General features: G+C 46.0%; 2 protein-coding genes and 1 long non-coding RNA gene across 5 annotated transcripts; 1 reads left to right on the top strand and 2 right to left on the bottom strand.

The window, feature by feature from the left end:
• Window positions 1–34,689: 34,689 nt before the first annotated feature.
• On the top strand, window positions 34,690–83,245 carry DDX42 (DEAD-box helicase 42). 3 transcript variants are annotated; one of them, XM_073582392.1, is made up of 18 exons: window positions 34,690–34,832; window positions 49,405–49,626; window positions 50,126–50,276; window positions 51,208–51,269; window positions 52,212–52,248; window positions 61,657–61,809; window positions 61,887–61,991; window positions 62,078–62,197; window positions 62,279–62,455; window positions 62,602–62,730; window positions 62,876–62,975; window positions 63,269–63,316; window positions 66,443–66,540; window positions 66,662–66,938; window positions 67,701–67,927; window positions 68,021–68,131; window positions 81,875–81,976; window positions 82,057–83,245. In XM_073582392.1, exons 2-18 carry the CDS (start codon window positions 49,412–49,414, stop codon window positions 82,795–82,797), a joined length of 2,853 nt encoding a protein of 950 aa, XP_073438493.1. In that variant the 5' UTR covers window positions 34,690–34,832; window positions 49,405–49,411; the 3' UTR covers window positions 82,798–83,245. The 3 variants fall into 3 exon arrangements, with proteins under 3 accessions (XP_073438493.1, XP_073438494.1, XP_073438492.1); XM_073582393.1 differs by lacking the exon at window positions 34,690–34,832 and adding an exon at window positions 34,895–34,914; XM_073582391.1 differs by lacking the exon at window positions 34,690–34,832 and adding an exon at window positions 35,005–35,127.
• Window positions 83,246–83,400: 155 nt separating this feature from the next.
• On the bottom strand, window positions 83,401–104,547 carry LOC141096032 (parathyroid hormone/parathyroid hormone-related peptide receptor-like). Its single transcript, XM_073582394.1, has 13 exons — window positions 104,430–104,547; window positions 95,958–96,078; window positions 94,961–95,071; window positions 94,514–94,638; window positions 94,260–94,354; window positions 94,008–94,179; window positions 93,652–93,805; window positions 93,477–93,537; window positions 92,084–92,150; window positions 91,801–91,895; window positions 91,321–91,462; window positions 91,046–91,087; window positions 83,401–84,879 (listed from the first exon to the last, which is right to left on the bottom strand). Exons 1-13 carry the CDS (start codon window positions 104,502–104,504, stop codon window positions 84,604–84,606), a joined length of 1,536 nt encoding a protein of 511 aa, XP_073438495.1. The 5' UTR covers window positions 104,505–104,547; the 3' UTR covers window positions 83,401–84,603.
• A 7,374-nt stretch (window positions 104,548–111,921) lies between these two features.
• Window positions 111,922–114,208, bottom strand: LOC141096118 (uncharacterized). The gene is made up of 3 exons (XR_012233589.1): window positions 114,138–114,208; window positions 113,043–113,282; window positions 111,922–112,533 (listed from the first exon to the last, which is right to left on the bottom strand). It is a non-coding gene; the product is annotated as an uncharacterized lncRNA (long non-coding RNA).
• Window positions 114,209–144,179: the final 29,971 nt, after the last annotated feature.

The raw sequence follows: 144,179 nt of genomic DNA, 5'->3' as shown, positions 1-144,179 counted from the left end.
GTGGACAAGTGCTTGTGGACAGGGACACTACGTTTCTTTTATGACTACATCCTTCTATACACACAAGGATGGACAAAGCAGGGGAGATACTCGTATAACCATAGAACCCTAAATAGGCTGAGTAGAATAAACCTGACCTGGTTTGAACTCTGCCTGACCGCAGAAGTTGGCACACTAAAATTAAGTAATGGTGCCGACACTGGCAGTTAGCTGCACTGTAAATTTGGGAGGGCCCTCAAGTGGCCCTCTACCATTAATTTGGGATGGCCCTCACTCTATTTTAGGAGGGCCTTTTTTAAATACATTTTTATATAGTTTGCAATGACAGTAGGAATCATTTTCTGGCAGGCCAGCAGTTCACAATGTTGCATTTATAATCTGCTCCACAGGTTTTTTGAAACATTTTTAAAAAGTTTGGGCCACCAATAATACTGAAATGTAAGGAGAGATGGAGAATCCTTCTCCTACTTGTGGGGACACAGAAGTCTTTACTATTGGAACTCTGACAGACATGACTAACTTTATGTAATGCTGGTTTTCATGTGAACAAACATGCAGTTTGTCCAACGCTAATTCCTGCTTTTTCACCCGTCTAGACCCAAGCTCTGAAGATAAGTCATAAATATACCCCTAAATTTTGGTTGGCCATCATCCGTCCCTCATATATAAATTTTGAAGGGCTAGCAACCGTCCCTCATTCACAAATAAATATTTTTGGAGCACAACATACTGTATATGCCCATCCACAAGACCTAGTATACTGTCCCACTTAGCAGGGTGGAGAGTAGCAACAGTCTTTATGGCAGAACTGTGCGAACAAGTGTTTGTTTGTATGGCAAATAATGCTTCAAGTCTGTTTCCCAGCACCACCCTGTCTTATACATGGTCCAGTCTCACTAGCGAAGAGTCAGAACCACCTAATCATCAACCCGATCCTCCTTCCTCCCATCATTGCAAGTCCCAGGAGACAAGTTATGCTATATTCGGACACTCCGAGTAGCGACTGTTGATATTTGCATTTATTGATTCTGGCCTATCGCCCTGGACATTTCAAGAGGGACATGAGGAGATTATTGTAAGGTACACCTGGGGTGGACCCGCTAGACCGTGGCAATGAACCTCCCGGGGGCGAGCTGACCAGGTGGACCACCCCCTATACAGGGAGCGTTTGGGGCAAGCCCGCGGGTAACTATTACCACGGCAGCTGGTACCCTGGAGAGTAACGACAGACAGACAACTAGAGCCGGGTTGGGGGTACAGGACTGATGGTACCGGCTTGGAGACACAGGACAGGCGGGCACAGCTGGGAGACACAGGACAGGCGGGCACGGCTGGGAGACACAGGACAGGCGGGCACGGCTGGGAGACACAGGACAGGTGGGCACGGCTGGGAGACACAGGACAGGCGGGCACGGCTGGGAGACACAGGACAGGCGGGCACGGCTTGGAGACACAGGACCTAGGAAAGAGGAAAAAGGAGAGGTGAACGAGCCACGGATGGACAGGACGCGATAGCGAGCATAGAGGGCGGCCAGAATCACTAGGGAAAAGCAGTGATACTCAGGCACCGCTGGCAGGAAGAGGCGGCCAGATATAGGGGCTAGTAGGAGGACTTCCGGGTAGTGACCTAAGGTGGAGGAGGAGCAGGCGCGCGTCCTCAGGAGGAGGAGGAGGAGCGCGCGTGCCCAGGCACAGTATGTGCGCGCGCCCGCCGAGCAGGAGGGGCGGGAGCTTGCACCCGGCGCGGTCCGGAAGACCGGACAAAGGGGACCGCCGGACAGAGAAGAGGAGCCGGGGAGGACCGAGGACGGCAGCGCAGAGGGAAGCAGGATGCCGGAGGAAGGGTAAGCTGCGGCCGGGAGGAGGCAGAGAGAGGAGCGCGCGGCAGCCGCCGCGTGACAGTACCCCCCTCCTTACGCGCCCCCCTCCGCAGTCCGGAAAAGAATTTGGCCAAGATTCGAGGGGCCTGGATGTTCTCTTGGGGCTCCCAGGACCTCTCCTCGGGACCAAAGCCCTTCCAATCAACCAAGAAAAAGGTTCTCCCCTTTTGCTTCCTCATGGCCAAAATATCTTTAACCTCAAATACATCGTCTGCGGAGACAGGCGGAGGTGAGTGAGGGGCTTTAGAAAGGAAACGATTGAAGACGACTGGTTTTAGCAAGGACACATGAAAGGCATTAGGGATACGGAGAGAGGCAGGAAGCCGTAGTTTATAGGAGACATCGTTAATACGGGACAAGATCTCAAAAGGTCCAATATAACGGGGACCCAGTTTATGGGAAGGGACCTTGAGGCGAATAAACTTGGAGGCCAGCCAAACTTTATCACCAGGGTGATATGGCGGAGCATCCAGGCGTCTTTTGTCGGCGTGTCTCTTAACTCTGTTACGTACCAACTCGAGAGCGGCCTTGGTCTCCTGCCAGATCCTGGAGAATTCCCCGGTCAGAAGGTCAGCCGCCGGTACACCCGAGGCAGGAGGAACCGGTAGAGGTACACCAGGATGTTGCCCATAGACGATAAAGAAAGGGGACTTGCCTGAAGACTCGCTGGCGTGGTTATTATAGGCGAACTCAGCCCACGGGAGAAGTTCAGCCCAGTCGTTCTGGTGGACATTGGAAAAATGCCGGAGGTAGTTCACCAAGCACTGATTTGTCCGTTCAGCCTGACCGTTGGACTGGGGGTGGTAAGATGAGGAGAAGTCGAGAGTGACATCCATTGATCTGCATAGGGCTCTCCAGAAGCGAGAGGTAAATTGGACTCCTCTGTCAGAAACAATATGTTGGGGCAGTCCATGAAGACGGAAGATGTGCTGAACAAAGATCTTCGCCAAGGCTGGAGCTGATGGTAAGCCGGAAAGGGGAACGAAGTGTGCCATCTTAGAAAACCTATCAACCACCACTAGGACGACTGTACAGTTGGCAGAGTGGGGTAGGTCCGTAATAAAGTCCATGGCAATGTGTTGCCAGGGGGACGAGGGTATAGGAAGCGGGTGTAGAAGCCCAGAAGGTAACTGCCTAGGCACCTTGATCTTGGCACAGGAGAGACAGGAGGCGACGAAATCCCGGATATCCTGGGGAAGAGTCGGCCACCAGTAGTAGCGGGATACCAGGTGAAGTGTCTTCTTAATCCCGAGATGGCCAGCCAGCTTGGAAGCATGTCCCCAGTGAAGGATTCGTCCTCGGTCCTTCTCCGGCACAAAAGTCTTGCCAGGTGGAGGTGAGAGAAGAGAAAGTGGTGCCACCGTGATGAGCCGGGATGGATCCAAGATATGCGTGGGTTCTTCTTCGACATCTGAGGGAAGGAAGGATCTGGACAAGGCGTCAGCTTTGAGGTTCTTGTTGCCTGGGTGAAAATGTAGATCAAAATCGAATCGAGCGAAGAGCAGAGACCACCTGGCCTGGCGTGGGTTGAGTCTCTGCGCAGACCGAAGATAAGCTAGATTCTTATGATCTGTGAAGATTGTGAAGGGATGTGCGGCGCCCTCCAATAAGTATCTCCACTCTTCTAGAGCTAACTTGATGGCCAGCAGTTCTCGGTCCCCTATGGAATAATTCCGCTCTGGGGTGGAAAAGGACTTGGAAAAGAAGCCGCACGTGACGAGTTTACCGGAAGAAGATTTTTGAGACAAAACCGCTCCGGCTCCAGTTGCTGATGCATCCACTTCGAGGACGAACGGTTTGTTGGCCTCAGGACGATGGAGTACGGAAGCCGTGGTAAAAGCTCGTTTTAGAGATAGGAAGGCCTCCTCTGCTTCAGGGGTCCAGACGTGCGGGTTGGCTCCTTTACGAATCAAAGATGAGATAGAGCCGGCCAATGAGGAAAAATGAGGGATGAACTGCCGATAATAATTTGCGAAGCCGAGAAATCGCTGAACGGCTTTCACCCCTTGGGGACGTGGCCAGTTGAGCACGGCAGACACCTTCGCCGGATCCATACGCAGGCCGAAGTCGGAGATGATATATCCCAAAAATGGAAGGGAGGACTGTTCAAAGACGCACTTCTCCAATTTGGCGTACAGGCGATTCTCCCTCAATCGGAACAACACTCGGCGGACATCTCTTCTGTGGGTGGACAGATCGGGAGAGAAGATCAGGATATCGTCAAGGTATACAACCACACTGGAGTACAGAAGGTCTCGGAAGATGTCGTTCACGAATTCTTGAAAAACTGCGGGAGCGTTGCACAACCCGAAGGGCATGACGAGGTACTCGTAGTGTCCATCCCTGGTGTTGAAGGCGGTCTTCCATTCATCTCCGGAGCGAATACGGACGAGATTATAGGCTCCACGGAGATCCAATTTAGAGAAGATTCGCGCACCTCGCAGCCGGTCGAACAGCTCGGGGATGAGAGGCAGAGGATATCTGTTCTTGATGGTAATCTGGTTAAGACCTCGATAGTCAATACAGGGGCGGAGAGACCCGTCCTTTTTCTTAACAAAAAAGAAGCCAGCCCCAGCGGGAGAAGAAGACTTTCGGATGAAGCCTTTGGCCAAATTCTCTTGTACATATTCAGACATGGCCTGGGACTCGAGTGGACTCAAGGGATAGATTCGCCCCCGGGGCGGAGTCGAGCCGGGAACAAGCTCGATGGGGCAATCATATTGCCGATGCGGTGGAAGAGCCTCTGCCTCTTTCTTATCAAAGACATCTGAAAAAGCCCAATAGACCGAGGGCAAATCCGCAGGACCCGAGACAGGAGACGAGCATTTGAGGGGTTGTACTGGACGAAGACATCTAGTCTGGCAAACGCAGCCCCAGCGAAGGATGTCTCCGGTCCGCCAATCTAGGACAGGTTCATGCATCCTCAACCACGGAAGGCCCAGGAGCAAGGTGTGGGATAGAGATGGCAGCACGAAGAAGGTTATTCTCTCACGGTGCAGGACCCCGATCTGTAATTCCAGCTCTTCAGTGACCAACGTTACGGTCTCGCGCAAGGGAATCCCGTCGACTGAGGCTAACTGCCGGGGAACCTCCAAGGACCTAACAGGTATCCCCAATCTCTTCACCGCCTCGAGTTGGATGAAATTACCAGCAGCCCCTGAGTCAATATAGGCTAGCTCCGAGAAACGTTTGGATCCCTGGATAAACAAAACAGGAAGGGTCAAAGGTAGAGAGGTGTCGAAGGCACCTAGGGAGGCCTCTCTTACCTGTCCTAGGCGGAGGAGTTTCCCGGCCTCACAGGGCAGGAACGTAGAAGGTGGGAGGCACTGCCACAATAGAGACAGAGACCATGAGTGAGTCTCTCCTGGCGGCGTAGCTCTGCGGGCCTGAGTCGGTCAACCTGCATGGGTTCAGGGGTTGACGCCGAGGTGGAAGGCCGGGCGCGGGGAGGACTGCGCATCGGAGGAGAGAACCGAGTGGGTCTTCTCTCCCTGACGGCCTCGCGGGAACGCTCGCGGAAACGCAGGTCAATTCGCGTTGCCAGCGAGATGAGATCTTCCAAAGAAGTAGGTGTATCCCTGCCTGCCAACTCATCCTTGATTCGGGGCGACAAGCCACGCCAAAAAGCCCCTACTAAAGCCTCATTGTTCCATCCTAGTTCAGAAGACAACGTACGGAACTGGATGGCGTACTGTCCCACAGAGAGAGCACCCTGGCGAAGGCAGAATAAGGACTCGGTAGCGGAGACCAGACGCCCGGGCTCATCAAAGACCTTGCGGAATGTCTCCAAGAAGGTTGCGAGCTGGGAGACTATCGGGTCATCTCGCTCCCACAAAGGATTCACCCAAGCCAATGCCTCACCCTCTAAGTGGGAAATCATAAAGGCCACCTTGGCCCGGTCGGAGGGATACTGCAGGGGTGCCAGCTCGAAGTGCAACTGACACTGGTTAATGAACCCCCGACAGAGCTTGGGATCCCCACTATAGCGTGGGGGTTTAGCCAAGCGGGGCGAGGACTGGGAAGCTGCCGCAGGCACAGGGACAGCGGCCGCCGTCTGTAGAGCTAGAAGGCGGTTATCTACAGAAGCTATGTAGTTTAAAATATGGGCCTGGGTGTCGCGCTGCTGAGCAAGCTCCTGCTGTAAGCCGGAGATTTGGGAGGCAATCCCCGGATCGGAGGTTTGCAGAGATGAAAGTCTGGACTCCATAGACTTGAGGAACGACATGATCCTCGCCTGATTCTCACGAAGGAACAAAAGTTCCTTTTGGGTCGGGGTCGGGGTACCAGCGGAATCCATGGCCTGAGTATTCTGTAAGGTACACCTGGGGTGGACCCGCTAGACCGTGGCAACGAACCTCCCGGGGGCGAGCTGACCAGGTGGACCACCCCCTATACAGGGAGCGTTTGGGGCAAGCCCGCGGGTAACTATTACCACGGCAGCTGGTACCCTGGAGAGTAACGACAGACAGACAACTAGAGCCGGGTTGGGGGTACAGGACTGACGGTACCGGCTTGGAGACACAGGACAGGCGGGCACGGCTGGGAGACACAGGACAGGCGGGCACGGCTGGGAGACACAGGACAGGCGGGCACGGCTGGGAGACACAGGACAGGTGGGCACGGCTGGGAGACACAGGACAGGCGGGCACGGCTGGGAGACACAGGACAGGCGGGCACGGCTTGGAGACACAGGACCTAGGAAAGAGGAAAAAGGAGAGGTGAACGAGCCACGGATGGACAGGACGCGATAGCGAGCATAGAGGGCGGCCAGAATCACTAGGGAAAAGCAGTGATACTCAGGCACCGCTGGCAGGAAGAGGCGGCCAGATATAGGGGCTAGTAGGAGGACTTCCGGGTCGTGACCTAAGGTGGAGGAGGAGCAGGCGCGCGTCCTCAGGAGGAGGAGGAGGAGCGCGCGTGCCCAGGCACAGTATGTGCGCGCGCCCGCCGAGCAGGAGGGGCGGGAGCGTGCACCCGGCGCGGTCCGGAAGACCGGACGAAGGGGACCGCCGGACAGAGAAGAGGAGCCGGGGAGGACCGAGGACGGCGGCGCAGAGGGAAGCAGGATGCCGGAGGAAGGGTAAGCTGCGGCCGGGAGGAGGCAGAGAGAGGAGCGCGCGGCAGCCGCCGCGTGACAATTATGTGTATTGATAGCCAAATATTTGTGCAGCCACGTTCAGAAGAAGATGATGGTGTGCTACATCAATTAGAGTGAAGGGGTTGATGATGATGAGACACAGTTGACAAGTGATATTGTTAAGTAATGATGATTAAGCACAAAAAATACACAGGCGAACTTCTCTGCCCTGAATAGAGCAGAGTAAAGTACTGCAGTGCGCATGCGTAGGGGTTCTACGACCATTGCCGGCTCCTGCACACTGCAGTACTTTGCTCTACCTTTGTAAGGGCAGGGAAGCACGCCTGCTCAGGAGCGCTATCTCGGGGAGTCTGTGTGAATGACAAAGGGACACATTATCCACACGTCATCCACCTTGCATATTAACCTGTCTGGTGATTTGTTGCTCAAAAAAAGTGGGTCACAGTCTTAAAATCTGTTTATCCGTATGAAGTAAGTCGTGTGAGTAAGCAAGTAACTGTGCTTAAGACGCTATTAGTGCCAAAAGCTCAAGAAGATCTTGAAATATTTACAGGTTCATAAACACAGAAGAAAGGGTCGTATTTTGCTTTTCTTTCAGGAAATTGATTTACTAAACCCTGATAATTTATAGTGTGATGGAGCATGTTCCAATTTTCATTTATACTCAGTGTTTCAATTCACCCCAACTTTTATAGTTTTTTGAAGAAATTTTATTTCATGCAGTATTTTTCAGCCGTTTGACTTGGCAGTGTCATCTATGTAGGGAAGGTGACCTGACGGACGGACAGACGTGTCAGGACAGAGAAAGGAAGGTCTGCACAGTTTAGACAGGTGTCAGTTACTGCAGTGGGGAAACAGCTGAGAAAGTGTAGTGGACGTGCAGTACCTTGGGTTGACCAGTAGAGGGCAGGGAGGAGTGTGAGCAAAGGACTTGACATCAGTTTAGGGCTTAGGAAACCGTTGGTCATGGGGGGCGGAGTTACAGGGAAGCGGGAAAGGTATAAATTTGAAGGAGGGTTCCAGAAAGTTCCAGTCCCCAGGGGGAGCTCCAGTCACAGGAGGACTACGACAGTTTGTGCACTGTGAGGAGAACCAAACTAGGGGGACTGAGGAGAGAGAACGTCAAGGGGGTGGTCCTGACAGGAAGAACCGCAGTATAGACGAGGCACGGGGTGAAGGACACCGTATTTGGAAACGACGAAGCTGATCAGTAAAGTGCTGTTGGTGTACGGGCCTAAGGTGGCCACAGTGACTGAGCTGACAGGATCGTCACAGAGTGAAGGGGCGGTACGTAAAGAAACGTTCCTGGTGTAAAGTACGGTGTGTGAAGCGGCCCTGGACACGAAGGGCCGTGGGAAAGATATTGTGGTGTGCTGCGAGGGCCGTCAGTCGGACGGTGGAAAATAAACTTGGACCTGTTGCACCCGAAACTTGCCTCATCATGTGTCTGTACGTCACTGCGCGGTATATCGAGGGACCACCCCCAGCTCGGCCCACGAACACTACACTTGGCGTAGTCGGCAGGATCGCCGCCGCTAATACGTCATCTTCTGCGGCAGACCTGCCCTAAAGAATGGAGAAAGACTTAGACTATACTGCTTGGATTACAAATACCTGTGGAATACAAATTACCCACCTGTGGATTACAATTTAGGAGCGCTGTGGCGTATCTGCGTCGCCAGCAGGGGATCTGGGGAGGTACCAGGACTGGTGCAAGATGGCGGTGATGCTTCAGTGCGGAGAAGAGATCCAGGTGTTTGCTGTGGTTCTCAATGGACTGGGGCCCCCTCCTATGTGCCCCGGGGGACAGCGCTATGTACCGGGAGGCCGATGCTCCCCCATACTGGACCCTGACAAGTGGGTGGAAAGGCCTGCCAATGCCCCACCCAGCAGAGGGAGTGGCACAGGGAAAAAGTTTGGCTGTGGCTGTCTGGTGCCATTCGAATGCTGCCCATCGGACTATATGAGACGCTGTGGATGTCGGGGCATCGGGCGCCTGGAGTGGCGGTGGCGCCGGGAGGTCGAGACACGCCAGGAAACGTTCCTTCCAGAGTCACGAGCAGGCAGCAGGACGGTGAGCGGGAAAGCAGAGGGAGCGGCTACAGAAGTTGCCAGCGGAGAGCCTCCCTGTGGAACCCATGAGCCCGGAGGTTAGCCCGCCGGACGGTGGGGTGAAGAGAGGAAACTGTGGAAGGAGCCACGTGATGACGTAACGGAGGCCGCGGCGCCGGGGAAGGTGAGAGATTCTCTGGCCCCGACAGTGGTTCCGCAAGCGGCCCCCACCATTCGGCTGCAGCACGCGGCAGCCTGTGTACCCGAGAGACCGGTCACAAGAGGCCCGCCCCTCTATGCTGAATTGAGCGGGACCCCCCACTCCGAGTCCTGCACCACCCCGCCCGAAGACACCACGCACGGTGCCGCCAGGGCGGAGCCTGATCCTAGAGGGCGCTGTTGCTCTTCCCCTGCCGCTGGTGACCCCAGCTCTAAAATCGGTCACTACCCCGGCCCCGGCTGTAACGTCAAGTGTGGCCTACCCGGCGGCCACAGTTATGCCGGTACTGGAAACGGCTGCGTCCTATTTGGCCGACCCTGTGACCCAGCATACCGAGAACACGGCTGTTCCCATCCGCCATTCGGATCCAGCAGCTGCTGGGCCGCAGAAACCAGCGGCTGCCTCTGTCCTGCGCTCTTCTTCGGTGGAGCCCCGCCCATCGGACTCTAGAGCCTGCACTGTACCCTCCGTTTGGGTTGCGGAGGTTATTAAGGGGAAGAAGGCACGGGAGCAAGAGGTATGGAAACTGCTTCATGAAAAGGGAGAGGCAGGTATGGCGGCTAAAAGATCGAGGGGACGGCTGGTGTACACCAACGTTGCGAAAGGTTACGGCTTCTTCCGGGATGAGACTGGTCAAAAAGTCTATATAAATGTGACCTCCGTATGTCACGGCCGGGCTCTGCAAGAAGGAGACGTAGTATCTTATTACAAAGAATACTGCCCCCGCAGTTATTAGGCGGTGGCTGTAATTGCAGAGCCCGAAGCATGCGAACCCCCGTAGGAGAGGACATATATGGACACCTCGGTATTCCAGGAGCTCCACGGCTGTGGAGCCCCTCACTTCTGACCACCAAAAAGTGGATTAGACTGTCGGGAGTTTAAAGCACCGTTGTGCAGTTCACAGGACAGTTCCACGTCCATGTTAATAAAAAATGTGTTTTTGAAAATGTTATATCCTGACAGAGCGGGGATACGAAGAGCAGAGGGAGTGTCCATGTCCAAGGAAGGGGGGAAGAGAACATGTGATGTTTTATTGTTGTAGGTTGATTTTTGAAAGCAAAGGAAAATGAAAACAATATGTAAAAAAAGGGGTACTTGTGCTATTATAAAGTTGTTTGATGTATAAAGTCATGGCCAAAAGTTTAGAGAATGACACAAATATTAATTTTTGACTTGACGGTGTAAATTTTGGAGAAGATTATATGAAGAATGTGTCTCAAAGAAGTGACATGTCGCTTCATTTTTTTGTAGAACATTTTTAAGGGTGGGAGAGGTATGTGGCGCCCCTGAGGGTCCAGTCGCCACAGAGGTACTGCACCTCACCCAGAGGTGTGGTGCCCCACAACCAGGTAAGGTGGGTGCACCCAACCAGATTCCAACACCTACATCCCACACACACACACACAGTAGTGTAGCAGAGCACCCTTCATGGCTCCCTGCTTGGAACACGAAGTGTGCTGGGAGGTGGGCGGAGCGTAGCAAGGCAGGAGAGTCCACACTGAGGTTGGATAGTTGGATTCCCCTGAGAGGGAGGAAAGGAGAAGGACGTGTCTGGAGCAGCTCCTGCCTTGAGCTGCCAGACGTTTGGAGAAAACAGTAGACTCTTCACAGGGAAGATCGGCTCTTCAAGGAACACGGTTGGAAAGTTATCCCGTGGGTCCCGTTCCACGCTGACCGCCATCAGGTGGAGGAAGGAACCGGACTGGTCGCAAAAGGGAACGGACCCTAGCCTAGATCGCATTCCTCTGGGTGCCACTAGCAAGCCGACAGCTTTAGTTTCTTTATGGACCATCGCCCTTACCACAGTAGTCCGACCGGAAAGACAGCTATATAGAGTCACGGGAGCGGTGGGTCGTTGCCCGAACAGGATTCGCAGCTGCTGGCCCGGAACGCTAGCTGTGAAGCGCTGGAGTTTAAGAAGGAGTTTAAGCAGCGTATAGTTTGGAGACGGCCAGGAAAGGAACACACTGACAAGGAAAGCTGGGAAGGTGCATTCCATCTTATCAGGGAGTTATCTGGACCTCTCTCCTGGAGGACTCAGCACCAAAGCGGGCACCTGTACTGCAGACAGACTGTGAGTAAAGCCTTTGGAACTACAAGCCCTTGTGTCCTCCATCTTCTTTCTGCGCCCCGCACCTGGCTCTGCTACATCCTCCACTCCACACCATCTCACCACCTACCACTCATCTCTACTGCCCTGGAACTACAGCCCTACCTGTGGAGGGCTTCAACACCTCAGCTGCAACTAACATCTGTCCCAGTGTCCCAGAGAAGCAACACCGCAGCGCTGGTCAATCTGACCAGACACTACAGGGGGCGTCACGAATCACCATATAAACTTTATCCCCATCCACTCAACCCCCCCTTTACATTGACTGCCTGAGGCCACGGACCGGGTCACTGCCGCTGTGACATCTCCCATTGAAGTTAACGGGCCCGGCACAGAGTACCCCACGGCCTCTGGGGAGCGTCAGGTACTTTTCTGCAAAGGGGACAGATCAACTGCACCGTATTGCAAGATTTTGGACAACCTCCTTCCCCCAGTAAGAGCACTGAAGATGGGTCATGGCTGGGTCCATCATGACAATTTCTCAAAACACAAAGCCAGGGCAACTAAGGAGTGGCTCCGTAAGAAGCATTTCAAGGTTCTGGAGTGGCCTAGACAGTCTCCAGACATGAACCCAATAGAAAATCTTTGGAGGGAGATCAAACTCAATGTTGCCAGCAACAGCCCTGAAACCTGAAAACTCTGGGGAAGATCTGTATGGAGTAGTGGGCCAAAATCCTTACTGCAGTGTGTGCAAACTTGGTCAAGATCTACAGGAAACGTCTGACCTCTGTTATGGCAAACCAATGTTTCTGTACCAAATATTAAGTTCTGTTTTTCTATTGTATCAAATACTTAGTTCATGCAATAAAATGAAAATGAATTATGTAATAGTCATACAATGTGATTTACTGGATTTTTTTTTTAGGATTCTGTCTGTCACAGTTGAAGTGTACCTAAGATAAAAATTACAGATGTCTCCATTCTTTGTAGGTGGGAAAACTTGCAAAATCAGCAGTGCATCAAATCCCGTACTTATTTTTCTCACTGTATAGGCCACGGACTGTCACACACAGATATAAGTGTGCTGCTGAATGGTTTCTTAGCTTATCTTCAAAGGCCGCATACTATTGAGAAGAAAAAACAAAAACGAAAGAGCACTTTATATATAACATGAGCTTTATGACTGGCAGAGTTTGTCATCTGGGACCCCACCGATTCTGAGTATACCGTAAGTTTGTTTTTTTTTCCTGGACTGTTGTGCCTGCAGCCAACTGGATGTACAGGGAACTGCAGCCGGTCCTATTCACTTTTTTTTCAGCGGTCAAGTAGATTGAAAATATATATTTTTTCCTATTAAATCATTTAGCTTACTATAATGGATTCATTTATGCCGCCCACTTACTAGCATTTTAATTTTATTTTTTTTAACAATAAGTGGCTAGCAGAGCCACAGTCCAGGAGAAAAACACCAATGGGGATACAACATTACACCAGCTAAATTTTCAGGATCCGTTTCAGAAGTAAGACTCCTACTGATCTAAACTGATGGCATATTCTAGGGTTATGCCATTACGTTATAAGTTGGCAAACCCCCTATAGGCTGGTGAAACACAGTGACGTGTACAGCTCTATGTTTTTGATTGTATGACTTGTCTAAAGCCGGTCATACATATCAGATGGCTGTCGGTCGACACCAAATACACATGAGTGCTCTTGTGTTCTTCAGGGAGAATAATGCCATCAGCAGTTTGAAATCGGACATGTCTAATTGACATCATTTGGCTGGGGTCCCCATACACATTACACCGTCGCCCGAACTCATCGATATTGGTGGGTTCGGCTGACATAAATGTAAAGTGTATGGCCATCTTAAGAATTGCTGTTGTGTGAATAAAAATATAGTTACACAACTATCTTAGAACTGCAATTTGGCAGCAAAAAACAAAACAAGGTGGTACAACACATGGCGCCTGGTTGCCTTAGCACTAAAGTGAATGGCTACTTTTCAACACTTTTTCATAAATTTAACCCCTTTACTCCCAAGGGTGGTTTGCACGTTCATGACCAGGCCAATTTTTACAATTCTGACCACTGTCCCTTTATGAGGTCATAACTCTGGAATGCTTCAATGGATCCTGGTGATTCTGAGATTGTTTTTCTCGTGACATATTGTACTTCACGTTAGTGGTAAAATTTAATTCATATAACTTGCATTTATTTGTGAAAAAAATGGAAATTTGGTGTAAATTTTGAAAACGTCGCAATTTTTCAACTTTGATTTTTTTATGCCCTTAAATCACAGAGATATGTGTGGCGCCCCTGAGGCTTCAGTCGCCACAGAGGTACTGCACCTTCTCCTAAGGTGTAGTGCCCCACCATCCAGGTAAGGTGGGAACTCCTGACCACGCTCCAACACCTGCATTCCACACACGGGATAGTTCAGTGGGGCCACCTAACAGCTTCTGGCTGGGGGTTAGCAGAGCACCCCTCGTGGAACCCTGCTTCGTAACACGAGATGTGCTGGGAGGCGGGTGGAGTTAGTATAAAAGAGAGGGAAAGTGTAGGATTTCAGGTCAGTCAGTAGGTCAGTCTGTCAGAAGGCCAGAGGAGGTTAGAGGAGAGAGAAGAGAGAAGATGGGTGTCTGAGGGACGTGCTGCAGCAGGTCCCAGTGATCTGGGCTGCTGGCACGAGAAAGACCAGAGAAGGAGACCGATAAGACTGATAACCTAAACTTCCATAAGAAAGAGATAGAACAGATCGAAACGAAGGAAAATAGAAGGACGGTGGGAAGCTGGTTGAGAAAGAGAGAGAACTCTTCCAGTCCAGGGCGCACAGAGGCCGGGGCCCGGTCCCCAAGGTTGATTGGAATCTTTATGTCCGGCAACAGACACCGGAGGAGTAGTGAGCCGCTAACGCCTTACTCCCACCATAGACTTGGGACACAACAGCGAAACGGATAGAGAGCCGGGACTCAGGAGAGGAGTCCCCGAAGCAGGCTACAGCTGTCTGTCATACAAGTGGAGACTAGGAACACCTAGAGAGAGACATTCCAGGGTAACTAAGTACTGGAGTGCTTCGCACCTTAAGGCGCGTTGGAGGAGTCGTTCAGTAAGGAACATATTGGCGGAGTGTGGAAGGGAGAATCCTATCCTGCCTGGAGGTTGGCTGGAGCCCTGACCCGGAAAACACAGTGCGGAGGCAGGCAGTTGTGTGAACTGCAAACAGTGAGTAAAGCTTTGGAACAGCATACACTGGTGTCTTCCCGTTATTCTGCACCGTTACACCTGGGTACCAGCAGCCATCCCATACTGCGCCTCTCCTCATCCATTGCACCTACACTGCCCTGGGACTACAGCTCCGCCTGTGGGGAGCTACACCATCTCTGCTGCACCACACCATCAGTCCCAGTGGACCTGTACGCAGCGTTGGCCCAACACCATATTTGCCAAACACCACGGGTGGCGTCACAAACTTTCCTTATAAACTATTCTACCATTAACTACATCACCGCCACTGATATTGGGCGCCCAGGGCCACGGACCGGGTCGCAGCTGCTGTGACACATCATCCCCCTGACACCGGCCCGGTACCGAGTACCCCACGGCCCTGGGTGAAGCGCTGGGGGCAACCCATATGGCACACAAAAAAACTTAATAAGTAACATGTCCCACATGTTTACTTTACATCAGCACAATTTTGGAACCCAATTTTTTTTTCTTAGAAAGTTATAAGGGTTAAAAGTTAAACAGCGATTTCTCATTTTTACAACACCATTTTCTTTTAGGTATCACATCACATTTGAAGTCACTTTGAGGGGTCTATATGATAGAAAATACCCAAAAGTGACACCATTCTAAAAACTGCACCCCTCAAGGTGCTCAAAACCACATTCAAGAAGTTTATTAACCCTTCAGGTGCTTCACAGGAATTTTTTGAATGTTTTAAAAAAATGAACATTTAACTTTTTTTCACAAAAAAATTACTTCAGGTCCAATTTTTTTATTTTACCAAGAGAAACAGGAGAAATTGGACTGCAAAAGTTATTGTGCAATTTGTCCTGAGTACGCTGATACCTGATATTTGGGGGGGAACCACTGTTTCGGCGCATGGCAGAGCTCAGAAGGGAAGAAGCGCGGTTTGACTTTTTCAATGCAAAAGTGGCTTAAATTCAGATTGGACGCCATGTCACATTTGGAGAGCCCCTGATGTGCCTAAACAGTGGAAACCCCACAAGTGACCCCATTTTGGAAACTAGACCCCCCAAGGAACTTATCTAGATATGTGGTGAGAACTTTGAACCCCCAAGGGCTTCACAAAAGTTTATAACGTACAGCCGTAAAGAATCATATTTTTTCCACAAAAATGATCTTTTCACCCCAATTTTTATTTTCCCAAGGGTAACAGGACCCCAAAAGTTATTGTGCAATTTGTCCTGAGTATGCTGATACCCCATATGTGGGAGAAAACTACTGTATGGGCATACGTCGGGGCTCGGAAGGGAAGTAGTGACGTTTTGGAATGCAGACATTGATGGAATGGTCTGCGGGTGTCGTGTTGCCTTTGGAGACCCCCTGATGTGCCTAAACTGTGGAAACCCCCCCAAGTGACCCCAGTTTGGAAACTAGACCCCCCCCCCAAGTAACTTATCTAGATGTGTGGTGAGCACTTTGAACCCCCAAGTGCTTCACAGAAGTTTATAATGTAGAGCCATAAATATAAAAAAATCATATTTTTTTCCACAAAAATGATATTTTTGACCCCAGTTTTTTATTTTCCCAAGGGTAACAGGAGAAATTGGACCCCAAAAGTTGATGTCCAGTTTGCCCTGAGTATGCTGATACCCCATATGTGGGGAGGGACCATTGTTTGGGCACACGTCGGGGCTCGGAAGGGAAGTAGTGACGTTTTGAAATGCTGACTTTGATGGAATGGTCTGCGGGCGTCATGTTACATTTGCAGTTGTTGTGCAATTTGTTCTGAGTACGCAGATACCCCATATGTGGGGTGGATCCACTGTTTGGGCGCATGGCAGAGCTCGGAAGAGAAGGGGCCCCGTTTTGGAATGCAGACTTTGATGGAATGGTCTGCGGGCGTCATGTTGTGTTTTCAGAGCCCCTGATGTGCCTAAACAGTAGAAACACCCAACACATGACCCCCAAAGGAGCTTATATAGATGTGTGGTGAGCACTTTGAACCCTCAAGTGCTTCACAGAAGTTTATAAGGTAGCGCTGTGAAAATTAAAAAATCATATTTTTTCCACAAAAATTATCTTTAATAAGCAATAATTTTTCCATATTTCGGCCGACAGAGTAATGTGTGAGCTTGATTTTTGCGGGACGAGCTGACGTTTTTATTGGTACCATTTTCGGGCACATAACTTTTTAGATCGCTTTCTATCCCAATTTTTGTGGAGGCAGAATGAACAAAAACCAGCAATTCAGGAATTGTTTTTTTTTTTTTTCTCCGTTCCGCGTGTGGTAAAATTGGTAGGGCAGCTTTATTATTCGGGTCACTACGATTACATCGATACCTCATTTATATCTTTTTTTATGTATTGGCATTTTTTACACAATAAAAACTTTTATAGAAAAAAAAAATTATTTTTGCATCACTTTACAACTTTTAATTTTATTATATTTTATTATAACTCTATAACTTTTTTTATTTATCCGCTGATGGAGCTGTATGGCGGCTTGTTTTTTTGCGGGACAACATGACGTTTTCAGAGCTACCATGTTTATATCCGTCTTTTTGATCGCGTGTTATTGCATTTTTATACTTGGAAAAAGTATAATTTGCTACTTTTTGTCGGGGTTTTTACAGCGTTCACTGAAGGGGTTAACTAGGGTAACACTTTTATAGATGGGATTTTTATGGACGCGGCGATACCAAACATGTATATTTCTTTGTTTATTTTATTTTTTTACATAAACGTGTATTTATTAGGGGATTTTTTTAGGGTAATTTTTTTATTTTTTATTATTTGTAATATTTTTTTTTACTTTTTTTTTTTAAATGTTGTTTTTCTTTTACCTTGTCCCTTTATAGGACTTTCACTTTTACTTTTGTTGCATGTATAATACATTGCAATGCTCCAGCATTGCAATGTATTATACCCTATGGAGAAAGCTGCAGAAACCATGCTGTGAGCATGGTCTCTGCAGCTTTCCGTAGCTGGATGACTCGTAGGTTGTCATGACAACCCCCGGGTCATCATGGCACAGATCGGGCCCCCGATTATATTGACTGATCGATCGCAGCATTCTGGGTGCAGGGACCGACTGCAAGGGTCCCTGCACCCCTTGCCGTGCATCTCAGTTGTCGGCACTGAACTACTACTGAACTAGTTCAAAGACATGACGGGGATAACCCATCTTCGGTGGGAAGTTACATCCTGCCATGACAGGCTATCCCCAACAATGGACATTAAGGGGTTAAGTGAAGAAGCACTGGTACAGTCAGGCGGGTGCTGGCTAAGACCGGAGCACCTGGGGAAGTTACAGTTCACGTCAGCAGCAGGAACGGAGACAGAAACGTGGGTCCAAAAGTCATGCAGGGTGCAGAAAGTTCATGATATGGCAAATCCAAAATAGGGCTGAAGCTGGCAAGTCCGGGGCAAAACGGATGAGCGGGATCCCCTATGTACTGAGGTCCCACAGTAGTGAAGCAATGGTACCGCCAAGGGCGCTACTACCCCATAATGTATGTGAGGAAGAAGAAAGTAAGAAAGGGAAAGAGCAGGAGGAATGCTGTCTGGACTGTGATGTAGCGGATGTGTCCAGGACCGTTGAAGAAGAAAGTAAAAGGGTTGATTTTGCATCAGAACCGGTATCTGTGTCCGTTATTTCATCTTCATGCACTGGAATCAAGTATGCAGGAGCTGGGTCGCACCACAGTGGAATCCCTGAACGTGGACCAGCAACCAGAACATGTACACAGGTAGATGCTGAAGGAATTTCTGTAGGAGGTCAGGACACCAGAGCCCCGGTGTCCACGGCTGCGACTACCGTCCTGCCCTCCTCTTACTTACGTTTGGCGTAGTCGGCAGGATGCGACTACCTTGCTGAGCTGAGAAACCGCGAAGAGAAAGACGAAAAGTGATGTGGGGATGGAAGTTGTGCCCCTGAAGTCTAATAAGGAAGAAAGCATGCAGAGTTGTGCCTCATTGGATGTGATTGACCGTAGTTGGCGGGAAATGGTGCCGCAAGTGAAGAAGATGACATCGCCCTCAACCTTCGTGGGTGTTTCCGTGCTCCCTTGGTGCCAAAAGTCACCTGTCATTACACCCTGGCCTTCCCTTGGTGGGAGTGGTTGGAAAAAGGAGAGCCTCGCCCCTGCTACTGATCGACCACAGGGAGGAGGGACCGCTGGAGGCAGTCTCCCCTGGGAATGGGAGGAGACAGAAGAAACCAGTTACGTTTGTTTGTGTCTATCAGGATTGGCTGCAGGGGTTTGACAAGATGGCGATGCGGGAACCAGCCTACCAGTGGGGAGCGGCGCCTCAGTTGTTTTCACCCCCGGAGTCACTGTGGAGGGACCAGGACTCTTTCCCTACGCCACCAAAATCAAGATGCTAGAGGCTGAGGAGCAGCAAACCGGAGGAACGGGGCGGTACCGTGCTACACCTCTGGGAGTCGGGTAGTTCGGCCACCGATGCGGAGGGAGACGACAGCCGCAGGACCGGGGTGTGCAAAATGTTCTACAGAGAGATGGTGAATGCACCCTGGCCCTGAATTCATCGGGCTTGGCCCGCCCTTCTCCTTCCTACTGCTGAAAGCAGTCCCCGGGATGTGTTCCCTGACCAACGGGCGCAGGGAGCCGCAACTGAGGCTAAAACTAGCAGACCCGCTGGCATCTCCCGTGTCGCCCGGGTGGGGGAACGTTTGTTCCCTTCCACGTCCTCGTTTTGCGGTGCTACCACTGCCCTGCCCAGACGGATCCCGAAGTCCACGGTAGTGGAATCGTCTTCGGCCCGCACCAGGGTATGGGAATCAGAGAAACCCAAATTTAATTTCGACCTTCCTGTGGAGTCAGCGCAGACCCGACTATCAGCCGGCTCCCGGAAATTTGATGGCGCTGCAGTGGCACCATCTACGTCTTCTGTGGCTGCAGAGATGACATTTGAAAAAGCAACATGCGGCGCATGTCATTAAAGCTTGTAAAATATCATAAGTTCTGCCTGTTGCATCCCTATTGAAGTTGCAGGGACTGTTCCGCATCCCCATAGTACCAGTACCCCACTGTATGGGAAGGACACGGCCGGACGGCCAATGTGAATGTTGTTTAATTTTTGTTGTTTCTGGATAAGACCGGAGCACCCGGGGAAGGTACAGTTCACATCAGCAGGAATGGAGACGGAAACGTGGTCCAAAAGTCATGCAGGGAGCAGAACGTTCATGATGTGGCAGATCCTCAATAGGGCTGAAGCTGGCAAGTCCGGGACGAAACAGATAAGCGGGATCCCCTATGTACTGAGGTCCTACAGTAGTGAAGCTGCGGTACCACCGAAGGCGCTACTACCCCGTAATGTACGTGAGGGCGAAGAAAGTAAGAAAGGGAAAGAGCAAGAGGAATGCCCTGTGGACTGTGATGTAACTGATGTGTCCGGGACCGTTGAAGAAGTAAAAGCATTGATTTTGCATCAGAACCGGTATCTGTGTCTGTGTGTTCCTTATTTCATCTTCATGCACTGGAATCAAGTGTTGCACGGCAGTGGAATCCCTGACCGTGGACCAGCAACCAGAACAGGCATACTGGTAGATGCTGAAGGTATTTCTGTGGGAGGAGGTCAGGACTAGGGATGAGTAGTGAAGTATTCGGACTCGCTGTACTCACTACGAGTACCTCCTAATACTCGGGTACTCGTAACAAGTAGCGAGTCCAATGTAAGTCTATAGGAAATGCGATTAATGGGCTGTGTGTGTGTGCTGGGCTGGAACTGTGCCGGGCTGTGCTGGACTGTGCTGGCCTGTGTGGGACTGTGCTGGCCTGTGCGAAGACTTGCTGGGCTGTGCGGGACTGTGCTGGCCTGTGCGAAGACTGTGCCGGGCTGTGTGGGACTGTGCTGGGCTTTGCAGGTACTGTGCGGGGACTATGCTGAGCTGTGTGGTGACTGTGCTGGCCTGTGCGGGACTGTGCTGGGCTATGCAGGTACTGTGCGGGGACTGTGCCGGGCTGTGCGGGAACTGTGCTGGGCTGTGCAGGTACTGTGCTGGCCTGTGCGAGACTGTGCTGGGCTGTGCAGGGACTGTGCCGGGCTGTGCGGGGACTGTGCCGGGCTGTGCTGGGCTGTGCGGGAACTGTGCTGGGCTGTGCAGGTACTGTGCTGGCCTGTGCGAGACTGTGCTGGGCTGTGCAGGGACTGTGCCGGGCTGTGCGGGAACTGTGCTGGGCTGTGCAGGTACTGTGCGGGGACTGTGCTTTGCTGTGCGGGGACTGTGCAGGGCTGTGCGGGACTGTGCGGGGACCGAGCTGGGCTATGCGGGACCGAGCTGGGCTGTGCGGGGACTGTGCCGGGCTGTGCGGGGACTGTGCCGGGCTGTGCCAGGCTGTGCGGGGACTGTGCGGGGACTGTGCCGGGCTGTGCGAGACTGTGCTGGGCTGTGCGGGGATTGTGCTGGGCTGTGCGGGACTGTGCTGGGCTGTGCGGGACTGTGCCAGTCTGTGCGGGACTGTGCTGGGCTGTGCGGGGACTGTGCCGGGCTGTGCGGGGACTGTGCTGGGCTGTGTGGGGACTGTGCCAGTCTGTGCGAGCGAGTAGTGAAATGCTCGCCAGGATTCGAGTACCGCGAGTACCGCATTACTCGCCGAGTACCGAATCCTAACGAGTATACTCGCTCATCCCTAGTCAGGATGCCAGAGCCCCGGTGTCCTCGGCTGCGACTACTGTTCTGCCCTCCTCTTACAGAAGGACGGGACACTGAGGTTCTGTGTGGATTACCGCAAACTCAACGCTTGCACTGTGAGGGACTCATACCCTCTACCCCGGATTGAGGTATCTCTGTCTGCAATGGGGAAAGCCAAATTCTTTTCGACGCTGGATCTCACCAGTGGCTACTGGCAAGTGCCCATGTCAGAAAAGGATCGGGCGAAAATAGGTATTAGACCTACCGGTAATGATGTCTCCAGGAGTCCATCCTGACAGCACCATGGAGGACGTCCTCCTCCTCCTTACAGGGACAGGAAAAGCACACGAGAGGTTAAAAGGTCATGTCCCACCCCCTTTCCCTCAGTGATTTAACAAGTACCACAAGGTGGATGATGCTAGTAACAGTTTAATGAAACAATCATATTTACAGCATATGACATATCGTAATATAACATAGTATAACATAACAGGGAGGGAACTACCCGTGCTGTCAGGATGGACTCCTGGAAACATCATTACCGGTAGGTCTAATACCTATTTTCCAGGACGTCCACCTGACAGCACCATGGAGAGTACCAAAGCACCTCCTCAGGGTGGGATTACCGCCTGGAGAACTTTCCTCCCAAATGCGGTCTGTTGACCAGATAACACATCAAGCTTGTAGTGCTTGCAGAATGTATTAAGGTTGGCCCAGGTTGCTGCTCTACAGATTTGATCAACCGAGGCCCCCGCCCGTTCTGCCCATGAGGCCGATACCGCCCTCGTAGAGTGGGCCTTTATGGAATCTGGCGGGCTGGCGCCTTCGGCTTGGTAGGCGTCAGAGATTACTGAGGTAATCCAGCGCGCGATGGACGCCTTAGAGGCCTTTTTCCCTTTATTTTTACCCCCAAAAAGGATGAACAGGTTTGGGTCGATGCGCCAGCTATTGGTGGCCTCTAGATAGTCTAGAACTGCACGCCTCACGTCCAGCGAGTGAAGACGCTGTTCCTTTTTATTACGGGGATTGTCACAGAACGATGGTAACACTACTTCTTGGTTTAAATTCTTTGCGGAGGCTACCTTTGGGGTAAATGCCGGATCTAACCTTAGGATTATACGGTCATCTCTTATCTGAAGATATGAGTCCTTAGTGGACAGGGCCTGGATCTCCCCTATTCTTTTGGCCGTGGTAATGGCTACTAGGAAGGCCGTTTTACGAGTGAGAGCAGGGATGGTTATTTTCTCGCTGAGGGCGTAGGGTTCTGTACAGAGGAACCTGAGTACCAGGCCCAGGTCCCAAGGCGGGGTGAGCTGCCTAATCGTGGGGCGCAGGCGCTGCGTGGCTCTTATAAATCTGATTACCCAGGGATGTGAAGCTAGCTGGTAGTCGAAGAAGGCGCTCAAGGCTGAAATCTGGACTTTCAGAGTGCTGGGCTTAAGGTCTTTATTAAAACCTGCCTGCAGGAAATTTAGTATACTAGGGAGGTCGGGGGTGCCCGCCCCGAGATCGGACCTGCCACCTTCCAGACAGAATCTTTTCCATATCTTTTGGTAGATTGCGGATGTCACCGGCTTTCTACTGGCCTGTAGGATGGATATGACCTGATCCGACAATCCCTTTGCCTTTAGGATGTCCCTCTCAGGATCCAGGCCGATAGGTGGAGTCTTGCTGGGTTTGGGTGGTAGATCGGGCCCTGGTGGATGATGTCCTTCCGCAGGGGTAGCTCGACTGGGTTTCCTACTGCTATGGCTCCTAGAAGGGGAAACCAGCTTCTCTTTGGCCAGTATGGAACGATCAGCATCACTCTTGCGTGGTCTTCGCGTATCTTCCTGAGCACTGCCGGTATGAGAGCTAGTGGTGGGAATGCATAAGCGAGGGATTTTCCCCAAGTCTGGCTCAGAGCATCTACGCCTTCCGGGTGGTCCGTCGGATTCAGGGAATAGAATCAGGGGACCTTCGAGTTTTTTCGGCTTGTGAAAAGATCTATACTGGGGGTCCCCCAACGCTGACAGAGATGGTCGAAGATCTCTTTGTTCAGTTCCCACTCTGTCGGGTGGATCCGTTGTCTGCTCAAGTAGTCTGCAACTTCGTTCTGAGAGCCTTCTAGGTGTACTGCGGTCACAGATCGGACTGATTGCTCCGCCCACGTGAATATCCTTCTCGCTAGGGCCTGTAGTGGTTGATGTCTGGGTCCTCCCTGGTGCTTCAGGAATGCCACTGTCGTCATATTGTCGGATAGTATGCGGACGTGACGATTCTTTAGTACCGACTGGTTTCTCCGCAACGCTTCCAAGACCGCGAAGAGCTCTCTGAAGTTGGAGGATCTGGACCTGATGTCTACTGGCCATCTCCCCTGGAAGATCTTCCCTTCTATGTGGGCTCCCCAGCCCCACGCGCTGGCGTCTGTGGTGACTACCACATATGGAGAGGTTGTCCAAAGTACGCCCATCTGAAGGTTTCTGGACTGTGTCCACCACCGAACGGACTCCCTTACACGTTCTGGCAGCCTTAGGGGTCTGTCTAGCGATGCCTGACTTCTGTCCCACCTTGCGAGGATCTCCTTCTGTAATGCTCTCGAGTGGAATTGGGCCCATCGGACACACTGAATGCAGGCCGTCATGAGGCCCAAGACCTCCATTGCCTCTCTTATGGAGCATTGACGTCTCAACAGGTCTCTGGTTCTGGCTTGAATGGTCCTCTGCTTCTGCTCGGGTAGCCAGGATATTCTGTCGGCTGAGTCTAGAAGGACTCCAAGAAATACTTTTCTGGTCTCTGGTCTGAGGTCCGACTTCTCCCAATTGATCACCCAGCCAAGGAACTCCATTGCAGTAATTGCTCGGTTTGTGTCGCGAATGAGCTTTTCTTTGGATCTTGCCACCAGTAGGAAGTCGTCCAGATATGGGATGATCACGAAACCCTGATCTCTCAGGTAGGCCACCACTTCTATCACCAGCTTTGTAAAGATTCTGGGAGCTGAGGCCAACCCAAATGGAAGACACTGGAACTGGAAGGTCCGGGCCGGTAAACTGACCGCGAACCTTAGTAACCTCTGGGATGAGGGATGGATAGGGACCTGGTAGTAAGCCTTTTTTAGGTCTAGGGTACACATGACGGCATCCCTGTCTATTAGGGGGATTGCGGATCGGATCGATTCCATCCGGAATCTTTTGTACCTGACCCAAGCATTTAGCGGTTTCAGGTTTATGATGGTACGAGCCTCGCCCGATGGCTTTGTGATTGAAAACAGGGAAGAGTAGTGCCCTCTTCCTTTTCTGTGGGGGGAATTGGTACTATGACCTTTGAGTCTACCATGTCCTGTAGATCCGTCCACATTGCGGAGTCCTCCAGGACAACGGTGGGGGTAATATATCTCTCTGGGGGAGGAGAATAAAGTTCTATGCTGTAGCCTTCCGCGATGGTTCTGAGGACCCATTGATTGTGGGTGACTCGGGACCAGTTTGTTGCGAAGTGGCGAAGTCTTCCCCCAATACCTATGGCGTCATTGCCTTCTCGATCTTGATGTTGACGTGAATGGGTGACTCTTGTTCCTCCCACCTTGGCTGAAGGAGCTCCTATAGGAGCTTCTATTGGACCTTGCCCGACCCCTGAATTCGGTCTGTCTCCTAGAAAAGGAGCCTCTCCGAAAGGGCTGGGGCCGCCTGGGTTTTTCCTCTGGGAAACCTTTATATTTATCGGACACCAGCTCTAGAATGTTATCTAAGGCTGGCCCGAATACTCTCAGGCCCGAGAAAGGGATGGAGCATAGCTTAGTTTTAGAAGCATTGTCCCCCGACCAGGATTTTAGCCAGACTGCTCTTCGGGCCACATTAGAGAGGGAGCTGTTTCTGGCTGCAAACCTTACTGATTCGGCCGACGTATCCGATAGGAACGCAGTGGCCGATTTCATGAGAGGAAGAGAAGCTAGGATCTCTGATCTAGGGGTCCTGTTGGTTAGGCCTTCCTCCAACTGCCCCATCCACAAAAACATAGACCTGGCCACCGAGGTGGCTGCTATGTTGGCTCTAATAAGAGCCGCTGACGTCTCCCATGCTCTCTTTAACAAGACGTCCGCTTTCCTATCCATCGGGTCTCGGAGACCTGATGAGTCTTCAAATGGGATGGCCGTTTTTTTGGTAACCTTAGCGACCGGGAAATCTATTTTAGGGACTTCTTCCCATGCCCGGGTTTCCTCGGGATCAAAAGGCAGTCTATTTTTAAAGTCTCGGGAGAGTATCAACCGACGCTCTGCCTCCTTCCACTCCTCCTGGACCATCGCTTTGATGTGTTCACTTACGGGGAACACTACCTGTTTCCTGGCCACTAGTCCTCCAAACATTAAGTCCTGTCTGGACTGCGGTTTAGGGACTTCTTGTATTTGCATAGTGTTCCTGACTGCCTGGACCAACTCGTCCGTGTCCTCCAGTCTGAACAGGTACTTTCTGCTCTGATCCTGTCTATCCCCCAGGATCTCGCCTTCTTCCTCCTGATCTGAGTCCCGGAAGTCAGACTCCTCACTAGGGCTTGCTTCCGACTCTTGGTCTGCCTCCCACCTTGGACGTTTGCGACTCGGCCCTGGGCTGGGGGACTGACAACGAGCGCAGCTGGCTGTAGAGGCCCGGACTTCCTCCCTTATCAGCGATCTCATTTCGGCAAGGAGGGATGGCTGTTCCTCGCCTATGACCCTTGAGGTACAGGGTCCGCACAGGGTCTTGTTATCGGTGTCTGGCAGCTTTACCCTGCATACGGGGCATCGGACTGATTTGGAGGTGGCTTTGGCCGGTTCCTTCACCCCCGAGGGGGATTCTGCCGGGGTTCCCTTCTCCTAATAATACAGAAGGGGCTCTACTTAGATTTGGGTTGTGGGGATGGATGGGGGAGGGTGGTCTGCGCTATGCGCACTTACCCCTCCACCTGCTGGAGCATTTCCTTCCATCCTGGCGCGGTTCTATAGAGCGCTGTGGGCCTGCGAAGCGTGCGCTGTGGGCCTCTGAAGCGCGCGCTGTGCTGTAGCATGCTCTGTGGACCTCTGTAGCACGCTCTGTGGACTTCGGCGGCTGAGATTCAAGGCCGGCGTGTGACGTCACCGGATGTGACGCACGACCTCTCGCGATAGGCCGCCTTCCCACTTTCTGCCGGGCCCTGCGCGCGATCCCCGCCTTGTTGGAGCCGTCGCTCTTCTCCCGGCGCCGACCGCGCTGATCTCCTGTCGGTGCCCCCCCGGCCTGTCGCTGCGGGGAGCCGACCTCCGCCTGCTGCGGCGGTCTGCTGCTCCTGCCACGGGGCCCCGCCGTCGCTCGATATGGCGGCCTGCTGGAGACCTCTCTCCTGCCTCCCGGCCTCCATTCTTTCGTCGGTGCCCGTTCGGCCAGCCGCCTACGGGGAACCGACCATCACCTGTATGACAGTCCGTGCTGGAGCCGAGAGCCTCCCCTAGGGAGGAACGGCTCACTCCAGGAGCGTCGTCCTGCTCCTGGCCTTTGGGGCAGAGGGACTCCCCCTCGGAGAGTTTCGGCCCCGGGACCTCTTGACAGGGGAAGGCTTGGACTGGCCGCACGATCCCCTGAGCCCCCCCGGTAAGTCTCTCGTGTGTCCCTCCATGCAGGGACAGGAAAAACACTGAGGGAAAGGGGGTGGGACATGACCTTTTAACCTCTCGTGTGCTTTTCCTGTCCCTGTAAGGAGGAGGAGGACTTCCTCCATGGTGCTGTCAGGTGGACGTCCTGGAAAACGGCCTTCATACTTCCCATGGGCCTTTTTGAATTCAACAGGATGCCATTTGGCCTGGCTGAGGGCGTGAAGCTGTCACAGGAGAAAATTGCGGTGATTCGAGATTGTCCGACCTCGGAGACAGTAAAAGATGTCCGAGCATTCCTGGGACTGACGGGGTACTATCGTCGCTTCGTGAAGAACTGTGCTGGGCTGTGCGGGGACTGTGCCAGTCTGTGCGGGACTGTGCCAGTTTGTGCAGGACTGTGCGGGGACTGCGCCAGTCTGTGCGGGACTGTGCTGGGCTGTGCCGAATATTGCGAAGCGAGTAGTGAAATACTCGCCAGGATTCGAGTACCGCATTACTCGCCGAGTGCCGAATTCTAACGAGTATACTTGCTCTTCCCTAGTCCGGACACCAGAGCCCCGGTGTCCTTGGCTGCGACTACTGTCCTGCCCTCCTCTTACAAAAGGACGGGACACTGAGGTTCTGTGTGGATTACCGCAAACTCAACACTTGCACTGTGAGAGACTCATACCCTCTACCCCGGATTGAGGTATCTCTGTCTGCATTGGGGAAAGTCAAATTCTTTTCGACGCTGGATCTCACCAGTGGCTACTGGCAAGTGCCCATGTCAGAAAAGGATCGGGCAAAGACGGCCTTCATACTTCCCATGGGGCTCTTTGAATTCAACAGGATGTCATTTGGCCTGGCTGAGGGGGTGAAGCTGTCACAGGAGAAAATTGCGGTGATTCGAGATTGTCCGACCTCAGAGACCGTAAAAGATGTCCGAGCATTCCTGGGACTGACGGGGTACTATCGTCGCTTCGTGAAGAACTTTGCTCGGGTGGTGCAACCTTTACTCCTGAAGGGAGTACCCCCAAATGCCAAGGGTCGATCCATCCATTGGGAGGAAAGGCAGGAGGTGTTTTCTGACTTAAAGAAGGCACTGACCGAAGATCTGATACTGGCTTATGCGAACTTCTCTATACCATTCATTGTCCACACTGACGGAAGCTTGCACGAACTTGGGGCTGTGTTGTCGCAGATGCAGGATGGGAAAGAGAGGCTGATTGCCTATGCTAGTTGATCCCTTCATGATTCCAAGCGCAACCCGGACAACTACAGTTCCTTCAAGCTGGAGTTGCTGGCGTTGGTGAGGGCCATGATGGAGATATTCGCAGAATACCTGTTCGGCTCAGAGGTGCTGATGCGCACTGATAACAACCCTGGAACAACGCTGGGTGGCCCAGATGGTGAAGTTTTGATACAGGATCGCTTACAAAAGGAGGGAGGAGAACACCCACGCCGATGACCTATCCAGAGCAAGACATGAGCCACCTGGGAAGAGTAAAGATGAGATGCTGGAGGGAAAGGAGGTTCTCCATTTCCGAAAGACCGCTGGGACGGTGGCGGCCACGCAGGACCAAATACGGACCCCCATTATGAGTGTTGGTTGTGTTGAGGAGTGTTTGGAAGATCCCGGGACGAGTGGGTCCGGTTGCAGAAGGAAGATCGTGAACTTTAGACAATGGATGACAATGAAGAAGCTGCCTAGTCAGGAACAGCGGAGTACTCTGACTCCAGAAGCATTGAAGATACTCCGGAAGTGGGAGCACCTCCAGATGAGAACCGGGCTGTTATATCGGAAGGTTCAACTATAGAAGGAGTTGGGAAGGAGTTGGGAGCCTCCTGGCAGGTGGTGATTCCAGAGACGGTGCTGTCTACCGTGACCACTGAAGCTCACGAAATCGGACTCACTTCGGTCTTGAAAAAACTTTCCAGTGGTGTCACGAATTACCAGGGAGGATATATTTGTATATACCATCGCTGCCGCCAATTTGTCACGTACCCCGCTTCTCAGCATGTGACTTGGGGTGGCGCCTGCAAGGGTTAATCTGTCTCTTTTCACTCAGTCCAGCATTCAACCTCTGTCTTATGCTGCAGTGGGAGCATAAATCACACCCCGACACAGACCACACACCCCGCTCATACACGCTGCCATCGCTCACTGAACACACGGACGATGAGTCCCGGAAGTACTACTACTATGTGCCAATCACCAGGAGCACACACCCTAAAGCGATAGAAGGAATCAGAGACATAGAAGGAAACAGATAGATAAAAGGAATGAGACAGAATGGGATTGATAGATAGATATAAGGAATGAGATAGATAGATAGAAATATAGATAGAAGGAACAAGATAGATAAAAAGATAGAAGGAATCAGAGAGATAGAAGGTAACAGATAGAATAACATAGATAGATAGAAGGAATGAGATAGACATAACAAATCAGATAGATAGATATGTGATTGATAGATAGATAGATAGATAGATAGAAGGAATCAGATAGATATAAAGAATGAGATGGATGGACAGAAGAATCAGATAGATTGAGATAGATACATAGATAGATAGAAAGATAGTGTCACGGTCACGTGTGTCTGGACGCAGCGAGTACCGCAAGGCGAACCCATATGAAACACGTGACCCTGGATACACCGCCTCCAGTAGGGCGAATTTAAATAATAAAACATGCAGCTGGATACACCGCCTCCAACTGGCGAATTTAGGTAATACACATTATATATACAGTAGTCTGGAAACCTCGCCTCCAGTAAAGGCGAATTTAAATAATAAAGGGGAAACCTGGGTAACAATAACAATGGTGGGCCCTGCGATAGAGAATAGGGACGTGGAGACCTCCTGTACTCCCCTGAGCCAGTGTCCCTGCACTCCTAACGTTCCCTACGCCGGTTCCGCACTGGGCGACGCACAGGAACCTTAAAACCCTGACTCGCCCTGCACCTAAACCCTCACAAGGGAATTGGTCGGTGCGGAAACTAATCCCACCACTGCACTAAACACACATGAGGAAAGATGACAAAACAGGGGAAACACCATTTAGCTTTGCTCTGTTGCGTACACTCCTAGCAACAGAGCCCACCACCTGCGTGCATCTTCTCCTCCACCCGGATCCATCACCATAGTGCAGCCTTGGAACAGAGTCCACCACCAGTTGCAGCTGCCAAGTAAACAGAGTCCCGAAGATGAGTCCAGCTTCTGCCAAAAAGTCCAGCATGCTCGAGTCCAACTTCTCTGCCAAGAAGTCAAGCATGCTTGAGTCCAGCTTTCAGCAACCAAGTCCAGCATGCTGAGTGCAACTCTCACCATAGTCGCCACTCCACCAAGCCATGCAAGCACTTCCAGCCAACACCATAAACTGCGACTCCACCACGCCATGCCAGCCCTTCTTGCAGACTCCAACGATGAACTCCACAGCTGACTCAACCCCTCTGACTGGGCTGCCCAGGACACACATTCAGCTCCTTCATCACCCAGGCTCGCTTCCCAAATGACGAACTCACAATATCACCAACAATGATTGCACACACCTGACACTCTTTTATAGAGCCTCACACCTGACTTATAATTACCGTACACTTATAACTAAAGTGTAATACCACTCACCACCACCGGGGCAACTTAGAATGAACGACACCACGTATAATAATTCTAATGGCCACCGGTGGCAATCAACCCACTTTGGCACCAAGCCAAAGGAAAAAAAGTTCACTTTGAGCATTTAGGCTGAGTGCAGACGTACTTTTTGGCCCTGCGGATTTTTCCGCGCAGAATGGAAGAAATCCGCAGGTCAAATGACCTGCATTTTTCCTGCGGATTTCTTCCATTTTTCATGCGGTTTTTGTGCGATTTTCCATCGCGGTTTTCCCCCTGCGGATTTGGTGACAGGGGAGATGGAAAACCGCACAAAAGAAGTAACATGCTGCGGATTTTGTACCGCGGGAAAACCGCGTGGAAAAATCCACAGCGTCTGCACAGCGGTTTTTTTTTACATTGATTTTAAGGCTACTGTACATCACAATGCAGAAATGCAGCGTTTCTGCGCGGTAAAATCCGCTGCGGAACCGCTGCAAATCTGCATCGTGTGCACACAGCCTCAAACTGTCAGATCCACTTCGGATCATGACAGATAGCAGGAAACAGAATGAAATAGATAGTTAGATAGATAGAAGAAAGCAGATAGATAGAAGGAATAAGATAGATAGAAGGAATCAGATAGATAGCTAGAAAGACAGAAGGAATTAGATAGATAGATAGATAGATAGAAAGCTAGAATGAATCAGATAGATAGACAGAAAGAGAGATAGAAGGAATCAGATAGATAGAAAGCTAGAATGAATCAGATAGATAGACAGAAAGATAGATAGAAGGAATCCGAGACATAGAAGGAAACAGATATAAGGAATCAGATAGAATTAGAATGATAGAAGAAAGCAGATAGATAGAATGAATGAGAGATAGAAGGAATGAGAGATAGATGGAGAGAAAGATAGAAGGAAGCAGATAGATAGATATAAGGAATCAGATAGATAGGAAGAACAAACCAGATAGAATGAAATAGATATATAGAAAAATAGAAGGAATCAGATAGATAGTTAGAAAGGTAGACAGAAGGAATCAGATAGATAGAAAGATAGATAGACGGATTCAGAGAGATAGAAGGAAACAGATAGAAGGAATGACATAGATCAAATGAGATAGATAGATAGATAGATAGATAGATAGATAGATAGATAGATACAAGGAATCAGATAGAAAGAATGAGATGGATAGAAGGAATCAGACAGAATGAGATCGATAGATAGATAGATAGATAGCAAGGTAGAAGGTATCAGATAGATAGATAGAAAGATAGAAGGAATCAGATAGATAGCTAGAAAGATAGATAAAAGGAATCAGATAGATAGATTGATACAAAGATAGAAGGAAGCAGATAGAAGGAATGATAGATAGATAGATAGATAGATAGATAGATAGATAGATAGATAGATAGAATGAATGCGATAGATAGAACAAGATAGATAGAAAGATTGAAGGAAGCATATAGATAGAAGGAAACAGATATAAGGAATCAGATAGAAGGAATCAGATAGAATTAGATAGATAGAAAGATAGAAAGAGGTAGATAGAAGGAATGAGATAGATAGAATGAGATAGAAGAAAGCAGATAGAAGGAATGAGAGATAGATGGAGAGAAAGATAGAAAGCAGATAGATAGCAAGGTAGAAGGAATCAGATAGATAGAAAGATAGATAGAAGGAATCATATAGATAGCTAGAAAGATAGATAGAAGGAATCAGATAGATAGATAGATAGAAAGCTAGAATGAATCAGATAGAAGGAATCAGAGACATAGAAGGAAACAGATATAAGGAATTAGATAGATAGATAGATAGATAGATAGATAGATAGATAGATAAATCAAGAAAAAGGGCAGCACTACCAAAATAATACAGCAGGTGCAAAACCTATTCAGCAGTGTCCAAACAGCCAAAATGACAAAAGGAAAAAAAAATAGGCAGCACGCAAATTAAATGTGAAAAAAGTGGATACTTTACTGATCCGATAGATAGAAGGAATCAGAGACATAGAAGGAAATAGATATAAGGAATCAGATAGAATTAGATAGATAGAAAGCAGATAGATAGAAGGATTGAGAGATAGATGGAGAGAAAGATAGAAGGAAGCAGATAGATAGATATAAGGAATCAGATAGATAGAAAGAACAAACCAGATAGAATGAAATAGATATATAGAAAAATAGAAGGAATCAGATAGATAGGTAGAAAGGTAGATAGAAGGAATCAGATAGATAGATAAGACAGACAGATATAAGGAATCAGATAGATAGAAAGATAGATAGAAGGATTCAGAGAGATAGAAGGAAACAGATAGAAGGAATGACATAGATAAAATGAGATAGATAGATAGATAGATAGATAGATAGAATCAGATAGATAGAAAACTAGAATGAATCAGATAGACAGAAAGATAGAAGGAATCAGAGACATAGAAGGAAACAGATATAAGGAATCAGATAGAATTAGATAGATAGATTGATAGAAAGATGGATAGATGCAAAGAATCTGATAGATAGAATGAGATATATAGATAGATAGAGAGAAAGAACGATAGAAAGATCAGAAAGATAGAAATAATCAGATAGATAGAAGGAATTAAATAGATATAATGAGATAGATACATAAAATATGATAGAAAAAATGAAGTGGATAGATAGATAGAAGAAATAAGATAGATTGAGATAGACAGATACATAGAAAGATAGACGGAATCAGATAGATAGAATGAATTAGACAGAATGAGATAGATAGATAGATAGAAAGGTAAAAGGATCAGATAAATAGATAGAAGAAATCATAGAAATACAAGAAATCAGATAGATAGGAGATAGATAAATAGAAAGATAGATAGAAGGAATCAGATAGATATATAGATAGATAGAAGGAATTAGATAGATAGATACATAGAAAGATAGAAGGAATCAGATAGAATGAATTAGACAGAATAAGATAGATAGATAAATAGATAGATAGATAGAAAGAAAGGTAAAAGGATCAGATAGATAGATAGATAGAAGAAATCATAGAAATACAAGAAATCAGATAGATAGGAGATAGATAAATAGAAAGATAGATAGAAGGAATCAGATAGATAGACAGAAGTAATCAGAGAAATAGAAGGACTCAGATAGATAGATAGAATCAGAGAGCGACATAGATAGATAGAAGGCATGACAGAAGGAAAGTGACAGCCATAGGAAGAAAGAGAAAAGGACATATTTACCCGTTTGCTCTTTTTCAGGCAGTATTCGTTCCAGAGATGATTTTCTTCGGGTCCGGTGATTGCGCTCTGCTCGGGGCTGCTGCTGCTCTGCGGTATCCAGGAAGTGCGTCTCTCAGGCCGATGAAGACTTCCGGGTCATAGACGCCGGGAAAAATCCCCGCGCATGCGCAGTAGCGATAACATGCTTTGCCCACAGTTGGGCAAAGCATACTGTGCAAGTGCGAACAGTGTTTCCAATGCGCAGACGCGAATAAAACGGCATCTTAGATATTCACAGAAGAATTTACGTCAAGCAAGCCGAGGGGGGGGGGATAATAAGCCACGCCCATCGGACCGGACCGCAGCGTTTTCCATAAATAAGAAGCGTGATAACAAAGGTATTTATGCATCAAAGGTGCGGGGACGGGGAGGAAAAAATACGACTCCAATACTTAGGTAACACAGAATTGAATATCATTATATGATACCTCTAAGACGGGGTGACAGATTCCCTTTAAGTTTTTTGTGTGCCGTATCTCTGTGATTTAAGAGTATAAAAATTCAAAGTTGGAAAATTGCGAAATTTTCAAAATTTTCGCCAAATTTCCTTTTTTCACAAATAAATTCGAGTTATATGAATGAAATTTTACCACTAACATGAAGTACAATATGTCACGAGAAAACAATGTCAGAATCACCGGGATCCATGGAAGCGTTTCAGAGTTATTACCTCATAAAGGGACAGTGGTCAGAATTGTAAAAATTGGCCTGGTCATTAACGTGCAAACCACCCTTGGGGGTAAAGGGGTTAACAGAATAAAAATTCAAAATTTGAAAATTGCGAAATTTTCAAAACTTTCGCATAATTTCCGATTTTTTCACAAATAAACGCAAAAATTATCGACCTAAATTTACCACTAACGTGAAGCCCAATATGTCACGAAAAAACATTGTCAGAATCACCGGGATCCATGGAAGCGTTCCAGAGTTATTACCTCATAAAGGGACAGTGGTCAGAATTGCAAAAAATGGCCAGGTCATTAGGCTGGGTCATGAAAGGGTTAATGGGGGAACCTGTCTAAAATCACAAACACACGTTTCACTGAAACCTTCCTCCCCCACCCCTGACGCTGCAGAGGCCGCCACTCAGGATGTCACTCGCCGCTGGTGACTGCACAACAACCGGAGGGGGCGGGGCGCTGTGCATGGTGTGTGGGGTAGTGCTGGCGTGGTGACGTCATTACCAGGCGCCGGCCGCTGCTCTGTGACGTGGGCAGGCGGCGCTGAGCTGTGATCTGCAGCGCGGAGAACGGAGCAGGAACAGGTGATGGCGGGTATTATGGGATGTGAGCACGGAGGGAGGAAGGGAGACGTCACCTAGTGTCAGGCTCCGGCGCCTGATAGAAGTGAGGAGCGTAATGGGGGTGGCTACCCGGGCCCTGTTGTGAGGATGGGGGAGGGGGTGCTACATAAAGGAGGAATCCACCCTGATATATGAGAGAATTGCTAACATAGCAACTACCTAATGTCAGTGCATTTATAGGAGAGCAAATAACAGTTTACATAGCGTCAAATAGAAGCTCAGTGAGCATGGCCTGTGCTTCTATCGCAGAACGCAGGTGAGCTGTGGCCAAACCGCTGCTATTCCAGATCGTGGGCACTTAACCCAACTGGTAGAACTTTTACTTTTATTTCGGTATTTTTCTTTATTTTAATTTTTTTTCTTTACTTTGAGCAAAGGAGCCCGCTGATGACTACGCCCATCAGTCGCACCTGCTCTCTGTTATCAGTGACACAGGCGTAGGCTGATGGTGGTAGTAGTCTCCCATCAACTGACACCTGTGACGAACAGTAAGCTTTTTTTTATTGTGGGTCACAGCTGTGGGCTCACGTTGACATCTGATATCGTGACCTCGCATGGCTCTGACCGGCGGTAACGATCTTACTTCCGATCAAAGCCACTGGTGTTTCTCAAGCTGTCACACAGATGATAGCGCAGGAAACACCAAATATAGGAAATTCGTCAAAACCCAGCAAATGCACAAACCTTTTTATACCTACGTTTTTCCTGCATATTTGACTGACTCAGTTGAATTAATTGGGTGAATAACACAGCAAAAACGCACAAAGAATTGACGTGCTGTGGATTTAAAAGTATCAAAAATACTGATCATGTACACAGCACTTCAGGATTCTAATTGACTTTGGCATAAGGATTCCCTAGCGGTTTTGTGCCAATTCCGTACCGGAAGAACACCGTATAAACGCACCGTGTGCACACTGCCTACCATTACTGCCACCTGATCTGTATGGAGTGGGCTGAGCCGCTCCATACAGCTGCACCCTCCGTATGATGTACTATTCCGTGATCATGGGAAGGAAAGGTGTTAATGAATAAAATTCCTTTACTGTGAGACATGATGCATTGATTGATAGAGGCCCTGATGATGGAGCACATATACAGTGGGTATGGAAAGTTTTCAGACCCATTTAAATTTTTTGCTTCATTGCAGCCATTTGTTAAATTCAAAAAAGTTCATTTTTTTTCTCATTAATATACACTCTGCACCCCATCTTGACTGAAAAAAACCCAGAAATGTAATAAAAATGTTGGCATATTAAAGTAAAACTGAAATATCACATGGTCATAAGTATTCAGACCCTTTGCTCAGTATTGAGTAGAAGCACTCTTGTGATCTAGTACAGCCTTGAGTCTTCTTGAGAATGATGCAACAAGTTTTTCACACCTGCAGTTGGGGATCCTCTGCCATTCTTCCTTGCAGATCCTCTCTAGTTCCGTCAGATTGGATGGTGAATATTGGTGGACAGCCATTTTCAGGTCTCTCCAGAGATGCTCAATTGGGTTTAGGTCAGGGCTCTGGCTGGGCCTGTCAACAATAGTCAGAGTTATTCTGAAGTCACTCCTTTGTTATTTTAGCTGTGTGCTTAGGGTCATTGTCTTGTTGGAAGGTGAACCTTCTGCCAAGTCTGAGGTCCAGAGCACTCTGGAAGAGGTTTTCATCCAGGATAGCTCTGTACTTGGCCGCATTTATGTTTCCTTCAATTGCAACCAGTCTTCCTGTCCCTGCATCTGAAAAACACCCCCATAGCATGATACTGTCACCACCATGTTTCACTGTTGGGATTGTATTGGGCAGGTGATGAGTAGTGCCTGGTTTTCTCCACACATACCGCTTAGAATTATCACCAGAAAGTTCTATCTTCATCTCATCAGACCAGAGAATCTTATTTCTCATAGTCTGGGAGTCCTTCATGTGTTTTTTTAGCAAACTCTATGGGGGCTTTCCTATGAACAAAAAGGAGAAAAAAAAGGAGTAATGGATTCAATAATAATTAGAAAAGTACAAAATTTATTAGTTTTCACATGCAAAGTAGAGTAATGAGTAAAAACTCAAAAAATACTCAGTTACATAAAATCAGACACAAACAGGGCAGACCTGAACAGGGACTACAACATGACAACCCGTGCTTCACAATATATCAGCACAATAGATTTAAATAATACATACAGGGTTAACCATGACCATATACAAATTTTCAAGTAGTCAGACATGACATGATGACCTGCATAGATGAACTAAGGTGCTACATGATAATAGAGATAAGCAAGAAAAACTACCAAGATGACCAAAGTGGCCCCAAATTTAAAGTGTGTAGTTATAGAGTAGGGGTAGGTTGCTTACCAAAAGGCACGGGAGACCAAGTCCAGGGTGGCAACCCCCGACGTGCGTTTCGCACTTACTGCCGGCGCTTTCTCAAGGGAGTGTAGGCTATGTGTGGACCGGACCCTTTTACACTGTGTTCCAAATTGTTATGCAAAAAATATTTCCTCATATTTTCTCTAAATTACCTATATGAATTGCAGTCATTGTTATTTTCCAGTCATCTATATTCTAGTATAATTGCAATGTTTTTGAACAAACTGCCTATGAAAACAGTATATTTTTAAAAATAACACTCAAAATGCATGTTCCAAATTATTATGCACAGCAGAGTTTTCAACCTTTTTATTTTTATTTTGAACAAAAAAATGGTCAATTGTGAAATGATAAGCATTATCAGCTTATTACAAAATGAAATCAAACAGTTTTCAAGTCAAAACTTTATTCTAGGTGATGTTACATTTGCACATAGGACCCCTTGTTGGAAAGAAGCTTCTGAACTCTCTCGTCCATTGAATTTGTCAGTTTTTGGATGGTTTGTGTTTCAATTGTTTTGCATGTGGACAGAATACCCTCCCAGAGCTGTTGCTTAGATGTGAACTGCCTCCCGCCATCATAGACATTCCTTTTGATGATGCTCCAGAGGTTCTCAATGGGGTTGAGGTCAGGGGAAGATGGTGGCCACACCATAAGTTTGTCCTCTTTTATGCCCATAGCAGCCAGAGATGCAGATGTGTTATTTGCAGCATGAGACGGTGCGTTATCATGCATGAAAATGATCTTGCTGCGGAAAGCACGGTTCTTCCTCTTGAACCATGGCAGGAAGTGCTGTTTTAGAAACTCCATATAGATTATGGAGTTCATCTTTACCCCTTCAGGGATCCTAAAGGGGCCGACAATCTCTCTCCCCATGATTCCAGCCCAAAACATTACTCCACCTCCTCCTTGTTGGCGCCTTAGCCGTGTTTTCATGGGGTGTCCATCAACCAACCATCCTCCACTCCATCCATCTGGACCATCAAGCGTTGCACGGCACTCATCGGTGAGCCGTCTCTGCTTGTGTGCAGTGGATAGAGGTAGTCGACAGGATGGCTTACGCACAGCTGCAAACCTCTGAAGGACCCTGCATCTTGTTGTTCGGGGGACGTTGGAGGCACCAGCAGCTTCAAAAACTTGTCTGCTGCTATGACAAGGCATTTTTGCAGCTGCTCTTTTAACCTGACGCAATTGCCTGTTGGAAAGAGTCCTCAATTTTTCCTTTATCAGCACGCACACGTGTGTGTGCTGGGAATCAGCTACATACTTCTTGATTGTGCGATGATCACGATGAAGTGTCTTGGCAATGTTGATTGTAGTCATGCCTTGACCTAAATACTCCTCATTTTGTTGCTTCTCAGCAGCCGACACATCCTTTTTCTTTCCCATTTTGGCAAAAAATGTAGGCTGCTTAATGTGGAACAGCCTTCTTAAGTAGTCTTGCCTTAATTTGGACACACCTGCCAAACTAATTTGCACAGGCATCTGCAATTGCTTTCAGTGATATAAAGAGCCCTGACACACATCACCATCAATGAGTTTAAATGACAAACAAAATTATAACCTTATCACTCCTAAACTCTTTTTGCATAATAATTTGGAACACAGTTTATATCATACTACCGCACTCATACATGCGGTCACATGGTGTGGGTGGGCGTATCAAACAGGGCTGTGGAGTCGGTAAGCCACAGTTGCGACTCCGACTCCTGGATTTTATCAGACTCCGACTCCGGCTCCTTCATAAATGGCCAATTCATAACAACAAATTTACTGTTGTAAAATATTAAACATCGTGCTTATTCAGTTTCTCACCATCATATAAGTAATCAGACCACTTAGAGCAAAAACTACATTTATTAGAATACAATTAGAATATAGCAAATAACTTTTATAAACTTTTCTAAACTGTAAGTAAATATGCAATAAACACTTTTATGCAGTTAATAAGAAGAAATCTATAAATTTGTCCTCAGAAAAAGTATTGCCTCTGTCAGATCCTCCTTCATGGATGCCCTCAAATCTGATCTAATTATTTTGAGAGCAGAGAACAACCTCTCTACACTAACTTATGTTGGTGGCAAAGCAGTAACCACTCGGGCTACATCTCTGACAATGTCAGGATACAGAGGAATCGCTTGTTGCACTGTTATTTTTGATGAACAGTCAAATTTCTCAATTTCTTTTAGTGCACATGAAAAATTCTGCTGAAATGTACTGGCTGTGTTCCTTGATGGGGATGACTCTTCTTCTATGTGGGAACGCTTTGCACGGTCCTTGTGATCCAAATATTTTTCGAAATTAAATTCTTCATCAGTTGATGATGAGGGTGAAGATGTGGCAGGACGACCAAATTCTTCTTGTTCCTCCTGACTGTTCTGCAACCCGTTCATCCTTACTGCTATTTCAAACAGAGCTTCTTTTCCTTAGCTGTTGATCATCTAGAAGAATCCGATGCATTGGGTCTACATAAACAGCTGCCAAAAGAATGTTATTTTGTAATAGTAGCTCCTCTCTCCGTTTCATTGATGTAGCAATGCCACTTGCAATTAACCCTCCTCTTTGGGACAGGCGAAACATCAGGTTCTTCCACTCCTTTAAGAAAATACCTGGAGTTAAGTCCTCTGCTTGTAATTTTTTAGTCACTGTAAATGGGTGCTCTAGCAATTTTTCCAGCTCAGTCACCTGATTCCACTGACTTTCATTTAGCGTCAGTTGAGGGTTAGCCATGTCTACAAGAAAGGTTTTCAGTTCAACCAAGCGCTGAATCATTAAGTACTGCCCCATCGTGTGGCTTGATCAATAATTGCCCCTTTTCCAGCACGTCTCTTCAAAATTGAGTCAACTTTAGGGGTTCTGGCAACAGTAGCCAATTTTCTCACCTTGCCAATCAGTGCAGCAGCATGTCCTTCTTGCAGACTATCTCTTATAGCCAGCTGTAGCGTATGCACAACACAGCGCATGTGATGAATGAAAGAACATATTGACACAGTTTCAACAATATCATCTAAACTATCATGTTGCTGTTCATCTGAAGCAACTTCAGTTTGCTCCTCAGTTACAATACTGTGTTCCTCTATTTCAAACATTTCTGTGTCTGTGGACCCAGAATGTTCTTCTAGCTGCTGGTCACCATCATTACTCTCATTCATTAGCTTAATAGTACTTATCATATTTGAAGCACTGTCAGTTACGACAGAAAGAACTTGCTCTTTTTTAAGTTCATAGTCTTGCAGAACCTTTTCCACCAAGACCTGGAGAAACTCACTGGTGTGATGAGCTTTGGTGTCTTTTACTGCCAATGTCTTGGTAACTATTTCATTTTTGTCACAAACAAATCGGACATTGATGGCAAAATAGTTCACTCTATGACGTGTGCAGGCATCCATTTTAAGAAACAGAAAGCGTCCCTTGAGAGTTTTTTTAAGTTCTTCCTTTTGTTTAAAAGCTTCTTCGATTACTAATTTTCTAATACTCTCTCTCTCCAGAGAAACGCCAAGCTTGCGGGCCATTTCCCCATTCAGACACATAAAAGCTGGTCGTGAAAATAATGAAATAGGCACACTATCCTTTACAACAAGCTCTATGATCTGTTTTTTAAATGTATCTACTGTCATTGTCACAGTAACTTTGTCACTGACAAAATATCTTGCAACTGATGGCTGCAAAGTTCTCTGCTCCTTTGTTTGGCTGGAAGAGCTGGGCACTGGTTCATTGGTTTGGATGCAGTCTTTCTCATCCACTGCTTTCAGTACTTCCGGATGAAAGCGCTGTAAATGTCTCTTTAGATTAGAAGCTCTGGTAGGAGCATTTTTATCTTTGCCTGAATATGCACTCATCTTGGCTTCACAGCATTTGTTTTCGTCTGGATCATTTGTCATACACTGACAGACATAATGTTTTCTATCTTGAGTGATGGTGAAATGTTCAAATACAGCTGATTTAATGTGATGCTTCTTTGACATTCTCAGGTTTTTAATTCTGCATTCACAATCCAAATGACAATTGTTTTTCCTAAAAACAATTGTACAAAATTATTGCCAGGTCGTACAACTGATATAGTGGTCAGTAATACTGTTATTATTCCTCATGTACTCACAGTTAACTGATGCAAAGTTTGTTGAAAGGATAATACATCTTACAGTCTTCCTCTTCTGAGTAGCAGGCAGCTGTGAGATGCTTGGAAGACGCACACCTAGTATGATCTAGTCTAGAGGAGGAGCTTTACTACTAAGAATTTGCAACACATTTTCACTTTCAGTTTCATACATTGTAAGTAGGGGGGTTGGGGCAGCATGAGGTTAACCAAGTATAAGATTAGATAAGGGCAGTGGAGAACAGTGACACACAAGAAGTAAGAAATGTCTCTATCTCCAGCAGAACTGCTTATCACTGTTGTTCATAGTTTGATAGAACATATATATTTGAGTAACATTTATAAAATTCATATGAAAGTTCAATTATGAAATATTAATACATTTTTTTACTCTTCGCCACGACAGCACCCACTGGAGGTATCGGATCCGCCCATTTGGAACAGGAAACCCTACAGGAAAGATAAAAGGGGCGGTCCGCCTTTCCTCCTCAGTTTTGGTTTCCTGTTCCAAATGGAGCAGGATCCTGCAGGATCTTACCTGGGCCATGCATCCGCCTGTGCGGTCTCCTCGGGAACGGCAGGGGCTGCGGTCCGGAAGCAGCGTCGGGGGAGACTCCGTTTGACGGTTCCCCCCTCGTCTGACGGCATAATGGTGATGACCGGGTCCGGGTATGGCCGCCCGGTCTTACCAGGGAGCGGACCGGTCTGGCATCCGAAGGCACAGCCCTCCCCCCCCTTTTTTTCGGTGGTGACACAGCGTGGGAGGTGAGGCCATGAGTGCGCGAACCGCGCGTGTGAGTAGCGGTGGCGCAGGAGCCGGCCGGCGCCCGACGCTCCTATACCCCGGAAGTAATGGTTGAACTTCCGGGGTAGGATGGCGACGACGCGGCGCATGCGCCCTGACACAGGGCGACTTCCGGGGGCACGACAGGAGAAGATAAAACAGCGCTGCAGCGCTGCAACGAGGGAACCATGTCGTCCCCCACGGAGTCGCAGGCCCCAGCAGGGGACTCAGCTGGGGGCAATTCCTCCAGGGACTGCAGCGCCAGGACAGAGACTGCCCGCAGGAGCGAGGCAGCAGAAGCCCGATCCAGACCGTCTCAGCCATCCGACCCGGTATTAAGCTTCACTGGGTGAGTGTGCAAAGTATAAACTCTACCTATTAAGCTAAAACCTCTTCCCCCCCCCCCCCTCCCCCCTCTGTCCTTTCCTTTGACCTTCCACTTCAGTCAAAGAAAAAAGTAAAAACTAAACATAAAGAATGCGCATTATATTCAGAGCCTCTCCCTGACTCCTACCCCAAAAAACTCTGCAAACAATGCATGAAAGAGACCAGGCAGGGGTCGACGATATCTTCTAAAGATATCCGAGCCATAATTAGGGAGGAGATACAAGCCATCAACCGCGCCAGCACTCCCTCAGAGTCCAGTCATAAGAGACAGGCCGTTGTTAGTTCAGAGTCAGAGGAGGAACAGGAGTTAAACTCAGGCTCTGCATCCACATCCTCATCGTCATCCTCGGAGATGGAAGGGACGCGCATGTTTTCCACTGGACAGCGTGGATAATCTAGTAAAAGCGGTTAGAAATACCATGGGGTGTGAAGAGGAAAGGGGCGCCCAAACCGCGCAGGACATTGTTTGCGGGATTGGCAGAAAAAAAAGAGATCATTTCCGGTGATACCGGCAATTAAGGACCTCATCAAAAGAGAGTGGGAAAAGCACGACCAGAGAGGTTTTCTCCCATCAGCCTCAAAACGGAAGTATCCGTTCACTGATGAGGACCTATTGAAATGGACTAAAATACCAAAGGTGGATGCCGTCATAGCCTCCACTTCCAAACAGACCTCGATTCCGGTCGAGGACGCAGGATTGTTAACAGACCCATTAGACCGAAAAGCAGAATCTTCGCTCAAAAGGTCCTGGGAGTCCACCACCGGGGTATTTAAACCCGCAATAGCCAGCACATGTACGGCTAGATCAATGCTGGTATGGCTAGATCAGTTAGATCAGCAGATCGAACAAAGAATATCAAGGGAGAAACTGCGTGCAGCCATCCCGTTGATAAGAGGTGCAGCTGCCTTTATGGCAGATGCTTCAGCGGACACCCTAAGACTGGCAGCAAGGTCGGCAGCCCTGGTGAATAACGCCAGACGCGCGCTGTGGATAAAAAGCTGGAAAGGGGATGCACAATCAAAATCCAAAATTAGTGCAACCCCATGCGAGGGTGAGTTCCTCTTTGGAAAAGCCTTAGACGAAATTCTCGCCAAGGCAAAAGAGAGGAAAAAGGCCTTCAGTGATTCTCCCATTCCGTTTTATAGGAAAACCTTTAAGAGACGGCCATTCGGGAGAAGAAGACAGTCGGACAGAACGAATAGATGGGCCACGAAAGATGAAAAGCAGAAGGGTACCATCTTCAGAGGGCCAACATATAGGAGAGATAAAAATTAAAAGTTTAGACCCACCAGTTGGGGGTAGATTAAAATTTTTTGTTACCAAATGGGAACAAATTACGTTAAGCCCATGGATTTTGAACATAATCAGGGAAGGAATAAAGATTGAATTCCTTCAGATCCCTCATGAATTCTTTGTTATAACTCGCCTTAATTCCTCAGTTCAGCAAAAGGCTCTCGAAGACTAGATTCGAGTGCTACTAGCTAAAAAAGTTTTAGTTGACGTCCCTGAAGGGCAAGAGGGTAGAGGCTTTTATTCTCCCCTGTTTTTGGTTTCTAAACCAGACGGTACATTTAGAACCATTATTAATTTAAAGAAGCTTAATTCGTTTATAAAAAATTATAACTTCAAAATGGAATCAATTAGATCCACTATAAGGCTTCTGTTCCCAAATTGCGTAATGGCAGGGATTGATTTAAAAGATGCTTATTATCATCTCCCTATTCACAATAGATTCCAGAAATACCTAAGAGTCGCAGTGGAAGTCGAAGGCAGGATTCGTCATTTCCAATACGCGGCCATGCCCTTCGGGCTTTCCACGTCACCAAGAATATTTACCAAGGTGATGGCAGAAGTGATGGCCTACCTTCGCCAAAAGAATACACTGATTGTGCCATATTTAGACGACTTCCTAATAATTGGGAATTCAGTCAAACAATGTACCGAACGCGTGACTGACGCAATCTCGTCTTTTCAGAGCCTTGGCTGGATCATCAATATCCAAAAGTCCAGACTCGATCCACAATTTCTCCAGACATTTCTAGGATTTCAACTAGATTCCTTGACCCAGAGATGCCTACTACCTCAGGTAAAAATCACCCTCACGAAACAAAAAATACGAGCAGCTATAGATAGACCACGGGTATCCTTGAGAGGAGCAATGTCACTATTAGGATCACTAAATTCTTGCACCCCGGCAGTCCGGTGGGCCCAGTACCATGTCCGTACATTACAACACCAGATCCTCCAGGAGGATAAGCGACATAGTGGGCATTTACAGAGCAAAATAACCCTGTCACAAGAAGTCTTGACTTCTCTAGAGTGGTGGTTAGATGATGACCATTTATGTTCAGGAGTTCCGTGGGTTATAGTCCCATCTTGTATCGTAACCACCGATGCCAGTCCCCAGGGCTGGGGAGCCCACATGGAGAATGAGTTTCATCCGGGAAAGTGGAATAGAGAGGAATGCGAATACTCATCCAATTTAAAAGAACTGACTGCAGTGTTCTATGCTCTATACAACTTCCTTCCGCAGCTCCAACAGAAGCATGTCAGGATACTATCGGACAATACCACCACCGTGGCCTATATAAACAAACAAGGAGGAACTCGATCAGAGACTCTGATGTCCTCAGCGGCAAGAATTTTAAACTTAGCAGAAAACTATTTTTTGTCCCTCTCGGCCCTTCATATCAGAGGCGAGAGCAATCAAAAGGCGGACTTCCTAAGCCGACACACTCTGCGGCAAGGAGAGTGGTGCCTCAATCAGAAGGTCTTCAGGGACATAGTAGCCTTATGGGGACAACCCGAGGTGGACCTTTTCGCCACAAAGGAGAACAGGCAGATAAAAATATTTGCCTCCCTATCTCCATCAGACCACCCAGACATACTAGACGCCCTTCTAATTCCATGGAATTTCAACCTGGCGTATGCATTCCCTCCATTGATCCTCCTACCTCAAGTAATTCGGAAGATCAGAGACGACAAAGCAAGGATAATCTTAATAGCACCGTTCTGGCCAAAAAGACCGTGGTTTTCGTGGCTGCAGATTATGTCGATAACAGATCCTTGGGTCCTTCCTTCGACTCCCAACCTACTCTCCCAAGGCCCCTTTTTCCACCCTCAAGTGGTCAGTTTGCACTTGACGGCGTGGAATTTGAGAGGCAGTTATTGAGGACAAGAGGTTTTTCTGAGTCTTTAATTACTACACTACTACAAAGTAGAAAACAGTCCACAACCCAAATTTACACTAGAATATGGAAAAAATTTCTTCAATTCCATACAGTACCTCATACAGCAGAAGTTCCGATAATCCCAATCTTAGAATTTCTGCAGAAAGGGAAAGACTTAGGCCTAGCAGTAAATACGCTAAGAGTACAAATATCGGCATTAGGAGCGCTATATGGCCATAATATAGCAGGCAACAAGTGGATAACTCGATTCATTACAGCATGTGAACGAATAGCTCCAATCCACATACCCTCCGTCCCTACATGGGATCTAAATCTGGTCCTAGACGCCCTAACGGTAGACCCCTTTGAGCCGATCAACACAATACCCTTCAAACACTTAGCACTTAAAACGGCCCTCTTGGTAGCACTGACCTCAGCTAGAAGAGTGGGTGATATCCAGGCCTTGTCAATAGATCCACCCTTTTTTCAAGAATACCAAGACAGATTGGTATTAAAACCAGACCCTGCCTACCTGCCAAAAGTAGCAACAAAATACCATAGATCTCAGGAGATACTCCTCCCAACCTTCTATATAAATCCCTCTACTCCGGAAGAGCAGAAGTTCCATACTCTGGACGTCAAAAGAACTGTCCTAAAATATATTGACAGGTCCAACAGTTGGAGGCAGAGTAGGGCCCTATTTGTTTCATTTCAGGGCTGTAAGAAGGGGTATGGAGTCACGAAGAGTACCATTTCCCGATGGATCAGAGAAGCCATTCGTTTAGCCTACTCCGCAAAAAACGAAGATCCTCCAGGGAACATCAGGGCGCATTCCACCAGGGCAATGGCAACTTCTTGGGCAGAAAAGGGAGATGTTCCGATTGAAACTATATGTAAGGCGGCAGTTTGGTCATCCCCTTCTACCTTTTATAACCACTATAGACTAGATCTTTCATCAGCCTCTGACTTAAGCTTTGGCCGGACTGTCCTTGACACAGTGGTCCCACCCAGGTGATGGTCTCTGGAATCTCTCCAGTGGGTGCTGTCGTGGCGAAGAGTAAAAAGCCGGATTACTTACCGGTAATGCTCTTTTAATGAGTCCACGACAGCACCCGCTCACTTCCCCCCCTAAAGATATCAATAGTTGAAGTATATTAACCAAATAATGGATAAGAAAGATGTTAAAATAAGAGAACATTGCCTAATCCTTGGCGGTCCTTCTGGTACTCTGAAACGTAAAACTGAGGAGGAAAGGCGGACCGCCCCTTTTATCTTTCCTGTAGGGTTTCCTGTTCCAAATGGGCGGATCCGATACCTCCAGTGGGTGCTGTCGTGGACTCATTAAAAGAGCATTACCGGTAAGTAATCCGGCTTTTTTAAAGCTGGAGTCGGTACATTTCTACCGAATCCGACTCCAACCAAAACTAACACCGACTCTGACTCCACGACTCCGACTCCACAGCCCTGGTATCAAACCACAGCACATGCGTCGTGTAATACCCAATTCCTCCGAACAGGAAGTGACCACAAGTGTGGTCACATGCAGAGGGGCAAGTCATACACGCGATCACATGATATGAGTGGGCGTGTTTAAAGCCGCATTAGCGGCGCATGCGCAATGCAGCGCCCACATCTTCTCAATGGAAAGTGATCACACATGTAATTTTAAGGGGGATAAGCCAAAACCACGATACCGGCGCATACGCCGTGTAGCACCCCGGTCCTCTGACAGTGGAAGGGGCGTCATGCATCAGAGTGCACGCGCCGGGGAAGAGAACCTCCCGCGCCTGCACCCGAGGCTGGAAGACGCCCACACCCATGCAGAGACACTGGGGGAACACAGACCATGTGCACCGTGGCAGAATGTAGTATTGCCTACAAGAAAAATTATATTAAATGTCTGTGAGCACAATGATAGAATAGTCATATGGGCATGGACCACATAAGCCGCAAACAGTACATATAATAACATCCATATCGAAAGATATCAAATATTAGTAATATAAGTGCAATCATATCAATATATATAAAAAGAACATTTATAGAGATTTATACAAATAAAAATCAATATGATATGCAAGATCGATACGGGCAAATATATGACTTGCAGTCCAGTTTATCAAGTCCATATAAATACATCCATGATACAAGACATAATAGAGGACACATATTAAGACAAAAATTGTACATAGATGACGGTCCGAAGGAATACAGATGTCAATATTCTTCACACTGTGAACGTATTTATTAGGCCAAAGGTAGTGGCGAATCCCCTCCCTTATCCAAGGGATGATGGCAGCATCAACACGTCCCAAATCCAAAATATAAAAAGGGGTACCGAAATGTCCACAGAGGACCCACACAGAATAAAAAATTTTTTTCTAAAATGAAAAGACAAACAAAAAAAGTGTTAAGAACATAGAACATTGCCGACAGGAACTGGAATATAAACAGTGGTGAATGCAGCGGGGACAGCATAGACTATAAAAATGAAGCGAAGCTCAGAGACTCGTTGAGACCCTTCGGGGTCATTGTATCTAAGGCAACAATCCACTTAGCCTCTCTCTGGGCCAGTGTCTTTTTGTAGTTGCCAGCCCGAATGCCCAGATGGATACGATCAATACCCCTTGCCATAAAGGTCCCTGGATCACAATTGTGAAAGGACCTGAAATGGCGGGGAATGGTCTTAAGAGTAGAAGGATCGACCACTGTCTTGGCCGCCCGAATGTCCCTGACATGCTCACACACCCTCACACGTAGTTCCCTGGACGTCAGCCCAACATATATCATGGGGCACCCGCATGTCGCGTAATAAATAACAGTGCTACCACATGATATATGCTGTCTGTTCTGGAAGTTATGTCTCGCACTGAGGAGAGGCTTCCTTCAGGCCACTCTGCCATAAAGACCTCACTGGTGGAGGGCTGCAGTGATAGTTGACTTTGTGGAACTTTCTCCCATCTCCCTACTGCATCTGTGGAGTTTAGCCACAGTGATTTGGGGTTCTTCTTTACTTCTCTCACCAAGGCACTTCTCCCATGAATGATAAGTTTGGCTGGACGGCCAGGTCTAGGAAGACTTCTGGAGGTCCCAAACTTCTTCCATTTAAGGATTATGGAGGACACTGTGCTCTTAGGAACCTTGAGTACTGCAGAAATTCTTTTGTAACCTTGGCCAGATGTGTGCCATGCCATAATTCTGTCTCTGAGCTCCTTGGCCAGTTCCTTTGACCTCATGATTCTCATTTGGTCTGACATGCACTGTGAGGCCTTATATAGACAGGACTTGATTTGTAAAGGCACACACCTATCAGTTTAATTAAACACAGCTGGACTCCAATGAAGGAGTAGAACCATCTCAAGGAGGATCACAAGGAAATGGACACCACGTCACTTAAATATGAGTGTCTGAGCAAAGGGTCTGAATGCTTATTACCATGTGATATTTCAGTTTTTCTTTTTTAACAAATTTGCAAAAATTTCTACATTTTGTATTTTTTCAGTCAAGATGGGGTGCAGAGCACAATAATGAGAAAAGAAATTAACTTTTTTTTTAAATTTACCAGATGGCTTCAATGAAACAAAGAGTGAAAAATTTAAAGGCGTCTCAATACTTTCCGTACCCACTGTACATTAGGAGGAAATGTTCAGACTTGATTGCTGTGTGTACCATTTTGCTTGTCCGACAAGAACATAAGTTATAGCTTTTATCATAACTGTTGTTTGTTTTTGTTTTTTAGCTCAGTCATGAACTGGAATAAAGGCGGACCGAGTAGCAAGCGCGGCTTTGGATTTGGGGGATTTGCCATCTCTACAGGAAAGAAGGAAGAACCAAAGATCCCGCAGACATCACTTAGTGCTTTCCGGGGTCCAGCTCCTGGCTATGGCTCTGCCAACAGCTCCCAGCTACCATCGTTTTACAAGATTGGATCTAAGAGGGCCAACTTTGATGAGGAGAATGCGTAAGTACAAATCAGAGAGGACGGGGCATGTGCCTGTGCCATCAGGAGGGGTTGTAACTTCCAACATTAGTCACAGAGGTGCAGGGGTTATGGGTAAGGTTTATGGTTGTGTGCACACTCTGCGGATTCTGCTGCAGAATTTTCCGTGCGGAGTTGCCGAAATCCGCAGGTCAAAAGACCTGCGGTTTATCTGCAGATTTTCTGCGGTTTAGCCTGCGGGTTTCCCCTGCGGTTTGACACCTGTCATGGAGCAGGTGCCAAACCGCAGTGGAATCCGCACAAAGAATTGACATGCTGCGGATTTGAAACCACAGCAAATCTGCGCGGAAAATTCCGCACCGTGTGCACTGTGGATTTCGTTTTCCATTGATTATAATGGTACTGTAAGCTGCGGATACGCAGGACCAAATCTGCTGCAGAATCCGCAGCATGTGCACACACCCTTAATGTTTGTGGAGCTGGAGTTTTTTTCAACCTGTGTTGCTTGTCTTGTCTACAGATACTTTGATGATGAGGAAGAAGACTCCAGTAATGTAGACCTGCCATACATCCCAGCAGAGAATTCTCCAACCAGGCAGCAACTTTGGTCCAAAAAAACAGACTCGGACAGTGAAGAAGATCCCCTAGAGGCCTTTATGGCAGAAGTAGAGGTAATATCTTTTCACAATTCATTATGATGGTATTTCAGTTCATACAGATGTAATCTGTATAATAGTCATATGCTTTTTTTTTTTTAGGTTGTCTGATTACTGTATATAGAAACTCTACTTTTTTATTTTTCCTAGTGGATATTAGTGCATCCGAGCTCTGTCTCCTAACAAGCAGTGCACCTCCATCTCAGGGACAGGATAGGTTTTTATCGCCTGCTAATAAACAATGAAGTCCTATTGAATGACAGCAATCAGTGATCTTGAAAAATTGTATACCTTTTTCTTATACTTTATTGTGGTATTACATTTCTGTGAGTGAATTGAATTGGTTTTTATTGCCCTATTAATGTGAGAAGCTCTGTCCCCTCCACTTCCCCTTCCCTTATAGCATGGGTGCACATCCTGCGATGCCATTCTGTGCAGCCCCCCCACCATATGGTCAAAGATATTCTTGACAGCGTCTGTTGGCTGCAGCATGTATTTTCAATGTCATAGACAAACAGAAGTGACGCTTAGCACCAGACCAGTGATGGGTAAAATGGTGCACTGTGTTTCCATCTCTCTGATCCAAATAATTTGACAGAGTAGCGGAGTCCTGCCTCCAGCTTGGCACAGAATGGAGTTGATGAGAAGTAGCCATGCATGAGTAGACTATGGGAGAAGGGAAACTCTTGACTCTTTTTCAATGTCTCGCACAGTTTTTTGTTTTTGTGTTGCGTATAAGTTCATGGGGATCATCTATCTTCTTAAAACAGCATTATAATTGTCGCAGAATGCATGACCCACTAATAACTATTTTTATTGGGATTGTCGGGTTGATTATCGGAAAATGTTTCCTTGCGGCGAAAAGCAGTTTTTCACCCCTGCCTTAAAGGAAAGCTCAGAATGTGCAGCATTTGTGTGAATCATGGTTTATTTCTGTTGTGCTCAGGATCAGGCTGCTCGGGACATGAGAAAACTCGAGGAAAAAGAGAAGGAGAAGAAGAATGCAAGGTATTTGGAAGCTGCCGTTGAAACCAAAGTCCTTTTTACGCCCCCCTGGTCAACATGTCGAGATTCTCACTGATCCCCATGAGCATCTGTGACATTGATCTAGACTTGTCACACATGTAACACACTGACGAGCCTCTCACTATGTACAAGATGCATCCCCCAGATGTGTTTAAAAAGGAATACTCTATGAAGATGACTGCGCCCTTAAAGGGAACCTGTCATGTCTAGGAACGCTGTTAAGCTGTAGATAATCTAAAAGTTTATAGCGCTGTGAAGCCGCTGCACTGAAAGCCCGGCTACCGGGAGGAACTGAACTTTATTTCTCTCAGTAGCCTAGGGCTTTAATTCATAGAGACTCGGCTTCAGTCACTGGTCAGTACATAGTGAGCGACGGCTGTAACCATGCCCTGACACTGACTGACAGCCGGCTCTGTACTGATGCACTGCTGAGTCGGCTGTCAGTAAGTGTTGGGGCATGGATACAGCCACCACTCACCTGTACTGAAGAGTGACTGAAGCTGCGTCTCTATGATTGAAAGCCCTAGGCTGCCTAGAGGAGTAAAGTTCAGTTACTGCCGGCAGCCAGGTTTTTAGTGTGGCGACCTCACAGCTTCAGCGCTTCCATTAACCTGCGTATTAACCCCGTATCTGAAGGTTAATAGTGTTTTATGACATGACAGAATAACCCAGACCAACCAATCAGGTATGCTCTATTAGCCTCCTGATGCAAATTGCATATTATTGTGGGTTACATTGCTTGACAGCCACATACTACCAAGCCCGGCAGCCCATATTAAGGCTTACCTGTACATTTACAACATCCAGGGCCTCTTTCCAGCAGCACATACCCCATTTGTTAATGAATGTACGCCCCACAGTATTTCTAAGGCTGGTATCTGAACTGAGTGCAGGGAAGTTTGTTTTTCCTCTTTTTTCTTGCAGGGGTATCAGGGATGACATTGAGGAAGAAGATGACCAGGTAAGTTTGTGGTTTTGCTTTTGTGTTTTACTGAAACTAGTAGTCAAGCAATGCGCAAAAAGTGGCTGTAGGAATTGGATACCAGCTTTGTGGCCTGGAGGAGATCTGATGAAACGTTGACTAATGTCTTAAAAAGTTTCATGCATTTTCTGTTTGCACTTTGCATACTAAAGCCTATTTTATCATATAAATATCATTGAAGTGCAAGCAACTGTATCAAAAATCTACCCATGTGAATAAAAGGAGATCGAAAACATGGTTACACATACTTATAAGTGTCTGCAGTAGCTGGGCTGATTAGTCAAATTGTTGTACGAATTCTGAGGGTTTGTGCAGCAAAAGCGCTCAATAAAATGATCATAATGCATAGTAATGCCAAAATGACATTCTGTGCACATTTTCTGTCTTCTGTCACTTCTTTTATCTGCTCAGGTATTTCAGACTGTTCATTCTTCACGACACTTCTGCTGGGAAGCTGCCCACTCTTTATACTTAGCAATATAGAGAGAAAGCTGCCATTGGTTTCCTGTAGCAGCTGTTCTGGTGTGTAAATGGTTTTGTGTGAGCATACCCTGACTTCAATGGAGTGCGTCCACGTCTGCAATTCAATCCTGGGGATACCCTGTTTCATCATTTCTGTGTCATAGCTCTTGTGTCAATACCCACTACAAGGGCTGTCACCAGAAATTTCAGAGCCCCATATTGGCAAAATTTTCAGGTTTCCTTGAGACTCTGCCTAGGCTGCACCCTGCGGACCTTCCACATTCCCACCGCTTTCACTTGGAAAAACTCCACTTCCGCAACACATCACCAATCGCACATTAACAGTTCCCATTGAAACCTAGATAATATACATAACATCAGCTTTTTTTTTTTTTTTTGGCGAAAAGATTTTTTAAGCCACCATCACAAGGTAGACTCTATAACTTACAGTGGGTACGGAAAGTATTCAGACCCCTTTAAATTTTTCACTCTTTGTTTCATTACAGCCATTTGTTAAATTCAAAAAAAGTTCATTTTTTTTTTCTCATTAATGTACACTCTGCACCCCATCTTAACTGAAAAAAAACAGTAATGTAGAAATTTTTCCAAATTTATTAAAAAAGAAAAACTGAATTATCACATGGTCATAAGTATTCAGACCCTTTGCTCAGTATTGAGTAGAAGCACCCTTTTGAGCTAGTACAGTCATGAGTCTTCTTGGGAATGACGCAACAAGTTTTTTACACCTGGATTTGGGGATCCTCTGCTATTATTCCTTCCAGATCCTCTCCAGTTCCACGAAGTTGGAAGGTGAACGTTGGTGGACAGCCATTTTCAGGTCTCTCCAGAGATGCTAAATTGGGTTTAGGTCAGGGCTCTGGCTGGGCCAGTCAAGAATGGTCACAGAGTTGTTCTGAAGTCACTCCTTTGTTATTTTAGCTCTGTGCTTAGGGTCATTGTCTTGTTGGAAGGTGAACCTTTAGCCAAATCTGAGATCCAGAGCACTCTGGAAGAGGTTTTCTTCCTGGCTATCTCTGTACTTGGCTGCATTCATGTTTCCTTCAATTACAACCAGTCGTCCTGTCCTTGCAGCTGAAAAACACCCCCATAGCATGATGCTGCAACCACCATGTTTCACTGTTGGGATTGTATTGGGCAGGTGATGAGCAGTGCCTGGTTTTCTCCACACATACCGCTTAGAATTATCACCAAAGAGTTCTATCTTCGTCTGATCAGCCCAGAGAATCTTATTTCTCATAGTCTGGGAATCCTTCATGTGTGTTTTTTTTTTTTTTTTTTTAGCAAACTCTATGCGGGCTTTCATATGTCTGGTACTGAGGAGAGGCTTCCGTAGGGCCATTCTGCCATAAAGGCTCAACTGGTGGAGGGCTGCAGTGATAATTTTGACTTTGTGGAACTTTCTCCCATCTCCCTAATGCATCTGTGGAGCTCAGCCACGGTGATCTTGGGATTCTTCTTTACCTCTTCTCCCACAGTTGCTCAGTTTGGTTGGACGGCCAGGTCTAGGAAGACTTTTGGTGGTCCCAAACTTCTTCCAGTTAAGGATTATGGAGGCCACTGTGCTCTTAGGAACCTTGAGTACTGCAGAAATTCTTTTGTAACCTTGGCCAGATCTGTGCCTTGCCACAATTCTGTCTCTGAGCTCCTTGGCCAGTTCCTTTGACCTCATGATTCTCATTTGGTCTCCCATGCACTGTGAGCTGTGAGGTCTTATATAGACAGGTGTGTGCCTTTACAAATCAAGTCCTATCAGTTTAATTAAACACAGCTGGAATTCAATGAAGAAGTAGAGCCATCTCAAGGAGGATCACAAGGAAATGAATGTCTGAATACTTATGATCATGTGATATTTTTCTTTTTTAATAAATTTGCAAAAAATCCAACATTTCTATTTTTTTCAGTCAAGATAGGGTGCAGAGTGTACATTAATAAGAAAAAAAATGTACTTTTTTGAATTTACCAAATGGCTGCAATGAAACAGAGTGAAACATTTAAAGGGATCTGAATACTTTCCGTACCCACTGTATTAAACATTTTTTAAAATATCCAATACTCTTTTTAGGTATATTTTTATTTATTTTTCCTTGAGGGAATGTGTCACATACATTTTTTAAGATGACCAATAATACCACATACAAGGAACAAATGGTGTCACAAAATGGCCGGACCACATATTACCACCACATAGTGAATGAATAATACCACATACAATGGACAAATACCACCACACCATGACCAGACCCTATATTACCACCACATAGTGACTGCGTAATACTACATACAAGGAACATATGCAGTCACACAATGGCCGGATTACATATTGCCACCACATAGTGACCAAATAATACATACAAGGGACAAATTCCTCCACACCATGACCAGACCACATACCACCACCACATAGTGCATGAATAATACCATATACAAAGAACAAATATCACCACACCATGACCAGACCACATAATACCACCACATAGTGACCGAATAATACCACATGCAAGGAACCAATACAATCACACCATGACCAGACCGGACTGGGTAGTATAATACTGATCATTATTAAAAAAAAAATAAATAAAAAATATTACCAGAAGTGATAGAGAGGAGCTCTCTACATAGTATACAGTGTATAGTGTCAGTGTACAGGTAACGCACTTGCCAGTGACATCTCTAGTTGAAGATATTCATCTTTGTTTTTCACTTTATCCAGCACAGACCACCATCACTTCTTCCAGTCAGAACTCGTCTCTACAGAAAATAAGTTATCTAGGCGCAGATTCCCCAATTTTTCCTCAACCCCTTCACTGCGCCAAATGAAGAAAAAAGCAAGTGTCACCCTGCACAGTAACAGCACCCCCCCATTGAAAACAATATTCTCAAAAATAAAATGCGTCCCAGCAGTAATAATATCCCTTAATTAGCCCCCACAGTAGTAATGTCCTACATTCCGGCACCTTCCTCTAATAACGTCCCCCATCCTGCCCCATATGTTTCCCCATATGTCTCTCGATATTGCGGATTTCAGTGTGAAGAAAAAAAAGTTTCTCCTTCTCTGCCCGCGGTCCAACGGCATTCTCTTCCTAAACCGTTTGAGGACGTGTGACATCATATGCTATTCCTTCCCTGAGGAAGCCACAATCTGTGGCGATACGCGTGGGAATTTATCCCCCACCTCTCTCTCTCTCCCCCTTGCCAGGGCCCTGGCTCGCATCTTTGGCTCTACATGTAACTGATGTGTGAACTTTTTCTGCCTTGGGAATAGGTTTGTTTATCTATCTCTTGTATTGCAGTTTGCCAGTCTTATTATTTCCTGGCGATTGTTTAAAAAGTCTGGGATTGAGTGTGGCTATTTTTGCCTTCTCTCTGGCATACCTTTTCTCCTTGATATTTGGATGCTTGCTTTATTGGACCCATATGGCACTAGTTATAGGCTTCAGCTACATGCACTTTAAAATTATTGTGTATACTATCTAGTTCTTCTGGGGTATTTTTTGGTATCCATTCTAAGTCCCTTGCTGGGACTTTTATATAGTTAATCTACTTTTCATATCTGGGTCTGTATGACAGCAATTATTTGTAACTGTATTAGCTATAAATTCATGCAACATTGATGTGACATAGCAGCTGTTTTTTGATCTCTCCCAGAATTGTCTAATTAGTATCCCAGTGGTGAATGTTGGACCACCTGTAGCGGTTCCTATATATATACACATATATATCTTTTGTGCTGTTCAGGGGAGATTTTCAGGTGTGCGGTTATCATTGCCTTTATTATAGGGCATGATTTTCAACAGGATTTCTCTGTTTTTTAAATGTTTTTAATATCATGTGTTTTTTTTTGCTGTTGTATTATAGTTGTTTAATAAAGTGTCATGTTTTTTATACATGTTTGAGGTGCTCCTTGATTATGGGCGTGATCTTTTTCTTGTTCTTGGATGTCATATGCTGGCGACATACACGCCAACTGGTGGTCTCTGATTTGCAGGCAGCTCTTATTGTAGTGCAGGAAGCTGATCCTGCACGGCAATGAATTGCAACTGAACATGTGTCTGAGGACACTTGTTCAGTTACTAAAGTGGCAGAATCCTTCTCCTGGGGCCCATACGCTAGTAAGGGCAGTAATACCCTGATGGCGGCTCTGCTCATTACCAGCTATTCATTGGTATGCTGGGTGAAGTCACAATTTCTACATGAGTGTTGGGGTTCGTTTAGGCAACTAGCAGTAATCCAAACGTATTGTATGTGTTTATATTCTGATGGCCTTTGTTTAGCAATGCCTGGGAAAGTAATGATGGGGTCATGGTACTTGCTGAAGCGTCATAGATACCTTGTTCTGCTGGAGAGCCATTAATGTTTAATGGGTTATTCCCATGTTTTTTCATGGGTAACATTGCAACAGAATTGACTAGATTAGCGAATATGCACCGTATTCAAATTTTTTTGTGTAGAGCACTACTCTGAAGTTGGCCAGAATCGCTGGAGCGCATGATTAGCGCCCAATCCCAGCCAGCATTAGTTTTCCTGTGCTCTTGCAATGCTATAGAGGCCATGCTACCTCATATAGCAGCATTGTGTAGGATCCATGGCACAAAAATGCCGCTAATATGAACTGTCAATTAAGCAGGACCACCCCACCTACATGGTGGCACTCTTGACCTATATTGAGAACTTTACAATGCTGCAAACAGAGGAATCTTTTCCTCTTCAGCATCAAAGGGGCAGTGAACATGGCCAGATCAAGCAGTCTGCCCAGCTTCAGAGCACTCACTAGCTCTATAACAAAGAGTTTGTAAGTGCTGCACTCTGTTCCTAGGTGACTGGCCACTACTCATAGACTGCACAGTTGTCCGGTACATGGTTATATTGAGTAGTAAGCTAAAGAATTAAAATTCCCTCCATACTTGGGAAAAGAGGATTTTTAAGAACAAGTAAATTGCAATGTTGCTTGTTTTTGCAAATGTTTATAGCATTTTTGACCATTCTATGGTTGACAATAACCCTTTGTCATTCCTAGGTAACCATTTTAAGCCTTTTTAGCAACTGACAGACAAAACTGCATTCATTGCAAGTAGGACTGAAGGTTTTGCAAATAAATAGTGTAGAGCAGTTGTGGGCAATTTTCCCAAGGGGCCGCATGAGAGACACTAACTGTTGTGGAGGGCTGTACCATTAGGTTAAAATTAATTCTGCTCAATATTAATATTAACATATTACAATTAATATTAGTATAAATAATTATAGCTATCATTTAATATTGAGCAGCATTAAGCATGCTGACATCCCCCTATATACCATATGAGCCTGTGCACAGCCCCATGTCATATAAGCCCCCACTTGGTGCCTCTATACACATTGTGAGCCCCCCACTTGGCCTCTCTGTATACATTGAGCCCTCACATAGCCCCCTACATACAATATGAGGCCCCACATAGCCTCCTCTATACATGCAAACATCCTATACACCTATGAAAAACAAAAAAACATGCTCGCCTTGCTCCCATTCCCTTGGTGCTCTCCTTAAGGCTATGTGCACACACTGTGGTTTTTGCTGCGGTTCTGCTGCGGTTTTGGCCGCAGCAGAACTGCAGCAGTTCTGCAGACAGTGTACAGTAGCATGTTATCCTATGGGATAAACATTCTGCTGTGCACACGCTGCAGATTTTTAACTGCGGAAAAGCTGCGGGTTTTAAATCCGCAGAAACAATTGACATGTCAATTATTTCTGCGGATTCTCCTGCGGTTTTCCACCTATTCCATTGTCCAGGTGGCAAACCGCAGGTATTTTACCTGCGGTTCTGCAGATAAAAACCCGCAGGTGAATCTGCAGTGTGTGCACATAGCCTAAGGCTCTTGTGCACTGACTTACAGCTGACACGATGAAGTGAAGTCATCACATCTGCTGGTTCAGTCACACATGCTGATTGGTGGAAGATGGAACCGACGTCTCCGTCCTCCACCAATGTGTTCACCGTTGTCTGCATCCTAAGGATGCAGATAGTGGTGACAGCGTCCTGCAGGCGATGTCATGGTGCATTTTTTTTCTTTCCTGACCGTTTCTTTGTGCTTCCAATGGTTTGAGATATTACTTTGATAGATATGTTTCTCTGTGAAAGTGACTTATGTCATATAATTGAACAATAATCAGTAGGAATTACCTTGATTGTAAAGACACACTTCACTGAGAAGGAAAATTCATTTAATTATGGAAATCACAGGATGGCTGAACATGTCAATCATATGCAAATGATGAAAAAATGGAATCAAAATTTTAAAAACATCTTTTTATTCAGTTTGTAGTATGAGCGACAGGCAACTATACGTCTTGTCATGTTATCATTGAGGTTATTAATGGTTGTCTGAGGAATCTTCTGCAACACTGAATCATCAAGATCTGCTGCTGACAGCTCCTTTTGCAATTGCTGTCCCAAATAATGATGCCCCAGATGTGCTCCATGGGAGACAAGTACGGAGACGCTGCAGGCCATGGTAGCATGTCTAGGCCGCTCAGGCAAGAGCAACATGCAGATTGGCATTTTCTTGTTGAAAAATGGCTCCTAGGACACTTTGGAGAAATGGCTATACTTTTGGTTCTGCATCCAAATCAACTTTCTCGCCAAGCTGTCGACTTTCTTCTTAGCAATGCTATTTCAATGTTGGAGTGTGTACTTATTTTTTTATTTTAGTTATTACGTTATGTGGTCAAGTGCTGGCCTGAAACGGGTAATCCAGCTCTGCTCCCTTCCAGCAGCAGGTATCTGGGGATATGAAATCACCGGCCTTGTCCGCCTCTTGATATAAAAGGAACCTATTAGCATGTTTTTAGATATGGATATGTTGGTATGGTTTTATAGGCATAAATGCTTCTCCTACAATTAAATTGATCCCTTTTTATATAGAAATCTGATGAGCCTGTCTTGAGCAATCTGGTATCAATGCCTTATGAAAATCATGTTGGAAACATTAGGGGAGTGTCGGTGTACCTGGAAGAAGCAGCAAGCACATTGACACTCCCCCAATGCACTTACAGCCTTATTTGAGTATGGCTTCTACACCAGATTCCTCATAACTGGCTCATTGGATATCTACATGAAAGGTATCCATTTTATTTGGGGGAGAAGAGCCTATGCAGCCTTACCAATACTTACATGGCTAAAAATTTGCGGTTTGCTTTAGATAATTTCTTCTAAGATTACAATATGGGGTCTATTTTTCCTTTTTGTGACACCTGTGTCCAGTATTGCAATTTTGCCCATTCATTTTTTAGGGATTATCTGCAGTATCACACATAACACGGTGTTGTATCAACAAGAGGTGGACTTTTTTTTTATCCTGGAAAAGGCAGGCCTCTAGCTCCATTCAAAACGGGGCTTTAGAGCTATGTTCTCGTTATCACTGGAGGTCCCAGTAGTCTGACCCCTAGTCTTTAAAGCAGGGATGGGTACTTTTTTTTCTGCCAACAGCCATTTGAAGATTTATGCATACCATGTAAACTTAAAAGTAAAAATGATCCTACTGTATTTGGTCAAATATTTAATTAACTCTCCCGTAATCCAATGGCTGGAATTGCTTCTCTTTGAGACATGTGATGTTAGGTGGTATTGATGATGTTACTTCTCACAACTGCTTTTCTAGTTTTGTAATGTGTATAAAACCCAATAATTGAGAGGTCAGTTGTATAACATAGGAGACACTGAGGCTGCTGTATATATCACCTAGGAGACACAGACTGCTGTGTATATACATCACATAAGAGACCTAGAAACTGCTGTATATACATCACATAGGACACACTGGGACTGGTGCGTGTGTATATACACCACATAGGACACATTGGGACTGATGTGTGTGTGTGTGTATATACACCACATAGGACACACTGGGACTGGTGCGTGTGTGTATATACCCAACATAGGACACATTGGGACTGGTGTGTGTGTGTGTATACATCACATAGGACCCACTGGGACTGGTGCGTGTGTGTATATACACCACATAGGACACATTGGGACTGATGTGTGTGTGTATATACACCACATAGGACACACTGGGACTGGTGCGTGTGTATATACACCACATAGGACACATTGGGACTGGTGTGTGTATACATCACATAGGACCCACTGGGACTGGTTCGTGTGTGTGTATACATCACATAGGACCCACTGGGACTGGTTCGTGTGTGTATATACACTACATAGGACACATTGGGACTGGTGTGTGTGTGTGTATACATCACATAGGACCCACTGGGACTGGTGCGTGTGTGTATATACACCACATAGGACACACTGGGACTGGTGCGTGTGTGTATATACACCACATAGGACACATTGGGACTGATGTGTGTGTGTGTGTGTGTCTATACACCACATAGGACCCACTGGGACTGGTGTGTGTGTATGTGTGTGTATATACACCACATTGGAAAAGTGAAAACTTGAGGGCATTACTAAATATTAAAGGGGATTGCAGACCACACACAAATGCATATGAACAAGAATCCAAGAAAAAGTAGCGTGTAAAAAGGTTGCAATCAACACCACAATAGAAACCACAATAATTCATAGCAAAATAATAATTTTTTATTGATGCAAACAAGACACATAACAGAGACAAAAATTAAAAACAATAAAAAAAAAAACGTAAATTGGCCATATGAAAAACTAGGGACTTCATGTGTAGTTGTACAGTGACTCTATAATGCACTGTGATCTTGAATATGAGCGATGTCTGGCCCGTAGTCCTCCGTGTGTGCTATATTACAAATCTGTAGAATAAAATAATTGAAGAACATAAGATTCCACCTAGCAGGTTGTTGTCTCCACTTTGCAGACCTTTTGATTTAGATTTTTTTTGTATGCAGAGTATTTTGTTTTGTCTGCTGAGTCTCTCTCTTTCCCATAGGAAGCCTATTTTCGGTACATGGCAGAGAACCCAAAGGCTGGGCTCCTACCAGAAGAGGAAGAAGACAACCTTGAGTATGACAGTGATGGCAACCCTATTGCCTCATCCACCAAACGCATTATTGATCCTCTGCCTCCTATAGACCATACAGAGGTAAAGACAGAATTACTGTGGGCTTAGATACTTCTCCCACAACCTCATTCATCTCTCTTGCTGTGATATTTTTACAGATCGAATATGCTCCTTTTGAGAAGAACTTCTATGAAGAACATGAGGAAATCACATCTCTGACTCCTCAGCAGATTGTGGAGCTGAGGCATAAGCTGAACCTGCGGGTGAGTCAATAAATGTTATGTGGCTTCATGTTACAATGTACCATAAGGTTTCATGGAGATCAGAAGTGTATATCTAATAAATGCAGGTCTCCGGCGCAGCCCCACCACGTCCTGCCAGCAGCTTTGCTCACTTTGGGTTTGATGAACAGCTTATGCACCAGATTAGGAAGTCTGAATACACCCAGCCCACACCTATCCAGTGCCAGGTAAAGCCCATGCCACTGCAAACCTCCCATGTTCTAAGTGGTCTCTACTTTTGCCTGACATTGTCTTGCTTCCTTCTCCAGGGTGTGCCAGTGGCGCTTAGTGGACGAGACATGATTGGCATTGCCAAAACTGGAAGTGGTAAGACGGCAGCGTTTATCTGGCCTATACTAGTACATATTATGGATCAGAAGGAGCTACAGCCAGGAGACGGGCCCATTGCTGTCATAGTATGTCCCACACGCGAGTTGTGCCAGCAGGTACTGCCTAGTCCTACGGTGTAATATTGGTCATGAATGATATTTACATTCCATCTTTTTTTTTTTTTTTACCTAGTTTTCACTGATTGACGGGTGCAAAAAAGTATGTAATATGTGTATTGATGATGGTGGTTTTTGTTTGATAGATTCACAATGAGTGTAAACGATTTGGCAAAGCCTACAATCTACGTTCTGTGGCAGTGTACGGAGGAGGCAGTATGTGGGAGCAGGCAAAAGCTCTGCAAGAAGGAGCAGAAATTGTGGTTTGTACACCGGTGAGTGACTTTGTTGGTTATCGCCTACTGGAACCACTAGACAGGCACACATGATGGCTAAGACTTCATTCACAAAGCTGTAGTACTTCCAATGTCTACTGTGTAATTTTGACACCTAAGTAATTATAATATTTTTCTTTAACAGGGACGTCTTATAGACCATGTGAAGAAGAAGGCAACTAACCTACAGAGAGTCTCCTATCTTGTGTTTGATGAAGCTGACCGCATGTTTGACATGGGTTTTGGTAAGGTCATAGACTGGCTTTAGTTTACTGTCGTAGCAAGGGCTCATGCAGATGTCTGTGGATCTTGGTCCGATCACGGAGCACAATAAACGGAATGACCACGGGCCTCCCGACCTGAGCGCGATAGCCTCATAGAAATATATGAAGCTGTCATGCAGGTCAGTAAACCCGCGGGCAGTCCGTACATTATGGTCCTTTATCGGACCTAGATCCACGGATGTCTGCATGAGCCCTATATGTTCATATAGTGATTTTTACTCCCAGACGTTCTGAACTGTTGTCTCTGCTTTCAGAATACCAAGTACGATCCATCGCTAATCATGTGAGACCAGACCGACAGAGTAAGTTAACAAGGGCCTTTGTGTCTGATGGTAGTAGTGGACTGTATAAAATACTCTTTATACTTTACAACAGTGGTGGGGAACGTCCGGCCCGCGGGCCGTATACGGCCCGCCATATCATCCTGTGCGGCCCGCAGCCACTTTCCCCATTTTGTGGCCGTGGGCCCTTTAAGAGGTGCGGCGTTATTGTGCTCAGCAGGGCCCCATTTGCCCCCCCCCCCCCCCCCCAATCATACTCACCTCCTTCAGCCGTGCCTGCGCTGCAGCTGTGATGGTCCTGCTCTTCCTGTGTTAGTGCGCGGTCACGTGGTACGGCTCATTAAGATCATGAATATGGACGCCACTCCCCTCTCATAGGCGTGGCTCCCGTATTCATGAACCTAATGAGCGGTACCACGTGACCACGCGCTCACACCCAAACGGGAAGAAAAAGCAGCAGGGAACGGACCGGAGTCGGACCAAGCCACAGGTGAGCCAGGGGGAGAAGAAAGAGCGGGGGGGAGAATGAGTGGCAGCAGGGTGGCAATGGGGGGGGGGGGGGAATGAGCGGAGCCTGCACTGGGAAGATGGCTGCTCTGGGGAAACGGGTGCACTGAGGAGATGGCTGCACTGGAGAAACGGGTGTACTGAGGAGATGGCTGCACTGGAGAGACGGGTGTACTGAGGAGATGGCTGCACTGGGCAAACGGGTGCACTGAGATGGCTGCACTGGGCAAACGGGTGCCCTGAGATGGCTACACTGGGGAAACGGGTGCCCTGAGATGGCTACACTGGGAAAACGGGTGCACTGAGGAGATGGCTGCACTGGGGAAACGGGTGCACTGAGGAGATGGCTGCACTGGGGAAACAGGTGCCCTGAGGAGATGGCTGCACTGGGGAAACGGGTGCCCTGAGGAGATGGCTGCACTGGGGAAACGGGTGCCCTGAGGAGATGGCTACACTGGGGAAATGGTTGCACTGAGGAGATGGCTGCACTGGGGAAACGGGTGCACTGAGGAGATGGCTGCACTGGGGAAACGGGTGCACTGAGGAGATGGCTGCACTGGGGAAACGGGTGCACTGAGGAGATGGCTGCACTGGGGAAACGGGTGCACTGAGGAGATGGCTGCACTGGGGAAACGGGTGCACTGAGGAGATGGCTGCACTGGGGAAACGGGTGCACTGAGGAGATGGCTGCACTGGGGAAACGGGTGCACTGAGGAGATGGCTGCACTGGGGAAACGGGTGCACTGAGGAGATGGCTGCACTGGGCAAACGGGTGCCCTGAGGAGATGGCTACACTGGGGAAGTGGGTGCCCTGGGGAAATGGGTGCCCTGAGGAGATGGCTACACTGGGGAAGTGGGTGCCCTGGGGAAACGGGTGCACTGAGGAGATGGCTGCTCTGGGGAAACGGGTGCACTGGGGAGACGTCTGCACTGTCGACATAAACTAAATCTTCGAGCACGCCAATATACTCGGAACACACCCGAGCATGCTCGGGAAAACCCGAGCGAGTATACTCGCTTATCATTATTAATAATTTTATACGGCCCCCGAACACTATTATAAAATTCCAAATGGCCCTCGGCAGAAAAAAGTTACCCCTCCCCTGATTTACAAAGACCTCTTTTTTTTTTTTTTTTTTTTCTTCTCTCTTTTATTAGGACTTGTTCATATGTTGCATTTTTTCAGTCTGTTATAGTACCAGACAAGCCAATGAGATTTCGGAAATATCAATCACTTTTTTTTTTTTTTTTTTTTACCTTGCAGACTTGAGGCATTTTCAAATCTGAAGTATGGCAATTCTTCCCGTGTTGTTTTTTTTTTTTTTTTGTTAATTTTATTGAAGATTATGCAACATAAGGTTATATAATGAAACAAAAGAACAAGCTGTCTCATTGCTCATTAATATTGTCTGGCAAATTTAACCCTGCCCTTAACATACCATGGGTCTAATATCTTACCTAAAATCATCAGACACCCATGTCAGGCTTTAAATATCACATTCTTTACCCTGAGAGAATACTCCTTATCACCAGGAACTAATGTGAATCAAATCAAAATTTCCTTACCTTTTCACATTTTCAGCACAGTGTATATTTTTCTGTACCACCCTCTTATTGGAAGCTGCAGTATGTACCATATTGACCGTGAGAAATTCTGGGGGCCTTTTATCCAACCATCTCATGGCGATAGCCTTAGGATCCAAAAACATTGTTTCCCTGAGAAGAGTGCGAGGGTTGTCATCTAGGATTCCTAATAAACGCACCTTAGGACAGAGTGGTGCAAGGGGTGTATGATCTCGATGAGAATAACTATGACCGCTTTCCAAAAGTCCACGATAGGTGGGCAATACTACATCAGGTGTATAAAATTTGCTGCCTCTACCTATGGCAAAACAATCCCTTGTGTCCCTGGCTCCTTGGAATCTTAACCAAAGGATATGAGAGAATTTCCAATGCGCGGGAGCTGGGTATTTAGGGCATGCAGATACCTAAGGAAAGCGTGTCTGGGGACTTGATAGAGCTGTTGACATTGAAGAAAACAAAGAAAACCAAAACTCCCAGTCAGTGTCTTGATCTTTAAGTTCAACCAAAACTGAGCATCTTGGGAATGTAGCAATTCCGGAAGAGAACTGTTATGCCATAAGGGGAACTTGGCTACTTGACTTTTAATTGAAAAATCTTTCTGGCGGCTCTCCACACTTGAACCGTAAGTCTGTGAATTGGCAAGAAAGAGCATGAGTGTTGCTCTGGGGCCTCCAAGACCCCCGCACCATCCTCACCCTCATAAACTCTGAATACTCAAGCAGTGCGCAAGGTGGTCAGAATTAGGCAAATGATTGCCTGCTATCCACTGTTTTAAAAAGCAGAGGAAGTAGTCTGGGAGTGTCGCTCGTGCCTCATCCCTGGACCTCTGAAGAGTAGTCCGTTTCAGTTTGTGTGTTTGAGCCTTATGAAGGATGCTAAATGCAAAATGTCTTCCAGCGTTTTTCACCCATTCATTTGAATGTAGAAAATGCATAAAAAGCAAGCATATTTTGTGCAGTTTTTTCTTGTCGAGACAAATTTGTGGGTCAGAAATGCCTGCTGCAAGTACTTAACTTGTACGCACACCTTAAATCTGCCATGTCCTTTCCTACCCAGCTTTGCTCTTCAGTGCCACATTCCGGAAGAAGATTGAAAGGCTGGCCAGGGATATTCTGATTGATCCCATCCGTGTTGTTCAGGGTGATATTGGAGAGGTGAGAACTTGTATTTTATTATTCAACCTTATACGTATTTATTTATTTTTTTAGAAGATCGTATCATTTTCTGTATTTACCATTCTGTTTATTTGCTTACATTTTCTTTTTTAATCTCCAGGCTAATGAGGACATCACTCAGATGGTGGAAATTCTCTCGTCTGGTCCAGATAAGTGGAGCTGGCTAACCCGCAGACTCGTGGAATTCACATCCGCGGGGAGCGTCCTCCTGTTTGTCACCAAAAAAGCTAATGCTGAAGAACTTGCCAACAACTTGCGCGTAGAGGATCATCCATTAGGTCTCCTTCATGGAGACATGGACCAGAGTGAAAGGAACAAGGTTATCACAGACTTCAAAAAGAAGACTATTCCCATCCTAGTTGCTACAGATGTTGCTGGTAAGAAGCTCTATGAGTAAAGAGGTACTCTTGGGAGCAATTCTTTTTTTTTTCTATTGAAGTAACCTAGGGAGATAATGAAGCCATTGCTTCCCATCCCATCTGCAAGCCAGAGTTTTTGAAGTTTCCATACTTCTTACAGCTGGCTTGAAGTGGGTGTAGATCTATGATCTTCTATCTTCTCATCACTCAGCCTCCCGTCTGAGATGTGGCAACACGACTCCTGGGTCATGGCTTGATTCAAGCTCAATATTCAAGCCTGTCCATGGTTGAATGTCATCACAGTGCAGTTACTGCTCTCCACTACACTGGTGCAAAGTATGCCACCACACAGTGTGTAGTGTGCAAGTGTCTGTCGTTGCAGCGCTCCCTCAGGTGGGAAGAAATCATTTACATGATGGTGGAAGTGAGTAGAGCAGATTTTGCGGTGCACACTTCACTGTGTGGACAGTAGAGAGCGGAGCGGTGGGAGGAACAAGTGCTGGAGAAGGATGCTGGGATTTGTTGTTTTGATACTATGGAACTTGGAAGGAAGTGATATTTTTTTCCAGGGAAATCATGAGCATGGTTATTGATTGAACTTAAGGAAAAATGAAGAGATGAGGATACTTGTAAACAATCATATATATTTGCAGATACAGTACATTGCAATGTTATTTGAGAGAACAAAAAGCCTCTTTAACATATAGGTTTTTGGGACTTTCCTTCCACAAATCTAGAATGCGCACTGTATCAATATCTATTAATATCATTTATTGACAGCCCGAGGTCTGGATATTCCATCAATCAAAACCGTAATCAACTACGACGTGGCACGAGATATCGACACTCACACTCACCGCATTGGTCGTACGGGCAGAGCGGGAGAAAAGGGTGTGGCGTATACGTTGTTAACACCAAAAGACAGTAACTTTGCTGGGGATCTAGTGAGGAATTTGGAAGGTGCCAATCAATATGTTTCCAAAGATTTGCTGGATCTGGCAATGCAGGTAATGTCTGCAAATATAAAACTTATCTCCCAGCTTGTAACTGTTTTGCAACCCCATTTTGGGTTAGTAATTTTTACGGTTTCTTTCCTGCAGAATTCTTGGTTTCGGAAGTCCCGATTTAAGGCTGGGAAAGGCAAAAAACTGAATGTAGGTGGTGGAGGACTGGGCTACAGAGAACGCCCTGGACTTGGAGCAGAAACCTCTGTAAGTACAGACTTTTATATATACACTACTACGTCTAGGAGTCTTAAAGATGTCTTAGGTTGCGGATCTTCTAAAGTCCAGGGATTAAAGTATCTTTTAAAAAAAAAATTAGTTGTTCCAGCTCCTGGATGAAGGTTTAAAAGTTTTCTTTAGTGGGGTATTCTTAAAACATAGCAAAGAGACGTGGATGGAAGGGAAAAAAGCAAAAGCGACGAGTTTAGAACAAACGCTTTCTGGCGTTCTTTGTCGATGCTACGTGGGAAAAAGTTTCCCAGCATGTGATTGATTAATCTCAATATCGAAGGTTTGGAATAAAGCATCCTGTCACTAGTGGTAAGAGATAACATGTTTGGCTGCAACTTAAATTATTAGTGTTAACCATGTGATTACGATGTTCATTAATACGGACCTTTAGTTATCGTGTCATACGACCAATGTAGATTTTTTGTCACGTAGAACATCTAATGATGTACATCACATTTTTAGAGTTGCAGTTAATAAATGGCTTGGTATGAAATGATGAGATTTGGCTGTGTCGGGGAACCGGGTGTACTACAGTATAATGCATATGTGCAGATTTTATATTTTTTAGCCCCACATTTAGAAAAACCTTTGTAATTTAGCCATGAATTATTACTGTTATAAGCTCCTGGAAAAAACTTGGTGTGACATGATATTCCCCAACGAGTAAGGGTATGTGCACATGATCAGGAATGGTTCAGGATTTGACACAGGTGAAATCTGCACTAAATGTGCATCTGAGGTAACTGGCAGGTCACTTGTGTTTTTACATGCATTTTTTATCTGTTTTTTTCCGATTGCGGTTTTGATGTGTTTTTTTCATTACATATGTTTTTTTTGTTACTTGAAATAAAGCTAATTGAAAGTTGGATTCCAGGAAGGAAAAAAAAGTTATTTCGTGTTTGCAGATAAATTGGGGTATGTGCACACGGTCAGTAAATACTGCAGGTTGGACGCTGCATACATTTGCAGCGCCCAACCTGCAGCGTCCAGCTGTTACAGCATAGTGGATGGGATTTCAAGAAATCCCATGTCCACTATGCGTGCACAGATGCCCACAGCTCACCTGCGGAGCCAGACATGTGGCACGTCTTTCCAGACCGGAGCATGTGTATTTATGTAGCGGATACACTCAGTCTCCGCTGCGTAAATTACCCAAAGACTATCATTAGATGCGGTAAAATTGCATTATCTTTCTAATCACATGCATATTAAGTGTGGGAACGCAGCTTACTACGCACATGTGCTAAGTTAAATAATGGTGAATCTTGTGACACAGCCGGACATACATGACACGGAAGTGGAGGAAAGCACAGATGCAGTAAAGCAGACTACTAGGGCTGGTATTTCAAGCTGGTAAGGATCCAGTATCCATGAACCTTAGCAGCCTGATAATACCAAGTCGCAGCAGTCTGCTTATCTTGGATGGTTAGCAAAAATAGTGGTACCCCCTCCAAAAAATAACCAGCCAAGGAAAAAGCAGATAGCTGCGGCCTGGTATTCTCAGGCTGGCAAGACCCATGGATTTTGGCCCTCACCTACTTAAAAATAGCAGCCCACAGTCGCCCATGGCACATCAAAGATGCGCCAATTGTGGCACTTTACCCAGGTCTTCCCACTTGCCCTGTAGCGGTAGCAAGTGGGGTTCATACTTGTGGGGTTGATGTCTCCTTTGTATTGTCAGGTGACATCAAGCCCATGTGTTATGAACGGGTAGCCGAGGAGGAAAAAAAAAACAAACAAGCAAAGTCTCAGAAAACCAAAGAGTTTGGTAACTATGCAGACTGCAGACCCCTGATCCTAACACGCAACTAGCAGCAGTCGTGGAGCGTTCCTACGGTGGTCCTAGAAGCCTCGTCACAACCGGAGAACTAAATAAGCCTAAAGCAGGAAAAGAGGAAAACTAACTGCCCCAGAGCAGACCCCAAAGGAGAGACAGCCCCCCACATGTATTGACGGTGAAACAAGATGAAAACACAAACAAAGGCAGGAAAATAGGCTGAACAAACGATGGGGCCAAACTAACTAGAAAGGACAGGAAAGGAAAGAAACTGTCTGCAATCTGCCGAAAAACCCTACAAAAATGTCCAACACAACTGATAGCAAAATTAACCCTGAAGTCACTAGACTTCTACCACTATATCAGAACTCTGAAATATTCTGAGACAGAGCAAAGAGACCAATCTAATAAGGGACAAAAAAAAGACAATTTGGCAAATAAGTGTGGAAATTCAGCACAGCCCAGCCGGGCTGGCTGACCACACAAAAAACTGAAATGACCAACAAGAGCAAGTGTGAACATAGCAAAAAAACAAACTTCTCTTGAGAAGACTGGAACAGAGCTGAGTCCTAGACCTGAGAAGCAGACTGAATCACCAGCACTAGGATAGGGCGTCGGCTGTCTTATATCCATTCTGATCCTCCAGAGATCCAATCGTTATCTTCCTCACCAGGTGGCAGATCACTACCACTTAAACCAACCTCTCTACCTCCTGTCACCACCAGAGGGAGAACGGAAGGGGAACTCTCAACTGGTGGAGCAGAAAATGAGCTCATAACACCCATGGCTTAGCAATGGAGAAGCGTCTATAAGAAACCTATCCATTACTAATCCTATAGTTGCATGGTAAATAAAGACACAGCTAGAATAAGTCTTTTAATTGAAATAATGACACAGACTCCTTTTAATAGGTCTTAATTAAACCATACTTGCTGCATCGCCTATTCCACCGACGCCCTTGTCTCCTGGGAGAGAATTAAAATAAAAAGCAACAATATCCTTACCTGTCCACCGACAAGTTATACATACTGTCCCACTATGAGTCCAGCTCTGCTACATCTGGATGCCTTTGGCTGAGCGGTGGCATTATGCCACCATTCAGCCTCACATCTAGGACACACCGGAGCTTGAAGCTGATGACAGGAGGAGATAACGCGGTCCCCGGCAGTCACGTGCACTGCAGTTCTCGTGATCAGCTGATCGATCGCGAGAACTGCAGTGTAGGTGAACTTCCGGCTAAAACAAGGTACGCCATTATTTAAATTAGTACATATGCGTAGTAGGCTGCGTTCCTGCACTTAATACACATGATGTGACTAAGAAGATAATGCGGTTTTACCGCATCTCTTGAAAGTGTATGGGTAATTTACATAGCGGAGACTGAGCGTCTCCACTACATAAATTGACATGCTGCGGTCTGAAAAGATGCGCGGCATGTCCGTCTCCGCAGGGAAGGCGGTGGTTTCCCTGCACGCATAGTGGGCATGGGATTTCTTGAAATCCCATCCACTATGCTGTAACATCTGGCCACTGTGTATTTCACACTGCGGATGTACGCAGCATCCATTCCATAGCGTTTACTGACCGTGGGAACATACCCAAGACTTTTCAGCCACAATATGACAACCGTCTTGTAAAACTGTAGATAAAATATCATCTTCAAAATTTGGGATCTGTTGTAAGGAAATTTGAGGGGTTTTTTTCTCGTCTTTACAATGTTCCTGCTTCTACTCATCATTCACTTGGGATAGCGTTCAAAGGATCACTGCAATTCTTAATAATTCCGGTAAATTCACCTACCAGAATTGCTTTGGTGACAGCTTCCTTGCGTATAACATGGTGTTACCAGAATAGGGCTTGCGAAACATGGAAATACATATTGATTTATTTGGCGTTTCTGACAACTGCAAATCTAAAAAGGTGATTCTTGAGGAGTGATGTGAAGACGTAAATTGCAAGTTTTTAGGGTTAGAATTGTTTAATAAAGAGAGGAATGGCAGATACATCACCTCTCCATATGAGGTGCATATCGTTGATGTACAGTGGGGCAAAAAAGTATTTAGTCAGTCAGCAATAGTGCAAGTTCCACCACTTAAAAAGATGAGAGGCGTCTGTAATTTACATCATAGGTAGACCTCAACTATGGGAGACAAACTGAGAAAAAAAAATCCAGAAAATCACATTGTCTGTTTTTTTTTCATTTTATTTGCATATTATGGTGGAAAATAAGTATTTGGTCAGAAACAAAATTTCATCTCAATACTTTGTGATATATCCTTTGTTGGCAATGACAGAGGTCAAACGTTTTCTGTAAGTCTTCACAAGGTTGCCACACACTGTTGTTGGTATGTTGACCCATTCCTCCATGCAGATCTCCTCTAGAGCAGTGATGTTTTTGGCTTTTCGCTTGGCAACACGGATTTTCAACTCCCTCCAAAGGTTTTCTATAGGGTTGAGATCTGGAGACTGGCTAGGCCACTCCAGGACCTTGAAATGCTTCTTACGAAGCCACTCCTTCGTTGCCCTGGCGGTGTGCTTTGGATCATTGTCATGTTGAAAGACCCAGCCACGTTTCATCTTCAATGCCCTTGCTGATGGAAGGAGGTTTGCACTCAAAATCTCACGATACATGGCCCCATTCATTCTTTCATGTACCCGGATCAGTCGTCCTGGCCCCTTTGCAGAGAAACAGCCCCAAAGCATGATGTTTCCACCACCATGCTTTACAGTAGGTATTGTGTTTGATGGATGCAACTCAGTATTCTTTTTCCTCCAAACACGACAAGTTGTGTTTCTACCAAACAGTTCCAGTTTGGTTTCATCAGACCATAGGACATTCTCCCAAAACTCCTCTGGATCATCCAAATGCTCTCTAGCAAACTTCAGACGGGCCCGGACATGTACAGGCTTAAGCAGTGGTTCACGTCTGGCACTGCAGGATCTGAGTCCATGGTGGAGTAGTGTGTTACTTATGGTAGGCCTTGTTACATTGGTCCCAGCTCTCTGTAGTTCATTCACTAGGTCCCCCCCGCGTGGTTCTGGGATTTTTGCTCACCGTTCTTGTGATCATTCTGACCCCACGGGGTGGGATTTTGCGTGGAGCACCAGATCGAGGGAGATTATCAGTGGTCTTGTATGTCTTCCATTTTCTAATTATTGCTCCCACAGTTGATTTCTTCACTCCAAGCTGGTTGGCTATTGCAGATTCAGTCTTCCCAGCCTGGTGCAGGGCTACAATTTTGTTTCTGGTGACCTTTGACAGCTCTTTGGTCTTCACCATAGTGGAGTTTGGAGTCAGACTGTTTGAGGGTGTGCACAGGTGTCTTTTTATACTGATAACAAGTTTAAACAGGTGTCATTACTACATGTAATGAGTGGAGGAAAGAGGAGACTCTTAAAGAAGAAGTTACAGGTCTGTGAGAGCCAGAAATCTTGATTGCTTGTTTCTGACCAAATACTCATTTTCCACCATAATATGCAAATAAAATGAAAAAAAATCACAAAATGTGATTTTCTGGATTTTTTTTTCTCAGTTTGTCTCCCATAGTTGAGGTCTACCTATGATGTAAATTACAGACGCCTCTCATCTTTTTAAGTGGTGGAACTTGCACTATTGCTGACTGACTAAATACTTTTTTGCCCCACTGTATCTGCCATACCAGACAATGGAAGCAGAGAAAGGGTTAAGTTCGTCATATTCTATGATTAAGGGGTGAGTAACTCGCCAGAAACACGTTGGTTTTAGTATCCCTGTTTGTCATTTTTATGGATTTGGAATAAAGGTGTTTTTTTTTAATTTTTCTCACCTCTGGATATGCCGCTCTCTCCACTCTTACTTGTTCAGTTTGGAATAGAGGTATTTCAATTCCCATTATAACCAGGAATACATATGCAGTAATAGAGAATCCAGCGATTCACTGATGTGCTCATTGGCCGAGGCAATGCCAGTAATATGTCTCATCGGTGGAGGAAAAATGCCTTTGTGCTCCTTTGGGAGTGCATGTAGTGTTGGAATGACTGGATTTGCGATAATCAACCTTTTTTTTTGTTGTTGTTTTTTTTAAATCCTATTTTTTGGTATGAAAAAATCCTCGGGTGTTAAATCAGCAGCCAATTTGGAAAACTTGCATTAGGATTGAATGAAAGTTTAGACTAAGTGGTGGCGCCACTGAGCATATCTAGAATTTGTTCCCTGTATATATCAATATCCATAATAACCGCCATACCACCTTAACAGTAATATCAGTCGTCATAAGAGTCAGCTCAGACAAAACCGTTCATAACTGAGGGCTGAGATTGCAGTTGCACTTATTTCTCAATAAGATTCATACATTCTGAACGAGATTGGCTGGGATAAAAATATTGTTTTTTGGTTTGAAATTAATTGCTTGGTTGGTATCTCCAGGGATGGTTTGAGTGTCCAATTTTCCAAAACCGCAATCTACTCATGAAAATCAAAACCATGATGGGAATTGCACACGTTCATGAGTCCATATGATAAAAGTTTAACTTGGTCAGAGGTTAGGGTGCAATATCTTAAATTGAGAACATTGCTTGTATCAGTTGAGGTTACAGTCTTGTTGAGGAAAGTTTGCCAAAGCTGAATAAAGCCATTCAAGCCCTGACGTCCTCTGCAACGTGCCTGCTTTAGTACAACATTTGCTGTTTGCATTCTGACTGGCTTTCTACCGTGACAAAACCCAAGAAAAAACCAAAATGAGCGAATACCCTGCAGTAAAAAAATAAATGGCAATAGTGCATGAAAATCACATAGGGTACTTTAGTTAATATAATTTTGATTAAAAAACGTAAAAGCCTTTCCACCTCATAAGTTGATTCAATTCGGGACGGTCCTAACCTCTAGTATTAAAACCTGGTCCTAACCTCTAGTATTAAAACCTCAACAGGACCAAGACACCAACTAATGGACACCCAGCCATTGGGAGCACTCTTATTTGCAAAAAGTGCAAAAACTTTGAGAGATGAACTGGAATACAAGTTGCTATGCATGCAACGTAAAGACAGACACTTGCTCACACAACAGACAAAACCCAAGATAAAAACAAAATTAGAAACTACCGTATTTTTCAGAATATAAGATGCACTCCCCCCCCCTAAGATTGGGTGGAAATTGGTGTGCGTCTTATATTTGGAATGTAGCTTACCGGCTGCAATGGAGAGGGGTCCCAGGGTCGCTGTGGCAAGAAGTTTCTGGCGGTGATAGGGGCAATGCTGCTGGTCCCAGGCTGGTAGGAGGGGGTGTTAGGCAGTGCAGGATCTCAGCTGACATATTGTGAAAACCCAGGGCCTTCACACTTTCCATGTTTTTCGATGTGGTGGACAACAGGAAAATGACCGCCGGAGGCGGCACATACACAGATTGAGAACTCTGAACCGAGATCTCATCACCCGAGATCTCAATTATGTATGTGCCGCCTCCAGCAGCCATTTTCCTGGAGTCCACCGCATTGAAAAGCATGGAAAGTGCGGGGGCTCTGGGCTTTCACAAAATGTCGGCGGAACCCAAATGCCACCTCTTAACAGCCTGGGGCCCGCAGCATCACCCCGCTCCTACCAGCCTGGGAACCGCAGCATCTCCTACCGCCAGCTTCTTGCAGCACCATCCCTTTCACCTGGAATCCCGCTCCACCGCCCCCACCCCTCAGGTAAGCTACTGTAAAAGCCATCCCACCACGTTGCCTCAAGTTTTTTTTGTTTTTTTTTTGAGCTGGGCAAAACATTTATATAGCTCCCCATGGCTGTCTGTCCATTAGTGGGGGCCTCAGTCCTGCTTGGCCCTTACTCACATTTATGTCATTTGACATATAGTAAGGTTTTAATGCTAGTGGTTAGGACCTTCCCGAATAAGGTCACCTCGACCCAGTGGGGTGGCTTTTAGGTTTTTGTTTTTTTTTTTTAAATCAAAATTAAGTTAACTAAGTACCCTATGTTATTTTCTTCCACTATTGCTATTTATTTTTCTCTTTCGTCTCATTGGGGGGCACATAAACTGTGGTGTGTGCTGCTGCCTCTAGGAGGTTGACACTATGCCATGAAAAAAATGTTAACTCTGCCTCCGCAGTATACACCCCTCCGACAGGCTGTAGGACAATCAGTTTTGCTTAGTGTCAGATAGGAGGTGGACAGAGGTCTCTTACAGACCCATGCCTACCTCAATGTGTGTCGTTCCTTTTCAGGTAACCTTGGAGGGATACAGAGTAGAGCGGCTACATCTGTATTCCCACACCGGGATTATGAGTACGGCGTGTACTGCCACCCCGTATCCTCATAAATCCCATTGACAGGACCCTAGCCCCTAACACGAACTCGTGTTCAGGTGATCGTATCTGGTCCTGACCTTCGTCTCTCATCACTCGCCCTCCAGAGCCTGATGATCGAGTGAGATGCCCTGCAGAAAAGATTTGGGACAGCAATCTTTTCGTCAGTTAACCGCTCCCTGTAGCGGGGGGAGCTGAAGGTAAGAGGCTGCAGCATTTTTCGTAGAAAAAAAAAGAGAAGCTTTCTTTCTTGCATTTATGGAGGGGATCACTGTTACCCTGTGCTTACATCCTGTGGCTCTAAGTTATCTTAAGAGCCAGTACCTGCTTCCAAGCACTGCAGGAATGCAGATTGCGGCGCAGCCTCCAATCCTTCCTCCCGCGGCGGCATTATGCTCCTAGGGCTCCAGCGGTCATCCAGAACGCGCGTGTCCGATGTCAGATCCCGGCTTCTGGGGTAGGCTCAGCCCTCCGGGGTCCTCTTCTGGGACCGGCGCCATCTTGATTCTCCAGGTTCTCCGGGCAGCAGCTGCCGTGGGGACATGGGATGTGAGTACTGCACTACAGTTGTTGCTCCCTCACCCCGCTCTTTACCCCGAGGGTCGGCAACCATCATTAAATATTTTGTATGTACCTCAGGAAATAAGCTTCCTTCGGGTCAGTCCTCCCCACTTTGCTCAGAACGCTGCAGATCCACTGTATTACCTATGCTAAAGAGCAGGTGCAGCCCCACCCGCCTTTCCTGTCAGGGAGCTGGATGAGGCCGTCCTGTCTACCGCTCAGGGGTCAGCCGTTGCCGCGAGAGACAGGAGTGTCCGGGATGGGCCTCTTCCTTATCTAAATCCTTGGCTAACCTTACCAAGGTATCACAGTACCTGGTAACGGTGCTTGACAGATTGCCACCTCGGACTCCAGCGGACACAGGTCCATCAAAGGAGTCCTTTTTCTGGACCTTCTAAAGGCCGTAAAAGGTTGAGGACCACCAACCCAGGTCCCCTTCTTACTCCATCTCACCGCCAGAGTTTCTCTGGCTGTCTGCCTCCTCCTGGTCCTCCCTAGAATAGTGTGAGGCATTTTTAGAGACACACTCGGAGGAGGGTTCTGAATACGGGCCGGAACAGCCTAGGGCGTCAAGGATATGGTCCAGGACCTCATTGCTGCAGTCAATGAGACCTTAACATTAAGGACGCCACTTCAAAGCCTAAGGATCAGGCGCTTCGATGTTGATCATGCGCTAAGCGGCATAGGTCCCCCTCCAGGGTCTTCGCCACCCACAGGGATTTTGAAGAGGTGTTGGCCAAGGAAAGGGAAAACCCGACCAGGCGGTTTCAGAGGGGAAGCCATTTTGGGATCTCATCCAGATCTCACTACCAACTGGACCTCCTCCCCTTCGGTGGATCCATCAGTGTCCAGACTCTCTACCAAAACAGTCCCTCCACTCACCAGTGGGGCTCCCCTGTAGGGTACCCATAATAGGAGGGTAGAATCCCTGGCGATATCCACCTTTACGGCAGCAGCCGCTATATTGTGTCCGGCCTTCGCCTCAGCTTGGGTAGCTAAGTTAGTGTCAAGATGGGTCAAACAGCTTAGGGCATATTGGCCGGGTCCCCGCCAGCAGAACTAGCGGAGTTCGCAGACCGAATCTCTGGTCGGGAAGTATATGGTATCAGCAGCTTGGGACGCCGCAGCCAAGCATCCAGCAACAGGGTAGCCGTCCGGTGAACAGTCTGGCTAAAGGCCTGGCAGGCTGATTTGTGCACAAAGAGATCCCTAACCAATCTGTCTTTTCAGGATTCCCGACTTTTTTGGTCTAATGTTAAATCAAATCATTAAAGATGCAGCTGGGGGCATAAGCTTCCTTCTCCCTCAGGCCAGGTCTCGTCGATAGGCTTTCAAACGAAAGGCCCAATCCTTTCGTCCCTTTCATCGTGCCCCAATGGCAGACGCATATGCTCAGGGCCCACAGAGGTCGCAGGAGCCTCGGGACAGGAATAAGGTGTCCTTTCGGGCCTCTACTTCATGGCGCCCTCGCAGTTCCCGCAGCAGAGCTACCAGGTCGGGGCCAAGCAGATCCTCTTCAGCCTGACGCCTGCAGGGATTGCAGCTCCCTTCCCCCAGTCCCTCTCCCACACTAGGGGCCGCCTTCTCTTCTGCAGAGATGTCTGCCGTAGTTCAGTAATGGATACCTGGGTAAGGGAGGTGGTATCCACAGGATGCTAGATGGACTTCAGCGCCCTTCCGCGAGGCTGTTTTTTCTATCTCAACCACCAAGAGACGCTGCCATGACCTCAGGTTTTTTTGCGGCAATCAACTCTCTCCTCAGTGCAGGAGTAATCATCCCTGTTCTCAAGCAGGAGCGTTTTACAAACCTTTACTCACAGACAAATGGGTCCAAACCGGTTTGTAATACCAAATAAAAAAAATGGATGGCTCGGTTCGTCCCATACTAGACCTCAAGAAGTCAGACAAATGGGTCCGCCTACGCCACTTCAGGATGGAGTCGATCCGGCCGGTGATTGCCTCTATGGAGGATCAGGAATTCCTATCCTCCATAGATATTCAGGACGCCTACCTGCACAGTCCCATTTTTCAGGGACATGAAGGATTTTTGCGCTGCACTGTCCAGTAGCAGCATTCCCAGTTGGGGGCCCTACTATTTGGGCTGGCAACAGCCCCAGAATTTTTACAAAGATTATAGCAGCAATGGTAGCCATATTAAGGGTCAGAGGTATAGTATTAGTCCCATATCTCGACGATATTCTCGTCAAAGCACCCTCCTTCGAACAGGCTCAGGAAAACCTATCTGCGGTTCTAGTCACGCTGTCCCTATTTGGTTGGCTCTTCAACAGGGAAGAATCCCGCCTTACGCCAACACAACGCCTAGCATTCTTAGGGATGCTAATCGACACCCGCCGCTCGAGGGCATCTCTTCCCGAAAGAAAGTGGATTACTCTCCGACAGGGAATTTGCTTTCTGCTAGAATCCCGACTCCTCCTATCTTTTCGCGCTGCCATGAGAGTCCTGCGGAGGATGGTGGCAGCCTCAGAGGCCAATACCCTTTGCCCTGTTCCGTTCCAGGATACTTCAGAGGGACACCCTCCTTCAGTGGTACAGGTCCGTCTCTTCACTGGATCGCCCTTACTCCCTCCCATTCAGGCCAGACAGTCCCTCAAGGGTGACTTTCCTCCCCCCTTGTTTATCTGGGGCAGTCCTTTTCCCCCCTGTCCACTGGCAGGTGATAACTACGGATGCCAGCCTCCTGGGCTGGGGTGCAGTGTTCCGTCACCTGGCGGTCCAGGGGTGATGGTCGAGGCAAGAATCCTCACTGTCGATCGACATTCTAGAACCAACCAGGGTCTTTCCAGCACTCCTACATTGGGAAGGATGCCTCAAGGATCAGCCAATCCGGATTCAGATGGTCAATGCCACAGAAGTGGCATACATCAATCACCAGGGGGGAACCAGGAGTCCCCAGGCATCGGCAGAGGCATCAAGAAACTTCAGCCGGGCGGAAGCCGCGATCCGGCAAGATCTGCAGTTTACATTCCCGGCACAGGCAACACGGCTGCCGACTTCCTCAGTCGGGAAGGGCTCGCAGCAGGAGAATAGTCCTGACATCAGTTCATGCTCCATCAAATCTGCCGACTATGGGGGACTCCGGATGTGGACCTTCTGGTATCTCGACATAACAGAAGGGTCCAATAGTTTGTCTCCAGGTGAAGCGATCCTCTGGCAATAGGGGTCGACGTGCTGGTTATTCCCTGGTCACAGTTCAGACTCCCTTACCTGGTCCCTGCCTTCTCTCTCCTACCCAGGCTACTAAAGGGGATCAGGGTGTAAGGAGTGCCGGTCATATTGGTTGCCCCATACTGGCCCCCAGGAGTGCCTGGTTCTCAGAAATTATCAATCTTCTCGCGAGCACCCCCTGGAGACTCCCCGACAGGCCAGATCTCCTGGCTTAGGGGCCGTTTTACCACCCGAATTCTCGGTTGCTCAATTTGACGGCTTGGCCATCTAAACCACAATACTGAGAGCAGCTGGGTTGTTTTCGGACCGATACATTAATACAATGATCCAGGCTAGGAAGCCATCTTCTTCAGAGGATCTATTTTTTTTTGGGCTGGTGTGAGTCGAATCACATCACACCTATACCCTGTTCCCTACCATCTGTCCTAGCCTTCCTCCAGGCAGGATTAGATGCCGGTAGTGCCCTAAGTTCCCTGAAAGGCCAAGTATCTGCTCTCTCTATTCTTTTCCAACAGAATTGGGCCTCTTGCCTGCAGGTTAAAACCTTTCTTCAAGGGGTGGCATACAGCTCCTCCTTACAGATCCCCAGTGGATCCATGGGATCTTAACCTGGTCTTGGAAGCCTTGACAAATTCACCCTTGGAGCCCCTCTGGGAAGCTCCCATATTCCTTGTGTCCTGGAAGGTGGTATTTCTCATAGCCATCACCTCTATCAGGCGGGTTTCAGAGTTGGTGGCCCTGTCCTGTCTCCCTCCATTTTTTTGATTATGCTCAAAGACAGGGTTATTTTGCGGCCTCCTTCCTTCCTTCCTCCCCAAGGTGCTATCAGCCTTCCACCTGAACGGGGACATAATCCCACCATCATTTTGCCCCAACTCATCCACTGGAGCGTTTTTTCAATAAGCTGGACCTGGCCAGGGCAATAAGGGTCTACCTGGCTAGGACGGCTCCTTTCAGGGAAACAGACTCACTCTATATCATTCCTAATGGGGTGAAAAGAGGCCTGCCGGCCTCTAAGGCAACAATCGCCCCCTGGATCAGAATGGCAATTCTGGAAGCCTACAGGGTGTCCCCTGCTGGGGTCAAGACTCACTCAACCAGGGCGGTGGGCGCCTCCTGGACGGCACACCATAGGGCATCAGCCATGCAATTGTGCAAGGCAGCCACCTGGTCGTCCGTTCATACCTTTTCAAGGTTCTCTAAGGTCCATACCTATACTTCAGCTGACCAGTCTAGGCAGAAGAATTTTTCAGGCGGCAGTGGTGAGTTCTCCGACCAGAAGGATGTTTCTGTCTTCTCCCTCCACAGGGACTGCTTTTGGACGTCCCACGGTTTCTGTGTCCCCCAATGAGACGAAAGAGTCTTCATTGGGTGACACAGCGCCCTCCCATGATTTTGCTACTTGTAATGAATATATGATGACTTACATGATAATGTCTCTTCCTACTGCTTTTTCACTAACTGATTGTCCTACAGCCTGTCGGAGGGGTGTAAACTGCGGAGGCGGAGTTAACATTTTTTTCATGGCATAGTGTCAACCTCCTAGAGGCAGCAGCGCACACCACGGTTTCTGTGTCCCCCAATGAAGACTCTGAGAAACAGATTTTACGCTAAGCAACCAAAATCCTGTTTTTTTTCTGCAGGGTATTGGCTCATTTTGTTTTTATCTTGGGTTTTGTCTGTTTAGTGGATAGTGTGAACATGCGCCTACACGTTGTATGCATACCTACTTATAATCCAGTTCATCGCTTTAAGTTTTTGTCTTTCTACTTTGCCCAGTTGTAGTTGCCACCATTGTACCTTGCCCCACATTCTATCTATGATTTACTTACTGAAATTTAGGGATAAGCTCAGTTGAGTAAGTTTCCTCTCACATATGTTTAGTGCAACAAATGAACCGTGTGGCTTTATTTTCAGGAACGTGCGGTCAGCGGCAGTGTGATGAGCAATTATGAGGCCTTCAAACCTACAGGAGGAGCAATGGGAGATCGACTATCTGCCATGAAGGCTGCATTTCAGGTGCGGGGCTGGAAAAGTGTATGAGCTTTTAGGCTGTTAATGTCTTTGATATATTAACTGGTCTTTTATTCCCTTCACAGTCACAGTATAAAAATCATTTTGTGGCTGCCAGCTTGAGCACACAGAAGACAGGAACGTCGACCATCAACTCTGGAGCTTGGACAAGTGCGGGCAGCTTAAGTTCGGTTCCCAGTTCTTCACCACAGACTCATTCAGCTCCTTCGGAACTGATGCTTCCCATGTCCAAAGGGTTGCCTGGCTTTACCAGCAGTGGAACCCTTAGTAGTATCCCAGCAGCTTATACACCCATGGATAATCCTAGCTACCCTGCAGCCAGCCAGCAAAGTAATAAGGAGGGGTCTAGTAGCAGCAGTAGTAGTAGCAGCAGCAGGGAAAGTGGTGGAAGCAGAGATAAATATGGTGAAAGTAGGGGAAGACATGGGGATAGCCAGCGGCATGGCGATGGACACCGCCATAGTGAACGAGATGGACACCGCCATGGAGATGGACATCGGCATTCCAGCAGTAGCCGACACAGTGAAAGCCGTAATGGGGGCGATGGAAGACGAGATAGTGACGGCCGAAGGGAGAGTTCTCGGGACAGCGAAGGAAGAAGAGAAAGCTCACGAGACAGGGAAGAAAGCCGAAGAGACAGCTTTGGAGATGGTCGAAGAGAGAGCTCCCGGGATGGAGGAGAAAGCAGAAGAGAGAGCTCACGAGATGGAGACAGTCGTAAAGAAGGATCTCGAGATGATGGAAAAGGTGACACATTTGTTGTACCGGATCCTCCCAAGCGCAAGAAGAGCAGATGGGACAGTTGAGTTTCCTGACAGGAGTTACCTGGTGTCAGTAGAGTTGCGTGTCTTTGTTCTCGTTTTTTTTTTATTTTTGCTTGCTTTTGGTGGACCTGACGTCCCAATCAGAATTGTTGGTCAAATACATCTACACCCCCAGGAATTGTAACACAGTATGACTTTGCATAGTGACAGCATTTACAAGCCCACATGAGGATGGTCCCGTATCCTTATTCTTCTATGTGTAGAGCAGAATATGCTGAAATTCCCAGTTGTATCCTGTGCTTCGTACAATACACAAAGCGGAAGCATCTTAAGTGGCAGCCATCTTTGAGAATTCTTCAGTCTGCAATTTGTGTGTTTAGAATGTTTTTTTTTTCTGTACATAGATGGTTTTCATTTTAACTTTTTTTTTCTTTTCATGTACCGAATTGTTCTCAATAATAAACAATAATTAAAAGAAAATTTGTTCTAACTCGGTCTCTATTCCTTTCTTGCACCATCTCTTATTATTCAGTCACGGAAAGGGAGAAGGTTTAATACGATTACATCTATATTATCGCTATTGTCTAATTGGCAAACCTACCTGTTGATAGAACAGATGCCGTAAATGAAGAAAAAAAGCCAATGTTACATATTTTCGGAAAGGTTTAACTTGTACAGTTAAAAACCCATCACACACCCAGTCCCATTTGTTTCTCTGTCAATCTCTCATCACATAGCGTTGTAAGAAAAAAATGTTTATACAGTAACAAGTATATGCGGCATATACATAAATAAGGGTATATCAAGCAATCGGCCATTATGGGACACAGGCAAAAAGATTTTTGGTACTGCTTTGAATAATACACACGTTATCTGTTCCATGTTTAGGTCCTTCCAAATATGAACTGCATGGAAAATAAAACATTGTGATTGGGTCTGAAACCTAATTAATCCTCCATCCCTGAGAATGCAATGACTGAATCACTTTTTTACATATTGTCTGCGTTTCAGAATTCCCTTGTGTTAGGTTAACACATTGTGCCACAGTATGGCTAGTATCCAGGGTTGGTGCAAATCGAGTCGCAAGTCCTCTTGTATTTGTCACGTTGGCAATCCGTGGCTGCTGCATGGGAGTGGGATTATCGCCTTTTACCTGTCTGCAGCCATGATTTGATTAGCCAGTCTGGCACGACATCCCATGTGCGTCATGACGCAGTAACTGCACGATGTCACGCCAAGCCGGCTAATCAAGAGCAGCTGCGGATGCCAACAAGTAAGATGCGGTATTCCCACTCCTTTTCAGCTGCCACAGACCACTGTCATGGCCGATAGAATGGCATATGAGATTATGCCAAATCTCATAGTAACTGATGGATTAAAGTGTTTAAGTGTCCTGCAGAGAAAAATAATAGTTATGTTGATTTTGGTGAAAACTACAGGCTATGCATGTAATATACAGATATGTCAGACCCTACAAAGTCATGTTGTTCAAGGCTGGGTAATAAACAAGGGCAACCCTTCTATTAGCACCAAAGGTACCATCACTGAATAATTCATGAGTTGTTGAAGCCGGAAAACCCATTTATCAATGTGATAGTAATTTGCCTAGTCTATCCAAATAGTGTTGCACATCTACATTTGACAATCTGACATTATTACATTTGTAGGGAAATAGTAAAGTCTCTTTTTTTCTGACATTCAATGATCAATCGAGAGGGATGTGAAAAATGCTAGAAGCCACATCCAGTATAATATTGATCAGTATCTCGCCTTTTATGAGATTCAGACCTGGAACTTCAGAAGTGCTGAAGTTCAGATCCCTTTCACTCATTCATTGCAGCCGTATGCCTAGGAGAGTCCACAAGCTTTTTCAGTGCCCCTTTGTAGTGGGTTGCTGTCAGAGGGTGATATATTTGAGAAGTATCCTGGCAGGTAGGAGGTAGACTGCACTGGTGCTGGTAACTGCTTGCTTCTGGCTGCCATACTCAGACATACGCTGTTTGTTGTATGGGACAAAACCCCTCCATAATGACAACTGCCTCCTGTACTGGTTATACGGGATTTCTGCTTGAGATCCATAGATAAGCTCCGGCGGAGCCAGATCTTCCGCACTTCTGCTTGTACCTGGCAAGGGAGGAAGGAACAGTTATAGATATGTGTAAGATGTGTATTAGAACCAAACTGTGCATGGTAATGAGAGTTTTGTATGGGTTCAGCTCTACTCCATTATGTATTAAGATCAATTTTAAGGGGTTTGTCCACATTTGCAACCCACTTTTGTCTTTAAATTTAAACACAATATGTCAGCAGGATTTCACAGCCCAAACTATACAGTATTTGCTTATAGCTCTTTCAAAGACATGTCCAGCAATACCTTTACATGGCCAGTCCAATGCCGAGAAATTGGCGTGTGAATTGATCAGCAAATGAGCTAGTTGTAGATCTGAATCCTCTGTCACTCCAGCTCTATTCTCCACCCAGCTCTGTTTCCTCCTTCTTACTTTATGTCTCCTTTGCTAGAGTCTAGAGCTCTGGAGACACTGGGTACGGAATATATTCAGACCCCTTTAAATTTTTCACTCTGTTTCATTGCAGCCATTAGGTAAATTCAAAAAAGTTCATTTTTTTTCTCATTAATGTACACTTTGCACCCCATCTTGACTGAAAAAAGCGGAAATGTACAATTCTTTGCAAATTTATTAAAGAAAAACTGAAATATCACATGGTCATAAGTATTCAGACCCTTTGCTCAGTATTAAGTAGAAGCACTCTTTTGAGCTAGTACAGCCAAGAGTCGTCTTGGGAATGATGTAACAAGTTTTTTACATCTGGATTTGGGGATCCTCTGCCATTCTTCCTTGCAGATCCTCTCCAGTTCCATCAGGTTGTATGGTGAACGTTGGTGGACAGCTATTTTCATGTCTCTCCAGAGGGTCATTGTCTTGTTGGAAGATGAACCTTCGGCCAAGTCTGAGGTCCAGAGCACTCTGGAAGGGGTTTTCATCCAGGATATCTCTGTACTTGGCTGCATTCATGTTTCCTTCAATTTCAACCAGTCATCCTGCAGCTGAAAAACACCCCCATAGCATGATGCTGCCACCACCATGTTTCACTGTTGGGATTGTATTGGGCAGGTGATGAGCAGTGTCTGGTTTTCTCCACACATACTGCTTAGACTTATCACCAAAGAGTTCTATCTTAATAATAATAATAATAAATTTTATTTTTATAGCGCCGACATATTCCGCAGCACTTTACATTTCAGAGGGGATTTGTACAGACAATAGACATTACAGCATAACAATAATCACATACAGTAGATTATAGCAAATACCAAGAGGAAAGAGGGCCCTGCTCGCAAGCTTACAGTCTATGAGGAAAGAGGTAGACACGAAAGGTGGGTGGTAACAGTTGCCCTGATTGTATGGACCAGCCATAATGTTAGGTGTGTGACAGTACGGACACAGAGGGCTAATGGATGCATAAAGCATGTGGGAGAATGATGCGGGGAACCTGGTTATGGTAAAACTTTTGGCTCTGCCACACAGGGATAGATTAGGTTAATGTGTTGAGGCGATAGGCCAGTCTGAATAAATGCGTTTTCAGGACACGCTTAAAATTGTGGGGATTGGGGACTAATCGTATTGACCTGGGAAGTGCATTCCAAAGAATTGGCGCGGCACGTGTAAAGTCTTGGAGATGGGAGTGGGAGGTTCTGACTATTGAGGATGCTAACCTCAGGTCATCAGCAGAACGGAGGGCGCGGGTAGGGTGGTCTATCTTCATCTCATCAGACCAGAGAATCTTATTTCTCATAGTCTGGGAGTCCTTCATGTGTTTTTTAGCAAACTATGCAGGCTTTCATATGCCTTGCACTGAGGAGAGGCTTCCGTCAGGCCACTGCTATAAAGACCCAACTGGTGGAGGGCTGCAGTGATTGTTGACTTTGTGGAACTTTCTCCCATCTCCCTACTGCATCTGTGGAGCTCAGTCACAGTGATCTTGGGGCTCTTCTTTACACCTCTCACCAGGGCTCTTCTCTCACGATTGCTCATTTTGGCTGGACGGCCAGGTCTAGGAAGACTTCTGATGGTCCCAAACTTCTTCCATTTAAGGATTATGGAGGCCACTGTGCTCTTAGGAACCTTGAGTACTGCAGAAATTCTTTTGTAACCTTAGCCAGATCTGTGCCTTGCCACAATTCTGTCTCTGACCTCCTTGGCCAGTTCCTTTGACCTCATGATTCTCATTTGGTCTGACATGCACTGTTAGCTGTGAGGTCTTATATAGACAGGTGTGTGCCTTTACAAATCAAGTCCTATCAGATTAATTAAGCACAGCTGGACTCCAATGAAGGAGTAGAACCATCTCAAGGAGGATCACAAGGAAATGGACACCATGTGACTTAAATCTGAGTGTCTGAGCAAAAGGTCTGAATACTTATGACCATGTGATATTTCAGTTTTTCTTTTTTAATTTGCAAAAATTTCTACATTTCTGTTTTTTTCAGTCAAGATGGGGTGCAGTGTGTTCATTAATGAGAAAAAAAATGAACTTTTTTTAATTTACCAAATGACTGCAATGAAACAGAGTGAAAAATGTAAACGGGTCTGAATACTTTCTATACCCACTGTAGGTTTGCATAAAAGCTGAATACAAAAAAATGGTGCAGTTTCCAATATCTACAAAGTTGCTTTATTTTTGCATCGTGAAAGGGAATCTGTTGGCAGGATTCCATATACAAACTATGCATGTAAGTCTTTCGAAGATTCATCCAGCAATACCTTTACATGGTCAGTCCATACCTCAGTTACTGAGAAATTAGTGTTTGAATTGATATGCCAAGGAGCTATTTGTAGATCTGAATCATCTAGCACTCCAGCTCTATTCTCCACCAGCGCTGTTTCCTCCTGCTAGCCTTATGGACTGACTCCTTTGCTTTGAAGTCACACAGCATTGAAGTGGTCAGTCAAGCAAGATGAAGCAGTGGCGCTGGGCGGGGATTAGAGCTGGAGTGACAGAGGCTTCAAATCTACAAATAGTTATTCAGCCTCATTTGCATGTCGAATCACAGGCTGTTTTCTCAGTGATTGAGGTATGGACTGACCATGTTAAAGGTATTACTGGATGTGTCTTCGAAAGACTTAAACTATTTATATGTGCATGTATGAGATCCTGCTGACAGATTCCCTTTCAAGATGCAAAAATAAAGCAACTTTGTAACTAGTACCATTGGAAACTGTGCCATTTTGTGTATTAAAGGGAACCTGTCACCCCCCCACCCCAATGCGTTATTAAGTAAAAGAGCCACCTTCAGCAGCACTAAGGCTCCATTCTGTGAAGGTGGCTCTTCTGTTTCTGACCCCTAGTAACACAGAAATATTGACTTTTTTATAAATAGATCCTCATACCTGTAATGCGTCCCATAGGTATGGTGTGTTCCCCTGTATTAGCGCCTCCCAGCCATCCATCATGCCCCTTTTGTGCCTGGGCGCCGCCTCCCAGCCGCACCCGCGATAGCCTTATGTCGGTTCTTGGACAGCGCGCACTGTGCATGCCCGAGAACTGTTGTCACAGCGCAGGCGCCGGTATACTACACAGGAGGAGGCGGCAACGCACATGGGCATGATGGACGGCTGGGAGGCGGCGCCCACAAGCAAGACAAGGGGCATGATGGATGGCTGGGAGGCTGCGCCCAGGCACAAAAGGGGCATGATGGATGGCTGGAAGGTGGCTGATACAGGGGGACACACCATACCTATGGGATGCATTACAGGTATGAGGACCTATTTATAAAAGTCAATATTTCTGCGTTACTAGGGGTCAGAAACAGAAGAGCCACCTTCACAGAATGCAGCCTTAGTGATGCTGAAGGTGGCTCTTAAAAACGCCCTGGGGGGGTGACGGGTTCCCTTTAAGCTTTTATGCAAACCAAAGTGCTTCGAAAGCTCTACACTGCGTGCAGAATTATTAGGCAAGTTGTATGCGAGAGGATTCTTTTTATTATTGAACGACTATGTTCTCAATCAACCCAAAAGACTCATAAATATCAAAGCTTAATATTTTTGGAAGTTGGAGTGGGTTTTTTTTTTTAGATTTGGCTATCTTAGGAGGATATCTGTTTTTTTCAGGTAATTATTACTGTGCAGAATTGTTAGGCAACTTAATAAAAACCAAATATATACCCATGTCACTTGCTTATTTTCACCAGGTAAACCAATATAACAACAAAAAATTTAGAAATAAACATTTCTGACATTCAAAAACAAAACAAAAAAATCAGTGACCAATATAGCCACCTTTCTTTACGATGACACTCAAAAGCCTTCCATCCATAGATTCTGTCAGTTGCTTGATCTGTTTACGATCAACATTGCGTGCAGCAGCCACCACAGCCTCCCAGACACTGTTCCGAGCGGTGTACTGTTTTCCCTCCCTGTAGATCTCACATTTTATGAGGGACCACAGGTTCTCTATGGGGTTCAGATCAGGTGAACAAGGGGGCCATGTCATTATTTTTTCTTCTTTTAGACCTTTACTGGCCAGCCACGCTGTGGAGTATTTGGATGCATGTGATGGAGCATTGTCCTGCATGAAAATCATGTTTTTCTTGAACAATACCGACTTCTTCCTGTACCACTGCTTGAAGAAGGTGTCTTCCAGAAACTGGCAGTAGGTCTGGGAGTGGAGCTTCACTCCATCCTCAACCCGAAAAGGTCGCACAAGTTCATCTTTGTTGATACCAGCCCATACCAGTACCCCACCTCCACCTTGCTGGCGTCTGAGTCGGAGTGGAGCTCTCTGCCCTTTACTGATCCAGCCTTGGGCTCATCCATCTGGCCAATCAAGAGTCACTCTCATTTCATCAGTCCATAAAACCTTAGAATTTTTTTTTTTTTTTTATATAGCGCTAACATTCTGCAGCGCTTTACAGTTTTGCACACATTATCTTCACTGTCTCCGATGGGGCTCACAATCTAAATCCCTATCAGTATGTCTTTGGAGTGTGGGAGGAAACCGGAGTACCCAGAGGAAACCCACGCAAACAAGGGGAGAACACACAAACTCCTTGCAGGTGTCCTTGGTGGGATTCGAACCCAGGACTAACCACTGAGCCACCGTGCTGCCCAAGAAAAATCAGTCTTAAGATATTTCTTGGCCCAGTATTGACGTTTTATCTTATGTTTCTTGTTCAAAGGTGGTCATTTTACAGCCTTCCTGACCTTGGCCATGTCCCCGAGTATGGCACACCTTGAGTTTTTTGATTCCCCAGTAACGTTGCAGCTCTGAGCTTCACGCTTGATTTTCCTCATTTCATGGGCAGTTATTTTGCGCCTTTTTTTTTTTTTATCAACATGCTTCTTGCGACCCTGTTGGCTATTTGCCATGAAACGCTTGATTGTTCGGTGATCACACTTCAAAAGTTTGGCAATTTCAAGACTGCTGCATCCCTCTGCAAGACATCTCACAATTTTTGACTTTTCAGAGTCCGTCAAATCTTTCTTCTGACCCATTTTGCCAAAGGAAAGGAAGTTGCCTAATAATTAAGCACACCTTATATAGGGTGTTGATGTCATTAGACCACACCCCTCCTCATTACAGAGATGCAAATCACCTGATTTACATAATTGGCAGTTGGCTTTCAAGCCTATACAGCTTGCAGTAGGACAACATGTGTAAAAAGGATGATGTGATCAAAATACTCATTTGCATAATAATTCTGCACACAGTGTAGACCAACAAAAACCCTGTGTAGTCTGATTCTGCAGTGCCATTTACAGCAGTACCTCTGCTGTTACTTACCTACAGTTTTATTTGTTGACTGTAACCAAGGAGACTCATAGATCTGCAAGAGAGCTGTAACCCCTTCTTTTATAAAAAAAAAATTGCATATTTGGTAATAAGCGGCCATAAGCATCTGGCAGGGTATACTCCTAAGTGTAGTGGGGAGGAGGTTAAAAGCGAGCGCAGTTGGCCACAGGAGTTTATGGCCAGCCTAGGGACTCGTGCACACCTCAGTATTTCTAATTCTGCCATAATGGGGTCTACTCCCATATTCATAAAGAAATATATCTGGATGCAATAAGAACTGAAAATCCCAGCATCTGTTATATCCTTTGCAATCTGTAAATGGCCGCAAAGGGTCCACAGCCCCTAAGAGACAATGTGTGACCGGATTATTTTGTGGCTGAGGAGCTGCAAACATCTACAAAGCTGTGTGATGTCAAGCTGCTGATGGACTAATGATGACTTCCTTCCATGCATTATTATTGGTGCAATGCTTAATTACCTCTCCATTGCAGAAACAGTAGATAATGGCCACAAAGAATCCCTACGGAGGAGAAAGAAATGTAAGTGATGAGTAGTATATGTACCATAAGCCATGCTATCCCCTTGGGCCGTAGGGGCCTAAAATGCACAAGCCTGTGTCTAAGGAGTATATCTGAAGAATAATTTTCATTTTTATGGGACTTGTCTTACTGTATTCCATTACTTCTGGAAATGGATCATCTTTACCACCCCTTAGCTATGAAGGCGTGCTGACTAAACAAGGTGTAAATTTACCTGCGAGGAGTTAAAAAACATCTCGTAATGCATCTGTATTTGCCATAACAGCCCGGTCACCTCTGTGTAAGGAATTGCCATGAAAACAACATAATGGACACCAAAGAGCGGCATTAGGACTAATGTTGACTTGAGGAGTTTCCTGTAAGAAGAGGTATGAACCTATAACTTTTTGGGGATCTTAAAGGGATTGGGCAAAATTAGAAAAACATGGCAGCTTTCCTCTAGGATCAGAGCAGCACCACTCTTGTGGTTGTGTCTCGTAAGGCTTTGGCGCAAACCAACATAGACACTAAGGTTACATTCCCACAATGAATTTTTGATGTTGCAGATTTTCTGCACTCATTAAGTAAAATGGGTTACTGTGTTTTGTTTTTTTTATTCTAAATATGCAGCGTAAAAAACTCACCATAAACTCATTGTGAGAACGTAGCCTAACACTACTGTAGTATGCAGGTGTTATGTGTTGCTAATACCCACCCATATTGATGTCGGGGGTCTAGTTTTCCAGTGTTGGTTTCCCAGAGTTTGGAGGCCAAGACTCTGACGATATTCAGAAACAAGATAAAATTGACCTAGAAAGAGGGACATATTTTTTTCACACGTGGGTAGCGAACGTAGTCCTATTGTCAGTTCTCATTGGTGTCACATCCCTTATGTTCTCAACAATCACATCACTACACATGGGCAGTATGATAGGACATCAATATATCGATAGGGATCTATGAGTGCATTGTGAATGGAAGAAAGACTTTCAACGCACCAATGTGGCTGCTAGAATCGGTGTTTGATAAATCCACTTCATATGACCAGCACTGAGGTCCCAACACCTAGAAAAAAAGATACCACAGTTCCAGTTAGAGTAGGACCACACTGGGCACAGTACTTGAGCCCAAGTCAAGCCACTTCTCATTTATTCCAACATGGCTTTTACCAGTCTTGTCAAATGTAGAAGTTGTTATACTTTTTTTTTATTTATTTATTTTTTTATACTTTTTGCCCTTAAAGGAGTTTTCTGGGTACTAACAAAATAAAAACAAATGATCCGACTGTCTCTGCAATGAGTTTCCAAACTCTCCTGTTGCCTTGTTTCCCCCCCCCCCCCCCCCCAGCCATTCTTATGATTTGTTATGCTTATGCCCTGAACTTCCCGCCAGCTCTGTCTGTGCCTTTAGACTACATTAAGAGGCAGAGCTGTTTCTCTCTGATGGCTCCCTGACTCCCACCCTCAGAGTCTACTCCAACTACAAAACACTGTCTAGGGCCTCCTGTGCAGTCTCAAGATCGATAAGTATCTGCACCCAGTATATACTTCCCAAAACTCCATCCACTTCATCTAGTATGTGCTATATTGACACTGCAGTCAGCAATGTTCCAGGTTTTGACCCTGGAACCGCACAGGCTCAGTGTACGGCAGGGGAGCAATGGTCGGACAATGTATTATAATGTACTAGCAGTCTGGAAGCCCTGCTCCATCCTTCTGGCTAAAGCCACAAGTTGATAAGATTACTTGTTCTATGGAGAGCTTATAATGTGTTCTCCATCCCTGTGCACATCCCCAGACACTCTAATCTTGCTGAGGGTCACTTGCAAGCCCTCCATGACATCACCATTTCAACCTACCTGAACAGCTGCTACCAAAGCCATTCAAAGCACAGATAGAAAATCTCTGTGCTTTAAACTGACAGCAGTAGGAAGTAAGGACTGGAGGTAACCTCACACGTGACAACTCAGGGACACAGCAGAATTTTAACAGCGAGTATATCATGACGTTTCTTAATTTCCAATAGGCTTTACAGTGCTTTAATAATCCATGTGCCTTGAAAACACCTTTAAACCCTTTGGTGGTATGGTGAAGAACATGGAGTAAGAGTAACCAACTGTAATGTGATGTTGGTTCCATAGGTTCAAGGTTACGAAGACTTGTTTTGAAGGTTACCCTTCAACAAATAAACTTACAGACCAACATTAATTGGTCAATTAGTCTATGTTGTATCTGCATTAACTTTCATCCCATTCAGTAGAGCATGATGTGCTTTCTGGAATCCAATGCCCAATGAAACGTGACTTTAAAACCAATATTTAGGTACAAGGCTTGGGTGTGTTAGGTGACAAGTAACAAGTCTGCATGGCAATAGGTTGTACTTTTTACATACTGTGTATCTGCTAGAGACACCCGTACACTCGCCCACACAGACACGAACACTGCTGGGAGTCCTGGGGGAAAAAAAACAAAAACATGAAGAGTTTTGAGAAACCATCTTTAGGTACGTGCAGGTGACACAATGGCTATCATAAGTGCTAAAAAGAAGAACCATCAGAAAATCTCACCCCAACCAATGATGGTCAGTGCCCAAAAGTAGCTACGGTCAGACAGGTAGGCCATGAAGATGAGACTGTGCAGGTAGAGACCTTCCACCAGGATCCAAAAGTGATTAGTGGCCAGAAAATAAAGGAATAAGGTGACGGCCACCTTACATCCAGCCTGTGACAGATAAAGAACAACCTCCTAATAATGTAAGTCAAGTAGAGGTATCCTGAGTTATGTGACTAAAGGAAAATAGCTGGAGCCTAATGTATCTTCTCAGCATTGGTTGGCTTACAAAAATTAACTGCTTCCATCATACTGTCGACTGTGGCAATAATGTCTTCTCCTTAAAATATGTATAATGAAAACAAAGACTCACCCAGTGGACCTCTGTTATCCTTGAAGCCCCAATCTCTTCCTCTTCACTCCCTGGTATCACTTCATCGTCTTTTGAATACAGTACAGCATCTTTAAGAAATATGCTTCCAGCTCGGCAAATGAAGGATGTAAAGAGATGGATATGGATGTAATTTCGGGTACAGTGCAATCGCCTGCATAAGTGGAGGCAACCATATACAGTAGTCATACATTGGGTTAGGGTTAGTAACACTAACAAACTTGAGCATCTTACTTGAAGTAACATAGGATGCAGAGAGCTATCAGGAGCGTTGCCAAAGAAATCGAATATCCTATGGTGTAAATCACTCGCAGCCGGTCAAACACCGCCTGTAGAGAGAAAGAGCCCTGTTAATAAACTTGATATACTTATTCTATGACACAAGTTTGTGCCTGTCAGGGTGTGTTGGGAGTTGTTGTAGCCACAGGCTTGAGACTCCTGATCTACATTGTAAATGCAGTACATGGTTTCCAGAATTTGTTCTGTACCTTCTCCTGGATCCTTTCCCCTGGGCTCACCAAGGTAACACATTCACTGTAATTGGCCCAAGTCCTGTTTGTGCCTGGCACTTGAAGCCACATTCCCAGTGATCCACATCTTCGATGAGCAAATCCTGGCAAAATTGAAGGACATGAAAAGACCACAAGCAGTGTGTCATATCCTAATTATATTTCATCTTATGTTGGCATTAAAAAAAGAGGTGTACTATTCTGTAGCCTAATCTGCAACTGAACCCATAAGGTGCCAGTACACTGAGGCTCTAAGATATGCCTTAATTTTGCTAATTAGGACGCAAAAAGACAAAATTGGAAAACTTTCTATTCTTATGTGTATAAACTAATCAATGTTACTTCACCGATACCCATTGTTAACATTACTTGTGGATGGGATCAGGATCTATAGGTCTTGTAGTACAGCTGGATGAAAAGAATTACCTTGGTGATTGAAGTCATAGATGTAGTCTGGGCAGGGAACAGATATCAACTGGTGGTGTGACCCCTCTGGCCAGCATATTATCCCATCCCACTGTGGAGAGCAAATAGATCCTAGAAGCAAGAACAAAATGCAATGAAACTTCCAAATTGTAGTGTAACTGAGCTAACATGTCCTAGCAAGCATGCTCAGCAATTTTTATAACTCCCATAGATGTAAGTATGGGTCACATAGGGGAGATCAGATATTTTTAGCATATCCTATGGATTGGCTATAAGTTCTTGGGATGGAAATGCCTTATGGTACAAGTCTGCAGACACTCCGGTGCCAGCACCAGGACCGGCCAGTATGTAACTTGCATACGTGTGGTCACGTACAGACTAGACGTCTACAATACAAATTAATTGAGCGAGCTTGGATATATCTAGTCGGAATTTGACCGGGAATACACAAATTGCATATTCATGGTCACATGACGACCCACTCCTGGCAAGAGCACTGGAGAATCCCTACAGCGCGCGATGCAAACGCTGTGAAGATTACCATAGAGTGACTGTAGACTTGTATCCCAAGACCAGACAACCCCATTATGTTTCGCTCCAATGTGTCTTTTAAAAAATATGATAAGTAGGTTTATTTGCCAATTTGTCACTATGGTAACAGACTACAAACACACCCTGTGTAGTCAGATCCACCAGTCTTTCTTCTTTTTATACATGCCCTACTTCAACTAGCCAACATACACTGTATGAAAAAGTAAATGCATTGGAACATACATCATTAGACATTATTATCATAGGATGACATGAAGTTCTCTGGCAATCAGCTGATCAACGCCAGAACAGCCATACATGGTTGGGCCAGGCCCACCAGAATAAGTGCCATTGATACTTAGCTTCAAGATTGAGCAAGGCAGAGGACATGCCACTTGTGGCTTGCTCCTCTCCAGGAGAGGCTGCAGACATAACAGCGGAAACAATGGCTGCGTGCGCTATTCACCATTTGAAGGTTGCTGTTTCCATTTGGACTTGTGAGCTACGATCTCAGCCTGACAGCGACGCATTGCTTGAGACAGCAGGAATATCTGTTCATCTCTGGTGATCACATCATCACTATCCACCTGTGCCAATGACAGAAAGAGGAGCAATGATACAGTGTAAAGTTTGTATTATACTCCTTACTTATAAATCTGCCCACTCTGATCTTTGGCTTCGCTCGTAGAAAACCAGAGCCCATTAAGAACCCATTAAGGCTCAACCGTAAATTTTGTTGGTAGGTACGGAATGGGGCTGAAATTCAGCCTTGGCATTTGAAATCACACAGGCCCATGTGGTCCCTGTCCTGAAGCAGCAGCTGGGGATATATTACTATTATTACCCTGGATGGAGGAAATCAAGATTTACTACAAGTCCAATATTTCTAATGATACCTGTGGCCTGCTGAGGTAAGTGACGGAGTCAGCGACTTTGTGCTCCTTCACAACTCTTAATAGTATGGGTAGCTTGAGAACACCCATTCTGCTAACAACGTAGTAGACAAGGCAGCCCACAACCAGACAGGCCCTTCTGGCATTTGCCAGAATTGCCAGATGGCCAGTCCGGCGCTGATTGTGGGTCCCTGAGAAGAGGGACAGATAATTATGTGGGGGCCTGTGAAAACAATGAACCTTATGTTGCATATCATTGCCTATTTTATGACAATTTATTGAATACAAGTGTAAATGAGTAGGTCCAATGTATTGAAGCCATCTTACAGGGGTGTGTGGCCCCCGTTTTGGACCTATGAACTAGCCTTGATCAATTATAGGAACAAAAGTACCAAGATACATGTATTATTGAACTCGGGTTTTTTTGTTCAGTCTTATTGCCACAGGTGTGTACCATCCAACCCCTCGCCCCGCACTAACATGGGTGATAAGATGGATTATTTTAAAGAGTGGTTCTGTAATAGGAGGTGCCTCTAACAAGTCAGGTCAAGATATTTCTTCAGTCCTAAATATTCCATCATCGCCTGTGAGTAGTATTCTTGGAAAGTGGAAGTAATCATTGCAACTCAACCACGAAGTGAAGACCACTTAGGGTTAGACAGAGGGGTTACCAAGTACTGAGGAGCAGAGGCAAGAAAAGTAACCAACGGTCTGCTGACTCCATAGCTGCACAGTCCACACCTCCTCTGCTATTTCCATCAGCAAAAAACTTGTGCTCTGGGAGCTTTATGACATGGATTTCCATGGCCGAGCAGCTGCATGAAGCCTGACATCACAAAGCACAATGCCAAGTGCTAGAGAGAATGCTATAAAGCAGTCACCATAGGATTCTCGAGCAGTGGAGATGTATCTGTGCAGTGATGATCACATTTCTGTTACTAGTTTCTGATGGAGGAGTCTGGGTTGGTGAATGCCAGGAGAACGTTAACAGGTACGCGAATGCAACAGTGCAGACAATGAGGAGACATTGGTATTTATACCAACAACTACAGGGTGGGTCATTTATATGGATACACCTAAATAAAATGGGAATGGTTGGTGATATCAACTTTCTGTTCCTGGCACATTAGTATATGGAAGGGGGGAAACTTTTCATGAAGGGTGGTGACCAATGGTGTGCTTGGTTTTAACGTAACCTTATTCTTTCATGAGTTATTTACAAGTTTATGACCACTTATAAAATGTGTTCAAAGTGCTGCCCATTGTATTGAATTGTCAATGCAACCCTCTTCTCCCACTCTTGAGACACTGATAGCAACACCACAGAAGAAATGCTAGCACAGGCTTCCAGCATCCGTTGTTTCAGATGCTGCACATCTCGTATCTTCACAGCATAGACAATTGCCTTCAGATGACCCCAAAGATAAAAGTCTAAGGGGGTCAGATCGGGAGACATTGGTGGCCCACGACGACCAATCCAATTTCCAGGAAACTGATCATGTAGGAATGCTCGGACCTGACACCCATAATTGATGGTATGGTATATGGGGTACAAAGATAGGGGGCCATTCTTCATCAATGGAAACCTCAATGCCACTGGATATCTGAAATTGCTACATTATGATGTGTTGCCCTCTTTATCCACTGAAGATGGCACGTTCCCTGAGTTTTTCCAGCAAGATGGTGCACCACCACATTATGGGTGTCAGGTCTGAGCATTCTTACAAGGAATCTGACCCCCTTAGACTAGCATTTCTTCTGCGGTGTTGCTATCAGTGTGTCAAGAGTGGAAGAAGAGGGTTGTATTGACAATCCAACACAATGGGCAGCACTTTGAACACATTTTATAAGTGGTCATAAACTTGTAAATAACTCATGAAAAAATAAAGTTACATTAAAACCAAGCACACCATTGTTTATCTTGTAAAATTCTCAATAAGTTTTATGTGTCAGATGACCCTCTTCCCGTTGGAAAAAATAAAGTTGGATCCAAAATGGCCAACTTCAAAATGGCCACCATGGTCACCACCCTTCATGAAAAGTTTCCCCCCTCCCATATACTAATGTGCCACAAACAGGAAGTTGATATCACCAATCATTCCCATTTTATTTTGGTGTATGAATATAAATGGCCCACCCTGTATTTATTTGATTGATACAATCAAAGGAGTGCCTACCGCACAATATCGGGATAGCACAAACGGGGAAAATGAAACAAAATTTAAGTTACAAGAAGAATATAACAATTCCCATGAATAGGATATTGACAAACTGCTATTTACATGCTATCATCCTATTATTACCATTAAATAACTGTTATCGTCAGTGATGTCTTAGTCTGTGTGCACATGCTGCGGATTCTGCTGCGGTTCTGCAGCGGATTTGGCCGCTGCGGTGTCCAGTACCATTCAAATGAATGGAAAAAAAAAACACTGTGTAGACTGTGGATTTTTCCGCGCGTTTTATCTGCGGTTTTGAAACCGCAGAAAGAATTGACATGTCAATTCTTTCTGCGGAATCCGCAGCGGGTTCCTATATCCACCATTGTGGAGATGGTGAAACCGCAGGGCAAAACCGCAGGCTAATCCGCAGATAAACCGCAGGACTTTTGACCTGCGGATTTATCTGCGGATTTTGCAAAATCAGCGCGGATGAATCCGCAGTGGATTCCGCAGCGTGTGCACACAGCCTTAGTCCTAATACCCCAAATAGGATTGATCGAATAGCTTTGGATAAGAGGTTATCCGAATGGCTAAAGCACTTACCGAATAGCTGCATCGGGAATCCGGATACCTGGAGCGCTCCCGATAATCAGCTGTTCAGCGACGCAACTGTATGTGTCGCGGCTGTGTAACAGTCACAACAAACAGGCTCTCCATACATGTGTTATGACTGTCACACAGCCGCGACACCTGCAGCTGCGGCGCCGAACAGCTAATCATTGGGAGCGCTCCAGGTATCTGGGTTCCCAATGCAGCTATTCGGTTAGCGCTATAGCTATTCCGATAATCACTTATCTGAAGCTATTCGATCATCCCTAACCCCAAACTAAAGGGCATCACTGTCAATACTGGGCCCGTCACTGTTGTCACTCTCTAGGCAACACAAAATGTGACACAGGCCCTACTGGGATTTGGCAATACTATCTATTAGGCCACAAGTACCAGATTGATGAGTTACTCGGCACACTTGTCACACTGGCCTCCTTGGTTCCCTAAAGCACCGACCCGATCCCCACTTTGTACCGTATGTCTACACTGGATGCGATGGCTCACACGAACGTCCCTCTACTGTGGCCTGGTCGTCTCTCTCTCTCTGCTCTGGTTCTGCTCGCCTCAGGTCTCTCTTGGTTCTTTACTCAGATCTGGTCACTCATCTCCTGTACTTGAATCTGGTCTCTCAACTCCTTTTTTTAATCTAGTCTCTCAGCTCCTGTACTTGGATCTGGTCTCTTGACTCCTTTACTTGGATCTGGTCTCTGAGCTCCTATGCTCGGATCTGATCTTTCAGCTCCTGTACTCACATCTGGTCTTTTGACTCCTTTACTCGGATATGGTCTTGTAATAGCAGCTATAAGCCAGCTTACTAATTGTGCCAGAGCTGTCACCTGACCTGGTGTCTACTCCAATCTCTTCTACGAGGGAACATGCACTTCACTCTTGAGTTCCTACTAATTCATTTCTTTCTTCTTTCGCTTTCTCTATAATTTTTGACCAGCAGATGGCAGTGCTCACTTGCAGCCACTCTGTTAGGCATTAACTCTGTGCATCTTCTCACTTGTCTATCTCCTTACAAACATTTGCTGCATGACTGCATTGTGTGAAGTTTGATGGAGGAGGTATAATGCTATTGTGGCACCCTGGAAGTACGGTTGCCACAGCGTCCTTACCTCCCTCCAATGGGGAGTGATGTCATGCCCTAAAGCAAGGAAAGGATCTCTATATCAGGTAGTTCCAGCATACAACACAGTTCCTGCTCCAGGCCAGCAGAGGGAGCTCTAAACCCGACTTCAGGGGAGCTGCTCTCTCTGGTCAGGAGGAGGGAGTTGAGCCTGAACAGAGGAAGCGAGAGGACGAGTGGAAAAGGAGCTGGGGAACTGGAGCTATAGCGAAGCTCACCCCTAAGCTTAAGCACCAGAAACCAGGTGCCGGAGTGCAAGGCTGTGTGGGTACTAAAGGTCCCACAGCAGAATCCGGAGAACAGGAGGCTGCAGATCCTCTGTTCCCAAGTGAGAATCGACGACTCAGCAGCACGTGTGTGAGCTGGAGACGCCATAGTGGAGCGATTCCTGATGGAGGCTACAGCTACCTATCATGCGAGTGATACTTCTACCTAAGTAACAGACAGAAAGAGGAACTTGAGTGGAGTTCACAACTGCAAATACCTAAGAGAATAGCGCTATAGAGGAGACCTCACAACCCACCTGTATAGAGAGATTCCGAAATTGCTTTCAGGCTGACCGACTCCTGTACCAACTGTAACTTGAGCCCTGGACTGTATCTACAAACCACAGTAAAAGGTAACGGAAACTTCACCCTGTTGTGCCCTTTGAATTCTTTCTGCAATACCTTCTCAGCACCGCTACATCCCTTGTCTAACACTACATCACCATCTTCCTCAACATCTTTCATCTGCCCTGGGACAAAGCTCTACCAGTGGGGAGCTATACCAACTCTGCTGCATCACCATCAATCCCAGCGGATCAGCACTGCAGCGCTGGTCATTTCTGATCAGATACCACAGGTGGCGTCACGAACACTTTATTACAAACTCTTCATTTCCCTTGTAAATAACCCCTTTTATTGGACGCCCTGGGCCATTGACCGGGTCACCGCCGCTGTGACACTGCCCCTTTAAGAAGCGACCGGGTACCGAGTACCCCACGGCCCTGGCGGACGCTCCACTATGGGCTTGTTTTTCAGGGATCGACCCAGACATCTCAGTTCCATTAAAGGAAAATCCTACTCTTCATAATTCAAAGACATTTTGGACAATTGTAGCTTCTAACTGGGAAAAGTTTTAGGAAGGTCCTATTCTGTTCACCATAACTGTCTTCCCACTCACCCTGTTCACACATCAAGGTCCATAAAGGCATGGGTGAGGGATTTAACAATGCCTGGACCTCAACTCTACCCAACACCTTCGGAATGAAGAAAGGAAATTGCCTACTTAGCTCCCTGGTCCAACATCAGTGTCTGACCTCACAAATGCTCTTTTGAGTGAACAGGCAAAAATTCCCACAGACACCTCCAAAATCTTGTGGAGGGACCTACCTACTTCATACTCTTTGGATTTAGAATGGGATTTCATAAAAGCTCCTGTAGGTGTAACTTATAGGCATCCTATAGTCCATATAGTGCAATAATTGGCATCAGTATGATTACTTGATGGGTATTTTACAAAATACCTCAACATTATGAAAGCCGTCGGCTGCAGTGCTGTATCTGCAGATATTTGTTGTCTGCATGTTATTTGCCCTCAGAAGACCGTGCCTAGTGTTACCCAGATCTGGATTCCCTCGCTCACACCGCAGACAGTCTGTGTTCTGCAGGTACATGGAACATTTCACATCACAATGTTAGTTACACCCCTTCCCATCCAAAAAGCTCATTGGAACAATAGATCAGTGATTTCTATACCCACAGAGACTCAGACAGGCAATGGAGCCAGGGTACAAACTAGTCCAAGTGCCCTTGCTAGGCTCCAGAATGGTCCATCAGCTGCCGGTCTATGAACTTTACAGCTTTGCCATACATCTCCGCACAGTTCAATAAATTACGGTGGCAATCAAGGGCTTTATGTGTGAGCCCCCAAGTATCCTAAATATCCCATCAGCCAAGTTGTAGTATTAATGCTACTGAAAAGCTTGGTGACAGCCGCTGCAGGGATCAGTGATGCCACATTTTCACCCAGATCCCTTTACAATGGGTAGCCAGGAGTGTCCCTTTACTTTGGGGATTAGTAGAGGGGAAGAGGCACATGGACCCCCGTCAAAAAGGAGGTGATGACATATCCTAGCAATATGATCTCACTCTATATTGTGGGAAGCCCTCTGATAAGAAGTTTTGTGATCAATACTGTCGTTGGGCACACTCACAAGAGCATATACTGTACATGTGATAGCGGATAGAACTCGGACCAATGTTATACTATGGGGTAGTGCTGATCAGCTTTTTTCTCTGGACCAGTCAGTGACTTGTATTGTTCTTGATTATTGTACTTGGCTTTTATTATGTGTACCCCTTTTCACATGTAAGGCACCATGGAGTAAATGGCGCTATAATAACAAATAATAGCAATAAAATACTGATTCAGCATGAAAAATTGCAGCATGCAGCGATTTGCAGCACAATTTGGATTAAGCGCACTCATTCACGTCTATGGGCGCATGGAAAGCATCAGACTGCACTCGGCTATCATCTGAGTGCAGTTCAATTTCTACTGACACACAGAATGGAGAAATTTTGATCTCCATCTTCTCCTCACAGTGTGTCTGATCAGAGTGTAATTAGCATAATTGATCCGATTGTCTCGGATGAGAGAATCTACAAATTCTCATCTACCAGAGTAGGCAGACTGAACATTTCCCAACGCTAAATATAGGGTACGCTGATCTCATGCAGCGTCATACGATCAGAGGAGGAGCTGACCGGAGGGGGCGCGGCCGAGGGCGGAGCTTAGTGGCGGCTGTGCGCTGCTCCTGGTAACGCTATTGTGAAACTAGCCTTAATTAGTCTGCATGAATATTGTGAAACAAGAATAACTATGAGCGATAATCGTACAGTCAAAATGCACCTTTAGGGCTTGTTCACACAATGGTATTTTTGGTCCGAGTTCTGCCCGTGAAAAAAAACAGACAGCACTCGGATCAATGTTATTTAAAGGGGCAGTGCAGATGAGCAATTTTTTTTCACTGGCTGAATTTGATTGTGAAAAAAATGCATGGCTCACAGAGAAAACTAATACCTTTAAAATATAACTTTAATTTACTTTACAATAAAATACTCAGTGAGCAAATCAGCTAAAGTACACCTGGCCAGGCCAGAAAAAATGGCCAAATACTGTTTAAATGGTCACACTGAAGGCTATATCACGCTATCATTCCCTAATGCACCCTCTCCTAACAGCGGAGGTTGGCACCCTATCTTGGTCGCAAAATGGCGCCCCTGCTCACCGAAGGCTGACCCTAGATACACCCGGTAAACCCCTAACTGGCCAGAAACAATGTCTGGTCAAATCAGCCGGATCAATACCACAAGATAACCTAAATCCAACTGAATACCATATAAAGGGGTTGTGGTTAAAGGGATAAAGGACCAAGGGGAGGTGGAAACATGCAGGGGTGATTGTAACCAAAAATGATAAAGGACACCTGTCCCAAAAAAACCCCCCACAAAATCCAAATCAGTGTCATACAATAAATGACCACAGGCAAAACCTTGCCACAATGTTTATTGATATAATCTCTTTCATGAATAAGGCAGATAAATCATTTCAGGGATTGTCTGTGGGTTAATGATCTAGCAGCGTATCTTTCCCTCAGACATCCCTATACAGTTGTCCCTTCCTTGCTGCGGAGGTTGGCACCCTAACTTGTACACAATATGGCGCCCCCACTCAACAATGGCTCACCCTCACTTCCTCTATATACTCTCACTCTAGCTGTCTACCAGATCAACGACAAGAGGGGAGAGTTGGAGGAAAGGAAAGGAACAACAAGAATAGGGGTGATGAGCAAAAACTCAGTCATAATTCTCCACCTATTGCACTATCCCCCCCCCAAAAAAAAAGCACCATATCACAAATTCAGCTATACTGACACACCCACAATCAGGCTGTCTTCGTTGATGTCTTGAATCTATTGCCTCCTGATGAACTCATACCATGGGAGGGAAACACGTCGAGGCTGTTGTGACATCTTTATTGAGTGAAAGATGAGTCTTTTATTTCTGTATAGTTGAATTTGTGATATGGTGGTAGTAGGAGAACTGCCTATCCAAAATTCTGCCAACCTCATCCCACCTCATGTCATAGCTGGTACTCACCGCTGCCCATGTGGCGGAGAAGAAGACAACTAACAGAGTCACAAGTTTTGCTGTTGCCCAGAAGACCCCGTCCATGCTCAGATGTGTGATGAATGAGACCAGGACAGTCCCAGGTTTAGTGCATCCTTGCAGAATGTTGACTGTGAGCTGGACCCTCCTCGTCTCCCCCCTCAGCTACAGCAACACGTGATTTCTGAGATGTCTGCAAAGCACAAGAAACTTTTAGAAGTTTTACAAACCACTTTGAGCAAGAGGGAGATGATGGGAACAACTATTTGTTTAATTCTGATGGTTAACACTCAGTGACCTGCAACTTGTGTCGGCCTGGTTGTTGTGAAACTACAACTCCCATCATGACAACTCAAAATCCAAATGTAATAATTAGACATGTTTGCAGCAAGATAACTAAGAGTTGCTCCTTGCTAAAGCACCTCAGAAGCAAAAGGACTCTCATCTACTCTTCAGCCGCCTTAGGTTCTGGCCTGTCTGGTCTTTTCACATAGGCGCCTCATGTACAGCACGTATAACTGTATTGTGTGCAGATGGAGCATGCACCAGGTCATCATGCCAATGCTGGCGGTACAGGTCCATCTGACTCATATGAACTATTATTAATAATAACAGATTTTGCACGGCAGCCGAGGAGATTCACTTTACGTCTCTGCCCTGATGGCAAAAAATGAGTTAATACAGCCAGCATGTCTGAAAAAGGACAAAGTCCACATTCCATGAGGACACTCCCTAGATGTCAGTGACACTGTTTTGTGAAGTTTCTCATACACAAGTTATCAGTAAAAAGCTGATCATTAAGACTTGTCATGTTTGTCCTACTCCAGCAACCATTCATATTTCCTTGTTGGCATAGGAAAGAGAATATGTAAACATGAGCCAAGTCATAGGAGGACGCAATGCTGAACCGCTCATGATGGAGACAGATCATATATTCTCTTTATCCTTGAGAGACACTCATTAGGTAATGCAACCTTCAAGAACTGCAAGAATAAATGGAAGGGAAGGGACAACGTCTACAGCACATTGCTGACTCTTCGGTATGGTTGTCACTGTCCACATTCATATAACCGAGTTATCTGGTAAAAAATTCAGAATATCATCATCAGTGATAAGCTGGGGAGATAGTTCAAGTTTGGGTTCCGTATTGCTTGCGTGCTTTTGTGGGTGTTGAGCCAAAAAATATTGTCACCACGTATATAAATATATGAAAAATGTTTTGCAGCACTGAACTAGTGAAGAAATTGGCCAATTTGAGGCCAAGGAGTTGTCATTTACATTTTCTTTACTTTAAAAGGAGCTCATGGTGGTTTTAAAACAAAAAAAAACAAACATACCTACCATACACCTCTGATCATCTTCACCACTGCCTAGGTGAGCCCATGCCCCTTCCCGTCTCCTTGCTTCCTCTTCCACTGACTGACTGCAGTGGTCCAGTGCTGTCCAATCCGGTCCGGAAGAGACAGCAAGGTGGCTGTCACTCCCAGCATGGATGGCATATCACTCCTGCAGTCAATCAGTTGCTGCTGATTATTTTTATGTGTACGATTGATCTATTAAATTCAAATTTAAAATGATAGTTACCCTCCAGTCCCCAAAAACAAAAAAAGGAAAGCATCCCCCCAGATGGGACAAGTATCAAGCGCTGATGACCACTTCCACTACAGTTGTTACCTTTTTCACTGAAAATTAAAAGCAAAAGTAAGAATAAAAGTGGTGTACTTTAGGGGTGATGAATAACAGGGAGTGCAGTTTAACAGCTAGATATAGAATCACTCATTGTTTGTGGAACATTTACATAATACTAATGACTAATAGCGATATTCATCCTATTGTGGCATGGCGACTGGTCTTGTGATTGATGGGCGGTATGTATCACAGAGGTGGGTGGCCCTGTGATGGAATCCTGGGCGTGTTTTGCTCAGAAGATCTACTGCTGAGGGTTTGGCTATACATTGGGAGGCTTCCAGGTGATTTGGAGAGATGGATGGGTCAAGTCACCTACATACCCACCCAAGGGGGGTGTGTCTGAATACCAAAGATGAAGCCTGTATTTGGTTCTGTATGTTTAAGGACCTGCGGTGATCACCTGACCAATGCATGTGATGTTACCTTACCTGTGGGTGTGGTTAGAGGTTACCTAATGGAGCCTGTGTGTTTGGCACATATTGCAGTGCTGGCTAGTCCGAGCCAGAGGAAGGAAGTCCATAGTGGACGGTAACCGTGAGTGTTACTGACCGGAGTCAGTGAGAGACGTTGTGGGATACCTCTGAGGATAAGAGGTATCCGGGAACCTGTGTGGCTGACACCAACAGGTAATGGACAGGGATCTGTGGTATGGTGACCGGGGTCAGAAAGACTGTGTTTAGGCTATAGAGCCTGCGTGCTGGACATGGCACAGCCTGTGTGCTCACAGGCCTGATGGAGCCAAGCCCTGTTTATGGACATTGTTATTTTGTTTTGCCGGATCTAAAGGCTAACTTACTCTGTGTTTATGCTGCTGGGGATATGGAGCATTAAACCCAGGTGAACTTTTAAGAAAAATTGAGTCCTCCTGTATGTTACATCGCTGCCAAGCAAGTACACCCCAACCCGCTAGTGTTCGCTATGTCACATTATATTTTAAATGTCACACTGAAAGATGAATATGCAAATAAAGTCCGTGGAGCCTCATTTAAGAGTCTCAAACACGGGACTAGCCACATCTTCCTCCAGGGAAGGACCCAGCCAAGGAGTGGCTCCTTTCGGAAACCACCATTACCACCATATTAAGTGGCCCTTTAAGTCAATATCCAGCTCTTTACAAGTTTACAGATATGACAAGGGACTGAAAGATAGTCATAGGCCTTGTGTTTTGGATTGTTGTCATGTTGGAACGTCCAAGTACGTCCCATGGGCAGCTTCCGGGCTGATGATTGTAAATTTGCCTCCAGTATTTGCTCATAACGTGCTGCATTCGTCTTTCCTTCAACTTTGACCAAGTTTCCTGTGCCTTTGTAGCTCACACAACTCCAAAACATCAGCGATCTACCTCCATGCTTTACAGTAGGAATGGTGTTCCTTTCATCATAGGCCTTGTTGACCTCTCTCCAAATGTAACGTTTATGGTTGTGGCCAAAAATTTCAAGTTTGGTCTCATCACTCCAAATTACCTTGTTCTAAAAGTTTTGAGGCTTGTCTCTGTGCTGTTTTACGTATTGTAGGCAAGATACCTTGTGGCATTTGCGCAGTAATGGCTTTCTTCTGGCGACTTGACCATGCAGCCCATTTTTCTTCAAGTGCCTACTTATTGTGCACCTTGAAACAGCCACACTGCTAGTTTTCAGAGAGTCCAGTATTTCAGCTGATGTTGTTTGTGGGTTTTTCTTTGCATCCCGAACAATTTTCCTGGCAGTTGTGGATGAAATTTTTGTTGACCTACCTGACTGTGGTTTTACTTTTACAGAGCCCGTGATTTTCCATTTGTTAATCACAGTTTGAACACTGCTGATTGGCATTATCATTTTCTTGGATATCCTTTTTGTATCCCTTTCCTGACTTATACAGTTCAACTACCTTTTCCTGTAGATCCGTTGACAATTCTTTTGCTTTCCCCATGACTCACAATCCAGAAATGTCAGTGGCTGGATGAAAGATGCAAGAGTCTGTCTGGATCCCAGAAACTCACTCAGCTTTTTTGCACACACACTGATTACAAGCAAACAGGTCACAGGTGAGGATGTTACCTTTAGTAACCATTCAAACCCATTTGTGTAAACTTCTGTGCATGTTATCAGGCCAAAATCACCAGGGTATGTGAACTTTTCATCAGGGTCATTTGGATGTTTTTGGTTGTCATTATGATTTAAAAAGAGAAAACACGGTAGTTTGATAATAAATGGCTTCACCCAACCACTAACCAAGAGTGGAGAAAAAGTTTTGGTGTTATCATTCATATTCTCTGAATAAAGGCCAAGAAAGCAAAAATTCTGCAGGGGTATGTAAACTTTTGAACACAACTGTATAAAGGCAATAGATAATATATGTGCCAATAGATAATATATGTGCATACTACAAACATGCACACAAGTATATACTGTATAAAATAAGTACATACACATAACACATTCATTTACACAATGCCATTTTTGTGATGCACTTGTTGCGATGATTAGAAAGTTGTTTTTTTTGCTTATTCAGTCATCAATGTATCAGCCATAACTTTCCATAACTTTTTTTTTTACTTTGTCACAAGCTGCACTATAATAGGTCTTGTTTTTTATTTTGGAAACCAGCTGAATTTTTTATGTACCATTTTGCCTAACAAGTATGTAAATGATACATTTGAGTAAACTTTATTTTTTTATTATGTCATAGAATCATAGAATTGTAGAGTTGGAAGGGACCTCCTGGGCCATCTGGTCCAACCCCCTGCTCAAAGCAGGATTCGCTAAATCATCCCAGTCAGATGTCTGTCCAGCCTCTGTTTGAAGACTTCCATTGAAGGAGAACTCACCACTTCTTGTGGCAGCCTGTTCCACTCATTGATCACTCTAACTGTCAAAAAGTTTTTTCTAATATCTAATCTGTGTCTCCTCCCATTCAGTTTCATCCCATTGCTTCTAGTCTTTCCTTGTGCAAATGAGAATAAAGTTGATTCTTCTACAATGTGACAGCCCTTGAGATATTTGTAGACAGCTATTAAGTCTCCTCTCAGTCTTCTCTTTTGCAACTAAACATTCCCAAATCCTGCAACCTTTCCTCATAAGACAGGGTTTGCAGACCGGTCACCATTCTGGTCGCTCTTTTCTGAACTTGCTCCAGTTTGTTGATGTCTTTTTTAAAATCTGGCGCCCAAAACTGGACACAATATTCCAGATGAGGTCTGACCAAAGAGGAGTAGAGGGAAATAATGACTTCACGTGATCTAGACTGTATGCTTCTGTTAATACATCCTAGAATTGCATTTGCCTTTTTTGCTGCTGCATCACACTGTTGACTCATATTCAGTCTGTGATCTATTAGTATACCCAAGTCTTTTTCACATGTGCTGTTGCTTAGCCCTATTCCTCCCATTCTGTATATGCTTTTTTCATTTTTATTGCCAGATGTAGTACTTTGAATTTTTCCCTGTTAAAAACCATTCTGTTAGTTGCTGCCCACTTCTCCAGTTTATTTAAATCTTTTTGAATCCTCTCTCTCTCTTCTCTAGTATTAGCTATCCCTCCTAGCTTTGTGTCATCAGCAAATTTAATCAGTTTACCCTCAATTCCTTCATCTAAATCGTTGATAAAGATGTTGAACAATACAGGGCCCAGGACAGAGCCCTGTGGTACCCCACTTGAGACATTCTTCCAACTGGATGTGCAGCCATTTACGACCACTCTTTGGGTCCGATCACTAAGCCAGTTATGAATCCACCTAACAGTTGCCTTGTCCATTCCATACTTAGTCATTTTTTCAATAAGGATTGTATGAGATACTTTGTCAAATACTTTGCTGAAGTCAAGATATACTATATCTACAGCATTTCCTTGATCCACCCAATCAGTGATGTCAAGCAGAAAAAAACCCATTCATCTTTGAGAGTGACGCCGATGGCTATCATTTGAGCACCTGTAGCTGGATGTCTGGCTCATAGCCCATTTTCCTGCCAACACCTTCTGTTTTTTTGTGTAGACACTGTTTAATGCCTCATGCTCTGTAAGTGACATGTAATTTCTCTTGCAGTACAGAATGGCTCACTACACTCCATTCTTCGAATCTGAACAACACCACATGCGGAACACCATGAAAAGGCCACCTTGAGGGTCCTACTCCTCGGATTATGGTGTGGGGTGGCATACTGTACAGTAGCCAGATCACTTTTTCATTCCAGGTATACAACCAGCTCTGTGTTACATTGATTTGGTTGTGGAATTAGTAGTACGGACATTTCTCCAAAGTGTCCCAAGTGCTGTTTTTTCGATATAGTGTGAGCAGATTGCGGGATGCAGTGACAGACAGAAAGCAGAGCAAGGGTTAATAACTGTACTTTAAAAGGGGAATACTCCACGCAGGGAGGTAAATGGTTAACCAGTGTGGTAAACAGTTCAAAGTGTAAATAGTATGCAGCATTAAAGTACAGTAGAAAGGGTATTAACAGTTCTTGTTGGGTCAGCTTATCCTGTCAGAAGTTTCTCAGGATGGGATGAGTCACAGAGCAGGTGACGATGCCAGCAGCGCCTGGCGCAGCACTTGTATGATGGGGTCCTGGAGGTAACGAGGATCCGTTTCCTGGCGGCAGTGGTTGGTCTCCGATACCTTCCGCTGAGCCCCTAGTCTATATACTAATGTGGCCGGGGGAGTGCGAGCCTCCGCACTATCTGAGCCCAACGTGGACGGCGGATATACACTGGGGAATCTGGGCGCAGATGGCGGTCCTGCACCCGGTCTCTTTTAGGCGACGCGCAAGGTATTCATGGCCCCGAAGCGTTTGGCACCTAGCTTCGTGGCGACCAACGGGCACACTGCACGTCTCTCCTCACAGTCTCTACCAACAGTGTAGGCAATGCTCGGGCGCAGGCCTGTGCTGTACGGATGCTCGAGGACCGGAGCACTCACGTCTCTGCTGCGCGCTGTCTGTTCCCGCCAAGTCTGCCTGTTTCCGCACGCGCTGAGGCTGTAAACCCTTAGCCACACCTTCTGCTTCCGCATGCAAGGATTGGTTCGGACCCTTAAGCTTTCCCCTGGACAATAGAGGAGACAGCCCCGACAGTTCCATAACCGGCACAGAACAGGTACCCGCGACACGGTCCTTCTTACAATTACACCAGGACATATGTTCCTGTGCCACTGTGAGCAGTCTGAATGGCCTAAACGTGCTATCAAGTCCTGCACCATTTCTGGACTTGTCTCCCATCATGCACATCTGGGACATCATTGGTCAGCAATTGTGCAGGATGCTGCTAGCAGTGGATTTTGATGATTTGCTCAAGTGCATTCAGCAACGCAGAACATTCCTCAGACAACAATTAACCCCTTTACCACCGAAGGTGGCTTGCACGTTAATGACCAGGCCAATTTTTACAATTCTGACCACTGTCCCTTTATGTGGTTATAACTCTGGAATGCTTCAACAGATCCCGGTGATTCTGAGATTGTTTTTTTCAAGACATTTTGTACTTCATCATAGTGGTAAAATTTATTTGAAATGACGTGTTTATTTGTGAAAAAAATGGAAATTTGGCGAAAACTATGCAATTTTCAAACTTTGAATTTTCATGCCCTTAAATCACAGAGATACAGTATTTTGTTTTTTTTTCTATTATTATTCTTTATTTTTAAAAATATATATATATATTTTTAGATTATTAACAAATTTTTTTTTTAATTTGTCCCACTATGGGACTATTATTTTTGCAGGCTGATCGCTTGTATAGCATGGGGATGCAGCAGCATCCCTGTGCTATGCAGACTATCAGCTCTGCGCTGACAGATAAAATTGCTGATCATGCTCTGACAACATCGGGTCACCATGGCAACGATCGGGACCCCACATGACGCCGCGGGGTCTCCGATCCAAGGGCAGATGAGCTGTCATCTCTCTGCCAGCTCACGGAATGCTGCAATCTCATTCGATCACAGCAGTTAGGAGGTTAAAGTACGGGATTGCTCCTGGCACTTAGTGGCGGGTGTAAGCTGTCAGAATCAGCTGACACCCGGTGGCAATTGTGCCCGCACAGCCTGTGTGCGTGCACGATCGCGTGGACGTAATAATCCATCCCGCACCAATAAGGCCCAGGGCGCGCGTGGACGTATTATTACTGACAATGTCGGAAAGGGGTTCATAACCTCATTGATAGCAACCAAGCCTGTAAGGGCAGGGTTTTCTATGTGTCCCGCTCATGTTCGATACTGAATAAATCGAGAAGATTTGAAAATTTTGTTTCCATTTTTCATCATTTGCATATCAGTAACGTGTCTATCCATCCTGTGATTTCCATAATTTCATGACTTTTTCTTCTTGGTGTTGCCATTTCAATGTTGAGTAGTACCTGAAGGTATCCACTGAGTACAGACAGATGTCGGGGGCCTCTTCTCCATCGTCTTGAGTTGGAACAGGAGAAATTTACACCTGGAGAAAACAGAAGGAACATAGCAGCGTCCTGAGATCCATGCAGTGACTCCGGACCCCCCCCCACCACCGCCTTTGTGGTTGCATTTGCGGCACATCCTCACCTGGCCTCACCCTGCTAAATATGAGGCGTTCCCACACAGCTTATATAGGGTGTGTTACATATGACCTTTTGGAGTTTCGTTCCCTCTCATTTGTGAACTGCTGATTTCGAGAAATGGCATCTGCAATTCTGAGGGACGAATTGAGCTGCTCCATTTGTCTCAACATCTATGAAGATCCTGTGACACTAAAATGTGGACATAACTTCTGCCTGGACTGTATTAACAGCGTGCTGGATACCCAAGAAGGATCTGGAGTGTATCAATGCCCTCAGTGCAGAGCACAATTTAAGTAACGTGCTGCATGAAAAAAGAATATAACTCTATGCAACATAGTTGGGAGTTTTCATGCGACCCAATCAGATCGGCAAGAGTCTGCGATCTGCTGTACGTACTGTATCCATTCACCTGAACCGGCAGCGAGGTGTTGTCTACTCTGTGAAGCTTTCCTGTGTCTTAATCATGTGGAAGTGCACAACAAGTCAGCAGAACACGTCCTCACGGAACCCACCACCTTCCTTCCAAGAAGAAAATGCCTTATCCATAAGAAGGTCCTGGAATATTACTGCATGGATGACGTAACCTGTGTCTGTGTCTACTGCTCCGTTGGGGAACATCGGGGACACCAAGTAACGAAGCTGGAGGAAACTGCGAAGATAAAGAAGGATGAACTTAGACAAGTTCTTCATAAACTAAGTCTGAGAAGAAAGGAGACCGAGGATCGAATCTGGAAGCTACAGGAGCTCAGGGCAGAAAAACAGAAAATAATTACTGATGAAAAGGAGAGAGTTACTGCCTTGTTCCAAGACATTAAAAGACAACTGGAAGAGCTAGAGGACAGAATTATGAATGTGATCTCCAGACGCGAAGAGCAAGTGTCACTCTTACTCGGTGAAAGAATGCAAGAGCTAGAAATAAAGAAGGGTGAGCTGTCTAGCAATATATGTGAAATTGAGGAAATTTGTAGGATGACCGATCCAGTATCTGTCCTGGAGGAATCAGATATCATTGACTTCCATGATGATGAGGAGGGAGATGAGGAAGAAAGTAAGGGATCGGTGATTGATGTTGGTGATCCGGATGAAGGTCTGATCTCCGAAATGTTAAACCGAGATGTATCTATTATAACGTCTTTGCTTAAAAGAATCGATTTGCAGAAAACTAGTTTAGTTCTAGATCTAAATTCAGCTGCAAATAATGTACAGGTATCATGGAACCTGAAGACAGCATCATTGACCAGAATAATACAGAATCGGCCAATGAGACCAGAGAGGTTTTGGGATTATCAGGTTCTAAGCAAAATGACTTTTTCTTCAGGACAACATTATTGGGATGTGGAGGCCAGTAAATCTGCAAGGTGGGTTGTGGGAGTCTGCTATCCCAGTATGGACAGGTTAGGAAAGCAGTAATACATTGGAAATAATAAGAAGTCCTGGGGTTTGCTTAGTCAGAACAATAGTCATCAATACACAGTGATACACAACAAGAATGAAATTACGTTACCTGGAAATGTGTCCTGTAATAGATTGAGAATATACCTGGATTATGAGTCTGGACAAATTTCCTTTTATGAGCTGTGTGAACAACAAAGACACATTTACACCTTTTGTAGCACCTTCACTGAACCCCTTCATGCTGTATTCGGGATATTTGCAGATTTCATAAAGATACTTGATTAAACATTTATGAGATCAATTGTAATGTTCTTAAAGGGATAATCCAGGTTTAGACAAAAGTCTGTAGTCTCTCTATGTCACATCACGCACCCAATGCGCTGCCAAGATTCTCCATTGCCTAGAGTTCATGTGATATGCATACTTACAGCCACATTCCAACTTGACGGGCGCGGCTGTGCACAGCTAGTCGAGATGTGGCTGGGAGTATGCATATTGCATACTTGCAATCAACTGACCGCCCAGTCCCAGCAACAACATCGGAGAATCCTGACAGTGCACACTATATTCAAGTGAGGATTCACAAGTCTGCAGTCACATAGAATGACAGCAGACTTTTGTGCTAAACCTGGGCTACCTCCTTAACTAATGCTGCTATATAGAGCTCAAATAGTACTGACATGTTGTGCCAAGAGCATAACATTTAAATTAGCGCACACAGTCAATTCATACTGCTATACATGAGAGCAGTCATAAATAGGTGCACAGTACATGCTTTCTAATCACATGTATGTATACATATGGACCCTCACTTCAGATATGTACACACCTTATGCACATGCACAGACAGGTTTGACTATGTTCTCACATTTTACACTCCATTTTCTCAATTTTTAAGAACAGACGCAAGGATTAATTTAAAAAATGGATTTCTTGCACAACTGATTTAAATGGAAGCGGAGGACTCACTGTGTAATATTTGTTCTCCTTTTTTTTTTTTTGCAAAAATAGTCTCATTTTTTTTTAATGTGAAGTCTTCCTTTTCCATATACTTTTTGTTTTCCACCTGTTCATCTATATAAGCAGTAGTTGGCACATTACATAATATTATATAAAACTTTGGTAAATTTGTGAATGAGAATAATGTTAGAATAATATTTGAATGTGGACCCCTAGGATCATTGTTAGGCCGTGGTCACACTTGCGAGTGTAATGCGAGAAACTCTCCTAAATACCCGGCACTGCCACCGGTACTCGGGCCTAGAGTGTGCGGCTACATGTATTTCTATGCAGCTGAACACTTTGGTCCCGAGTGCCGGCAGCACTCGCAAGTGTGACCGAGGCTTTACTGGTGGGACCTTGGCACACCAGTCCGACACTGCATAACAGAAGAGATATCAGAATGTGAAAAGCAAAGTGTGAACACAGGTTAAGTTCTCAAGGAATCATACACATTCAATCCTTAAACATTCCCTAAAGGTACTTTAATAAAAATATACAATATCTTATTACAAGGCTCAGATCACATATTACTTACATTGTGATGTTTTGCATGCTATGATGAAAATGCCGCAAACTTTATGATAGGAAACTTTTTTTAAGTGATTGATCCTTATCATCTGTTGAGAGAATACAATGATATGCAGAGAATAAGCATAACTCTAGGTGCCTTATAGGTCAATAAGAGACCAAATAGAACAAAACTATCACACATCCAGAGACTCTCTGTGTTATGGCATTTGAACCTCATTAACTTCAATGGGGCTTAGCTGCAATTCCATAAACAACCTATGCACAGGTCTGGCACTGTTTCTGGGATAAAGAGTATTTTTTTCCAATTCTTCACAACACTAGCAGCAAGAAATACATATAAAGATTTGGCTATAATCTGATGAAGGTTCTTTCTTTTAAGAAGTTTTTTTGTACCCCATTAATCGTACAGATACACATTCTACAAAATGTTACTCTGTATATGAAAAATGTATTTTCTAACACAAATGCTAAATATTTGGTTATAAAGTAGAATTGTTTTATGGCTCAACTATTTGTTTTATTCATTGCCTAAAATTATAAGTTTGTGCACAAAATGTTTTTTTTTTGTCTTACATAATAAACTTCAATTCATAAAATAACAATATCATCCAATTTAAGATTCATCAAATTCTTTATCATTTACCAGTGGTGCTGTTTCAACATATACAAATTTAGCTGACAAATAGACAGAATAAAAATCTTAAAAGGCATCATTACTATTGTCATGTTGCAGCCCTATAATCCAACAGTACACATACAGGTGCTTCTCACAAAATTAGAATATCATCAAAATGTAAATTTATGTCAGTTCTTCAATACAAAAAGTGAAACTTATATATTATATAGAGTCATTACAAACAGAGTGATCTGTTTCAAGTGTTTATTTCTGTTAATGTTGATGATTATTCAGCAATCAGCATGAGCAGGGGAGAATGTTGAGAGCTGTATTCAACTGATAACAACGAGAGCAGGCAGCAGTTGATGAGACTACCACTCCCATCAGCCTATACCTGCTGCTGCTAATAACAGTGAGAGCAGGCGGCAGCTAATGAGAGCATTCGTTAGGCGCTGGCCAAGCTATAAATAAATTAATCAATTAAAAAAACAACGTGGGTTCCCTTGTATTTTTGATAACCAGCCAGGCAAAACTGACAGCTGGTTATCAGAGGGTTTGTGGATAAAATTTTGGACTTGTAGGGGTTAATTTAAGGGGTTAATTCGTTGTGTGAAATTACGGGGACTCCCTGCAGCCTCAGTGACGTCAGCAGGAGTCCCTGCAATTTCATACAACGAATTAACCCCTTAAATTAACCCCTACAAGTCCAAAATTTTATCCACAAACCCTCATCTAATTAATAGTGATAGACCTAACAAAAAAAACATGAAATTAAATGGTTAACTATATGTAAACCATGTGTCATTTCATGTCGGGCAAGAGCATAATCATACAAAAGCCGGCAAATGTTTCTGCGGCTATTCTGCTATGATGAACTGTATGAATTTGTAATATACATATTAATGTGTCTCTATGACATGTATAAAATATATATATATATATGTCTAGATCTATTCATTCGTTTGTGTGGGGAAACCTGTCATTGGGCTCCATTATATGTCCATTTAGCTACCCTGCGAGAAAATCTCATCAGACGGATGTCAAACGGATCCTTACATGCAATTAAAATCGCATCAATTAAGAAAAATTGCATCAAAAACGGATCATTGGTTAAGATACCTTTGTGCGATTTTGGACCGTTAAAATGGCACCGTTTTTTTAATGGTTGTGTGTGACTCCAGCCTAAGTCAAATCACGTCCCCGCACCACGTGGAGGTTTTGACTTAGACGGGATATCACAGGTGAATTCCTCTGAAAGAGCTGTCACGGTCCCCGCACACATACACGGAGGTGTCAGCTTCAAGGAGGTATCACCTAAGAATCCCTCGGCTGTCACACGTTCCCGCACCAAGCGGAGGCTGGCAGACTGGAGAGATATCACAGACTGATCACTGGAGAGATTATCACGGTCCCCGGGTGCACACGGAGGGTTGATAATCTAGTGGGATATCACGGCGCCCGTCTCCCAGCAGACGGAGGGTGATACATCCAGGTGCTAACCAAAGCGCCACGGGTGATTGGCAGTTACCGGTTGTCAGCAGCTGTTTGACATACGTGTCACAGAAGGGCTTTCGATCTCTGTCCCCGGACGTCTATATGTGAATTCATTGCAGGTTTCCACGAAGATTTGAAGCAGAAAAAGTTTTATTTCCCCTTTCTTGTACACTTCCACACTTCATCTTTTTTGCCTGCAGGGTGTGCCCCTGATATATATTTTTCATATTGTCATAATTGGACTCTGTTTTTCCCTATTTTATGTTTTATTTTGCATTTTTGGTGGAGATTTTTATTCTTGTTACTGTAGTCTGAGAATTTTCGGGAAAACTGGGTCTCAGACTGCTTTATGTTTTCCATTGTTCTCAGATTTGACTGAGAGACACAGGCAGAAAAAAAAGGAGGGGAAGTGTGTGTATCCTGCATCATTTCTGCATTAACCCTTTTATTGTTGGAAGTTGTACTGATTTTTAGATTCTTATAAATATTTTGGAGTGTTTTTCCAAGGTCTACCAACTTCATGAGTATTCTTTTTGTTTTCTTTCCTTTTTCCTCCATTTTTTCCTGAATCTACTGATTTTTTGATTTCTCTGAGTGGTGCTTTTGTAAGTTTTATCAACGTTTTGATTTGTTTTCCTTTTAAAAATCTTTTACTTCCTGATCAAGTTTTGTTATGAGTCTTTTTGGTTTTCACCACTCATAGAGATTTTTTCCTTTTCTTTTCTTTTTGTTAAAAAGAGAATTTTGAATTTTTACCTGCTTTGGTAATTCCTGTGTTATCTTGCCAATTTTTTATTTTCCATATTGTCTAGTTTGTTTCCTCTGCCTTTAAAAGTTTTTTTACTAAATATTTTGGTTTTGTTTTTCTTTCCTTTTTAAGCAAGTTAAAAATGGGGTTACAAAGTTTTTAAGTTTTAATCACTCACCTTTTTGAAGTTTTTGGAACAGACACAGTAGGTGTTATTCAGAAAGTTAAGCATGTCATTTTCTACGGGCAGCTCCGAATGCTGTAGCATGGCAAAATGTATTGAAAGGAAAAAGGGAAGTAGCTAGTTGAGCTCAATTGCTGTCTGCATTTCGTAAAGTGACAGAGGAGCGCAGAAGGTGCTAACAGATAGTGTGAACAGGAAAGGATTGTTTTTTTTTACGTGTAGAAAAAGTGTTTTCAGCAGCATACTAATCTGTGCCGCCTGAGAAGGACCACAGGTCTAAGAATGCCTTCTGTGATGGCAGAGGGGGGAAGCAGTCCGCTCCCCGCACCATCTTCTCTCTCCCCACTCTTCCCTCCTCCCATCTCTCTCACCTCTCTCCTCCCTCTATCTCCGCTATTCTCACTCCCACCTCCCTCCTCCTATACCTCCTCCTCCCTCACCATCTCTCCCTCCTCTATCTTCTTCATCTCCGCCTATTTCTCCTCCTTCTCTCTCTCATCTCTCCTCCCTCTCCATCTTCATCAGCAACGCCCACCTCTCATCCCTCTCCTCTTCCCTCCTCCTCCTTATCTTCACCATCTCCTCCTCTTTTGTCTCCTCCCCACTCTCCTACACTATCTCCCACTTCTCCTCCTATTCCAAATCTTTCCTCCACTCTTCCCTCTCTTTCTTTTCCTCACCCACCTCTCAGTTCATCGTCACCAGCTGGCCCAGTGCCAGATCCAGACAATGAGGCGTCCCTAGTTCCACAGGGCACCCTCTCTAAAGAGACAGTTATGACACCGGGAGAAGAAGGTGAATCACTCCCCATACATGACAACACATGTACCCTCCCGATACAACAGATAGCAGAAGGGAGGTGTGGGCCATCAGACACTGCACCTGCTAAGTCTGAGACTGAAGATCCTATGTGCCACACGGAGCTGCAGTCTCAGGGGGGAAATACCCACACACAGAAAGACAATCACACAATGGCACAGTTACTCATCTGATGAAAATGAAGGAGGGACAGACATGCTGCATAGTACTAGGAGAAACTCACAGACACCAAGTAGGCAGGGGCAGATAGAGCCAGAACTCTTACACTATGTGCCCTTCACCCCTAGTCAGGTGTTCAGTATTCTAAAAAACCTGCCAGACCCAGATATGGACCCCATGCCATTTTACAGAAGAATGCAGCAGAGCCAGTAGACATATGCTGCAACCTGGAGTGATCTCTAGTCCATAATGGCGGTAAAAGCAGGTGAAACACTCTGGCCAATCGTGAAGGAACACTTCAAGCTTCCATCAGAATTAGATGTGCATGCCTGGGAATCAGGATCAAAGCTAATTGAACAGCTTAGAGAGTGGGCCAACGCCAGACAAGCACTCAGCCTGCATAACATGAGCCAAGCCGAGACAGAGTCTGTAGACGAGTTTCATGGCAGAGTGAGGAAAGTATTCCAAATTTTAGGCTTCACTATTCATGATCAGGTACATGGACAAATGTTGGCACAGGCCTTTGTGCATGGACTAAGAGAACCAATCAAGAAACTACCGATAGTGGCCAGGCCTGAGTACAGGACAATAGCAGTAGATGTCCTGCTCGCAGTAGCCAGAAGAATTGAGTCCCTCCCAGGAGTGCGGAGGACAGGCCCTCCTGTGGTGGCCACTGACGTGGAGGAGCAACCACCCTGCAGAGACAGAAGACCTGTCAGATGTTTCAACTGTGGCAACCTTGGCCATTTCCGGAACCAGTGCACAGCACCCCGGCAACCCAGGTCATCCCGCAGAGGAATAAGCCAAGAAAGAAACACAGAAGACAATGAAGAACCCTGTCAATAAGACAGAGGCAAACCAAGACCGCCAGACGTCACGCCCCTGACATGTGAAACACCGTCAGCGGACCCAATACCTCAAATCACTGGGGGCTGTCATATCTTTCCTTGTGGACACTGGTGCAGTCAGAAGTGAAAATCCTCGACCCCACCAGTCTATCAGAGCACTGTGTGTCTTATACGGGGACTGCAGGTCAAGACAGACGTACCCCAGCTTGCAAGCCCCTGAGCATGTGGACACAGCCAGGACACTCCATCCTGTTCCAGTTTATGATGGAGACCTGCCCACCACACCTGATGAGCGCAGACCTACTGCAGGAACTGAAGGTGACCGTAGTGTCTCATGAAGATGTGACCTTGACCAAGAGAAAATGTGACCTCCACCACAAGCCCAGGAAGAATCAATCATGCCCATGCTGGTGGCCCTACAAGAGCCTCGCTCGAACAATCGGTGCAAGCCCACCCAAGGAGGTGCTGGACATAGCACTCGGAAGCCTATGGTCCAAGGGAGACTTCAAGTCGCGCCAGTGCAGGTGTCACCCAAGTCTGGAACCCCGGACGCTCAGAAGGCCCAGCATCCGCTGCTCATCACCCAGAGCCAAACTGCCTCTGACCAACTGGAGGTCTAAGTGGAACTGCGGTTCAAGAAATGGCCTAAGAACTTTGGCATGGGCCAGGAAAACTCTCAACCCAGAGAGACCACACCCGCTTCGTGAAATGGCTGCACTGCTTCCGGCTCCAGCGCCAGAGGATCATCTTGGACAAGATTCTGAAGGTGCTCCCTGAAGTTAATCCAGGCCCTGGACCAGAAGACAGCCACTCAGCTCTTCAAATTGGTTAACAAGATGCTGACCTGAGATCAAGCTGGGCGAAAGGAACTGCTGCTGGCTGGTAAAGAAGACGTCCCAGCAAAAAGACCTCCTGTGAGAACAAGAAAGCTCAGCCGGACATCATCTCCAATGAAGAGGACCCCAGAAAACGGCTTGTTTTCCTGCCGGCCCTGTGCCAGAAGATGGGAGTCACTCATGGCACTGTGAAGAGCAAGGCCAGATTGAGCCGCCTCACCCATGGGAATCATCATGCAGTCCCAGCTTTTATCAATCAAGAGGAAGACTGTGAAAGGAGAACCAGACTCGGTTGAATGGTGTATAACCTGAGGGCTGTGAGGAAAGCAACCGTGCTTGAAACCCCAGTTGCACCAGATCTGCACACTCTGCTGACAAATGTGCCAGCCACAGCAACGGTGCTCACGGCAATGGATCTGCTCGAAGCTCCCCTCAATGTTCGCCCTCACCTGGACAACCAGTTCCTGAAAACGCACAAGGGGGGTGCAGAACAAATGGACAGTGATGCCCAAGAGGGCCCAGAACAGCCTTTCACAGCTCGCCAGAGCATTGTCCTCCATCCCCATCAACTGGATTGCGGAGCATGCAGAAGTCATCGACATCGCTACCTGCACAGCGCTTTCCATGTCTCCTCTACTCTGCCTGGCGGAGCAGCAACATAAGTTCTGCAAAAACAGAGTCCAGTGGTATCAAAAGCAAGTTCCTGAAGACACCGTATCGCCCACTAGACGAAACACTTGACAGATGACCGGAAGACTACTGAGGAGAAGGTGGCTCCCTCAACAATTCCGAAGATGCAGGCCTTCCTTGGTCTAGTCTCGTACTGCAGAACTTGGACCCCTGGTGCTCCAGGCTTAATGCAGCCTCTGTACAATTGCATCAACGCATTGCAGCCTTCATCTCGTACAGGAAACTGAAAGACTTCATAGTCTCTACGCCAGCTCTAGGCCTCCCTGACTACGAGAAGCCATCCCGTCTTGGCCGAACGGAAGAGGAAGGACAAAGATGGAGAAGGTCATGCTACTGGCCAGTCCTAAAACAGACCCGCTGAGGAAAACCAGAGGCCTCTAGACTACCTCTCAGCCGTTACCTGCATGAAAACAATATCTGCAGCACACGCCCTCCTGACAAGGCTGCTCTCCACCACTCTTCAGTGCTCTCAGCCGTTACCTGTCTCTACTCCCACTCCCAAGGGGGGATGCGGATATGGACCCTCAGATGAAAAATCTGCAAGATACCATAGATGGCTCCAGTTTTGCAGATGATGAAGGAAGGTTCCACACGGGATGTGCAGCGACCAGCAATCAATACATTCTATGGTCCAGAAGGTTGTCAGCCCAAGAGCCCAAGAAACGGAGCTGATAGAGCTGAGGAAAGACCTGCCAGATTGCGAAGAACAAAAACTTCCAGGTACTCGCATGACATGGCACCCGACTTCGGACCCATCTGGGCTGCAAGAAACTTCATCACAGCAAGCGGATCGACCGTGAAGCACCATGGAGCCATCAGAGACCTGCTGGACGCTCTTCAACTACTAAAAGTGGGGCGGGGTCTGCACACTGAAGATGGAGGGAGTGTGATTCCAGAGCTCCAGTGACTCCAGACTTACATCGGCTCATATCGGCATTCAGCGGCTTCCTCGACCGCCGTGCAGTGCACCGCCGGCTTCCTAACACCCCCGGGCACATGATGACCCGTGGTAGAACACAGAGAAAGGCTTCTCCTCCGCGCCTGCCTGACTTCTTTCTGAGGACTCAGACTGCACATGCAGCAGGGAAAATGGCAGCAACTTCCGCTCCCACAGGATCATCTCGTTCCTCCAACGGCTCCCAGGGCTCTGAGAGAGGTGAGACCTCAGCAGATACACATCACAGTAACTCTGCACCTATGACTAGGGGGGACATGAGGGATTTCCTGGCATCTATACGCACTTCTTTAAGGGAGGACATGCAGGACATGTTAAAGGAGATAAGAGAAGTTAACTCTTTAGGAGTACCTACAGACCACTTAGAAAACAAGATGTCTGAGTATGTTTCTGTTATCAACGCTTTTGTGGATGAGAATCAAGCCATGAAAGGTAGATTGGCAGGGGCATTTGATAAAATACACGATCTGGAGGACAGATCTAGAAGAAATAATCTTCTTATAAGAGGCATCCCAGAGACTATAGGAGATAAAGATCTGGCCCCCTTCCTCCAAAACTATATGCAAGCTGTCCTGCAATCGCTCTCCCCAAGGGACCTGTTAGTTGACAGGGTCCACAGGACGCCCAACCCCAAGCACTTAGATTCGTCTCTCCCAAGGGACACTCTTGCAAGGATACACCTGTATACTACGAAAGAGACCTTTCTGAGACAAATAAGAAATCCTCCTGAGCTTCCTTCTGAGTTTCAGGCACTGCAAGTTTTCCCAGATCTGTCGGCTGCTACGATGTCTAAGAGGCGGGAATATGCCCACGTCTGCAGAGCCTTGAGGGAGGTCTCAGTGAAATATCGGTGGGGTTTCAATCCTGTGAGGCTCTTCATCACTCATGATGGAAGTACAGTCATCTGTTCCTCTCCTAAGCAAGCAGAGGAGAAGCTCACGAGCTGGAAGATCCTTTTTTCACCGAGACAAGCTGACACGGGTCGGAAGGTGGCTTCGGAGTGGTCTATGGCTTGACTGTACTGCATGGTATGAGACTGGATAACTGGACTCTCCTGCTACGCTTCCTAGTGGGCCTTGGTTCGTGAACTTTTCACTTCCATCCCCCTCGTAGATCCTTGATCTGCGGTTCGTCCAAACTGTTCTGGATGTTTATACGAGTGGCTCTCGTATATTTGACTATGTTTTGGTTTCTTATCTTTTTCTTTTTTACTTTTCCTTTCTTTTTTTGTCTGTTCTTTTTTTTATTTTCTTTTTGGCATCATTTCGGGTCAATACTCCGGCCCGTCTGTAAGTATATCTGCTCCCATTTTTTCTTCCAGGTTTTTTCCTCCCAAATACCCAGGCATCTATGTGCTACAATGGACTCTCAGTGTATTTGTAGACGTGTTGGTTCTAACATGCTATATGTGACTATATTAAGTGTGCAGTTCCATTCTGCCGGCAGCACTGTGAACTTCTCGTATCAGTATTATGAGTATACAAATCTTATCCTTGAATGTTAGGGGCCTAAATTCCCCTGAAAAACGCTCTATGATGTGGAGAGAGGTGGGGAGGTCACGGGCGGATGTTGTCTGCCTTCAAGAAACACATCTATTGGAAGCCGATAATTTCAGGCTTCGACACCCTCACTTCCCCCACATGTTTTTTGCTAATGGTCAGACCAAAAAGGCTGGTGTGTGCATTATGGTGAAACGCACAATAGCATTTCAATTGTTATCACAATATGTTGACTCCGTAGGTAGATGCTTGACAGTCACTTGCCTGCTAAATGGAGAGGTGCACACGTTGACAAATGTATATGCTCCCAATGAAGGCCAACACAAATTTTTGAGAACTACCTTTAATGATATCTCTTTAAAAGCGAAGGGTAGCAATATCATATGTGGTGATTTCAATCTCCCCATGAATGCAGACCTTGACTGCTCTTCAGGAAGGAAGAGAACTAGGAGGGGTTTGAACCTCCTATCCCATGAATTTCACCTGCATGATTTTTGGAGATACTCACACGCATCGGAAAGAGATTATACTTTTTATTCTCCTAGGCAGTCCACATACTCCCGTATCGACTATTTCTTAATAGATAGTGCGACCCTAAGCAGGTGCCTAAATGCCACTATTGGCCTAATCACCTGGTCTGACCACGCTCCTGTCTCTCTGACCCTTGCTCTTGCCCACCAGGCTCACCCTGCGTTCAGGTGGCGTCTTTATGACTCATTGCTGCTGAGGGGGGAGGTGGTTGATAGGGTTATAAACAATAATGGGGAGGTCTCTGATGAGACCCTTTGGTCTGCTCACAAAGTGGTGGTTATGGGGGTTCTCCTACAACAAGCTTCATATTTAAAGAAGAAAAGAGAAGCCAGTAGAGAGGCTCTGCTCTCCCATTTACATTCTTTAGATGCTATTAATAAGGCTGCACATACGCCCTCCGTCTCTGAGGAGGTCTCCCAAATTAGATTTAAATTAAGGGAAAATTTCCTATACAAATATGCATACAATATGAGGAAACTTAAAACTAACTTATATGCTACCGGGGACAGGGCGGGAGCGCTTCTAGCTAGCAGAGTTCCTAAACGGGAGGTCATGTTTACCACATATTGGATGAGCAAGGTAGAGCCCTTAGGAACCCACGGGACATAGTGCAAGCCTTTGCTCAATATTACACTGCCCTCTATAATTTAAAAGATGATGCCTCCACCCCTCAACTTGACCAAACATCTATTGATGCATACTTAGATTCTGTTAATTTGCCATGTATTACCATTGACCAATTAAATTATTTAAACGCCCCCTTCGCGGCTGCAGAAATTCAGCAGGTGATTAAACAGACTAAACTTCATAAAGCCCCAGTCCCGGATGGCTTAACGAATGATTATTATAGGACCTTTTCTCAGCAATTAACACCATATCTACAGCGTCTGTTCACACACTGGAGAGATGCTGGTACTGTGATGGCCCCTAATTTAGAGGCCACTATTTCCACTATACCAAAACCGGGGAAATCACTCACACATCCCGGAGATTTCAGACCCATTGCTTTGTTAAATTCAGATGTCAAACTGTTTACTAAAATCATAGCATCTAGACTGAATCTAATTATACCGACTATAGTGTCACCAGATCAGGTGGGCTTTGTTGCAGGACGGGAGACGAAGGATGGCATACGACGTATGTTGAATTTGATTAAAATATCTGAGCTGTCTGGCCAACCCAGTGCATTCCTGTCACTTGATGCTGAAAAAGCTTTTGACAGGGTGCACTGGGGATATTTAAGAGCAGTCCTGAAGAAATTTGGACTGTCGGGCCCTATATTATCCGCAATCTGTGCCATGTACTCGACCCCCTGTGCCAGGGTTTTGATGTCTGGCTTCTTGTCCGGCCCGTTCCAGATCGCAAACGGTACGAGACAGGGGTGCCCGCTCTCGCCTGTTATTTTTGCGCTGTGCATGGAGCCGCTTGCCGAGCGCATTAGAATATCGGCGGGCATTTCTGGGATTAGGGTTGGACAGGTGGAGCACAAAGTCGGTCTATACGCCGATGATGTCATTCTATCCTGTGTAAATTTAGAATTTTCGTTTTCTGCGATTATTTGTGAACTTGGGGAATTTAGCAAGGTCTCATACTATAAACTGAACACCACAAAATCCCTGTTGTTTCCGGTGGCGGTTCCTTGTGCGGCAAAGACAAGGCTGGAGGCCATTTTTCCGTTTAAGTGGATGAGAGAGGGTATTCCATATTTGGGCATTACACTGACGGGTTCTGAGCAGATTGTGGATAGGAACTTTAATAATTTGGAAATACAGCTTAAGAAACAATTGGAGCAGCTTCATGCTGTCCAGACCTCCTGGATTGCAAGGATTAATGCCTTTAAGATGATTGTCCTACCTAAAATATTGTACCTACTCGGGTGCATACCAATGATAATCCCTAAAAAAAGAATTCTAAGATTACAAACTATGGCATATAGTTATATTTGGTCATATAAAAAGTCTAGGATCTCCAGGGCCCTAATGTATTTCCCGTATAAAAAAGGGGGACTGGGGGTACCAAACTTGTTAAAGTATCATAAAGCCGCTATAATGACGGGACTGAGAGACTGGTGGCAAGCGGACAGAGATTTTGCCAACTATGAAAGCTGCGCTACATCATTGGAGGACAGTGGTCCCATCTCTTATTAAACTATCACGCCACTCCATATCGTTAAAGGCCCTTGAGATGCATATTCCATACCTTAGTCTTCAGTCATGGGTTGCTGCCGGAATTGTGAGTCTTGGAGACCTAGTGGGGAGTGGTGGGTTAATCCCGTTTGACCAACTGGCTGCTGAGTTTCCGGCCACCCGGAGGTGTTTTTACCAATACCTACAAATACGTCATATGTTGCATAATTCACCGGACTCGTTTTTTTTCAATTCACAACTAAATAACACAGTTAACGGTTATTTTCTGCTGCCTGATTCTGGCCCGAGAGGTATCTCATTATTATATAGAGCCCTGAATGACCCGCCAGATAATACAAAAACTGCCCTATATGATCAGGTGGGAGCGGGATCTAGGTTTTCTCTCCGAACCTGTTGACTGGGAGGAAGGATTCTGTGAAGTTGTACAGGTCTCTTCATGTGTGAAGCATCTGGAGCAGTTGGAAAAGACGCACCTGAGATGGTACCAGTTCCCGGTCCGAACCGCACTTTTTGGAGCTGGTGGGTCTGGTGACTGCTGGAGAGGGTGTGGGATGAGGGGTACTCTTGAGAATACTTGGTGGTCCTGTCCGGTGCTCCAGCCTTGGTGGAGGGGTGTTGATTTATTGATCTCACAAGTCTTGGGTATCCAGATGACTCTGACCGCAAGCCAGGCCATTTTACACATTGGCCTGAACGAAATTCCTCATATTCTTAGAGGTACGCTGTCACATATTTTGATAGCTGCTAGAGTGTTGACAGCGACTAGATGGAAAGATCCCACCCCCCCAGAGATTACAGGACTAATTGATAGAATTAACACTCACTGCCAGTTTGAACTAGCACTAGCTCACTCGATGACCGCCATAATAAAAAGACAGAACACTTGGCATCCCTGGATACATAGTAGACACTCCACGGTTGCCCCGCTCCAGCCTGCTTAGCCGTATATAATTAAGATATTAGATATTGGATATTTAATGTTGTTTGTTTTCTTTCCTTTTTGGAATATATTACTGTACTGCAGAACACTGAGACTTATTATGTGTACTTGCTGTTACACATAGTTCTATCGATGCCACTAATGCCTGTTCCTCCCCTCACCCCTTCCCCTTCCCCCCCCTTCCTTTCCTGTTTTTCATTTGTCGGTCCCCACTTTCTGCTTCTTATTTTCTCCTCTCGTTCCCCTAGTTTCATATATATGGTGGTTGTAACTATGGTTGTCATTGTTTTGATTTGTTTTCTTGTTCACCCTCAATAAAAATAATTGAGAAAAAAAAAAAACTACTAAAAGTGGTGGCAGTGTTGAAGGTCAAGGCACACGGAAAACTGAACACAGTAGAGACACGGGGCATCAACAGCAGATGTGGCCGCCAAAGAAGCAGCCAAGAGGAAGACAATATGGAAAATGGGAGAGGTCGTAGAGCCGGTCGGCTACTACATGATGACTGAAGACGAGAAACCTGACAAAATGACTTCCCAAAACCTGCACAAGAAGTAGCAGGACCAGATTCGGAAGGAGGAGAAGGAAAGCTGGATGCTGAAGGGCAAAAGCACTGGGCTCCAAGAAACTTGTCCACCTCAAACCGTCCACCTCAAACCGTCTACCTCAAAACGTCTACCTCAAAACGTCTACCTCAAGACAGACCCAGTCTACCTCAAAGTGTGTACCCTACGGTGGTTCAATGGGCACATGTCCCCCACACAGAATGGAAGACACAGATGAATGACCTTGATTAGACTGGACTCCCACCTTAACAGCCAAATTCCCAGCAGCTGTTTGGCCTCCGATAAAATTCAACATCGGACAAGCGGGAAAAGTTCCCCCATATCATCTGGCCTGAATACTTCCCAGTAAGGAACCGGTTGGCGAAGACTACCGCAAAGAAGCTACTCTCAAAAATAGTGTGCAGATATGGGGGTTCCAGAAGCAATAGCAAGTGATCAGGGACCCACATACACAGCAAACCTGACACAAGAGACCTGATTAGCAGTAGGGTCAGACTTAGACCTGCACACTACCCACCATCCCACACCATAGACTAGGTGGGACACTTAAGAGCAGCATGCTAAAAAATTCTGCCAAAAAAGACAGACAAACCCTGGCATTAGACACTCCCGTAGGCTCAGAAAAAGCTGTCACCGATATGAAACTTTATTTGGGTCAAAAAACCCAGTTTAGGGGTATTCTTCACCTAGCAGTTGACTATGCAATATGATACTTTGTCTGCATGTGTAATTGAATTTATCAAGAATTTTGCTAATGTCCATTCTCGAGTTTTTCTCCCTCATTGCCAGGTTCAGATTCGGTGCCTGGTATGCACGCCCTGAAGTCAGGAGACTGCTGAGTGTTGGTGGAAAAAGTCCGTAAAGAGAAGCACTTAATCCCAGATCCGATGGCCCTTCTCCAAGTGCTGACGTCACCAACCTGGAGGGAAAACCCCCACCTGGATCCACGCACTGCACTGCAGGAAAAAGCCTTCATACCAGAGTTCTGCTGGAATGAGTTGTGCTAACCAAGTGTAGCTTCCTCTTTTCCTTTGAGCACTCAAGAAGACTCGATCTAATTAGGACAGGCCACAGCACACACAGAGATATATATCTATATCAATCAAATTTCCACATCGCTGGAGACACTGACACACGTAGACCCATTCTAATGAATGGGTCTATGCACACATCAGCGTGTTTTCACGGACCGTGTGTCTGGGTCGCCCTCCCAGGGCTGTGGGGTACTCGGTACCGGGCCGGTCTCTCAGAGGGGAATGTCACAACTGCAGTGACCCGGTCCGTGGCCCTGGGCGCCCATGTAAAAGGGGTAGAGTGGTGGAATAAAGTTTATGAGTGATTCGTGATGCCACCTGTGGTATTCGGCAATGAAGATGTTAAGCCGACGCTGCAGACAGATCCTCTGGGACAGATGGTGTGGTGCAGCAATGATGGTGTAGCCCTCCACAGGCAGGGCTGTAGTCCCAGGGCAGTGTAGATCGGTGTTGGGGAAAAGGGTGCAGTGTCTGGCACAGAGATGTAGCAGTGCTGGAGAAGTTGCAGAAAGAAGGCAAGGACACAGCGGAATGTAGTTTCTTTACCTTTACTTTGTAGGTGCAGTCCAGGGTCCAGATTACCGATTGCACAGGAGCTGATTAGCCTGGAAGCAACTCAGGAATCTCTCTATTCAGATAGGTTGTGTAGTCTCCTTCCTAGCGCTTACTTGAGGTACATCCAGTACTGTATTACACTGAAGTTCCTCCTTCTTGTTCCCTCTCAGATCTACCTCGTATGGCAGACAGCTGTAGCCTTCTATCTCCTTTGGCTCACACGTCGCTGTTGTGCCTCCGAGTCTTAGATGGGAATAGAGCATTTACTGCTTCCTATTCCTCTGGTTTCTGTTGCAGGACCTTCAGTATCCATACAACCGTGGAGACCAGGCTCCAGATCATGCGCTCCAGCTGGAACGAGCTGGGAACGAGCTCTCAACTCTGCTCAATCCCCCAGCTTCTCTCTCCACATCTACACACTTCGGCCTCCTCACACTAACTCCTCATTTCCCCTCCTGACCCTCAGAGAGCACTCCTCCCCCAATTCTGGTTCAGAGCTCCCTCTGCTGGACCGGAGTGGGAACTGTGTTGCATGTTACGGTTAACTGCTAGAGAGACCCTTCATTGCTTCCAAGCCTGACATCACCCTCCCTGGAGGAAGGCAATGCCACTGTGGTGACCATACTCCTGGGGGCGCCACATTCCCCCAGTGCAATTCAGTACTCCTGGACTGATAAAAAAACATATGAACATATTAACACATTAACACTTATAAATGTACAAGATTTAGAAGAAAATGAAAAAATACAAAAACCAAAAGCTTCAAAAATAGTCCTGTGACGGTTAGTCCATGCGTCAATGTCCATGGTCCATTCCTGGGCAAATGGTGAACTATGTACAAAAGAAGTTTTTGACCACACCTAGTCCTGTGGCCTAATTGTCCATCAAAACAAACTGGAAAATTCAAAAGGGATTTCTTACAGAGTCTCTGTAGGCACAAAACTTAAGCGTTACATATATACATACAATTTAACATTTACATTAACGGATTACATGATATCTGAGAGGTGGAATACCTTGGGTACTATGGACAGACCTACTTAGCTCTGGTGTGGGTAAACTGGGTAGTAGCTGTCTACGGACTCTTAGTCTCACCATGGGTATGACAGATTCACCACTGGCAAGGCGAGGATTCACTGGCTTCACTGCTGGTGTGGCATCTGCTACCTGAACTTCCTGATTTTCAGAGTTCTCATGAATCACTTCTTCTTGTACTACCAGTTGGGGAAAGGTCAAAACTGGCACCACTATGGCATTATTTGCTCTAGTCCAATTTACAGGAAATTCTCCAAGTACAGTTCTGACCTTTTCTTCTTCTTCTATGGGTTGGATGTTGTTTTGCCCTTCCATTCTTTCTTTTAACTGGTCAGGGCACAATTTCAAATGATCCCTTGATACTGCTGCTGAGGTTTCTCCCCCATCCTTACTGATAAGGCACACCTTGGTGTTGTCGAAGTTTGACGGTAAGATAGTGCAGGGTTCAGCTTCCCATTGGTCATCTAATTTATGCATCCTCCTCTTCCTTTTTAGGACTTGTTCTCCTGGTGACAAGGAAACTGCAGGTGCATGGTGATTAAAAACACATGTGACATGCACAAATGTGAACAAGTCGGTCGGACAGTGTTCACACCACCCACTGACTGAAACACAAAAAGAAAACACAGAATGACAAATGTGCAGAAATACCCTGCAGTAACAAATATGACAGTAGTCAGCAAGTGCTGGTAAAAAGATGGCAACAAATACAGGGTATTTAGTCGATACGTTTTTTTGCAAAAAAATGTATACCAAGCTACTCCACCTCGTCAAGGTAACCCTTAATGGAGCAGTCCCTATCTAATGTATTTATAACCTGAACATATGAACAGTGTCTAAATGAACAGGATTCAGACAGGCGCTTCCTAGTATGGGCACATGGTGTAAGACAGCTCTTTATGTGCATGTCACACAAGAGAGGGGTGGGGTCTCTCAAACCATGCATAAGCAAGGAAAAAAAGGGATTAAAAACACATGTGACATGCACAAATGTGAACAAATCGGTCGGACAGTGTTCACACCACCCACTGACTGAAACACAAAAAGAAAACACAGAATGACAAATGTGCAGAAATACCCTGCAGTAACAAATATGACAGTAGTCAGCAAGTGCTGGTAAAAAGATGGCAACAAATACAGGGTATTTAGTCGATACTTTTTTGCAAAAAAAATGTATACCAAGCTACTCCACCTCGTCAAGGTAACCCTTAATGGAGCAGTCCCTATCTAATGTATTTAAAACCTGAACATATGAACAGTGTCTAAATGAACAGGATTCAGACAGGCGCTTCCTAGTATGGGCACGTGGTGTAAGACAACTCTTTATGTGCATGTCACACAAGAGAGGTGTGGGGTCTCTCAAACCATGCATAAGCAAGGAAAAAAAGGGATTACAAACACGTGACATGCACAGATGTGAACAAGTTGGTCGGACAGTGTTCACACTACCCACTGACTGAAACACAAAAAGAAAGCACAGAATGACAAATGTGCAGAAATACCCTGCAGTAACAAATATGAAAGTAGTGATTGTAGTGCCTTTCTTGCTTTTGTCTTGCCTGAGCTACACTCTTTTCTACACACTCTTGTACTCTTCGATACTGTTGCTGCCGTTCTGTATCCCAGTCAGCATCTGGTGATGTTACCTCAGGTGTAAGGACTCCCATATCCAAATCAATAGGCAGCTTACCAGGCCTCGCTCTCATTCGGTAGGCTGGAGTGCAGTTGGTGGAATTCACAGGAATGTGGTGTTAGAGGTCTACCAGATCTGGCAACTTTTCTTGCCACAGATTCCTCTCTTCCAAAGGCAAGGTCTTCAGTAGGTCGATTACCACCTGGTTCATCTTTTCACACATGCCATTGGTCTGTGGATGTTACGGTGTTGTCCTGATCTTCTTGCAACCGTACAAGTTACAGAATTCCTGGAACACTTCCGCCTCAAAGGCTGGACCTTGATCTGTAAGCACTCACTCTGAATATCCGTGTGGTCTACAAAAGTGCTGTTGGAAGGCTCTGGCTGCTTTCCTGGCTGTTTGATCCTTGACAGGCACAACTACCAAGAAGAATCTTGAGTAGTGTTCAACGATGGTAAGAGCATAAATGTAGCCTGAATGGCTTGGGACCAGCTTCACATGGTCCAGGGCGACCAACTATTATTATTATTATTATTATTATTTATTGTTATAGCGCCATTTATTCCATGGCGCTTTACATGTGAGGGGGGTATACATAAAAACAAGTACAATAATCTTAAACAATACAAGTCATAACTGGTACAGGAGGAGAGAGGACCCTGCCCGCGAGGGCTCACAATCTTCAAGGGATGGGTGATAATACAGTAGGCGAGGGTAGAGCTGGTCGTGCAGCGGTTTGGTCGATCGGTGGTTACTGCAGGTTATAGGCTTGTCGGAAGAGGTGGGTCTTCAGGCTCTTTTTGAAGGTTTCGATGGTAGGTGAGAGTCTGATATGTTGTGGTAGAGAGTTCCAGAGTAGGGGTGATGCGCGGTTGTTTGGTTATTAATGGCTGAAAAGGAGCTCACTGGCTGTTACGGTCCTTTCTGCGCAGGTTGCATTGTCCACCCTCCCGGCACCAATTTTCAATGGCTTTCCTCATACCAGTTAAGTAGAATCTCTCTCGGAGCAAGGCCTCCAACTTCTTCCATCCGAAGTGTCGAGCTCCATTGTGGTATGCTTCCAAGACCATTGATGCATCCTTCTTTGGGACTACCACTTGCCAGACCAACTCATAAGTGCGGGCATTGATACTCCTCCGACACAGCTTCCCTTCATAGATGAACAGCCGGCCTCTTTCCTTCCACAACTGCTCGGTTTCTTCAGGAGCATCCGACTCTGGGCGTGAGTCAGCTTGTGACAGTAGCTCCTTCACCAGGTGGACTGCGGGGTCGCTATCCTGCGTTTCTGCCCAGTCATGATGAGGCAATGTATTTAGGATGGCCTCTTTCAAGCCAGACCGTCTGTTTCTCACTCCTTGGGCACGTTGGGCCGGAATTGGCCGGTGGAAGGCAGGTAACTCGATTTCTTCAAGTGCCTCAGGGTCTTCTCCTACATCTGGCAGATTAGGCATTCTGGACAGTGCATCAGCATTGGCATTCTTGTGCCCTGCTCGGTACTTGATGGTGAATTCATAGTTAGACAGCCGAGCCATCCATCGCTGCTCCAGTGCACCTAGCTTGGCAGTTTCCAAGTGAGTCAATGGGTTGCTGTCCGTAAAGATGGTAAACTTGGCTGAAGCTAGGTAATGCTTGAATCGTTCAGTCACAGCCCAGACTATGGCGAGGAACTCCAGCTTGAAGGAACTGTAGTTGTCAGGGTTCCTTTCAGTGGGACGAAGCTTCCTGCTGGCGTAGGAGATCACTCTTTCTTTGCCAATCTGTACCTGTGACAGTACTGCTCCAAGTCCCACGTTGCTGGCATCAGTATACAACACAAAGGGTTGCTCATAATCTGGGTAAGCCATAACTTCATCTCCTGTGAGAGCCATCTTCAGTCGAGTGAAGGACCTCTCTAGCTCCTCATTCCATTTGAATGTAGGACTCTGCTTTCTGGCCTTCTTGGGCTGACCCACCAGAAGATTTTGCATAGGAGTGGCTATCTCAGTGAAGCCTTTGATGAACCTTCGGTAGTAGCCTACCAGCCCGAGGAATTGACGTACTTCATGGAGGTTGCTGGGCTTCTGCCATTCCCAGTTGACTGTGACTTTGTCAGGATCCGGTGCCACACCTTCTGCACTCACTACATGACCGAGGTACTGAACCTTGGGCTTCAGGAGGTGGCTTCACCTTCAGGCCAAAGTTGGACAAGGCTTCAAACACCTCAGCCAGCTGCTTCAGATGGTCTTCATAAGTCTTGGAGAAAACAATGACATCATCAAGGTACAGCAGGACTGTCTCGAAGTTCTTGTGCCCAAGACAGCATTCCATTAGCCGTTGGAATGTCCCTGGAGTGGTGCAGAGCCCGAATGGCATGTAGTTGAACTCACAGAGACCCATTGGAGTGGTAAACGCTGTTTTCTCCTTGTCTGCCTCTGCCACGGGAACCTGCCAATACCCACTAGTGAGATCTAAGGTGGAAAAATAGCAGTTTTAAGTGCAGCTAATAACTCCTCAATTCTGGGTAATGGGTAGACATCTTTATGTGTAATGATTTTAATTTTTCTGTAATCAATACACATTCTCATGGTACCATCCTTCTTTTTCACAAAGACTATTGGGGCTGCCCACGGGCTACAACTGTCTCTGATCACCCCAGCCTCCTTCATTTCCTGCAACATACCTTTGGCACACTGGTATTTTGTTGGGGGCATAGGCCGGTACATTTCTTTTATGGGTGGATGATCTCCAGTGGGGATATGGTGTTGAACCCCTTTTGCCTTCCCAAAATCTAGAGGGTGTTTACTGAATACCCGCTCATACTCCTGAGTCACTCGGTAAACCCCATTCTTTTGGTATGAAGGGGTGGAGTCAGTCCCCACCTGCAGTTGCTGGCACCATTCCTCCAGCTGCTTTACAGAGCCATTGTCCTCCACCTGGTCGGATGAGACCAAGGGCTCTGCTGCCTGCATTCCATTGTTACTGACAGTAAGTAGCTTAGCAACTGTGGCATACCGAGGTATTGTGGCCTCCTCCTCCCCACAATTCAAGAGGCGTACAGGTACCCTCCCTTTATGGACATCAACTACCCCTCTGGCTGTCAGGACAGTGGGCCTGCTATCAGAGTACACTGGTTCTGCCATTGCCTGGTAATCTTTTCCTCTGAGGCCTATGGCTGCCCGACACCAAATCAACATTTCACATCTGGGGGTATTGCAATTGGGAAAGACTCACTCTGACGCTGCCAATTTCTCCGCCAGAGAGTTCTACCTGCTGTCTTTGCATCAGGGCCTTGATCTCCTTCTGCAGGACTCGTTGTTCACTGGAGCAAGCAGTCTCAGCCACCTGTTGCCACAAACAATAACCTCGGAAAGACAATTTTCAATCACATTGGTACCAAGAGACATCATTGGGTTACATTCTCGTCGATCAATATCCACAACTATCAGACCTTGAGATTTTAACTCTACTCGACCCACTTTAACAGTAATTTCTTTACATCCCACTTGCGGTAAAGACTGACCATTACTGGCAACTACTGTGAGTTTATCACTTGGGCCGTGAGTAAGTTCAGAATCAGCCCAATACCTCTTATAAAGGATATAGGGCATAGTTGTCACCTGGGAGCCAGTGTCCAGCAAAGCGTTCATGGGGATACCGTCAATCACCACTGGGAGGACCGGTCTCCCTCCAACATACTTGGCTCGCCAGTTCTTTGGGCCTTGTGGTCCTACTCCTGGGGGTTGGCCCTCTGCCCCAGGGGTTGCCCGTTTAAATGACAGAATCTTGCTATGTGGCCTGCCTAGTGGCAGTGACGACAGATGGGACGTCCGTCCTGGTCATAGCGATCGTTGTTCCTTCCTCGGAGGGGTGGGATCCTCTTCTTCTTTAGCCACGGGACATCCTCTGGACTGGGGGTGAGCTGGATCTTCTCCTTGGAGGATACCTGCAGGGACTGCACGGTTTTAGCAAGTGCAGCCATACCCTTGGTCAACTCCTGGACCTGAAGACGCAGTTCTAAAGATGGGTCTTTGTCCAGAGTCTGTGCATCAGCCTCCACAGGGATGGAAGGGAAAGATGTTGCTTCCTGGTGGTATGTAGTCGCTGGGCGCCTAAGGGGCGCTGGACGGCTAACATTTGGTTCATGCAGCACCCGGATAGCCCTGTCTTTGAAATCAGCAAAGTCTAGATCAGGGTTCTGTAGGGCTATGATGCACAGCTGTGCTCTGTGGGTACTGGATAGGAGTCCCTCAATGAATTGCTCCTTTAACAGTCCGTCTCCATCTTTCACATTGTCTGGGTCAATCTGCTTGACGGCTCGCAGTGCCTCCTGCAGGTTAAGAGCATAGTCCCGTATACTGTCCTGTGCTTTCTGCTTACACACAAAGAATCTCATCTTGATTTCAGTGGCAGTGCGGGTGTCAAAGGTGCTTCTTAGCTTAGCCAGGATCTTTTTAACAGTCTCCTTATCAGTGTCCTGCCAGGCTTTTACTTCCCTCTGTGCTGCACCTGTTAGCTGCCCAATAAGGATGTTCACCTTCTGGCTTTCAGACAGAGGATACACTTCAAACAAACTGCACAGTCTCTCTTTGAAGTCACTCAGGGTATGTGACTCCCCTGAATACTGCAGTAGCCATGCTGCTCCCGGTATGTAAGGCATAGACAGCGGCATTATGGGGACCGCTGTGGTGGGTGCTATTGGAGCCGCAGCCGCGTTGGGCCTTGCATCTTGCAGCGCTGAGGGGTTGGCGGGGGAGTCCACCGCTGCATCGGCGTGGACCTCCGACATTCTCTTCCCCCCCTAGTTAACGTTAGCCAGGCCCCGGGGTTGAGCAGGCTTACCGGCTGCAGGCCTCAGCTCCTCACTTCTCGCGCGGCACTTCACTTCTTCACGCTCTTCAGCTGGCTCCGCCCACGACGGCCCACCTCTTTGGGTTCCCGCGCGTGCCAAGCAGCGGGATAACGGTGGCACTTTCACAGTCTATAGCACACAACACAGTCTCTGGCACACAGGACCCGGGGACACCGGGCTCCGAAAATCCTGTTCATGACGCCAAAATGGGTCACCCTCCCAGGGCTGTGGGGTACTCGGTACCGGGCTGGTCTCTCAGAGGGGAATGTCACAGCAGCGGTGACCCGGTCCGTGACCCTGGGCGCCCATGTAAATGGGGTAGAGTGGTGGAATAAAGTTTATGAGTGATTCGTGACGCCACCTGCGGTATTCGGCAATGAAGATGTTAAGCCGACGCTGCAGACAGATCCTCTGGGACAAATGGTGTGGTGCAGCAATGATGGTGTAGCCCTCCACAGGCAGGGCTGTAGTCCCAGGGCAGTGTAGATTGGTGTTGAGGAAAAGAGTGCAGTGTCTGGCACAGAGATGTAGCAGTGCTGGAGAAGTTGCAGAAAGAAGGCAAGGACACAGCGGAATGTAGTTTCTTTACCTTTACTTTGTAGGTGCAGTCCAGGGTCCAGATTACAGATGGCACAGGAGCTGATTAGCCTGGAAGCAACTCAGGAATCTCTCTATGCAGATAGGTTGTGTAGCCTCCTTCCTAGCGCTTACTTGAGGTACATCCAGTACTGTATTACACTGAAGTTCTTCTTTCTTGTTATCCTCTCAGATCTACCTCGTATGGCAGACAGCTGTAGCCTTCTATCTCCTTTTGCTCACACGTCGCTGTTGTGTCTCCAAGTCTTAGATGGGAATAAAGCATTTACAGCTTCCTATTCCTCTGGTTTCTGTTGCAGGACCTTCAGTATCCATACAACCGTGAAGACCAGGTTCCAGATCATGCGCTCTAGCTGGGAACGAGCTCTCAACTCTGCTCAGTCCCCCAGCTTCTCTCTCCACGTCTACACACTTCGGCCTCCTCACACTAACTCCTCATTTCCCCTCCTGACCCTCAGAGAGCACTCCTCCCCCAATTCTGGTTCAGAGCTCCCTCTGCTGGCCCGGAGTGGGAACTGTGTTGCATGTTATGGTTAACTGCTAGAGAGACCCTTCATTGCTTCCAAGCCTGACATCACCCTCCCTGGAGGAAGGCAATGCCACTGTGGCGACCATACTCCTGGGGGCGCCACATGTCCATGTGCAAAATACGCTGACATGTCCGTTTATGTGCAACAGCACGGATCACACGGACCCATACAAGTCAATGGGTCCGTGTAAACACGTACCACACACGGATGGCGTCCGTGTGCGGTCCGTGTGTGAAGCTGTGTGCGTCAAAGGCTTTGTGAGTGATACGTGTTCACACGGACAGCACATGGATGTCACACGGATGGCCTACGTATCCACACGGACACGGATAGCTCAGGGACCGTTTTCTCCGGTACCGGAATTATCTGGACGTGTGAAAGCGGCCTGAACTGTAGTGCTGCCTGATTTTTTCCTATTTATATTTTGCGTTGGACAACCGCATTACTCAGGAAGTATTGCACCCAAAATCTGCTCAAGTTTGTGCTGCTGTCTGTTTTTCTATTTATCTATCTATCTACAGTGGGTACGGAAAGTATTCAGACCCCTTTAAATTTCTCATTCTTTGTTTCATTGCAGCCATTTGGTAAATTCAAAAAAGTTAATTTTATTCTCATTAATGTACACCCTGCACCCCATCTTGACTGACAAAAAAAACAAATGTAGAAATTTTTGCAAATTTAATAAAAAAGAAAAACTGAAATATCACATGGTCATAAGTATTGAGACCCTTTGCTCAGTATTGAGTACTATTTGTCTTGCAGTAAAGCTTGATTTCCATCAGACAGGATCATATTTGTAATAGAGACTCCCATCTGGGTTGTGTGTGTGTGGGGAGAGGGTTGATGGGGGAGCAGGGGACAATGGAGGGTTTGGGACCCTATGTGCTTTCAAAGGCCCAGGGCTGAATTTCTCAGTCCCACCCTTGGCTGTCATTGTGTCAGTTTGGATTCAGTTCAGTTCAAATTTCAGAAATTTGTATCATTTCAGGCAAAGCTAAGTAAATACAGTATACTGTATGTAAGGAGCTGCCCTCGATTCCTGAATGGCAAACCTGTGATGTGATGAAAGCATGGCATCATATATTACTGCAGTTTAGGTGTTAGGGACAGTGACAACCCTTGTGGAAGCACTAATATTTTGGTGGACATATTGTTTGTCATATAGCTTATGGGTCACCCTCCTAGGGCTGTGGGATACTCGGTACCGGGCCGGTATCAGTGGGATGTGTCACAGCAGCAGTGACCCGGACCGTGGCCCTGGGCGTTAGATGAATAGTTCGTGACACCACCTGTGGTGCTTGGCAAGGGAGGTGTTAAGCCGACACTGCATGCAAATCCGCTGGGACTGATGGTATGGTGCAGGAAAGATGTAAAAGCTCCTCACAGGTGAAGCTGTAGTCCCAGTGCAGTGTAGATGTAGTTGGCACGGGGATGTAGCGGTGCCGGAAAGGTAGGAAGCAACAAGGCACAGCGGGGTGCAATTTCTGTACCTTTACTTGATAAATGCAGTCCAGGGTCCTGGTTACAGATGGTACCGGAGCAGGCTAGCCTGGAAGCAACTCAGGAATTCTCTCTCAGCAGATGGGCTGTGCAGTCTCCTTCCTAGCGCTTACTTGAGGGATCCCCAGTACTGAGTTACACTGAAGTTCCTCCTGTCAGATGTTCCCAAGAACTCTACTTGTATGGCAGACAACTGTAGCCTGTTCCAGGGACTCCTCACTCCTAAGTCCCGCCTCACTATCCGTGTTGCTGTTGTGCCCTCAAGTCTTAAATGGGAGTATTGCATTTACAGCCTTCTACTCCTCTGGTGTCTGCTGTAGGACCATCAGTGTCCATACAGCCGTGGAGACCAGTCTCCAGTTTATGCGCTCTTACAGGAGATGAGCTCTTCCTCTCAGCTCTATCTCAGCGCTCCTTCTACACGTCTGCACACTTCACCCTCCGCAGACTAACTAACCACCCTTCCTCTTGGCCCTCAGAGAGCACTCCTCCCCTTAATTCCGGTTCAGAGTTCCCCCTGCTGGCCTGGAGTGGAACTGTGTTGCATGCATAGATTGACTGCCAGAGAGACCCGTAATTGCCTCCAAGCCTGACATTACCCTCCCTGGAGGAAGGCAAAGCCACTGTGGCGACCTTACTCCTGGGGGCGCCACACTTACCTATACCTTTTGCAATTTATTTTTTACTTTTTTATTTTAGGATATTTGTTTTTTTGTTTTTGTTTTTCTTTCTGTAAAGGTCATGTGTTTATATGCATTTACATTTTGCATACACATTAATTTACTTTTTCAGCTCAGATCTAGTTTCTCTGCTGCATCGCTGGTGAGATCTGCCTGTTTGGCAGCTCACTAGCGACCATTTAGCGATGCACCAGCGATCCTGACTGGGTCATATCGTGGTCGGGATCACTGGTGCATCGCTAAATGTAACGGGGCCTTTAGTTCAATGTGCATTCTGTGCATATAAGGGTGTGACCGCCCTGTTTCTGAGTTGGAAAATCCATCCTGTCTGGCCTATGCTATTACATAAAGCTTACCTAGTAGACAGAATTGATTTTAGGCGGAAATTCTCTGTAAAGTGATTGCATGTCCCTAGAATTTGCCCTCTCCTATGGCAGGCACTGCACTGGTTAAGGAAGGTGCCACTGACTGCGGCGCCCTCCCCTTCCCCTTACACCCCTGTGGATGACCACCCACTTATGGGTCGTGGGGGTGGCTAGCTAATTGTGGGGCCAATAGGAATAGGAGCAATCCCTTCCTGTTAGTATATAGCATTGATCTGCATCTCCCCCCTCTTCCCCCGGATGCACTGGTCCTGGAAGTGCTTGTCCCACCCTCCCTCCCTTTTGGTTATGGTTGAATTTTAATGTTAAATATGTTTTGTTTTTTCTTAGAAATCAAGTCACAGCGGTAAAAGAAAGAAAGCTTACATGGTTGTGACTTGTTGGCTGACTTGCCTGTGAAAATACAGCGGGGCATTTGGCGGCGAGCGCGGTTTAATAAATTTAAGTGCCTTTCCAATGCTTGAATTAAAAGCCTTTAAGAAAGCTGTGACCGACCTTCACCCATCACTTGGTGTTCAAGTATTATTTGTTGGTACTGGTGGGTTGGGAAGTGTGCTAGTGGGGTTGATGTTGGGTCGCCGCAGTCTTGACCATATCTAAGGTCCCAACCAATCCTGATAATGAAGGGGCTCTTCACAGTTTTTTCCTGCCGCCCTTGTGGAGAGGAAGAACTGTGAAAGGGTGCATTGTGAATCTTCATTCTCAGGATCGGTGGGTCCCAGAAGTTAGACCCCTAGCCACTATTAAGTGTCAGCATATACTAGCAATAGTAGCAATAGTATAACGTGGCATGGGGCGTTGGCCAGGACCAGATGTTGAACAGTTCAATGAGGGAAACCAGCAGTCAAACGTAAACGTTTCACTCTGCAATAATTTGGAGGGGATTATATACAGTAGATAGTGGGTACACATCTCGATGAACATTTCCTTTACAATACGGAGCATTTTCCAAACGGTTCTGCATCTTCTTTCCCCTCTAGAGAACTCTATTGCCAGTATAACCGGTACTTATCTTTTGTGTGTCCTTGATGGTCTGGAACTCCCACCTAGGTTGCTCTCTTCGCCTTACGTACTCTTTCCCATCTAGGCCCATTACCTCTGTGAGTTATAAACTCTGGGCCGTACTTCTAGGCATCCTGACCCAGAACTTGTCTCCGATCGATCACTCTGTTCTTTCAGTAACTTTTCTCTCTTTCTCTCCACTAGGTTCTCGCTATTCTTTGTCTCTGTCTCTTCTCTCGTTCGAGACACCCATGTCAAGAGGCACTGTTCACATCGGATCCTTAGGACTACTTTCTACACACTCTGGGCCCTTTCTGACATTCTGACAGGAAACTACCTCTGTCCCTTCAGCTTAGCCAGTCCCACTCTGGGCTAGTCCCAACATTAACTCTCGTTTCCCCTACTGTCAGGCAGCACATAACATTAACATCATTAAGACAGGTCATAATTCACATTACACAATATAACATTATATTTGTTCTTCAAGGGAGAACGTTGGACAATATGCCCATCCCCTTACATTATGCCATCATTTACTGATATAGAAATGCCCCTTATATTGCTGGACTGAGGATCTTAATGAAAGGGTAATGCTACCTGTGTCCTTCACGGTGTCTAAAAGTAAAAAATGAGGACACTACAGTCACCCCTGTAATGGATCTAGTTACTCTCGTGTCTGAGTTCTGAAGGTAGCTCAGGAAGGGGAGGGTGGTACAAGACATTCTGGAGAGCCTCCTGACAAGGCGGGTGTGAATTCCTGGGAGGTCAAACTAAGGGGAAATTAGTTTATCTTTCATAGATGAAGCTGCCAAATTTACTGACACAATGAGATGTGCACGGCCAGAGCAGAAGAGGCATGTTATACCCAGGGATCAGATCAGATTAAGTAGTGAGATGACACCTTGTAATGGAGAATGACAACCACTGATCTGGGCCTGGACATTCTCATGATTTATGGGACCGCCAGGAATATTCCATGACCTAACTTGGCCACTAGGACTAGTTTATTAAAGGAACTTGTCACTACGTAGTGTGCAAAATTGAACCTAAAAACTGCGAAAATCTGTAAGTGTCATCCTCCAGGAGAGTTTGCATTTACTCCATATGTGTGAATGTGTGGCACAGTTTTAAAGAATTAAGAAAACCCCAAACTCCCAAGAATGGACAGTGCAACCTTCCCTATCCTCAAAATTATAACAGAAAACCAGTTGTAATTTTAGTGGGTCAAGTGAGTTGTCCAAAGCTTTACCAATCACATAAACTAAGACTTATCATTATAGATTGTCCAAGCCCAATATCTTGATGATGAAAATTAACTTGTCGTCTGAAAAGACCTACCAGCTGGACTGTGGACCAATACCCCTTATAGTAGGGCACAGAAGAAAAGAAAAATCGCCGCTCTGTGACATCTGCAATGAGAAGAACAACCATAACAACAAAAACAAGGCCCTTACTCATTTCCTATAGATTAAGGCAATTACATTTTTTTTCGAGGTCTTCTTCTCAACCAAAATGGTTGAAGGTAAGGAACCACCTGTACCAACCTGATATATCCCCACACACCATCCTATATATTTCAAGCCAACCCTGTCCTTCGATTGGTTGACCCCATTAACACCCTGAAAGTCCTCTTTTACATTGTGCCACACCATCCCGTTTGGAGCTAGACAATCTCACTGGTTCCATGTAATGCTTCATTTGCCCTGTGGTGGCGCTGCAGGTGAACTCAGAACACTTTGCTTGGTTCTTCTCCAAGTGACTGCTGTGGTTCCCAGGAGTTGGTTTCAGCTTATTTTCAGGAGACTCTT

This window comes from Dendrobates tinctorius, unplaced genomic scaffold, assembly GCF_039654945.1.
Source record: "Dendrobates tinctorius isolate UK_male_01 unplaced genomic scaffold, ASM3965494v1 ptg000071l, whole genome shotgun sequence".
NCBI lineage: Eukaryota > Metazoa > Chordata > Amphibia > Anura > Dendrobatidae > Dendrobates > Dendrobates tinctorius.
Note: the sequence above shows the minus strand (reverse complement) of the source record. Positions and strands in the feature narration are given on the sequence as shown.

Excerpts from the sequence above, each read along its gene's own strand:
- LOC141096032 (XM_073582394.1), bottom strand. The coding sequence starts at position 104,504 with ATGGACGGGGTCTTCTGGGCAACAGCAAAACTTGTGACTCTGTTAGTT. Across the intron at positions 95,072-95,957 it reads GAAACAGCAACCTTCAAATG|GATCTATTTGCTCTCCACAG; the intron begins GTGAATAGCGCA and ends TCTTGCTTCTAG. Across the intron at positions 94,355-94,513 it reads GGGAAAGGATCCAGGAGAAG|GCGGTGTTTGACCGGCTGCG; the intron begins GTACAGAACAAA and ends TTCTCTCTACAG.
- DDX42 (XM_073582391.1), top strand. The coding sequence starts at position 35,099 with ATGGCCTGTGCTTCTATCGCAGAACGCAG. Across the intron at positions 61,810-61,886 it reads CTCCTATAGACCATACAGAG|ATCGAATATGCTCCTTTTGA; the intron begins GTAAAGACAGAA and ends ATATTTTTACAG. Across the intron at positions 62,456-62,601 it reads CACGCGAGTTGTGCCAGCAG|ATTCACAATGAGTGTAAACG; the intron begins GTACTGCCTAGT and ends TTTGTTTGATAG.